Below are 144,179 nucleotides of genomic sequence, written 5' to 3'. Positions count from 1 at the left end.
TCCTTTTCTCCAAGCTAAAGAGACCTAGCTCACTCAGCCATTCATCATAAGGGAGATGTTCCACTCCCTTAATCATCTTTGTGGTGCTGTGTTGAACTCTTTCATGCAGTTCCCTGTCCTTCTTGAATGGAGGGGCCCAGAACTGGACACAATATTCCGGATGTGGACTCATCAGGACAGAGTAGAGGGGGAGATTTTGCAAATCTCTAGCTATACCTGGAAAATTTATTGCCCTAAGCTCAAGGTTTGATTGAAGCCTGTTCTTGGTTCTGGCAGCCTGGTTACTTGGTTCAATAAAGGTGATGATCTGTGTGAACTTCAGATCCAAACATGTAGGCAGAAAATCCAAAGCGCCTGTAGCTTCTTTTACAGGATTTACATATAAGCTATGTGAGTTTTCCTAGGATATACACAGAATCACAGACTGGTGGAGGTTGGAAGGGAACTCTGAATATCATGTAGTCCAGCCCCCCTGCTAAAGCAGGGTGTCTAGGATTGCATCATCCAGACATGCTTGGAGTCTTTCTAGAGAAGGAGACTCTACAACCTTTCTGGGCAGCCTGCTCCAGTGCTTCAACATCCTCACAGCAAAGAATGTTTTCCTCATGTTCATATGAAACATTCTGGGTTCAAGTTCAAGCTTGTTACTGTTTGTCCTGCCACTGGGCACCACTGAAAAAAGGCTGGCCCCATCCTTCACTCTGTCCTTTGGCTATTGATCAGCTTTGAAGAGATCCCCTCCAGGCTGAACAGCTCCAGGTCACACAGCCTGTCCTCCTCAGAGAGATGCTCCAGGACTCTCAGCATCTTGGTAGCCTCTTTTGGACTCTCTCTAGTAGTTCTTCATATCTCTTGAACAGGAGAACGCAGAGCTGGACACAAAACTCTAAATGTGGCCTCAGTAGGGACACTTTGGGGCAGATTTAGAAAATATGTTGAATCGGTTTTATCTGTTTATAAAGACAAATGCTTTAGTGAAGTTCTGGTTTTTAAAAAGTGACCATCAAATCCCAGAAGAACTTAACCTCGTGTCACTAAATGGAAGCCTCAGGACCTTCCAGAATTTCAAATAAGCCCTTTCTGCTCAATGAAAAAAATGAAAATTCCCCATATCCTTTTTCATAGATCTATTATCTAGATGTTAGTAGGATTGGAAAAGAGGAAACTAGGAGAAATTCCTGGATCTTGGGCAGTAGGATAGGCAGCTCATTTGCCAGGTTGATTTATAAACTGCTGCTCTTTGGGGTTACCCATAGAACTGGAATGTGTTATCCTGTCAATCACAGAGAGCTGGATGACCAGACAAAGAAGAGGGGTAACCAAGGCAGAGATTCACCTATTAAAAATCTCTGCTATTTACACAGCTAACCTGGTGGACATCACCTTCACATGGGAGCAAGTGTCATGTAATAAACAGCTAAAAGGTACCTGCACATCTGCAGCAGACTGCTTCTGGCCATTTTCTTCTCTGGTTTACTATCATTTGCCCAAGGAAAGGAAGTAAAGCTCTCTTAAGTAAAACCCTTTTGCCTGTGACAAAATATTTTAAGGGACTATCTTTGAGGAAAGTTTTGTTCTAAATCAGAAATGACTGGAGAGGGTCCAGCCAAGGTTACAAAGATGCTGAGGGGACTGGAGCCCTTCTCTGAGAAGGAAAGGCTGAGAGATCTGGGGCTGTTTAGCCTGGAGAAGAGCAGACTTAGAAGGGATCTTCTCAATGTTGATCAATAGCTGAAGGATGGGAAGCAAGAGAAAGAGGCCAGGCTGTTTTCAGTGGTACCCAGTGACAAGACAAGGGGCAATAGGTACAAACTGGAACCCAAGAGGTTCCATCTGAACAGGAAGAGAAAATTCCACCTGAACATAGGGAAAAACTTTCCTATGAGGGTGCTGGAGCACTGGAGCACGATGCCCAGAGAGGTTGTGAACACTCCTCTGGAGAAATTCCAGACTTGCCTGGGCATTGTGACCCTGGGCAACTTGTTCTGTGTGACCTTGCTTTAGCAGAGGGGTCCCTTCCAACCCCCACCATGCTGGGATTCTGTGATATTTTGTTGAATCTTTTTGAACAGTGTTTTGGACAATGACTGCCTGACAAACTGCAGAGATTGACAAGGGAGAAGGAGAGACCTGGAAATAATTTTCAACTCTCTTGCCAGAATATATCTGAAACTGAAGGAATATCCGTTCAGGTAGAAATGTGAAATCCAGAGAGGAGATTTGATTTTTCCCAAGACTCACTGCCATTAAAGATATGAAGCCTCTAATTACTGTGTGTTGCTTAGGTTGGACTCAGAAGGAAGGGCATGAAGGAAAAATGAGTCTGGAGATGTGTGCTTCGGTAAAGTTTTCATGTTTCCCTTTTTACATACTTGGTAAGAATAGGACTCTTAATGATAATGAACAAAGACAAAAAATGAGAAGGAAAGCATATATGAGACTATTTAAGAACAGGTTTGGGAAAAGATGAATTTGTTGATTTTCAAAAGAGTCGATCTTTTCACTGAATGAAGAGAACACATGCGATTTCTTTTTGCTTGTCTTGAATATTGGGTGGGGAAATTGAGGATCAATCTAGACTTATTTCTTTCTATTAATGTTGTGTTTCTGTAAGGATATCTAGAGATTTCTCTTTTTTTAACAGACATTTTGCATTACCTGGGAAATGATCAAGAAAGAATTCCCTGCAGAGAAAACATTTAACTTTCCAAACTCAAGGCTCACTTGGCAAGGAGAGAGAATCAACTGGTGCTGTAATGACTTCCTGACTGAAAAATACTTGGAAGTGCACGGTGAATAAAGAACGAACTGTTCATAACTCCAAGGTGTCCTTGAGGAAAACAGGGCTTCTAAGGCTTAGAAGATAAAGCAGCAGACTCTGAGACTCACAGGGGCAGAAATTAATGACAAACAGGAAAAAAATCAAAAGGCTTAAATCATTAGTAGCTTCAAAGGAACCATTTCCTTTGTTTTCCTTACCTTAAACAGAGTTGATGTGGATTTTGGAGAACTTGTCTTAACCTTGATGCAGAGTCTGAAAAGAAGTTTGAAAAAAACATTTGTGGCTGTTGACCCAAATGATAACCTAGCAATGAGCATGCTGTTGCCCAGAACTGGTGGCAGAAAAGTGCTGAGTATGCACTTATGGTCTGCATAACATCACCATCCCCTACCCTCATCTTGAAAGTGATCATAGAAAGAGCAGGACACCTGGGCTTTTAGGGGAGTGAAGCTCTCAAGCAGTTCATCAGTTTTTGTCTTTCAGATCTTTATAGTTTGTGCTGTAAGGGTGACACTGCTGAACTGTAGCCACCCTAATGTTCAGTCACATCTCAGAGCTTACTGTCTGATCTTCTGCTCTTTAAAAAGTGATTAATTCTTCTTCTCTCTGGTATACCTGAATACAGTGGGATGAACAACCTTTTGTAGCCATCTCTCTCCATCTACCACAGAGAAATCATAGTCAACTGATTTGATTTAGGCTATGTCAATCTCCTTGCTGGCCGTGGTGAGAGAAGTATCCAATTCGAGCTCACTGGGGCTAGGTGTGAGTATAGCAAAGATGAAAAGGAGTGAGGGGTATGGTGAAAGCGGGTCAGAAGAAGCTAAGTGGAAATGCAGGTGACAAATTCCTACTCCAAGTTCTATAAGGTAACATGATGTCTGGATGTGACTGGGCAGAGGGGAGATAGAAGTCTGTGCTGACAAGGAGAATGGACAAATTGAGAGATGGCAGTGAGGAAGTGTTCAGTGAAGTCAAGGAAGGAAAAGAGTCCAGCCTTCCTGAAGAGGCCTACTGGGGAAGTTTAGGTATGTCCAGTTGAAGGGAAGCATGTTTATGTCTTTTTCCAGATAAAAAATTCAACTTCATGGAAGAGACACATGATATCAAAGATGTTTTCAGAATGATGTGGGTCATTGGGCTGAGGTCCAAAGGGCTGAGCAGCTCCAGGAGAAACTAGGATGTCTCTGGCCTCAAGTTATTGTTCTCTTCTTCACAAGGGTTGCAACACAAAGGGAGGACAGTACTTAAAATAAGGGAATCATTTGGTTTGAAAAAGACCTCTGAAATCATTGAGTCCAACCATTATTTGACTCTACTAAGCATGCTGCTAAACCATGTCCCTCAGCACCACATCTCCACAACTTTTAAAGACCATTAGGGGTGGGGATTCAACCAGTTCCCCAAGGAGCCTGTCCCAGTGTTTGAGAACCCTTTCAGTGATGAAGTTTCTTCTGATATACAAACTAAACTTCTCCTAGCACAACTTTAGGCCATTTCCTCTTGCCCTATCACTTGTTACTTGGGAGAAGAGACCAACCCCCACCTCACTCTAACCTCCTTTCAGGGAGCTGTAGAGACCAAGAAGGTCTCCCCTCATCCTCCTTTTTTCCAGGCTAAACAACCACAATTCCCTCAGTCACCCCTCACAAGACCTGTTCTCCAGATTCTTCACTAGCTTCATTCTCCTTCTACTTGCTACTTCTCCCTGGAAAAAAAAAAATTGGCTAAGTACTTTGCTATTCTGTTAATTTTTGGATTTCTGACTTTTTTTTTCTTGTTGGGTTTTTTGTTTGTTTATTTGTTTTTGTTTGGTGGTGGGGTGGTGGTTGTTTTTCCTTGACCTCTTCAGACAGTTGCCACCTGGAATATGTAAAGAGATTTTGTTCACTTTCTTTCTGTGGGGGTGGAATAAAATATGTGCAAAGACTGTTGAAGAACACACCAGTTCCAAAGGCTGAGGTAACACTTTTGAGTTCCTTGATCATTTTTTGAATGTCTGAATATATCTACTTCTGAAACCATTCTACAAGCTGGGATAAGTGTCTCTTAATTCTCAAACAGGGAGGTGGGGTAGCCACAAGATTTTCACTGAGCTCACACCAGATTGAAATAGGCCAGTGGGAGGCTATGTTGGGGATGTCTAGCACTTTCCATGCTAATTTGGAAGCACCCTCTCAGTCTATCTGATTGCTCTGGTCCTAAGCTATTGCCTTGGATCAGAATTGAAATGGCTGATGATCCAACATCAACTCTATCTATGTGAGTGAAACAAGTAGATGAGGACGGTCTGAGCATAGCGATCTCTGAATGCTAATGAAAAGAGAAACATATTTGGCATTGTTACAAGTCAGGCACTCTGAGGATTTTGAAACCATGTCCTGTTTTTACAACAACAATAAATTTGTCAGTTCTGTGAGGAAACATAGTGAAAAATGTCTGTCTATTCTGCATTCAGAGCCATTGTTCCACACCCAGCAAGATAATGGCTGATTAAACTTGGAGCTGAGAAAGTTGAGTTCTTTGCTGCTAAAGTGGGTTTAGAAAATGTCCACATGTGCCAGAGCATCTCATTGTTCTTTTGATGGTTTATTTATTCTGTCAGTATGAATTGGGCTTGATGCCAGCTATGAAACACAATTTTTAGCTTATATTGATCCTGCTTGTCCACGTGTAAGTCCTTATCATCTTTGCAGGATGTTAAGTTTTATTTGTAACCAAAACATACTGTGCTGTGTTCCCTATCAAAACAAATTCCATTTCTGTCCAGATTTGATTTACCTTTTTTTTTTTTTTTTTTTTTTGTAATTGAGGTCTTAAAATTTTTTTGAATGCATAGAGGGAGTCAAGAGACAACCTATTTGGGCATCCCAAGGTAGGGAATGTGACATTGCAGCTCTAGGAACTGCATTGTTAAATGACAGTCTCTGCTGTGGACCCATAGCAGAGCATCCATAGTCTGGCTAGACTGCTCTTGTCTTTATAGAACAGACCGGAGTCTTCATTAGGTGTTAGACTGAGAGGAATGATGGTTTCAGAGAGAAGGAAGAAATTCTTCACAAGGAGGATGTTGACACAGTGGAAAAGGTTGTCCGGAGAAGCGGTAGACACCTCGTCCCTGGATGAGGACAGGGCTCTGAGCAACCTGATGCAGTTGAAGACATCCCTGCTTAGTTCAAGGGGGCTGGACAAGATTAGCCTTCAAGACCCCTTCCAACCCAAACTGTTATTCTATGATGAAGTTAGCTCTTACAGCTTCTATAATAATGCAGGTTTCTTTCACATTTTTGACAAATCCAATAACTTCTTGTTTGACAGAAGTTTATATTTGATCAGACTGGAATAAAATGGCTCTTCTACAACCAGGTTTAGTTTTTGACACTCAGTGGAAGTACTCAAACTCATGAAGGGGGTATTGGACAACAGCTGGTTGAAGATGAGCCAGCAGTGTGCCCAGGTAGCCAGGACTTAGGGTAGTGATCATCCCCCTGTACTCAGCACTGCTGAGACTGCGCTTCAAATACCAGGTTCAGTTTTTGGGCTGCCTCACTTCATTCTTTCTCCTCTATGGATGGGGAACTCCTTCCATAGTCTTCTGCTCCTTCTATTACTGATCAGTAGGCTATAAACCAAGTGCCTCCTTCCAGTTCACTCTGCATTTACCAAAGTCTGGTAAATCTACTCAGGCCAGGAGCTGCCAACTGTCATCATTCTCCTTGCCCCCTCATCTCTGTACTCGTTTCTGGGCACAGATGTAAGTGCTTAAGGTGCTTCACTTTCCTGTTACTATGGCTTGCCATGTTGTACAGCCCTGCTCAGGAAATGACATCTGTAAAGAGTGATACTGAATTCCTCTCATATTTTTGGCAAAGAAAAAAAAAAAAAGGGTAAAGCTTGATTTGACCATGGAAGGTTTCAGGTTTCTCTGTTGGTCTTCAAAGTCTCTATGGGGTGTTAAGGAGTCATATGTGGGACTGATAGGCTTGGGTCTACACCAATCATGGGACTGAGCAGTAGGAAGTTGGAGAGTCTCAACCCAGGGCACACATCTTCCATAGCTGGGAGTGAAATGTTCAGCCCCTCTCCTCTCTTTTTGTAATTGCTTTGCCCGCTGCAAATTTACTTTTTGGGCATGAAAAGAACCTTTGTGTTCAAACTAAAAACACAGAGCTTCACTCTAGAGGTGATGAAAAATAAACAGAAAAATATTATCATGTACTGAACAATAGTCAAATGGGTTTTTTTCCAGAAAAATGTGTCCACAGATCTGTACACCTTTGCAGAGATCAACCTAGAGGGATTTGCTCCATCAAACAGAGCAATATAATGATCTTTATTGAAGTGGTGAGAGAATGGGAAACAAGTGGGGATAAGAAATTGTGGAGAATACAGCAGAACTTTCTGTAACATTTTACACTTCCAAAATACACATGTGGATTGTGAGCTGCTTCATAATTGTTATAGGACCTGCCTCAAAAAGTCTGTCAGAAATGCCAGGAGGCCAAGGCACTTTAGACCTAATTCTGACAGCAGAGCAAACCTAACAAGATGGTCTCCAGGAGCAAGTTATAGAAGTAGTGACTGCAGAATGCAGAGCACTAGTGCCATAGGTATCATTCAGATGTCTCCAGGTATAGTTCCACGGTGCAAAGACAGATTGGAAATGGCAATCTCAAACTTTGAGACACAGCAGATATTACCTGTATCTCAAGTACTATGAATAACTTGATATAAAATGCAGTCTTCTGCCCAGATCCAGTCCAGACCAAGCTTGTCCTGCCAAGTGGTCTGCTGGTGGAGAATCCTAGAGCCTCTGAAACCCTGGTGAGAGGCTCTGTTTTACCCTTCTGCTCCCAGCATTGAATATCCCAGTTTTACAGTGACACTGTACAAAGACAGACAGAGCTAATGTTTTCCCATCTGTCACTTGAAAGATGTCTGTCTGGCCTAGGGGTAGTTTTTCAGAAATACATCTCCTGCTTTTTTTTGGCCACAAAGAGAAGAGAAGCAGGAGGGCAGGTGGGAGCCACTGGGATGGAGTTACTGTCTCTTGAAACCATGAAGTTATGTTCTGTCACGGAAGATTACCCTTGAATAGGACCTTAAGAGCTCTTTAAATCATCTTTCCTCCTGAAGCCAAGTGCAACTATCTCCACATCATCCTTGATAAATGTGTCTAAATCCTCCTTCAAAGTATCCAGAGATGGAGGCTTGAAGTTTGGACCTCAAAGATTAAATAAGCATTAACAAGCTGCTGCAATGAGCAGCTGTAATTACTAGAATTTAGCCTGAATTCCAAGGAACTGGCAAAAATTAATCATAATCTTAAAAATATCAGTGTGGAGTCTAATTAGCCAAACTGCAAAGTTAGTTCAAAATTAAGCTCTGGAGAAAGGTGAGGCAGTAAATATCCCTGTCTTGGGTTTAATTGTTTTTTTATTTTATTTTTTCCCTTTTCAAAATCAAGCTCTTTGTCTTTTGTGAAGCTATTTGGCTGAAGATACATAAACATCTTAATAACTTTCTGCAGGGGAGAAGGAGGGAGGAATTCAGTCAGAATTAAAGGCATTCAGTCTGGTTTTAAGTGTAAGTTCCTTTTGCCTTCACTTCACGTGAGGTGGAGGTAAGAAGGTAGTGTGTAACTGTTTAAAAGCTATCCAACTTCTTACCTGCCTTGACTTAGGAGCTCCTAAATTCCCCTCTATGGGACTGCAAAAACTGCTGCCAAAAATCTGTTTGTCTGAGTTTATTTACTACTAACCTGAGTTTTATCTAGTTTAAACATCTGGTCAACTGTTTTTGTCTCTTTTGTGCTTACTATGGTCTTTTAGCATCCTTTCTCTCCAAAAGTGCTATGGGGAAAATTCTCTGTGAACTGTAATCTTAACTTCATAACTGGGTCATGAGCTACTGTCTGAGAATTTGAACCTGAAAACTAAACTGTCAGCAGGAATCATTGGAAATACACTATTAAAAAACTCAGCTTGGTTTTTTACTTGCACAACTTCTTATGGGATTTGACTCCAAGTCCAGTACAGCCAAAGTGACCACTCTTCAACAAGGCTGGGATTTGGACATAAGCTAGGCTTGTTTTCTAGTACAGGCTTAATTCTGTCACATACTTTCATCTCTCCTTGCTGTTACACTCCAGAGCCAATGTCCACAGGGTTTTCAACGGAGGGCATCTTTTACAGATATAAATCCATTTTCTAAAATGGGAAAGAAAGCGAAGTTTATTGTGACTGGCAGCTCAGTCTGAGCTTTGCATTGAAGTGAAACCCTGGTCTGAGTGCAAGGCAGGAAACAAACCACAGAGCTTCAGAAAGAGAACTGAAAACCTCCTTCTGCTGCCAAATGCACCATTCATAGCTCCCACCGGGGCTATATCTCAGCCCCCCACAACAAAGGTGGTGATCTGACTGTGGGAGAGCATGTAAAAAGTAAAGTGATATACACTCACAATAATACCACCTTACAGAGGGTAGGACATCTTCTAATTGCCTGCAGAACGTGTTGGGAAGTCGTCTTGATGCTGAGAGTTTGCATGGAAATCATAAAATCATAGGATTGTTTTAGTTGGAAAAGACCTTTAAGATTGTAGAGTCCAGCTCTCTCAAGTCTGGTGCTAAACCATGTTCCTCAGCACCACATCTCTGCATCTTTGAAATACCCACAGGGATGGGGATTCAACTAGCTCCCTGAGGAGCCTATTCCAGTGCTTGATAAGCCTGGAAATGGAGCTGCATGCAAGAGAGTGGGACTTTGAAGGTTCTTTCTGGTCCTGTGAAGCTGTGGCTGTGTCAAGTTTGGTGCATGCCAATAGGGAGTGAGCCAAAATCCATCACCTTTGTCTGAGCATGTGAAGTGAGACCTGGCATTTATGGCTAATGAGAGGCATCAAAGTAGCTCTGGGAAGGCAGCACTCCACCCAGCATAGCCTGATATTTCTTTGGCTTTGTTTCTCTTATAACATGTATGGGTTTAAATTAGAGTGAAATCTCCACAGACTCTTTGAAACTATTTGAAAATGACACAGAAAAAAAGTTCAGCTAACCTTCCATGCTTTTTCCCAGCTCCCAGGGCTGCCACTTCCTTGCTTTGCAGAATTATGTCATTTAAAAGGCATCATATAAGCAAGAGTACCCATGACTTGCATGAATTCATGCCCACACGTTATCCTGGTAGTTTGTGGTAGCATCACCTTATGGGACAGGACATGGAAAAGGTCAAGATGAAAGCAATCCGACTGCTGAATCCTGGCCTCCCCACTTCAGTGCATGTTTAAGATTGTGAGCTGAATTGTGCCATCCCCTCATTAGGCTGTTGACTATAGGAAATAGTTGGAAGGGTCAGTAGCAGTGTCCAGGTTGGTTTCTTGCACCTCTGATGTTACGTGCTGCATCAACAGGCTGCTGAATCTACCCTCATCTAGCCAGAGAATGTTAAGACCAGGGAGGATTTAATTGTTTTTTTTGGAAGGAGTGAGTTTCCAGCACTTAATGAGAGTTTGCAAACGATATCATAAAATTCCTGAGGTTTCTAGAGAAGCAGAGAATAAAACAAAACACATGGGCACAGTCGTCCTGTGGTATTCTATTGTCACGCTTAATGCAGTTTATAGCAAATGTATATGTGTGTAAATAAATATATGCACGTTAGTAGTTTCTCTACTTATGATTTCTAGGAGCTTTTCACATTAAAATGAAGATACATGGTTTCATTTCACCCATATTTGCAATCTGATTATAAAAGAGAAGGTTTGTGGTAGCTTCTGTTAGTGCACCTCAAAAAGCAAGAAGGATCTGGTTTATTCAGATGCATCAAGCATGCTCAGTTGCCTGAATAGAAAATGAACAATCCCCCGGTTCATTCTCACCTCAAAAAAAAAAAAATTAATCTGGAAATTGTTCTAAATGCTGGAAAACACCCATTCTTCATAGAAAATGGAGAAACAGAATTGTCAGCTTTCCTGAATGATTAATCCTGAGTTTTATAATAGACAAACAAAATTTCAAACAATAATTTTCAGAAAATCATGACTAAATGAGAGGAGATCTTTCCACTGGGCTTGTTGAGCTTATTTCCATTTATATTTCATGTTTTTCTTTTATGTGATTAATCCTATGGGAGAGCTCCTTGTGAAGGAGGTTACAGGAAAGCAATCTAAGGAAAGTAGTTTTGCAGCTTTAAAAACTCATCCACCACCAGAATGCTTGAGTTTGTTCTTCAAAGCAAAAGGGAAGGAGTCAAGTGTGGGAGGCTTGAGATCTCCAGCATCAGCACCTCTCTGTGTGCTGTGCATTGCTGCCATAGATTTGAGACTGGGGGCAGTGCTACCACTTTTACTTTGGTAGAACCACAGAATTGTAGAATCATTTTGGTTGGAAAAGATCTTTAAGATCATCAAGTCCAACCATTAACCCATCACTGCCAGGTCACCACTAAACCATGTCCCTCAGCACCACATCTACATAGCTTTTAAAACCCTCCAGGGTTCTGGATTCCACCACTGCCCTGAGCAGCCTGTTCCAGGGCTTGACGACTCTTCTGGGGAAGAAATATTCTGAATGTTCAACCTAAACCCACGGTGCCACTTGAGGCTGTTTCCTCTTGATCTATTGCTGTGGAAGGATAGATCTACAGCCCAGGCTACAAATGGAAACAATTTGCCATCAGCCACTTCTTCCCCCTGTAGACGTTTTGTACTTATTTTCTTATTGTACATAACAGCTTTCTCTGACAAACATCTTCATTGATCAAGGTACAAATGTATGTAAAGAGCTGACATTTGCTGTCCTTCCCACAGACAGAGGAGTGCTGGCTCTGCAACCTCAGGAATGAAGGAGAGAAAAATGAAACGGCCTTGCTCTCCTTCTGCAGAGCAGCCATTAACCTTGCTAACAAGGCAGGAGGCAGCTTTTTTAAACCTTGTGCCTGGGGAATTACACATGGAGCTATTCTTAATGTCAGCATTGATGTTTCTGAGTAAGTGTGTACCCTCCTGAAGATACAACCCAGCCAGGTGCAGGTTTCTACTGGGAGCTTTATCCCAGAGGGATGGATGAGAACAGGGTTGACAAAACAAAGACCCCAACCAGGCTTGTTTATGATAAAAAAATGCATGTTTTCATTCATCAATCTGCATTTCAAGGAATAGTGATATATAATACTTAGAGTTAAAAATGAAAGGGTCTTCACCAATGTTTTAATATTGTGCTATAATAAAATGATACTTTCCAGAGCCACCCATGACTTTAAGCCAGATGACTGCTAAAAATATTAAGGGAGGATCACCACAGCAACAATCACATTGCTCCTTTTCTACAGGAGAAATGAAAAAACACTCCCAACTTTGACAACCAGAATAAATTACACAGTTTATCAGAACTGTAAGGAAAGCTCTGTGTGTGTGCACATGTGTTCACTGGATAGCAGCCTGGTAAATACATGTATCAAAGGAATAGCCTTGAAAACATGCTTAAGAGGAAAAAAATAATTACCATAGTTCTAGCTTCATTGGCCACTGATCAGAGTGGTGCTCACTGCAGTGCAGGAGAACTCCAGTCCAGTTGCTAGGCTAGGGTCTCCTGAGTGTGGTGTCCTGGAGATGGGATGGAGGACAATGATGTTCTCTTGGTCTTGCTACAGTGGGCAGCTGGGACACAGCTGGTTTGTCCACACCAATTAGGGAGCACAGACTGGCTCTTACTCCAGTCTACCACATGTTCTTATGTGCTGGGTGCCAAAGGGAGTTCTTTGCCAAATAAATTTATTAGCCAGGGAGGGAGGAATAAGAATGGAAGGATAGGAGGCAGAAGTGATATTGTTAATGCCTGGCTTTAAGCACCTTGTGCGGCAGTCTATACTGGAAATCTCCTCTTACCAGGCCACTTGTATGGTCAGTGGAGAGAGGCTGACATTTTTAGAGGCAGCCCAAGGAAAGAACACAACTCAGGATTGTGCTAATGTTGTCAAGATCTTTGGCAAAGTCAGGATGCATCAAAGACTGCAAAATCATGTTAGGGAAGCCCCAAAGCATGTGGCTTTTGATGAGAGGAAGACAACATTAGACTTGGAGTGTGAAGGCTGCATGTTCCCATTCCTGCTTCTCTTGCCATTAGTCTTACCATGTGTTAGTACAGTATCAAATCCTGGCCTGTTGGCTGGCCAGTGGGCTGCCATCACTTTCTGACTCGAATTTCTAGCTAGAAGTGTCCCTCAGCTTTACTGGGATCACACATTTGAAATAAATGGGGTGTGACTAGTCTGTATCTTCATTTTCTTATGCTTTCCTGCCTCATGGATGCTTTGCAAGGGAGGTTTGTACTCCTGATGAACAAATTTAAGCCTTCTGCTAACAGACTTGCTTTTCTTTACTGTGTTGTTTTGTTGGGTTTTTTTCTTTTATGCAGGCCTGTGCAGACTTGCAGTCAGCTGGACGAGCTAAGTAATGCCAGTGGTATCTCAGTCCCATATGGACTATTTGCCCCTGACTACAAGAAGGACATTGAGATGCTTGAGCAGATCCAGAGAAGGGCAATGAAGCTGATGAGGAGTCTAGAGGACAAGGCTCATGAGGAGTGGCTGAGGGAATTGGGGCTGTTTAATCTGGAAAAGAGAATGTTCTGGGGAGACCTTCTCAACTCTCTACAATTACCTGAAAGGAGGCTGGAGACTGGTAGGGGTCAACCTCTTCTCCCAAATAGCAAGCCATAGGACAAGAAGAAAAGGCCAAGTTGTACCAATGGAGGTTTAGGTTGGACATTAGGAATAATTTCTTCCCCAAAAGGGTTGCCAAACCCTGGAACAGGCTGCCCAGGAAAGTGGAGGAGTCTCCATCCCTGGAAGGATTAAAAAGCCATGTAGATGTGGTTCTGAGGGACATAGTTTAGGGGTGACCTGATAGTGTTGGCTTAACAGCTGGGCTTGATTATCTTAAAGGTCTTTTCCAATCAAAATTATTTTATGATCTACCAAATAATTGGTCCAGTATATACTGTAATGTTGGTGCAGATTGAATTACAGTAATCACCCATACCTGATGTTAACCTGGCTGGAAAATGGTCTGTCTGGCTGCTGCCAGAAGCATCAGGGGCTTGCTTTGTGCAGCACATGCTGTTCCAGGCTTTTGGGGCCCAGCAGCAAAGAGGTACATGACAAACAGGAGGTTTCAGTCTGATCACAGTGGCACAGCCTCTCTGGCTTTTCCTCTTGTTACCTCCTTGTTGTGAAGAACAGTTCATGGCAAAAGTGGCTGTCCTGTAATATGCTGCTTTTGACTTTTTAAAGTGTAAATTTCAAAATGTGTTTGCCAATTCATTTGAAGAAACCTGTGGAGCCATCCACTCTTCACTCTGTTTCCTGTCCTTTGATATTTGCCACCTTCCCGTGCCCACTGTGGCTCCAAGGCTTGAAGCTTGCTGAGCTGCAGAGCTTTACCACATGGCATGGTGCTTTTGAGCAGGGTTTTGTGCTGGCTGGCAGTGGCCAGGAGCCATGGCAGTAGTGAAAATTCAAACGCAGCAAGTGGAGTTAATAAATCACCATGGAACGGGGGGGGACTCCCAGAGCTCAGGGGGTTTCATGGAATCTGCCATATTGATGTGTGAGTGACTGGGGAAATAAAAGCACATATGGATGGGCTTAACAATACATATTCACTGGAAATTTTTTGCATTATATTTATTTCAGTTCTTGTGCATTAGGGTGAATTGTTGCTTTATTCATCTGCCAAGGGTTAGGGCTGAAGCGGACAACAGATGCATGACAGAGGCTCTCTATAAATCCCTTTCCCTTCCCAAACAGAAGAGAAAGGGGAAAAGGGAGAGACACTTATGGGCTGGGAAAGAAAACTAAACCACCTTGAATTGAAATAATAACAACAAAATGAAATAGATACAAAGAGATAGAAACCAATATCCAACCCAACCCATGACGGCAATGCTGTCACAGTCACCACCGATGCTGGGAGGAGTCCCAGACTAGACTCAGCTGCAGATGGAAACTGCACTCAGGAGCTGGATTCTGGAACCGGATCCAGGAACACATATATCAGGATTGAAGGCAGAATGGACAGAGTTGTCCTTGAATATTGTCCGTTGAAGAAGAGGCTTGACCATGGTGATTCCCTCAGCTTTATCCTGAAGGTGATGCCCATGGGATGAAATCCCTTGTTGGCCAGTTTACTGTCACCTGTCCTGTCTGCTCCTCCCCACAGGTGCCACCTCAGACTTCCTGAACTCCAGTGTGGGCCACAAGATTTAGCAGTGCCCTTGGTCTGCACAGGAGCAAGTCTAAGCAAGAGCCTTTCTGCAGTCTGGCCCTTGGCAGTGACTCTAACCATCAGCATTACCACTGCTAGAATCAGCCTCTGTCTGTGAAAACCTGCTGTAAACTTCAGAAAGTGCCATCGCTGAGCAGAGGCTGAGCTGAGAAGTCAACTGAACAGAATCAGTTCTGGTCTTGCTCAAAGCAGGACAACTTGTCTCTGTGTGAGTTTCATTTGTGGTTTTGGGTAAGGAAAGACACGAGTGGTGCCTATGGTTAGATGAATAGTATTGTGTGCTGGACCTTAAAAAATGAAGTGTTCCCCAGGCCTCAGTCTAGGAGGGATTGCTATGCATCAGTGCAAGATGGCTCTTACAGAGCTTGTTTTTCTCTCATGCAATTGTTATTTCTCTCCTTGCTTGTTTGATTTAATTTGAAACAAAAGCTATTCTGGTTGTAAGCAATTTTGATTTAGGGATTCTGGAAATTGGAACATGATTAGGTTTGTGGAACACATAATTGAGAAAATCGTACAAGGACAATATGTTTCTTCTTCCACCATCCTGTCAAAGTCAGGTCTGGTAAGGATGTCTTCTCTGTACCACACCAAGCTACCTGTTAGGAGGACAGGTTCTCTCCCAGAGGATAACCCATGCTGACTTACTTTCAGTTTCAAACTCCCTCCCTCCAAACTAAGTTCCATATATTATAACCAACACCCCAGACTTTAAAGCTGAATGGATTTCTAGCTGCAAAACCCATACCCAAGTCCCTGACAAAGATATAATATCTAAGCAGCAATGTATGTCATCCTTATCTACTTATGAAAGCCTCAACTATCTAGACCAGCTGTGGGTCAGATGCTTTTATGGTGTATATTTTTTTTGTCACAGAGTCAGCTTGCTAGCATTCTAGATAAGAATTAAGAGTCTCAGCAGCCTCCAAGCTCAACTCAGCCTCACAGAGCGCCTTCCAGGGGGCTACTGTGGTCTCTTTGTTGTACCTTCCTGTCAAATGTGGTAGGAAACCAGTGATGAATAGGAGGTTCCTAATTTGCATGGATACTTGTTCCTGCATGGTGGTGCACACTAATAAGACAAGAAACAACTGGTACAAGCTTGAACATAGAAGATTTCACCTCAACATGAGGAGAAACTTCTTTACAGTGAGGGTGAGGGAGCACTGGAACAGGCTGCCCAGGGGGGTTGTGGAGTCTCCTTCTCTGGAGACTTTTAAAACCTGCCTGGATGCATTCCTGTGCAGACTACCACCTGGATGAGCTCCTGTATGACCTGGTATAGGTGATCCTGTTCTGGCAGGGGGGTTGGACCTGATGACCTCTTGAGGTCCTTTCCAAACTCTAATGTACTGTGACACTGTGTGAAAATCTGAGTTGGCTGTTTATTTTCTCATGGTTACATACAAGTCCCTTACTTAGGAAGAGGAGAGGAAAGAAGGAGGTTATTTGGGATGGAAGTAAAAAAATGAGAGAAAGGAAATTTGGCAGCAGTTCTCAACCGGTGCTTCTGGGAGGCCTCCAGAAACCTGTCTGATACTTGCATCTCTTGAGCTTGTTGTTAGCTCTCACACTTTGTTCCCTCCTCGCAGCAGGATCTCGAGGGAATGCAGCTGCTTGTAGACCAAAAGGTGACCTTTTGACTAGCGGAGGAACGATGCATTATTTAGTGCATTCCTGGCTGATATGGAAATGATTTTATGAGCAGAATGATTTGTTGTCCTTTCACTTGGCTGCATCCTCTTGGCACCACACAATGGTGTGGCATGCATGTGGTGCCTCGTGGGTTCTTCTGGGTAAAGCTTTTGATAAGACAGGTATTGCACTTTGAAAAAAACCACTGAACCAAATGTAAGAAACCTCAGTTTAGATGTACTAAGCTTGCAAAAAAACAACTTCTATTTAAATAACATGTAGGAAGGGAAGCTTCCTGGTGAAGTGTGTGTCTCTAGACTACCAGCTAATGCTGGTGAGTATCCTAAGCAGCTGTCGTTCCAACACGAAGTATTTTACTTCTTTCAGTTACTCGAGTCCCTTGGAAGGTGCCATAGCAGAACATTCAGGAATGCTTGACAAACAGAATATTTGTATTCACTTAGATAGAGGCTCCAGCAACTGCCTCCTGGTGGTCCATGATAGCCAGGTACTTAGGCACTCTGCTTATCGATTAGATCAGACAGTGAAGAGGAAGCAGACGGGAACCATTGTTCACCATGTCTAATTTGAAATTTCTAGTGTAGTCTTCCAGACAGAGATTCAAAGAACCTGAGTCTGGAGCCTACCCCTCCTGCTGACTGTGAATGAAGATTGCACTATCCTTTGCTGCAAGGCCATCTGCTTTTGAACTTTATAAATACCTTTGAAAGTATCTATCTAGTAATGGTTTTACAACACAATTTATGAAGGCTTGAAAGTGGTATTATTCATGTATTCCAGATTAAAAGGGCTGAACTGTCGAGGTGACTACCGACTTGAGGATGGTCACTTTTCCCTGAGAGATGGGAACATGGAATCACCTGGAGAAAGGTCCAGTGATTACCAAGGATTTCACAGAGCTCAATAAGCCCTCAAACATAGGAAGGAGAAGTAGTCTGCTCAAAACTTGTTTAAAGAACACAGAGATGTGGTACTGAAAGACATGGTGTGGGAAAACAGCCTAGCTTACCATGGAAGATGAAGCCAGGTTGATTTAGTACACTTCAGGACCAAGGTCATTTAAAATCAGCAGGTGTTTGTGTTAAATGAAGATCTTTGAAGCTGGCATAGTAATGGACAGAGAAGGGAGTCTTGTGAAGATAAGATGGCCCTGTTTTGGCAAAAAACATTGATGAAGCAGGGCTCAAATAACATAAACATCCAACTTCAAAGCAGATTTTGAGGGCAAGGGTTCCAGAATGAAGACCTTTACCTAATTAACTGCAAGTTTAATATTAAACCTGCAAAGCTTCTTTATGGCAAGGGTGATGGAGCACTGGAACAGACTGCCCAGAGAGATTGTGGAGTCTCCTTCTCTGGAGACTTTCAAGAGCTGTCTGGGTATGTTCCTGTGCATTCCTGTGCAGCCTACCCTAGGTGATCCTGCTTTGGCAAGGACGTTGGACTAGATGATCTCTAGAGGTCCCATCCAACCACTAACATTCTGTGATTCTGTGAAAGCTGAAACCTCTCAGTGTGCTAATGAACAAAATTAAGTACATGCTAACCATAAATAACTATGTGACTTAACTTTTCTCCCAAATGATGCTAACATCACCTAGAAGGCAAGAACAGCCTGGACTAAGTATAAAACCCACTAGAGGGACATCTCTCAGTACATGTGCACAGCAGGGCCCTGCACCAGCAGGAGTGCAGGGGCACTGGTGCCAGCAGCAGCAAGGAAGGAAAGACAGATGTGAGGATGGTCAGTGGGCTGTGCTCTTTTTTCTCCATCCAAGACAGGGACACTTTTCTTGGGGAGAATTGTGACTTCAATATAAGGCTTAACTTTTGCTGCATTTCTATTTTATATTAGAGCTATTGCAAAGATTCACATCTCCAACTGTATCAGATGTTACCTGGGATTTATTAACCTGAGATCATCTTGCAGTTAATGCTTTTACCACCCTCAGTGCCAACCCTGGTGTGTCTGTTGCTTTGAACAATTAAAGTATTTGATTAGTTTAACTTTCTCAAGCTGTGTCAGTTTAAGTCCTTACTAGAACACTGGAAAAGAGAGGCATTAATTTTGCCAAATCGTTTCAGTAAGAGTCTTGGACTCTAAGCCAGGCAGACATTGAGATCTTACTCGTAACAGGGTATGTGGTTTAGCACTAGACTTGCTCAAATTAGATAATGGACTCAATGATCTTAAAGGTCTTTTCCAACTGAAAGGATTCTATTCAGGTGGTCTGCTACAAGGCCACCTCACCAGGAAGACTGAGTGGATGAGGGCCTCTATAAACAGATAGGAGCAGCTTCACATTGGCAAGCCCTGGTATTCATGAAAGATTTCAACCACCCTGATATCTGTTGGAAGGATAACACAGCAGGGCAATAGCAATCTAAGGGGTTTCTGGAGTGCATCAAAGATGTTCCTCCAAGTGGAGTGCATCAAAGATGTTCCTCCAAGTGGTAAAGGAATGCAAAAGAAAGGGTGCTATGATAGACTTCGTCCTCACCAACAAGGAAGGGCTGGTGAGGGACACAAAACTTAAGGACAGCCTTGGCTGCAGCAACCATGAAATGGTAGAGTTTAAGATCCTTCAACATCAATGAGGGTGCAAAGCAAGATCACTACTATGAACTTCAAGAGAGTAGACTTCATCCTCTTCAGGGATCTTCTTGGCCTGGAGGGGAGGGTGGCCTCAGAAAGCTGGTCAGTAGTAAAGGATGATCTCCTTCAAGCCCAGAAGCAGTGCATCCCAAGAAAGAAGTAGACAGGCAAGAATGCCAGGAGGCTGGCTTGGATGAAAAAGATGCTCCTGGACTTTCTTAGGGAAAAAAAAAAGAGGAGTCTGTAAGCAATGGAAGCAAGAATAGGCCACGTGGGAGGACTACAAAGAAGTTGTCTGAGCCCCCAGGGATCAGGTTAGGAAAGCAAAAGATAAAGAGAGACCTAAATTTGGCTAGGTACATAAAGCAGAACAAGAAGAATTTCATCATTCAGGATGACCTGCTCCATGACCTTCCCTGGTACCGAGGTCAGACTGACAGGTCTGTAGTTTCCTGGATCCTCCTTACTTCCTTTCTTGTAGATGGGTGTTACATTTGCTATCCTCCTGTCCATTAGGACCTCCCCAGTTCGCCAGGACTTCAGGTAAATAATGGAAAGTGGCTTGGTGAGCACATCTGACGACTCCCTCAGCACCCTTGAGTGCAGCCCATCCGGCCCCAAAGACTTGTGTGCATCTAAGTGGCGTAGCAGATCACCAACCACTTCCTCATTTATTGTGATGACCTCATTCTGATTCCCCTCCTGCCTCCTAGTTCATGAGGTTGGGATTCCAGGGAACTGCTGGTTCCAGTGCTAAAGGCGGAGGCAAAGTAGGCATTGAGCACCTCAGCCTTCTCCTCATCCTTAGTCACTGTTTCATGCTGCATCCAGGAAAGGAGACTCCACAACCTCTCTGGGAAGTCTGCTCCAGTGCTTCTACACTCTCACAGGAAAGAAAATTTTTCTTCTAAAGATAATCTGCCTTTAAAAAGCAAGGGATCAATCCAAGTTGTATGATTTCTAGAATCCAAATTAATTAAAATGGGCATGAATGGACTGACAACACCTGAGCAGCTTTCAATTTATTTCTCTGGGATGTTCTTCCTGCCTCTGAGCCCTTATTTATAAAGCATGGTGTCTGCTCATCCTCTTGTAGCAGCCTTCAAACTAGCTTCCCCTGAAGGAGGTCTGAGAAAAGAGCTGGTAAGCATTTGCTGCAGGGAGATCCAAGTACTGTGGGTTTTATTCAAACAGCAAAGTACAAGCTTCTACTGTGACTCATCTGGTGTAAAACTAGTGCTAAGTATTGTACATAATTAAGATATTATTACAGTGAGATAGCACTTCTTGTGTGTGTGTGGCTAAAGCCTTGAAGAGATGTAATGTTTTCTGCCTTCAGAGCTGTGAAGAAGACGAAGAGTTCTGATAGGAGTCCCTGCTATCATGGCTACAGTGAGTTTAGATCATGATTTGCTTTATTCCTGCAGCTCCCCATGTGTATTTCAGTCACCTTCATGAAAGGCTGTGGAGTCTTGTTGGGTTTTTTTGTTTGGTTGGTTTTTTGTGTTTTTTTTTTTTTTTTTGTGTGTGAGATTTAACACAGCTTTAAAATAGTGTTGATTAGATAAGACTTGCAGCAGTGGCTTCTCTAAACTTTCTAAGACTTTGCTGATTTTTATACCCACAAATGGCATATTTTATCCTGAGCCACAACTCTTAAAGAGATGCTATTGGTGTTTCTCATAACAGACACCAAAACAATTGTATTTACCACTGAACGCAATGGAAAACATTGGCAGCAGTGGTGGCTGAGAGCTGGAGAGTCAACGTTTGAACACTGTCAGCAGGAACAGAACAGAAGTATTAGCATTAGTCAGCCAATGGTATTACTTGTGGGAAAAGTTAATCAAGAAGGCCATTACAATTTGCCTAATTGCCCCAACTTTTTCCTTCAGAAAACCAGCTTTGCTTTTTATGGATGCATGTTCTTGATTAAAATTTATGGTGGAGTAATGCAAATCAATTCCACTTACTGGTTGTCCAAAAGCCATTTTATTTAGGCTTGTTTTCCATTATCCTTAACTAGCCACTGCCCTTAACTAGTCACTGTTCTTCATGGTGTCAGAATATTGCCTCTGTTCATTAATTAGCTGTTTCGTAAGCAAGAAGTGGAAGATAGGCTGCAAGATGGTGACATAAAACATTTTAAAGGCCAGGACTTTGCATGAACTCATTTCCATCCATGTATTCCAGTGGATGCCTTTGAATCACAAAATCACAGAAAGCATCTGGCTGGAAGAGACCTCCAAACTCATCCAGGGTAACCCTCGACCCAGCACTGAAGGGTCAACACTAAACCATGTCCCTAAGCGCCAGGTCCACATGCTGTTTAAACTCCTCCAGGGATGGTGACTCCACCACTGCCCTGAGCAAACCCCTTCCAAATGTTTGAGAACCCTTTCAGTGAAGAATTATTTCCTAACATCCAGGCTGAACCTCCCCTGGCACAGTTTGAAACCATTTCCTTTAGTCCTGTCACTTGTCATCAAGGAGAAGAGGCTAGCCCCCTTCTAGCTCCAACCTCCCTTCACATAGCTGTAGAGAGCCATGAGGTCTTCTCTGAGCCTCCTCTTCTCCAGACTGAACAACCCCAGCTCCCTCAGATGCTCCTTGTAGGCCATGTGCTCCAAGCCCCTCACAAGCCTTGTTGCCCTTCTCTGGACACACTCCAGCACCTCAGCATCCTTCCTATAGTGAGGGGCCCAGAACTGAACTCGAGGGGTGGCCTCACCCCTGCTGAATACAGAGGAAGAAGCATGTTTATGGTCTCCCTTGAAAATACACTGGCTACTTCTTCAACCTAACATTACCAACACTTTTCTTACATGCTGCTTGTACCCCACTTTCATATGCATCTCCAAGGAATTATCCAAGCTATAGGGACTAGGTTTTTAGGAGGAATCTCGTCAAACAAGGCATTTGGGGCAAGACATCTGAGCCACAGCCAGTGAACCCTTTGTTTTTGTATGAGTTGAATGAGCTATAATTTTTTGCAAGTCTGAAGATTAAGAATCCCAAGGACCTTCCTGAGAAAATGATCATTTAATATAAAAGATAAATCAATACCTGTTTCATTTGCATTGCTGTTTTCTGGATGCTTTTCTGATCTATCATTTAAATCATAAATGCTCCCCCAGCAGCTAACCATTGATGTCTTGAAAGGAAATCTAGGCATGCTAAGGCACTCTAAGGTTGTGAAAGAAAATGGTTTGAAAGGAAAAAGTGAAAGATCATATCGTTCCTATCATAACTGCAAATGTTTGTGAAGATTACAGCTGAGAAGAGAGAGATCTGATAGAGATCAAGAAGTCAAAGAGAAAATACATGCCTGCAGAGGTTTGTCCTTCTTGTAGGCTAAGAGCCCAAAATTTTGTAATGGTTGATCTGTTAGGGGCACATAGCCAGGAGAGGATGGATAATCCTCAAATGGAGAGGCTGCACATTGACCATGGTTATTACCTTGTACTTTATACAGCTTTCAGAGGATTTACACAGTTTCTGGACATATGAAAGAAATACTGTGCACATCCACTCTTCATAATGGAGGATTTAACATTAGCTGAGCTAATGGGAAAAGTATTTGTATTCCACTGTTGCTCATGAACAGTGATTTTGTGGATGCAGCACAGCACTCAAGAAAGAGACAGTTGTATTGAGCATTTAAAGACATTAATTTCTTCTTACACTCTCCTTTTTTTGAACCATACTGCAAAAGGTTATAGTGGGAATAGCAAGGAAAGAACTTGCAAACTCACAAAAAAGCAAAGCCTACAGTTTGTGCCAGACAAGCATATTTGGCACACATTTGTGATTATGAAATGGCTTTTAAATTGTGTTTGAACTTCATCTGGATAACGATTCATCCTTTCAATTTCCTTTCTCCCTCCAGAACATCCCCTGTTAACAAACCAGCCAGTCACGATGTTTTACAAGCCAGGTTTGAATCCACTTCTTAAAACATTACACACTTTCTTGAACAAGCATTTGCTCAGCTCATTTGCACCAAGATATGGTCAGTCTTGGGGCTGAAAGCTGTATCAACAACCCACTTTGGCAACCATCTTTGAAATGAATCAAGAAATGGTTGCACTAGAGACCTGTTAAACTGCAACATCATGTTGCAGAGATGCGGCATCAACACACAACTGAAGTGTTTCTGTACGATTGGATATTATAGAGCCTTGATTTGATTGAGCTGAGCCTATCACAGGATTTAGGCATATGTCTAAGGATGGAATTACATGACTGAAGATAAGATGTGCTTGTCTTTTGTTGTGTATGAGCCTACACACTACATCTGTGTTTGTATTAAGAGGAAAGGCTGTTCCATGAGACATTCAGGCATTTTAAAATGTATTTTTGTTCTGGACTGGAACAGGAAGTTTTACTCTGAAATGAAATTTAGGAAATCTTTAGTTCCAGAAACCTTGCAATTGAGTATGTGAAATGTGATATGTTGGTAATGTTGAAATGCTTTGTGACATTAAGATTGAAACATTGCATGTCCACATATGGTACTAAATTAATTAGAACCAACTGTCAACTAAGCATGCTGGGATTGCCTAACTTGTGTATTACCCACTCCCTGGATGAAGGAAGAGCTCTGCTCTGCTCTGGCTTCTTGGCTGAAGTGCAATGACCCATGAACACTGTTATTCAGTGTAGCACTGAAAAAGGGTGTTCATCCCTGCACAATGTAGAGCTGGACCTACTAAAACCCTGCTTATCCCAAAATGCTTTATGTAGAGACATCTCAAGTGTCTTGTACCAGGTCTCTGATGCAAGGGATGCAGGGCACACTGTGTTTGTAGGTGGTTTGGGTCTTCCTTGGTTTACTGCCTCTGGTTTTCTGGTACCCAACACTGTCTAGGAGCCATGGTGGTTTGGGAACAACACAAATTGTTGACCCTCTTTTGCATCTGATGCTATATGTGACAAGCAAAGCCCCCTGGAGCAGAGGGCAGCTACTTCTTAAACTGAAGCTGAGTTTGTGAAGAAACTGTAAAGTTCCCGAAGAAACTTTAAAGTTCCCTTCCCTGAGTTTCCCAAGCCTGTCCTGCTATAGAATCATAAAACTGTTTTGGTTGGAAAAGACCTTTTAAGACCACCAAGCCCAACCATTAACCCGGCACTGCCAAGTCATCACTAAATCATGTTCCTCAGCATCACTTCTACATGGCTTTTAAATCCCTCCAGGGATGTGGAATCCAACACTTCCCTGGGCAGCCTGTTCCAGACCTTGACAACCCTTTTTGGGGAAGAAACCTGCCCTGTTGCAACTTTCTGTCCTATCTCTTGTTACTTGAAAGAAGCAACTGACCCCTACCTTGCTCCAAACTCGTTTCAGGGAGTTGCAGAGAATGAGAAGGTCTTGCCTGAGCCTATATATATAGACATCCAAGTACCTGGGGACTGCAGTCTGGCTGCAAACTTAAAAGCTAAAATGACCAAATCAAAGCTAAGCATGTTTTGGTAACTACTTACTGGTTTACCATAACCAGTTGTCATTTTCTTGGGGATGTTTCAGTGCTGTGGAATCAGTGTTCACTATAAGGAGGCTGATGCACTGGAAGGAATTCAAACAGCTCTGTAAGTACATAACAAAAATGATAGATAAAGTCTTACCAGACTGAGTGTCTGGTTTGTTTTGCCTATGTCCAGCTACAATGGCTGTTCCAAAGAGAGAAGATATCAGCTAGTAATCTCTGAAAGAGGATCATACAAACCATCACTTTCCCCCACTTTCCAAGTTCCAGTCACTCTTTTCAGTCTCATTGACCATAGGACCAAGTAGGGTTGATCCTTAGGCCAAGAGATTCTCTTTAAGTATGTAGGGTTAGAAAGATAAAATTGTGCTGAAGTGGTTGCTTTAGAAAAATCTCTTTCTTTGGCCTAAACCTGTGGCATGTGTAGTGAAATTTATTCAGGCAAATGTTTTCTCTGAAATTTTTCTCTAAGTTTTCCTGCTTAAGTATCTGGGTACTTCAAGCTTTGCTTTGATGTCCTGTCCTTTTCTTTTGGGGTTCAGATAAAAATCTAAGATCCACAGCCTTTAGGTCTCTATCAGTTTCTGGGTCATCTGGCCACGACAGAGATATATTAAAACCCCATTTGTGAGAGATGTTCTTTCATCCTTTAAGGCCTCAATTCCACCAAAACATCAATCAGTAAACGTAGATGGAGCCTGAGAATATCCTTTCATATGAAAGACCTCCTTGGCCACCTTGACTTTTCTCTTACTCTTCCTGTAAGAAACCATGGCAGCCCCTGGTACTCAACCAACTGACTGCCTTGGATTCACATGCTGGGAAGAATAGGATTGGCAACATGGATCATATGTATGCAACAGACGAGATGATTTTTCTTTTTTAATTACTTTGCTGCAATTACTTCTTGCATGAGGAAGCAAGACACCTTCACAGAGTAACAAGAAGATGCATGTGTCCTCCCAAGCCTGAATACATGAGCCTGTATGTGCTGTAATGTGATAGTTATTACCAGAAATATATTTGACATAATTGGCAGTGGCAGCCACATATTCCAAGAGGAAAAAAAAGGTGTACTGAGCTGTGTATCACTGATCACGATTCCCACCAGTATCTTTCAGAACAGTAAAGGATAATTTAGCACTTGAAAGCCAATCCTCAACACCAAAATAATCCCCTTTGATTTTTCTGTGCCTGGGCTAGGATTCATCTCTCCTCACTGCAACTCTGGGCAGCATAGACATATATGATGGGACCCATCACCCCAAGCTCCTTTTGCAGTCAGTGCAAGGAACAGGCACTTTTAGGCCATGATTCATCTGACCTATTTACATGTCTGCTGTAGGAGGGGATGAATCACTGCCTAGACAAGATCTGTGTGGAGGATAACAGGAGCCTGAGATAGCCAGCTCAGATGTAGGTGCTTAAACAGATCTGCAGTTTGAATCCAAACTTGCAGTTTGCAACAATTTTCCAGAGAAGAGTTAAATTCCCTGAGCCACATTTTCCTAGCAGAATGTGTGTATGAATATATATCTCTACGGGTTTTTTTCCTTCCTGCAACAGGAACATTTGCAACAATATCATTTGAAAACTGGCTCCAAATGTTCCACCACTTGAAGAGTTGCCATTTTATCTCCCCTTGCCTCTGCCCCTCTTTCACACATCCAGACATGTGTACACACTCCATGTTTCAGAGCTGGGCCTTCCAAATTTTTAGCATGGAAGCAAAATGTACTCTTCTGTGTGGTATCCAGAACTGTTACACAGAGAGATGCATTCACTGGCCTTGGTTTTTAAAAAACCCAAAGCAAAACATGCAAACAAAACCACCAAGTGAACATTTCTGAAATATGTTTCTGTTTCAAAATAACATTTCTTTATTCCTATTTTCTGCTAATATCTGCTCTACTCTGCCTGCAGCCTGATAGAAGAGGAACTTCAGTTTCTGGGAACCAGTTAACTGTTACAAGGGAAGGGAAAAGACAGACTTGATCATTGAAGAAGGGATGAAGTTCTGAGAAGACAAGGGAGAGTTGATATATTTTTATAGAAGGTCAGATTTGAAAGTCTAGTCTATGGGGACTGAGGATGATGTCCTCACAGGTACACTTATCCCAGTGTGTGATGGTTTGAAACTGTCTTTTTTATGTCCCAGTGCAACTACACATCTATTTAGACTGCTAATTACAAAATCCCAGAGTGGTGGGGGGTGGAAGGGGCCTCTGGGGATCACCTAGTTCAGCCCCCTTCTAAAGCAGGGTCACCCAAGATCACAGTGTCTAGTCAGGTTTGGAATCTGTCCAGTGAAGGAGATGACAACTTCTCTGGGCAGCCTGTTTCAGTGCACTGGCATCTTCAGAGCATAAAAAGTTTTCCTCATGTTTAGATGGAACCTCCTGGGTTCCAGTTTGTGTCTTTTGCCCGTTGTCCTGTTGCTGGGCACCAGTAAGAAGAGTCTGACCCCATCCTCTTGACCCTCACCCTTTAGCTATTGATCAGCATTGAGCAGAGCCCTTCTCGGTCTGCTTTTCTCCAGGCTAAACAGCCCCAGTTCTCTTAGCCCTTCCTCCTCAGTGAGATGCTCCAGTCCCTCAGCATCATTGCAGACTCTTTCCAGTGGTTTCTTGTCCCTCTTCAACTGGGGAACCCAGAGCTGGACTCAGTAACCCAGATGTGGCCTCACTAGGGCAGAGTAGAAGGGCAGGAAAACGTCGACCTGCTGGCCACACTCTTCTTAATGCACCCCAGGAATGGCACAAGGGTAATATTACAAAATATTTAAATATATAAAATATATTTTTTAATATTTAAATGTACAAAATGAAACTTTTTTTTAAGGGAATAAAGGGAGTCACTCTGTTGCAGAACTTTATGATACTCAGCTGCTGCTGAAGAGTGCTTTATGTATCTACAGCAGTGGTAGGCAAAATATATCTCTCATCCAGACATTGGCATGCAGCACAGCAACCCATTTATGTGAGCACCTGGTTGATCAGTTTGTTTGAGACAGCTCTTGGCATGCCCTCTCCTCTGGCTGTAAAGCATGACTGACTCTTGTGTTTTGTGTGGGTTTTTTTTCTCCCATAAACTCTTGTCTGGCATGGGAAGACTTGGAACAGAACACTGGTAACAACAGGAAACTGCATTTTTGATAACCCTTTACAGTGAAGGCTTTGCAGCCATTTAAGGGTTTTTCTGTGGGGTTTGGGAGGAAGGGCTGTCCATTAGGAAGAAATATTTTATAGTGAAGCTGGTGAAATGCTGACAGAGGTTGCCTAGGAAGGTGGTAGATCCCCCATCCCTGGAAACATTCAAGATTAGGTTGTAAGGGCTTCTGAGCAACCTGCTGTAGTTGAAGATGTCCCTGCTGACTGCACAGGGGTTGGACTAGATGACCTCTAAAGGTCCCTTCCAAGTGAAACCATTCTATGATTCTATAATTCTATGATTTAATGATCATCCAAAGTCTATTGCAGTGGGAAGGTTGCCAGTAACTACAAAGACCTCTGGCAAAGGCCACAAGCATCTGAAGGCTACATCTGAGAAATGAGCATGAGCTCGTGGTTCCCCACAGGAAGAACCATGCAGAAGCAGCTTCTGGAAGAGAGAGTACTCTTCCCTGGTCCTCCCAGTGCATCATTCATTAAATATAAGGCCCTACAGGAAAATCAGGGCTTTGTGTTTTCCATGCCCACTCCTGCATCAGCCCTGACGTCAGTAGTTTTAAACCATGGAAGTTAAATTAAGGCCAGCACAGCCTAATAGGCAAGGGAGAGCAAATGCTATGAAGTCAAGGTAATGAGAAAACACCTGCCATCTGGAGCTGTCATAAGCATGAATTTGCATCTCTCTCCACAAAATAAATAAATTACATCCTGTGGAACATTGCTCTCCCTGGATGCAAGACCCCTTTCCTGTCACTACAGCCCAAAATTTTGGCCTCCTCACACAATGGTCAGCTTCTGCTCAAAGCCCCAGTAAGATGTTCATGGAGCATCTTAAGCTGTCATAAGCATGAATTTGCATCTCTCACCACAAAATAAATAAATTACATCCTGTGGAACATTGCTCTCCCTGGATGCAAGACCCCTTTCCTGTCACTACAGCCCAAAATTTTGGCCTCCTCACACAATGGTCAGCTTCTGCTCAAAGCCCCAGTAAGATGTTCATGGAGCATCTTAAGCTGTCATAAGCATGAATTTGCATCTCTCACCACAAAATAAATAAATTACATCCTGTGGAACATTGCTCTCCCTGGATGCAAGACCCCTCTCCTGTCACTACAGCCCAAAATTTTGGCCTCCTCACACAATGGTCAGCTTCTGCTCAAAGCCCCAGTAAGATGTTCATGGAGCATCTTAAGCTGTCATAAGCATGAATTTGCATCTCTCACCACAAAATAAATAAATTACATCCTGTGGAACATTGCTCTCCCTGGATGCAAGACCCCTCTCCTGTCACTACAGCCCAAAATTTTGGCCTCCTCACACGATGGTCAGCTTCTGCTCAAAGCCCCAGTAAGATGTTCATGGGTGTGGGTCGACATCTGGAACCTCTGGTTGTTTAATCACAATGACCATAGTGGGACCTGCTGGGCTGCATCTGCCCACTCCCTTCCTGGCTGTGATGGAAAGTTTTCCTCCCATCTCTGACAGCACAGCAGCCACTTGGGGAAGCACATGAGTTCCTCGAGAGACAGCAGCTCTTGTTTGTGTTGAAGGCCTCCAGTTGGCATGGCACCGAGGCAGGATTTATATCCCTTTTTGAAATTGCAGCTGCAAATTTGGGAACTGAAGTGCTGGCTAGAGGTGGGGAGAGAAAGGCACAAAACTCACCACACCAAGTTAAAGTCAGGGTGGAAAGACAAGAAAAAGAAACACACACCCACAAAAAAAAAAAAAAAAGGGAAATCGTGCACCATCCTACTCCTCCCCCAGCAAGCTCGTGCTGTGCCTGAGTGCCAGGGGTGGTGCTCGCCCTCCACATGCCATCAACGGGAGTAGAGCTGTCCCTGCAGCGTGTTTGTGCTTCTGGAGGAGCAGGGCAGGAGAAGAGGGAGCCTGACATTTAGGTGTCTGGTTTCCATGCTCCAGAGAAAGGTCCAAACCTGCTGCAGCCTGGTGCAGCAATCAGCTCTAGCATTCTCTTTAGCCCAGCTACAATGCCATACTGGTGCAGCTGCGCTGTTCCCAGTTCCCCAGCTGGCAACTCTGTCCCACATTTTGCAGGTGTCCTGGCCTCTGTAGAGCCACCTCACTGTAGCTGGGAAATCCCAAAGGAGCTAGGGTGGAGGTCTTGTCTTCCAGATGATTTACTTGCTGCTACCCATTACAGAAATGTGAATTGATTCTCTCCTCTTCTGCTTCCTGGCTTGGTTTCAATGGTATTAAAGGAGCAGAGGTTTGAGGCATCATGGACTCTATAGGCCTAGAAGTTGTAGCTGGCTGAAAGAGAGTGGAGACACAGAATCCCAGAACCAGAGAGTGATAGGGATTGGAAGGGACCACTGGAGATGATTGAGTCCAACTCCCCTTCCAGAGCAGATTTACCCAGAGTAGGTTGCACAGGATGGCACCCAGGCAGGTTTTCAATGACTCCAGAGAAAGGACCATTTCCAGTTTGGATTGACTTTTTTTTTTTCTTTTAATTTCTCTCTCTACTCTTCACTGTGCTTCCTTCTGAGGTGGTGGTCAGCCTCTTCTCCCAAGTAACAAGCAATGGGACAAAAGGAAATATCCTCAAGTTATACCAGGGGAGGGTCAGATTGAACATTAGGAAAAACTTCTTCCACAAAAGCAAGCCCTGGAGCAGACCACTCAGAGGAGTGGTGGAGTCCTCATCCTTGGAGGGATTTAAAAGGTGTGTAGATGTGGTGCTGAGGGACATGGTTTAGTGGTGACCTTGCAGTGCTGAATTAATGGTTGGACTTGATGATCTTAAAGGTCTCTTTCAAGTAAAATAATTCTATGATTCCTTCATCTTCCGTGCAACTGAGGCAACCCACAGCAGGTCCTCTGTGTGTCCACAGATGCCCTTTGTAGGTGACTTGTACCTCTGCTGCCAAACAGCAGCAGCTGGTAAGACAGTGTGCAAGACATTCTTCCTGTACACTACTTTTTTGCCATATAACTCAACTGGTCTGTGGATTTCTGTCCAACAGAGGAGGTGTCACACAGTCCCCAGTAATCTTAGAGCTTAGCAGAACTGAGCAAGGATGACATGGAACTAGAATGCTTCCACCAGGTACTTCTGCAGACCCTGGTTGTTAGGTGATACATGTTTTATCATGAGTAAATGCGTTTAGTACAAAATACCTTCACTTTCCTGAACTGCACAAGGACTCAAGAGAATGCTGGACCACCACCAGTTTCTCCATGTCCATGTGGCCCACAGTCCACTGAAAAGACTGCTGTGAGGAGCCAGGCAGGACAACCTTTGCTGTGTCTGCTTGGAACTACACTGAAAACCAGCACCTGAAGTTGCATTATAGGCATCCAAAGATTGGCAACAAGGTGAGCGGTTCTACTCCAGCTAACTAAGAACTGAAACTTCTTTGTCCAAGCAGTTTCCTTAGCCCAAGCACCTTGAAATGCTCCTGTTGAGCAGGGTTGGGGTAAGGCAGGGAAGGAGAAGGAGGCAGTAAGCAGACATGCCAGCAGTGGTGGCAGATCCTCTGAGGTGGTGTGGGAAGGGCTTGGCAATCCTTTCAGCACTGTCCTATTGCAACAGGAGGGAGGAGGATACACAGAGGTTACTTAAAAACCCCCAACTTTTTCTAAGCTTCTGTTGAACTTCTGAAATCCTTCAAGAGAGAAGAAAAAAAAAAAGACTGTCTGAAAAGAAGGTACCCTTGTAACTACAAATCTTCCTTTAAGAGTTTGCTGCTATTAGATAATTGCTGCATTCTGAATTGCTGTTTTCAGGAGCTTTGGGAAGAAGTTGTGTTTTCAACCATGGATATTTTCTGAGGAGGATGGCATGGCTTTTTCTGTTGCCCCATGCTAGTGCTGAAATAGATGTGAAAGCAGTTTTGGCTAGTTCAAAAAGAAGTCTCTGATCAGCTTACATCTGAGATTTCCCTTAAGGTTGTTAGTGGGAGAGAAATAAGTGGATAAATGCTTTTTTCTTCCCCCCCCCCCCTTTTTTTTTTCTTTTTCCTTCTCAGAAATAGGTTGTCTGGGTGCAGGAGTTTAGCCCTTTACCTGCTGGGTATCTGTGTGCATAGGGACAAAAATACAATTCTCCAGTATTCATTCACAGACTACTGTAGGGTAGACTATTTGGGATGACTGAAGTATAACTTAGAATGTGATTTTTATTAGGGGAAGGTAGTGTGTGATGCACTTTCTAGAAATATAATGTGCTATTTTGGGTTCAATAATGCTGTTTTGGAGGGTGGAAGACTGAATGATTTTCCAGTTCTTTTACCTGAAGCTCCCTAGTGTTTTTAATGCCCTGCTTTTAGGCAAATACTTCTGTGCTAGGCTTCCCTCTCCTTCTCCCTTTCTCTTATTCATGTGTTTTGACAAACACAAAATGCCTTCCAATCCTTAGAGAGCCTGCACTGCATCATTAGAGTGATGTTTTCTTGCCTCTCAGTTTTTATTTATGTGAGTCTAAAAATGCATAGCTCACTGGCACCCCACACTGGTTTTGGTTTCTCCCATCTTTCATGTGCCTTGCTGGCTCACATTTGCGTTATTGTTGCACTCTTCCTTTATTTCATGGTATTACAACATTTTTAATGTAGGATGTCTGAACGAACAAGCAGCAACCAGGAGAAGAAACCTCCTCTGAATGGAAGAAGAACATCAAGCAACTCCAACAATGAAGAAAATGAAGTGCCTGAGGTGGAGGCTTTTGGATTGATACCTAGAGGATTTAATCCAAAAGGTACAGTGTACAATTAAGCCATGGGTCTATTTTTATGTCTTTCATACCTACTTCTGCCCAGGTCTGCGAATTAAAACCAAACCACTTTTTTCCTTACATATTTTACCTCAGAGAGCTTTTATCAATGCTTACAAAAAAAAAAAAAAAAAACAAACCAAAACCACATTTGCTCAAAACAGCCAGGTTTTGGGTAGGGAAAGTAAGGAGTGAAGAAGCCAAGTGACCAGTTTTCAGTTTGATCTGTGATAGTGGTTTTAAAAGGCAAGTATGGGTTTTCCCAGTTTGATCACATTCACATTATCACTTTAGGACCTGCTGGATCAGGCATGGCTGTGGCAGCACAGAGGTGAAGCCTCCACTATTTATGGCCCTTCTGATTTGTTTGGCCTTAAACTGACTGCAAAACTGCTGCAAAGTGCTGATGGCAGGAAAAAAAACTTTTGCTTGACGTTCACCTCACTCATAAAAATGAATGCAAAACTAAAAAGAGTTGCCATATTTTTAATTATTCTTCCTTGGGAAGTGTTTTGAATCTTTTGACTGGCGAGACAGGAAAATATTGGGGTAGGAGATGGGCAGGTCAACACAAATCTTTAGTGCTAACCCATTGGAGTGAACCTGGAAAAAAAAAATAAAAGAAGATTTTGTTTAAAAGAAATCAGGATTGGCTCTGGAATGAGTCACCAACCAAATCATATTAATTTTTTGACTGATTTGAAATGAACAGCAGAACTTGTTGAATGTGGCAACTCAAGGTATCCAGGTGTAACAATACTTCATGCTCATAGAGGACTTTTCATCCAGGGTTGAAACAGTGATTAATTGCTGTGGACAATCATTAATTACTGTGTTTTATATGCTGGGAAACAGGCAAAGGGATTTTTAGGTTACAAGTTCACATTTTTCTTGCAGAGCTTGATTTCTGTAATCCTCATCAGGTGCTTTAACCCCATGTCCCTCTTATTTTAAACACATATTTCTTTTAAAAACATTTCTGTTTAAAAAGGCCTGAGCAAACCAACAGACATGTTAAGACTGTGGAGATTTTGCTTCAACCTTTTTGAAATAACCTTTTAGCTCTGGGGCAAGCATGTGTGTTTAAATTGTCAAGTGCTAACTCAGAACAGGTCCTGACTAAACACCGTTTCAAACACTCAGAGAAGCTGGGGATATGTGAGAGTGTGGGAAACTTTAGAAGGAATTCAGCCTGTAGCTAAAGCCCACCAGTACCAGGAGAAAGATTCCTGTTGCTTTTTGATGTGCTTCTCATCAGGCTCTGAATGAAGACTGTGCTGGTGGGAGGGAGGATCTTGATTTTTAGAAATGCAAGGGAAACTTAGGAATGCCAGGTCAAGTGAGGTAAGGCAGGAACCCAACATACCATTAAGGTGATGCTGTTGGTGAGAAAAACTGCTCTTTGCCAAAGCAAGAGTTTGTGTGGCCATTGGATAAACTTGGCTACATGAGTGGTATGGCTGAAAAATGAATTTGTGAGTCACAGAATCACAGACTGGTAGGGACTGGAAGGGACCCCCGGAGATCACCTAATCCACTGCTAAAAAGCAGGCTGATCCAGAGCAGGAAGCCCAGGATCACACACAAACGGGTTTGGAATCACTCCAGAGAAGGAGACTCCACAACCTCTCTGGGCAGCCCAGTCCAGTGCTCTGTCACCCTCAAATCAAAACAGCAAAGCTCTTTTTGTATGGCTCCATCAGCTCTGCTGTGCAGTTCAGCTCTGCAATGCTTGTAGTGATAACACACAAAGGATGAGCTGAAGGGAGGGAACTGCAGTAGCGTTCCTGTTTCAGAGCACATCAGCTATGCCTGTGATACCAGCTGATCTAAGAGTAATCCCTGGATCCATGTTTTGGGGTAGGATGCTTACTTCTTTCCTGTGAGGGGTGCCGGAGCACTGGACCAGGCTGTGCAGAACGGTTGCAGAGTCTCCTTCTCTGGAGAGATTTAAACCTGCCTGGACACTGGAATCCTGGGCACCTCTGGATGACCCTGCTTTATCAGCAGGGCTGAACTAGATGATCCAGAGAGGTTCCTTCCAACCTACCAGTCTGTGTTCTGTAAAATACTGAGATAAGGAGTCATCTGTCAGATGACGTTAAAGGTTTATAGCCCAGTGAAGCTCAGACCGAGATGTATGTTCAGGAATGTGCACTCACAGTTTTGTGCTTGGGGAATGAAATGAGTGTCTGCAGGCAGAGCAGGAGTGGAGAGCATGACAGGGCACATCCTTGCAGAGAACTGCTTCTGTCACTTCCTTCTCCTGTACACATCTCAGCTCTGAAGTTGTCAAAATTTTTGTAGTGGTTCCCACATTTCCTTGCCATAATGCACTGAAAATAGCATGTGAATGCTTTTATCCCTGCTGTTCCAGCTAGAGGTGTTTTCTAGCCTTTGGGGTAGGGTTGCTTACCTGTTATAAACATCTAAACTTTGGTGTCTACACCTGTGTCAGGTGAAAATCATAGTCAACACAGAGCCATTCAGTGAGTGGAGGTGAGGACACTGGCTGGCTCAAGAGACAATGGGTGACACTTTCAGGGTGACCTGTACCCTTCTTTCAGCTCCACCAGTGGCTGCAGGAACTGGCCAGCAAATGACTGTAACAAGAGGTTACGTATCAGGGTCCCATCATTTAGATGCCTAGATTTAACTGAATCTTGCTCTTGATCTTTGCAGTGTAGGTGTCTACAGCTGGGCTACTCACCCTCCTTTCTTCTGACAGCCAACAGAGAGAAACAGGCATTTTTAGGGTGTGATTCATTTGACCTATTTTAGCTACTACTCTAGGATGAGGTAAAACCCTGTGCCTGACTAGCTCTCTGCTGACACCCACTTCTACTCCGCTGAATCACAGCCGAAGCCAGCGAAGGGGACTGGCAGGGAAAATTGCTGTCTCCCCAGCCTGGTCAGTGAGCTACCTGCCGTTTGTGGGAGATGCTCGGTGTGGAGGAGATGTATGCCCCAAGTGCTTCTTCATCAAGAATCTTGCGTCTCCATGCCTGTGCTACGTCCTCCCCCCTCAGTTCTTCCCAGCCAGCTCATCTCACTGCAGCATGTTACGAGTGGGCTTGGCTGCTCAGTGGGAGGACACAGCCCTGCAGTCCCACTGTCTGCAAGCTCCCCACGCACTCTCCTTTGCAAAGCTGGGTGACTTGCCAAGGAATCGTGCTTCCCCTGTGAGCAGAGCGATGGGCAGCACCTCCTTTGGAATCTCACACTCTTTGGTTTGTGATCCAGAGCCCTTTCCCTCTGGTCCAAGAGAACATGACGTTTGAAACCTGTTTTTGCTAGTCAAAAAAACAGCTCAGTCTTGTGCTTATTTATTACCATGAAACCTTCAGAAAAAAGCATCAGACTGCTGCCCCTCCTGCAGCAAACCTGCTTGCACTAAACAACAGACCAGGTCATGGGCTGACCATAAAATAGACCTGGTTTCAAAGGAGGCCTTGATGGCCACCTGTCCCTCATAAAGAGATGAGAGGTAACTTGAGCATGGCCTGCAGCTTCCCTTTCAATTGCACACTGGTGATGGTGTTAGCACATCCCACTACCTTGCTCATGGTTTGTCTTCTGTAATTACCATTACTGTAATCAACAGAGGCTCGGTCACAGGTTATCTTCACCTGGCAAACTCAACATACGTTTTAATGCTAAGAGTGAAAACAAAATGTGTTTTCTGAAGATTTATATATGGCTGTGTTCTAACAGGAGCCATGTAAATGGGCAATATAGCAAGGACAAGGGGCAATGGGCACAAACTAGAACACAGAAAGTTCCTCCTGAACATAAGGAAAATCTTTCCTGTGATGATGCCAGAGCTCTGGACCAGGCTACCCAGAGAGGTTGTGGAGTCCTCTTTGGAGAGATTCCAAACCTGGACATTGTGATCCTGGACAACCTTTGGGTAATCCAGCTTTAGCAGGAGGGTTAGAGTAGATGATCTCTAGAAGTGCCTTCCAAAACCCACTATGCTGGGGTTCTGAAAAGTCCTCAAAAAAATTAAGCAAATGTTAAACTGATGGCCCAGAATGGCTTCACTCTGCAGCTCTTTGAAGAGGCTAACATGCAAAGAAAGGGCAGGGTCCCTGTTGACTTCTATTTCAGAACACGAGATGAAAACACAACAAATCTTTGGCTCCATTATTATGCATCCCTGGAAGGAGATTGAATGTGAGCCAAACTCAGTGACGGCTTCACCCCTCTCCGAACCCCAAAATAAGCATCTTGTGCATGCAGTGCTTTCAGCCTGGGAGGAGCTGAGAGAGGTAACAGGAGAGACTCTCCCTTGTCCCTGCTTTATGTCCCTCCAGGAAATTTCCACATCTTGTAATTTAATTTTGGATTTTGTCAGCATTAATGTGAGGGAACATTGTTAAGGTGTACAGGGAGAGAGGCAAAGACAGTAAGTGGAGAGAGGTTCTCCTCCCCCTCTACTCTCTCCTGGTTAGGCTGCACCTGGAATATTGTTTCCAGTTCTGGGCCCCTCAGTTCAAGAATGACAGAGAACTGCTTCAAAGAGTCCAGTGCAGAACCACAAAGATGATTAAGGGAGTGGAACATCTCCCTTTGAGGAAAGGCTGAAGGAGCTGAGTCTGCATAGCTTGGAGGAAACTGAAGGGTGACCTCATTAATGTTTATAAACATGTGAAGGGCGAGTGTCAGGAGGACAGAGCCAGGCTCTTCTCAGTGATGTCCAGTGACAGGGGCAGCAGATGCAAACTGGAGCATAGGAGGTTCCACATAAATACAAGGAAAAACTTTTTCACTGCTATTATTCTGAATGCATGACAGGAAGAGGTTGCCCAGGGCTTATACGACTTGAAGTGTATTCTGTGTCTTGTAAAGCTTCCTGTTTGGGTTTTTTTGTGGTATTCTCCCCACCTTCCAGACAGGGGTGCACCCCTTTTTCTTGTCCTTCATTTTCACAGGTGTGGGTGGTTTGCATTTTTCTGTTCCCCTGTTGCTGTACATCCTGGTATTTCTGTATTCTTTTGTGTAATCTGATATCCCTGCAATAGAGTAGTAAATTGTGCTTATCTCGACTCAGAGGTCCTTTTCCTCCTTGCCCACCTGGGGGGGAAGTGGGGCAGTGGAAAAAGGATAAGCCCCTCTGTCAAGAGCAGACTGACAGGGCTCAGCTGCCAGCTGAGCTGAAACCGGGACAGTCCATATTTGGGACGCAGTGTGGGGCCCAAGCCTGACTGCTGAGTTGAGAAAGAGAATTCAGTTCTGCTGAACGGAACAGAAGAGCACTTATCCATTTTTTGAGAGTTTTAATATCCTTGGGACACCAACACCTGACTGATTCTGTTGTGAAGTCTCTTAAATGTGTGCCTGATCTTGACCAAAGTGATATAAATCTTTCCCAAGAATGCCATTTGGAGATGTGCCCTGAGGTTGGTTGATGATGAGTGGCAGGGTAGGTGGGGTAGTACGGGCAAGTGCCTAGGCTGGTCGTCACCTCTTGTGTTTGGAGTTTCACCCCTGAACAAGTGCAAAATCCTGACAAGGTGGTAAAATGTTTGGGACAAGGGTGTTGGCACCCCAGAAATCCCTGAGAGACAAAAATCACCGTGATGTGTTGGGACCTGGCCATGTGTGTTGAGCCCTTCTCAGTGCTGTTCAGCACACAGGAGAGGAGGAGGTTTCTGGGCCTATAGACCAAAGGCATGGCAACTGCACCAGAGACCCAGCAGGTGCCAGTACCAGTCACCCCTGTACAGAAAAACTACACAAGGAAAACAGCTCACCCTGCAAAGGATGAGGATAAACCCGGGCCATGATGGGAACAAGAGGAAGAGCCAGAAGTAATCACTTGATCTTTATAACTGGGTGAGCTATAGGACATATGAAAGGACTTCAGCTGCTACCCAGGTGAGCCCATTATCACCTGGCTGTTCCAATGGTGGGATAGTGAAGCCAGTAGTTTGGAATCAGAAGGCAGGGAAGCAAAGCAGTTGGGATCCCTGTCTAGGGAAGGGGAATTCCTGCCTTCAAGGAACAGCAGCATTATCTTCTGTGAAATGGGCTTCATTCAGCTCTCTGTGACTTGAACATCCAACCCATTCACTGAGCGTGTCATTCCTGCTCACAATGTGCTCAGCAGCAGGCCAAATGAGCCACTGTCACCAGTACAGACAGCTCCACCAGCTACTGTACATGTGCACCTCTTTTTGGCAGGCATGAGTTTGGCTCTGTCATTATCAGTAAAAAAAAAAAAATGCAAAAATTAGTTAATTTCTAACTGTCAGCACCTGGAAAGACAGGCTGAGAGCTGCAAACCAAGTTTTACTCTTCTGTCTGCTGGTGGTGAGCACTAATGGTCCTCCTGGCAAAAGGTCTAATGCTCTGTCCAAGTGCGTAGACAAAAGAATGACATCCATTTTGTTTGCATGCAGTTGCTTGTTGTGCAAGAAGACCCCCATTATGGAGGGTTCCTAGTATGGTACAGCACACAGTGATTGCAAGTGCATTTGGCTATCCCAATGCCACCCCACACTGGCTATTAGCTGAGCAGACTACTTTCTAGCAGTGGTAAGCTCTAACCCTTTAGACAGCCCTGATTTGAAGGCAGTGAAGCTCTGCATGTGCATGTTCTAGATACCTACTGCTGTTTGCCTATAATTCTGTGCTGTGATTATGTACTGTAATGTTATATTTAGTTTTCATAAGAAGACACTAATAGCAGTGGAGGTGTATTGAGAAGCTGAGTCTAGACACAAAAGCACACCAAACCTTTATTTAATACAGGCAATCCAAGCTCTTCATTGAATGCAGGATCATTAACTGCTTCTCTGGCTCTCAATAGCAGCAGGACTTTGCAAATATTCACGATAGAATCATTTTGGTTGGAAAAGACCTTTAAGGTCATCATATCCAACCACTGACTTAACACCACCATGCCCACCAAACCATGTCCTGAAGTGGCACATTCACATGTTTTTTTAACTCCTCCAGGGATGGTGACTCCACCACCTCCCTGGGCAGCCTGTTCCAATGCCTGACCACTCTTTCAGTAAACAAATATTTCCTAATACCCAAACTAAACCTCCCCTTGCACAGCTGGAGGCCATTTCCTCTTATTTTGTCACTTGATACTAGGGAGAAGAGACCAATCCCAACCTCAATGCAACCTCCTTTCATGGAATTGTTAGAGAGTAATAAGGTCTCCCCTCAGCCTTCTCCAGACTAAACATCCCCAGTTCCCCCAGCCACTCTTCAAAGGACTTGTTCTCCAGGCCTTCCATCAGCTTAGTAGCCCTTCTCTGTACCTGATCCAGTGCCTCAATGTCCTTCTTGCAGTGAGGGGCAGGAAACTGAACCCAGTATTCAAGGTGTGGCCTCACTAGAGCTGGATACAAGGGCACAATCTCCTTCCTACTTCTGCTGGCCACACTATTCCTGATCCAGGCCAGAATGACATTGACCTTCTTGGCTACCTGAGCACACACTCACTCATGTTCAGCCAGCTGTCACGACCTGAGTCCTTTTCTGCCAGGCACACAGAGTCACAGAATGTTAGGGGTTGGAAGGGACATGGATTGTGCTGGTAAACCTGGGACAGCAAGGCCCAGACTTGCAAGAAGGATGGTGCCCAGGTGTACTTGGGAACATTCAGCTTTCCACTTGTAACAACCTAGACATTCTATGATAACTTTTGCCATTCACTAGAAGGCTTGCAACCTCTGTGAAAATGGTAGGTGGACAGAGAAGTGTAATCCATGACTCCCTGTTCAGGTAGGAGGATGCAAGCCCCACACCTTTGGCATTCTCCATCGGATGGTGTTCCTCAATGAGGCAACAATGGGGAAGTGCATGACAGGGTCTCTAATGATGTCAGTATCTATACTGACCTTCAGATACACTGATCCCATCCTTCTCTGTTCATCTACATGCCTCTGCAGATTACCTGCATGTTGTGGATATTCATATGTTCAAGGATCCCCACGAGATCAACAAGCAGCAGCACCACACCGACAAGTTCTACAACCCCAAGCTGATTGTGCGTCGGGGACAACCTTTCCAAATCCAGATTGACTTCAACCGACCCTACAAGCCAGAGACTGACCAGTTCTGGCTGGAGTATTTGATAGGTAAGTGCCCTGCAAAGACTGCTGTGTCAGCAAAGTAGGGTTGAAGAGTCTCATAAACAGGAACACAGTGGTATGTAATGGCTGGATCTTTTCCTGTCATGATTGATAAACCATAAAAATAGTTTTAATCATAGGCAAGGAAGCACTTTTCTAAACCAGGTCTGAATCCTCGTTCAAGGATGTTAGCAGAATTGTTTGTGAGAGAAGGAAAAGCAGGATTTGAGGCTCTCTGTTTAGCAAGAAGTTGTACTTTACTGAACTTTCCAAGATAACTCTGATTAAGTACCTCTGAAGACTACTGTGTTCAGGTCTGGACTCCCCACATAAGAAGGACATAGACGTGTTGGAGTGGGTCCAGAGAAGGTCACAAAAGTAACCCAAGGAAGCCCTCTGCTGTGGGGACAGGCTGAAAGATTTGGGGTCATCCTGAAGAAGAGACCTGGGGAGACACTGTTGTGGCCTTTCACTACTTAAAGGGGCCAGTCAGAAAGAAGGGGACAGACTTTTTAGCAGGGCCTGTTGTGATAGGACAAGGGGTGAAGGTTTTCAACTAAAAGAGGGGAGATTTAGACCAGAGGTAAGGAAGAAACTTTTTTCCTGTGAGGGTAGTGAGGCACAGGAACAGGCTGCCAAGAGAGCTTGTGGATGTCTCATCACTGGAAGTGTTCAAAGCCAGGTTGGATGGGGCTTTGAGCAGGTTGGTCTAGGAGAAGGTGTCCCTGCTTGTGGCAAGGATCTGGACTTGGTGACTTTTAAGGTCACTTCCAACCCAAACCATCCTATGATTCTGGCATTAATGCTGTATGGTAGACAGAACAGGAAACATCTTTTATTAGTGTTTAGGAGATGCAGGGAGAAGTCTATTGTTTGAAGTGGGAGAGATGAGTATGTATGGTAATCAAATGTTGGGTACACAAGGAGGGAAAATTGCACAGGGTGAAAGGAGATGTTACAACTTCACAACCTGGTAACAAAGGAGAAGGTTCAGAGATTATAGACTTGCTCGGGGCCACACCATAGCCTTTCTTGATTTACTGCAACAAGAGCAAGAAGCAATTTTCTACTTGGTGAGAGATCTTCAACAGAGACACAAATCATGATGTACCTGTTGGATTACTGAAGGTACAGGAAGGACATGACCATGCTAGAGAAGAGGAAAAGGAAGCAACAAAGTGGGGCTTCCTGCTGTGTTCCATTAACCCAGCACTGCCAGGGCACCACTAAACCATGGCCCTCACTACCACATCTAGATGGCTTTTCAATCCTTCCAGGGATAGGGACTCCAACACTGCCCTGGGCATCCTGTTTCAGTGCTTGACAACCCTTTTGTGAAAGAAATTTGTCCTAATATTCAACCTAAACCTTCCGTAGCATGACAGCTCTGGGAAAGTCCTACCTTTACCTAGAGTATTAGGGGATTTTCAGTGTTAAGATGTCAACGTTCCCCTTATAAACTCTTCTAAGTAGGTTTGAATTGATGATTTAATTTACTTTCCTGTGAGACACAGTGCTGAAATTTGTAACATTGATTTTTCCCCCCTCCTGTTGAATTATGATGGTGTGGCCATTTATTAGATTTGTTGCCTTTTAAAGCTAGATGGGCATTTATCTCTTAAACATATGTGCAGACAAAAGGTTACTCTCTGCGTATTTTTTTTTCCACGGGTCACTTCTTTCTAATTTAAATTAGGGTTGGGAGGCATGTTATGACAGCTCAGTGAATGATTGGCTGCACAGCCACAAATGCCTTTAAAAATTTAATATGCATAAATATCATTAGTTCTTTGGGGATTTAATTAAATTCAAGACTGTTCCCTCAATCTTTATATGTTTAAAACAAACAGCTGTAGTAAGAAGAAATGGAAAATGGAACATTTGGGATTTATTGCATCGTGTGCAGTTTGCATTTGTTTTAATCAGATATTCTGTATTAAAGATGAAAACTAACACTTCTTTTGATGTTGCACAATCCACATATTGACTTATTTTCCTGGTGCTCTTTCTCAATACATCCATCCATGTTTTGTACCTCGACTCTCTAAGCATAGATAAAAATCTGTGGTAGAAAGGGGGTTAAATGCTACCCAAGTCAGGGAAGAATTTGGAATGACCTCAGCACTGAAGGACGACTTTGAAGCCACCCCTGAGTCTGTAGTTGCCTTCCCCTTCCCATTACTGTCTGTTTTGTGAAATGGGAATGGCAATGCTGATGTCCCATGTGTGGTGGCTGGCAATCAGCCAGTGTTATTGCCCTCCCTTGCTTTTTAAGTATCATCCTCTGTGAGCACCAGCACCCTTTTCTTGCTACAAGGAATTTAGCTTGCAGAGATTCAACTGGGAGAGGAGCTGTTCAAGCTCCTCTTTTAGGAACTGGTTAATCCTCAGTGCCCCACAAATGTTTCTGTTTATGCGTATGTGGTGAAAACCAAGTATGTTTGTTCTCAGAGGCTAGCAACAGAAACCAAAACAAAAACAAGGGAGAAGGAAGTTACTCAGAAATTATCTGCTTGACTCTTGCTACTTCTCCTTTTAGTGGCAAGTCCAGTCTTTAACACTCTGAAGAAAAGAAACAGATTTCTTGTACATAGGAAAGGGAACTGAGAGCCCACGATTTCTGTCCTGTGCTCTCAAACCTTTTGTCACAGAGAGATGTGTCCATTTTCTAAGCCACCTGTTCTGGGCTCCCTAGATCAGGAGAAACAAGAAACTACTGAAGAGAGTCCAGCAGGGGCTACAAAGATGCTGAGGGGGCTGGAGCATCTCTCTGAGGAGGGAAGGCTGAGAGACCTGGGGCTGTTTAGCCTGGAGAAGAGCAGACTGAGAGGGGATCTTATCAGTGCTGATCAATGGCTAAAGAGTGTGGGGCAAGAGGATGAGTCCAGGCCCCTTTCAGTGGTGCCCAGCAAGAGGACAAGGGGCAACAGGCACAAACTGGAACCCAGGAGGTTCCTTCTGAACATGAGGAGAAACTTCTTTGCCAGGAGGGTGTGAGAGCAGTGGCACCCTCTGGTCCAGCGCTCTGACAGCCTCACAGGAAAGAAATAAGTATGTCCATGTGTCCAGGGGCCACTCTTACATCACCTGGTGTCACAGGCTTAGATCATAGCTGATGTGCTCCAAAACAGGAATGCTACTGCAGTTCTTCCTTTCAGGTCATCCTTTGAATATTGACACTACAAGCCAAACTGCAGAGCTGATGGAGCTGTACAAAAAGAACTTTGCTGTTTTGCTATGAAGGTGACAGAGCATTGGACTGTGCTTCCCAGACAGATTGCAGAGTCTCCTTCTCTGGGGATATTCCAAACCTACCTGGACATTGTGATCTCAGGCAACCTGCTCTGCTTTAGCAAGGTTATTGGACTAGATGGTACCTAGAATTTTATTCCAACCCCTACTATGCTGTGATTTTCATCCCGGTTATTTTTTTTCCTATCTATCTGTCTGAAGAGAGGTATTCACCTCTTTCTCATAATGCCAACTGCCTGAAAACCAGATCCCAGACCAGAATATGTTGCCTCAACTATCTCTGTGAGCAGTGGAGGGAGGCAGGCAGCTCCAGGTGCCATTTCAACCCTCTGTGTTAAAATGGGTTGAACTCTTTTTTACATTTCCTTTCTCTCTTGACTCTTCTCCATAGAGCTTTAAGATCACCAAAGACAGGGAGGTGACTCCTACTCTTGGGTACCATCAGACAGAAACTTAACCTAGGGACTGTATCTGATAATAGCTAGAATGCAGAGGCAGCTTGAGCTCAGAGAATATTTTTTGTACTGACACAAGGGATATACTTCCTACGAAACTGTTGAGGTGGAGGGATTTGAGTGATAGGCACACAAATATTGACATGTTGTTGTAAAATGCCTTTTCCAAGGAGCTCTCTGTGTGCCCAAGCAGTAGATTTCAAATGGTTCATCACAACTGGACAATAATCTGGTTTGCAGGGAATTCTGGAGGTCTCATATCCAGGCCCTTGCTTAAAGCAGGTCTGGCTTGTTCAGGGCCTTGCCCCTGGGACAGGCTTTGAGTATTTAAAAGGATGGGGAGTTTGCCTCAAGCAATGTGCATCAGGCTGTCCATAAGCTATAGAAACTTCTGGGTGTTTCAAGGTACTATTTGCATTTGCTCCCAGGGAATTCAGCTGGAGCTGGGAAAACTCACTATCTCTCTTGGCAGAGCTATGCCTACAGTGAGGGCTGTTTATACAACAGCATCTTACAAAGCTATCCAGAAATTATTAGTTCCCAGCACTGGAAATTTCTCATCACTGATATTAATCCATCTCAGAATTTTTATCTTTTAAAGAGTAGTTTTGCTCCTGGAAAATGTGGCAATGGTAATGACCTGATTGTCTGCAGAACTATTGTATTTCCTTTTTCCCCTAAAATGTTGTTTTACTTACCTTTTTAAATTTATTCCTATTTTTGCTTCTTGTGTATCATTAAAAAGATGATTAATGAAGCAAGTAAAGCAAGTAGAGACTGCTTAATCCTTCTAAGTGATAATGAATCAAGGATACCTGGGACAAATGTTTCTTCCAACATGTGAAACTAGGTCTGAAACAATTGTGGAGAAATCTTTAGTTACATTTTTTTTTTAATCCACAATCAATGTAAACAACATTCAGGCAGAGCATAGAATTCATGGGCCAAATAGTATAAGTAAATGCATATATGCAAATATATCAATAATCATAGAATCATTGTGGTTGGAAAAGACCTTTACAATCATTAAGTCCAATCATTATCTAACTCCATCAAGCCAGGGGCTGAACCATGTCTCTCAGCACCACATATCTGCATCTCTTAAACACTTCCAGAGATGGGGATCCAGCCACCTCCCTGGGCAGCCTGTTGCAGTGTTTGAGAACCTTTTAATTGAATAAGTTTCTTCTAATATCCAATCTAAACCTCCCTTAGTGCAACTTAAGGCTGTTTTCTCTCGTGATATCGCTTGTTACTAAGGAGAAGAAACCAACACCCACCTGACTCTAACCTCCTTCCAGGTAGTTTCAGAGAGCAAGAAGGTCTGCCTTCAGCCTTCTTTTCTTCAGGATAAGCAATCCCAGTTCCCTCAGTCACTCCTCACCAGATCTGTTCTCCAGACCCTTCACCAGCTTTGTTGCCCTTCTCTGGACATGCTCCAGCACCTCAGTGTCTTTCTTGTGGTGAGGGCTCTGGAAACTGAACATAATTCACCCCAATCTCTCCAAAGGCAATTTTGAGTATATCTTCCTGCAGTGGTTCCTTATGACTAAAGTCCTTTTTCCTTCAACAGACTGCTTTCCCTTTTGTCATCATCAGAGAAACTGGCTGAAGTGCTACCACGTGAATGTTTATAATGCGGTTTTGCACATAATGCTTCGTTAAACTAGGCCCATGTTTACAATGGATGTGCCAAAAAATCCACATGGAAAAATATCCACTTGTAAAGGGTAATGGAATGATATTCCAGTTCTTGTGCTGGACTGCAGCCCTGCCTCAGTACCTGTGGTTTGGGAGCTGCTCCATCACCACATATTTCCTTTCTTGCAGCCCACTTGGTGAGGGAAGGTGAGCATCACCCCTTGGGAAGTATTTTGTGTATCTAGGGTTGAGATGAAAGAGCCACAGGAGAAATGTGGGTGATATGCTTACAGCCAGCTCCCCACAGCAGGAACAATTTCAGTTTGCTTGGAGCTCCATCTTGATCTCTCCTGACTATCCCCTTCGTGGTCATGGGAATACTTTGTGCTGAACACGATACCCACTCCTGCAGCAACCAGTCTGGCAGGAGTCCAGCAAAGCTTCAATAGTCACTGCTGCACGGGTAATGATTTTTCTGGAAAGCAGATGTATGATTAGATGGGCTTCTACAGCTTTCAATCATGCTTTTAGTAGTAGTTTCATGTGCACGGTTGTAAATTCTAGAGTGGTTGATGAGTTTAAAATGTGCATCTTTAACTCTAATAATAAATTTGCCCACATCCTCATAAATTGTTTTCTATTTGTATTTTCTTTAAATGACTTCATAAATCCATAGATATTGGTCTAGCCCTAAATTTTATTATGAACATTTTATTCATTGGCATACTTCTGGAATGATCATAAATCCCAGTCCTCCAAGCTCCTATCACCTTTCCACATATGTGCATGCGTGGACACCTCCGCAGCCACCCGTATGAGTTCCTCAGGCTTCTAGAAATCTGTGGCTTTTGGCCTGAGGTGAGAACAGAGACTTACTGCTCCTTTTTCTACAGTCTTCCCAAGCCTGCTCTAGAGCAATAGTTACAACACATGAATAAGAGAATCATAGAATTGTTTTGGTTGCATGAGACCTTTAAGATCATCAAGTCCAATTATCAACCCAGCACTGCCAGGTCACCAGTATACCATGTCCCTCTGTACCACACCTGCACACCTTTTAAGTGCCTCCAGGAACAGAGACTTCCCCACTTCCATGGGCAGCCTGTTCCAGGGCTTGACAACCCTTTCTGGGAAGGTTCTTCCTCACGTCCAACCTTAACAGCTAAGAATCTAAGAACATAAATATGTCATAGCTTATCCCATATGGCTTATTTACATGTCACTAAATTCCCACTTTAGTCAGAGAGGCATCTGAGTAGAACCAGGAGTCAGTTTTAGGACACCCACACTAGAATCAGTGGAGCTCTTTATACTGTCCTGTGTTGTCCACAGCTTTTCCCTAATGTCACAGCAGTGTTGGGACATGGGTTGGTGCAGAAAGGCTGAGGGTTTGCTCCTTTTGTCAGGCTGTAAATCCGTCTTAGTGGGAAGTACTTCCCCTGCTGTCACCTGTCCTCCTCAGCAGCTCTGGGGAAGCTCTAATGGAGTGGCTGGGACATGAAGTGTCCCTTGGCATCTCAGATGGGATGTCAAGCTGAGTTCTGCCTCTGGGAGAAAGAAGTTACTACTTGGAAAATGTTGAATTTTGATTTATTTTATTTTTGATAGAGTCTTCCTGGCATGATACGAGTGCAACTAAGACTGGTGCTGGGGACAAACTCTGTTGGTATTGTTGTGTAACCCAACACTGAGAGTTTATTAAATCACTGTAGTTTAACATAAAGAAAGAACTACAAAAATTGCACAAAGATACAGAAATATCTGATGGTCCAAACATGGAGTCCCACTTTGGGGGGGAGAAAGAATAATTTATTAGCAGTGGAATGCATTTCCTAGAGTTTGCTTTCAAAGATGAGACCTGTTGCCACCTTTCAGCAAACAACAAACCTCTCCGTATCCTGAACAAACACGTTGGGGTATTTTTTTTCCTCCCCTCTGGAATTGCCATTCAGGTCCTGGGGGAATCCCTCAATGTGTTCGTGAATGAACTATTTCATGCAAATGAAAGGATGCTATCCTTGTGCTCTGCTGCCAAAGCAGCAAGCTGCATGTAAAATTTAGCTGTGGTTTTAATCGCGAAGGTGAGTGCCTCCAACACAACTGTAAAGTACTGAGAACATTCACTGCTGGTACAGAGTAGTCAGGTGTTAAGGATTCCTAAGTGGTGGTATGAGCACAAATTGTTTCAAGATATTTGGGGGTCTGTTGTTTCTGAGTTTGTATGCAGCACTTCTGACGGCAGTGGAATTTGAACGCGGGAGGAACCGAGATGGGATAGAATCCAATGGCTTAAAGGCATTACAAAAAAATGTTTCTCCTTCTTACTTTCTTTGATTGTTTGGGTTCTTATTAGAGCATCTCCTCTTCCCCCCCACCCCCGCCCCCTGTAACTCACTCTTTCTTTCTTTTTCTTTCTCTTTCTTTTTCTTTTTTTCTTCCTTTCTTCCTTTCTTCCTTTCTTTCTTCCTTCCTTCCTTTCTTTCTCTCTTTCTTTCTCTTTCTTTCTTTCTCTTTCTTTCTTTCTTTCTTTCTTTCTTTCTTTCTTTCTTTCTTTCTTTCTTTCTTTCTTTCTTTCTTTTCTTTCTTTCTTTCTTTCTTTCTTTCTCTTCCTTCTTTCTTCCTTCCTTCTTCTTTCCTTCCTTCCTTCCTTCCTTTCCTTCTTTCCTTCCTTCCTTCCTTTCTTCCTTTCTTTCTTTCTTTCCTTTCTTTCTTTCTTTCTTTCTTTCTTCTCTTTTCTTTCTTTCTTTCTTCTTTCTTTCTTTCTTTTCTTTCTTTCTTTCTTTCTTTCTTTCTTTCTTTCTTTTCTTTCTTTCTCTTTCTTTCTTTCTTTCTTCTTTCTTTCTTTCTTTTCTTTCTTTCTTTTCTTTCTTTCTTTCTTTTCTTTCTTTCTCTTTCTTTCTTTCTTTCTTTCTTTCTTTCTTTCTTTCTTTTCTCTTTCTTTCTTTCTTTCTTTCTTTCTTTCTTTCTTTCTTTCTTCTTCTTTCTTTCTTTTTCTTTCTTTCTTTCTTTCTTTCTTTCTTCCTTTCTTCCTTCCTTTCCTTCTTCCTTCTTTCTTTCTTCTTTCTTCCTTCGTTCTTCCTTTGTTCCTTCCTTCCTTCTTTCCTTTTTTCCTTCCTTCCTTCTTCTCTTCCTTCCTTTCTTCCTTCCTTCCTTCCTTCCTTCCTTCCTTCCTTCCTTCCTTCCTTTCTCCCTTTCTCCCTTTCTTCCTTTCTTTCCTTTTTCTTTCTTTTCCTCTTTTCTTTTCTTTTCTTTTCTTTTCTTTTCTTTTCTTTTCTTTTCTTTTCTTTTCTTTTCTTTTCTTTTCTTTTCTTTTCTTTTCTTTTTTTTTCTTTTCTTTTCTTTTCTTTTCTTTTCTTTTCTTTTCTTTTTTCTTTTCTTTTCTTTTCTTTTTTCTTTTCTTTTTCTTTTCTTTTTTCTTTTTTCTTTTCTTTTTTCTTTTCTTTTCTTCTCTTTTCTCTTTTCTTTTCTCTTTTCTTTTCTCCTTTCCCTTTCCTTCCTTTCCTTTCCTTTCCTTTCCTTTCCTTTCCTTTCCTTTCCTTTCCTTTCCTTTCCTTTCCTTTCCTTTCCTTTCCTTTCCTTTCCTTTCCTTTCCTTTCCTTTCCTTTCCTTTCCTTTCCTTTCCTTTCCTTTCCTTTCCTTTCCTTTCCTTTCCTTTCCTTTCCTTTCCTTTCCTTTCCTTTCCTTTCCTTTCCTTTCCTTTCCTTTCCTTTCCTTTCCCCTTTGTTTTTCTTCTTTCTCCTTCTATCTCCTTTTTCCTTCTCATTCTCCTTCTTCCCCTTTCTCTTTCTTCTGCTCCTCTCCCTTTTCCCACTCCTCTCCCTCCTTTTCCCTTTCTGACATTTTGTTGTAGCTATTCACAGTGATTAATAAGGCATGGTCCCAGTGTACCAACTGCCACCCCCAGGCTGCTCATTGCAATAAGGCTTACCTCTGCTACACAGCTACTGTACCTGTGGCTTCCCGCTCAAATTTATTTATCAAGCTGTCACAATTATTTATACTTCCAGGGCTGGCACTGCAATAGATCATTTACCCATTGTATGAAAGAGTGGATACAGGTAGAACAAATGAACCTAACAGGAAAATTGTTAACTTTACTGTCTATAATTATGTCTCAAAGGGAGACAGATTCCTCAACTCCTCAAAAAAAAACAACTTTCTAAGGAGGGTTCCTAAAAAGACTATTGAGAAATAGCTTTCACCTCCCTCTCTTTGGAGGTTTCCAGCTTCCCTCAGAGAGGAAATGTCCTCTGAATCTCATGATATCTCTGATCACTCTGCTACCAAACAATCTGATTGCATGCAACAAGTTTGTCTCTCACAGACAAATTGGCTGTGAAATATCCTCGTGTGAGGGACAGGCCTCCTACACCCAAAACACACATGAGCATCTGGGATTAAGGCAACCACAAAGAACTGGCTGTGGAGCATGGTTCAGGCTGCCAACTCCTGGAGCAAATCAGAGCAGGAGAGATCCTGAGCCAGCTGATGCTGCTGGCAGAAGAACCTTCCCGTCAGTATAGAGTTTATCTTGTCTACATGGCTCCGGATCCTGGAATGCACCCTAACAGCCTTCTGCCTCTGTGTGGGTTGGGTTAGCAGCAGAGCCCCTGCAGAGTGTGCAGGCCTTTGCTAATGATACTTTGGATAACAGTGAATTCTCTGCCTTAGAAACTAACCCAGAGAATGAAGTCACAGAGGCATGTTATCCCTTCTGAGAATGAAATCACAGAGGCATGTTATCCCTTCTGAGAAAGAGCTGATGTTAGAGATACCCCAATTAGGAGCCAAAGTTGGCTCTACTTCTCCACTGCAGTCAGAAATGTGTTGTTAGGCTGTGGATAAAAGTCAAACAGCCAAGAAACCCTGAGAAGACTTCCCTACAATGTGGAAGAACACAGGTACTGAGCCTACATAAGGATTATTTTTCCAACATGTAGTGCCAAAGTTACTCAACTCTGCAGCACTCTGGTTTCAGGAGAACAGATGTGTGGAGATGAGATTAGTGTGGCTTGTGCTGTCATGTGTCTAGATGTGGGACTACAATTCAGCTCCACGTGCTCCTGTCAGAAGGAACAATTCCCTTGCTTTTCCATTTACATTTCTGTTTTTGCTTTAGAAAATTAGAGAACTTGTCCTCTCTTAAAACAAAAAGCATTGACAATTGCTCACTGTGCTCACTCTACCCATCTTCCTGGGCTTCTTCGGGGGCTTAGGATTTGTGCAACCACTATTGAGCACCAAACCCTGCTCATCTGTCAGAAGTAAATGATTCTTTCTCATATTTGCTGTTTACGACATCTGCTAATTCTAGGATCTCCCCTCCCTTGCTTCTTTGCTATGCCTGCAAGGATGCAGGCAATACCCCAGAGCACCTTCTCCTCATGCATGAGCAAGACAGTGCAGTGGCCTTTCTTTTACTGCATTGGAGCAACTCTGTGGGGCACCCTGAGCTGAAAGGACCTTGCATACTTCTCAAGAGCACCTTCAGGTGCGCCCTTGTCAAGCAGCAGGTATATCAAGGTGTCCTGTGACTTTGTGTGCAAGAGGAATCTTTGTTTGGAAAGCAGAAGGGAGTTTTGCATGTTAGGGTTTCAGAAAAGTGGGAATAGCAGAGGCTTGGTACTTTGCTGAACCTGCTGCTAGGTGATGGGATTTCCATCAGGATTCTTTGTAAAGACCTCATCTTTATGATCTTATCTGTTTCCTATAGGCAGACAGTGAAGCACTGGCCCAGGTTGCCCAGAGAGGTGGTAGATGCCCCATCCCTGGAAACTTTTCAAGTCAGGTTGGACAGGATTTTTGGCTACCTGCTCTAGTTGAAGATGTTCCTGCTCACTGCAGGGAGGTTGGACTAGATGACCTTGAAAGTCCCCTTCCAACCCAAACCATTCTGTGATTCTGTGATTTACTGAGAGGGTGTGATTCTGCAGCCTCCTCACACGTGTGCGGTGCACACAGGCGCAGTGGTGCAAAGTCCCCGTGACACCACAGCTCCTCCTCTCGCTGACAGGCTCCTACACTGACAAGGAGCTTTCAGTGAAGATAACAACACTGGTTCCTAACCACATTAAAATAGTTCTCTCTGCCCTCTCCCACTTTTCTGAAGGAGGTAGGGGAGGTATTTTTTAAAGTAGCACTTGTCAGTTCCATTCCTTGGCTTGCTCTGCTGCTTTTTTGCATGGGTGGCTCCTTTTAAAACACAGTTAAGTCAGAACTAAAAGCACAATATTAATTGTAGAGGCAAGCTGGGTCATACCCAGTTGCACAACAAAGAGCAAGAATACATTTGTCTCTCAGATTTCACTTGTTAGCAGGGACAAGGTTCTCATCTCTGTTACCCCTATGGGCTTTTCTCCCTAGACTGACAGTCTTTGATGGCTTGTATTTGAAGTGTCCAGTTCTTAATCTGCTAGTGTTTTCTATTGATTTTGCTCTTTTACTCTAGTTCTTTTTCCTTCTTTCTAGGTCTTTCCCTTCTGTTGAATTCCTCACTGACCTGAATGGGGTCTCTTGGGCCTTCTGTTGCATTCCTCACTGATCCAAATGTGTTCCTTGGGTCTTCCGTTATGTGTCTCACTGGTCTGAATGGATTTCATGGATTACATCATCCCTAGCCAACAGAGCAAAGTGGACTATTGATGTGCACTGAACATCTATAAAATGGGCATTCACATGCACCAAATAATCCTTGGATGAAATACAATAGCCCCGGATTTCTTAGAAACTGAGGTTGTGGCAGCTCAAAGCTTCAGCTTCAAAGCTGGAGACATCCTTTCCCAGAATGTAGCAATGTTCAGATCTAGGATTATCTCAATATCAGCTGTATAAAAATAAGCAAGCAGGAAGATCAACACCCAGTGAGTCTGATTTTTAAATTCTTAAATAGCTGGAATTAAAAATATAGAAGTCTATCTTTCTGTCTGCCATTGCTGCTTTTAACTACCGTGTTTTCAAATAGGGGACTCTAAACATGGAACAAAGCCTAAAACATGGAACAAAGAATAGATCTGAGAATGAGAGGAGGAATTCAGTCTTCTTATGAGTGTCTTTTCTGTCTATGCTGCTGGTTGGTTTCCAGATATAGTTTGGCTCTGCCTCAGGCTCAAAGGGTAGATCCTCACACAAATTTGCATCCTGGCAGTGTACATGTTTACATGTAGTCTATCCATCTAGATGCTTTTTATAGTTGTCAGAGCGAAATAGACTCCTCTGGGTGTGATTTGTCTTTCTATGAGGTAGACTATCATGTGTGGTACTTTGGGTGTATGTCATACTTTGGGAGACCCATTGCTTGCAGAGAACATTCTACTATCCAGCCCATAAGTGCTCATCAGATTTGATAGAGCTAGGTAATCGTTGGACTTGATGACTTTCAAGTTCTTTTCCATCCAAAATGATTTTGTCTATAGTCTGGGTGTCCAGAGCTGGCTCACGCTCTATGCATGAGGAATCGATGCTGGGGAGCAACTGAGCAATGAGTATCTGCTGGTGGACTGACTTGTGTTCCTATCTGTGTGGAGTTTTGTGAGAGAATGCTTGGACTGTGCTTGTCAGCCCAGTAATACAGTGAGAAGAATGAGGTTCTGCTCTGTTAAAGAGCCCCAGAGCTGACATCTGTGCCCCAGAGGGCACTTGCACACTAGCAGCAAGAGTGGTGGGTACATCTGAATACGCACCAGGGCAAGGAGCAAGCTGGATTGCAGCTTGCTGCACTAAGAGAAACAGTAGTGAGAAAGGAATTCCTGGGACAGCCCATGTTTGTGCTGTCAGGGATGTACTCCTGGCAGTGCCCAAAGATTGCTGAGGCAAGATGGGTGGGAGCGTCTCCACCAGCTGCTTCCTGGGAGGTGTTGCATTTCTTTCTGTGGCTGTACTGCCAAGTAACCAAGCACTGCACGAAGCAATGAGAGAGGTATTGGGGGGGTTATTGTGGGGCTTGGTCTCTTCTCCCAAGGAACAAATGATAGGAGGAAACAGCCTCGAGTTGTGCCAGGGGAAGTTTAAGTTGGATATTAGGAAAAAATTCTTCCACAGAAGGGTTGTAAAGCCCTAGAACAGGCTGGCCAGGGAAGTGGTGGAGTCCCCATTCCTGGAGGGATTGAAAAGTCATGTAGATGTGGTGCTGAGCTTTAGTGGTGACCTGGCAGTGTAGAGTTTATTTTTGGACTTGTTGATCTTCAAAGATCTTTTCCAACCCAAATGATTCTATGATTCTAGGTATGTGGTCTCCACCTCCTAAAACTTGCCACCTCACTTGAAAATAAGACAAAGGGATGGAGATTGATATAAAATTAAGATACCATCAAAACAAAGTGAGCCTTTTCACTTCTCTCTCCAGGTCGCTACCCACAGCAGAACAAAGGCACCTACATCCCAGTCATAGTAGGTAATGTGCTGAAACCTGGTGAGTGGGGAGCCAAGATCACCCACAAGGAGAACAATTCCATCCGCCTGTCCATCATGTCCTCTTCCACCTGCATCATTGGGAAGTTTCGCCTATACGTTGCTGTGTGGACTCCCTTTGGCATTCTCCGGACACGCAGAAACTCAGCAACTGACACTTACATCCTCTTCAATCCCTGGTGCCAGCGTAAGTACCTTTTATAAGAGTACTTTCTGATGCCAGGTGCATTGGGTTTTGAGGTGCTGGTCTAGGAAGGGGAGCTTGGTACCAAAGAGATTGGAGGCATGAGAAGAGAAGGCTCTAGGGAGACTTTATTATGGCCTTTCAGTACTTAAAGGAGGCTATAAGTAAGATGAGGACAGACAGTTTAGCAAGACCTGTTGTGACAGGACAAGGAGTGGTGATTTTAAACTAAAAGAGGGAGATTCAGGCTGAAGAGAAGGAAGAAATTTGTTACGCTGAGGGTAGTGAGGCAGTGGCCCAAGCTGTGCCATCCTAAAAACTTTCCAGGAGAGGTTGTTTGGGGTTCTGAGCAGCCTGATCTTGTTGAAGATGTCCCTGCTCACTGCAAGTGGGCCAGATTAAATGACCTTGAAAGGTCCCTTCCAACACAAACCATTCTATAATTCTATGATTCCATGCCCATTTGAGTTTGGAAATTACACAGTAACTCTGCCAAGAGGCAAGTCTTTCAGGCAGGGGAAGAGCCCAGTGTAAGCAGGGCTCCAGGCTGCAGACCTGTGTCTGTGCTGTATCTGGACTCTGCAGTTTCATGAGGCCAAGCCTGGGGCAGCATGATGACACTCTGTTTCTCACAGCGAATATTCCTCAAGGCTTTAACTTTCAGGAACATCACAGTGACCTTCCTGCCTGCCCATGGGTGCCTTAAAACTGCTGAGCCAATACAGGATTGGGTTCGTCAGGGATTTGGAGAGGAGCTGAATGTGGCAGCATTCCATACTCCATTGAACTACATTGCTGCTTGCCATATTTGGGATTGATTATCTGCAGCCAAAAGCCTGCAAGAATTTGTTGGGAGCTGCTACTCCTGAATAGGCTGGGTGGAGTCAACCAGGTGGTGTATCACTGGTGGTGCCTTTCCACTTCTATAACACATTTGCACTTATAACTTCCCCTTTCATGGTACCTAATTACTTGCAACCCCATCCTTTGTGAGGAACAGAACATTTGCAAATGAGTCTTTTTTTTTTAGTGATCCAGTGAGTTCAAGAGTAATTAATTGTCTTTAAATTTCCCTGGATCCCAGGTGAAAACAGCCCTTATGCTGACAGAACTGTATTTCACCCAGTGAACATCACGTATGGCTTTAAGCAGAGGGCAAGGAGGGCCAGAGAGGTTTGACTCAGACTTCTGACAGGCTGTAGCACTGTGTCTCAGCTTCCAACACTCGTAAAGCTCAAAGTCATAGAATCACAAAATCCAACTCTACTAAGTCTGGTGCTGAACCATATTCCTCAGTACCACATCTCTGAATCCTTTACATATTTCTATATATTTCGATCACCAAATAACTTTAATGTTCTCCCATCACCATTCCTTCACCCCTCAATTGCTTTACCAGAGTATTTGCATCAAATAATCCCATGCCAAAGAAGGGCCATCCCAGAGTGATGAGTAGATTTAGTGTTTATTTAATAGAGTCCATTTTTCAGCCTTGCTGCTGTCAGAGCATCAAATGGTTTCTGCTGAATTCATTACTTGCCCCTGGTCCAAAGGAATACAAGCAAAGATTAGCTTGTGCATTATTTAGGAAGATATATGTTAATGCTGAGTACAGCAGTTAGTTAAGTGGGAACAGAATGGAAGGGCAGGGACCAAGGCCTCTCAACAGCGTGAGATACTTCTGAAAACAGCATGGACTAAGAACCTTGGAGTAGCATGCTGAGAGTTTGGGAGAGGAGGAATACTGTGTAACAGAAAGAGAGGAATTGGTGCCAAAGGTATGACCTGCTGGTAAGCAGACAAAACTGCTCCAGACTTGTCAAGGCATCACCAGCCTGTCACAGATCCAGCTAGGCAGGTGCTATTTCCCACCCCAAAGCAGAGTATCCCTTGGCTTTAGCTCTAGATATTGTAACAGCCCATTTGCTAGCCACCACAGTGACTCTGCAGTGGCTCAACACTGCTTTGGAAAAGGATAAACCCCAAAGAAAAGGCTTCCTAAGGCACCTTAGGTTGCCTCAGGACTTGCAGACAACCAGCTGGAGCTGCATGCAACCTTAATGTGAAGAAAATATTATATGGGGCAGGGATAGCTACACAGCAGTCGTATGACTGGGACCACACAGGCTGATTCAAGGTGCTAGACAGGTGAGAAGGGAAAAATCAATCCCTTCTTCATACCTCCTTCCCCATCATCCCTGTGTGCCAACTGATCCACGTGCCATTTGATCCACCTCTGTTAGTGTCATATGGACACATCATCTCCTGTGCCCTCCCTCCCTTACACCTGGGCTGACCATGGCCAAAAGCCAGTGAGATGGAAACCACAGGGAGCAAGACACGCAGCAGCTACCTCCAGCATCAGCCATCGACAAGCCCAACAGAGAAGTCCTGCTTCAGGAAAGGAAAAGTGATTCTGTGGGCCACAAGGATGTGCTGCATGCCCCAAAGCTCTGGAGTCACTCCTAGAACTCCACATTTTCCTCTCTAGTTCATGTGTTCAGGCATGTCTCAATGACTTCACGTTCTGTCCCTTGCTGACTATTGTAAGTGTTATTTACTGCATGTTTCATTTAGATTTGCATTTGGATTTATCAATTTCTTCCTTCTACTTTTATTCCCAGGTAGTTTGGGCTAATTGGCTCCTACGTCTGCCTCTTCTCTGCCTTTCCCTGTGTAAGGAAACAAAGAACTGTTTCTCCATGCTTTATCCCCCGCCTAGAAAAATTGTTCAGTGGAATGACAAAAGGGTATAAAAAATCAGGCACTTAAAGTGCAGAGTAAACAATAGTTTGAAAATCTCCTAGACTTGTTTTCTGGGTTACTAGTGAAGCAAAGAAGTTAGAGTGAAAAGCCTCATAAAAATAGAGAAGGCTGATGCCAGGACTGACTAGGGGATGTCATAGCAAGGAGCAGAGTATGGACTCTGCCAGTGCCTAGCACTGCTTTCTGCCTCATCATTTTGTAGGAACATCAATGTATGAGCTTTTCTTTAACACAGAGGCATTTGTGCCCTTTCTTATTACTCCTTTCCTCACTGTAGTTTAGTTTTGACATATCTTCCTAGCCAGAAATGGGAGAATTTTTTTCTGCTGTTTCAGAACAAGTTGGAATGCTTCACCAGGCAAGCATGAACAGCAATGTGCCCTGGTGGCCAAGGGGCTAACAGCATCCTGGGGTGCATTAAGAAAAGTATGTCCAGCCAGTCTAGGGAGGTTCTCAATCCTCCTCTAATATGCCCTGGTGAGACCACACGTGGAATACTGTGTCCAGTTTGGGGCTCCCCAATTCAAGAGAGACAGGGATTTGCTGTAGAGAGTCCAATGGAGAGTTACAAGGATAATTGCAGGACTTGAACATCTTTCCTCTGAAAAGAGACTGAGAGAACTTGGGCTGTTTAACCTGGAGAAGAGGAGGCTGAGAGGGGATCTTAACAATGTCTATAAGCATCTGAGGGGTGGGTGTCAAGATGAAGGTGAAAGTCTCTTTTCAGTGGTGCCCAGTGATAGAACAAGCAACAACTGATACAAGCTAGAGCACAGGAGGTGCCACCTCAACATGAGGAACCACTTCTTTAGAGTGAGGGTGACAGAGCACTGAAACCGGTTACCTGGAAAGGTTGTGGAGTCTCCTTCTCTGAAGGTTTTCAAAACCCGCTTGGACGTGTTCCTGTGCGCCCTGCCGTAGGTGATCCTGATTTGTCAGCAGGTTAGACTCCATGATGTCTGGAGGTCCCTAACATTCTGTGATTCTTTGAACTGCAATGCTCCAGGCTTGGGGCAGAGTGGCTGGGAAGGTGCCCAGCATAAAAGGACATGGGGGTGTGGTAAACAGCAGCTGAAAATGAGGCAGCAGTGTGTTCAAGTAGCCAAGAAGGCCAACAGCATCTTGCCTTGGATCAGGAATAGTGTGGCCAGAAGGACCAGGGCAGTGAAGAGCAACATAGCTGGTGAAGAGTCTGGAGAACAAGTCTTATGAGGAGCTTCTGAAGAGACTAGGGTTATTTAGCCTAGAGAAAGGGAGGCTCAGGGGAGACCTCACTGTCTAGAACTCCCTGAAAAGAGGTTGGAGCAAGGTGGGAGTTGGTCCCTTCTCCCAAGGAAAAAATGAACAGAACAAGAGAAAACAGCCTCAAATTGTTCCAGGGGAGGTTTAGTTTGGATAATACGAAAAATATCTTCCCTGAAAGCATTGTGAGGCTCTGGAACATGCTGCCCAGGGAAGTGGTGGAGTCATTATTCCTGGAGGGACTGAAAAACTGTGTAGATGTGGTGCTGAGGGACATGCTTTAGTGGTGATCTGGCAGTGGACTCCATAATCTGAAAGGTCTCTTCCAACCGAAAAGGTTGTCTTACTCTATGATTCTGTCTGTTCTACAAGGAGCCTGTGTTCAGTGGGATTCTTTGGTGGCAGCACTGTCTTCACGTGTAGTGTGTTTTAACCTTATCCATCTTCAAACACAGAAGCACAGAAGCTTCTTTGTAGCATTGCTGGAGTCTTAGTAATTTCCCAGGATAAAAGAAATGAGTAAAACAACAACAATAAAAAACAACACAAAACAAACAAACCAAAACAAAACCAAAAACTAAACTGAGAAAGAAAAAGAACAAACTGAGCACATTTCCATGGAATTCTTCTGTTTGTCAGATGTGAGATTCCACTTGCACAAAATAATTAGGAGCTGCACTATGTAGAGTGAGCTTAGCATCAAAGTAGTCACAAATTCCTTGTATTTTCTTCTAAATAGTCTCAAGGGTAGTGAGAGCTGTCAAAAATCAAAGCAGCCAGCCTCTCTGGGAAACACAGAAGTCATTTTTACTTTATCAAAACCCCACAAATATTTTAAAACAATTGACAGACAAGTTAATCAATTTTCATCTGATTTTGCCAAAATCATGTAAGCATCTTAATTGGTACCAACCAGATCAATATTGATATTTTTTAAACCCTTGAAAGGAAACAACAGCTGTCAAGACAGCATATGCATACTGATTATGTAACTGTATAGGAGGCGATGTGAGCTCTTCTTTAAGTGCCTTCTCTAGAGCATTTGTGTACAGACATACAAACCCCAAAGCTCAGTGAGAGAATGTGTATAATTCAATCAGCAATTCACACAGATCCAGCCTAATGTAACAGAGCCTCAGTGATCTGCGATTTTTTTTTTTGTGGGATGTTATGCAGAACCTTAGGGCTTATGCAGAAGTTTAGGGCTAGGAGCTAGACTATCGAATAGTCATGGAATAGGCAGTTTTGTAAGTATGAGAGTTTCTGATGGCATAAATTACTTCAGCTTTCTGATTCCCTGGCAAGCTTTAATACTCTCCTTCACCTGATATCCTCAGAACGTAATAAACTCATGATCTTTTGCATTGTGCCTGGGTGCAGGTTGACTAGGTCATGGGTAGTTACAGCCCAATAAAAAAGACATTTTGATGGCCCAGGCCTTGGAAGCCAGGTGACTACCATCAGCCTGCCAAATGCAAGAGGTTTCAGACCTGCCCACTTTGGCAAAAACCCAGCAAAAACTCCTGCTTTTCTGTTTTCTTGGTTTTGGATGTTGCAGAGCAACCTGTCAAAAGCATAATGGCAAACACTGATCTCCTCAAAGACAGTGAAGGCTTCATTACATCTAATACCTAAAGAATCAGAGAAGCATTTTGGTTAGAAGAGACCTTAAAGACTATCAAGTCCAACCGTTAACACTGCTAGGTCACCACTAAATCACTGAATAATGAATGGTAGTGGTTGGAAGGGGCCTTTGGAGATCGTCTAATCCAACCCCACCTACTAAAGCAGGGTCACACAGAGCAGGTTGCCCAGGATCATGTCCACGTATGGTATCTCTCCAGAGCAGGAGATTCCACACCTCTCAGGGCAGCCTGCTCCAGGGGTCCGGCACCCTCACAGAAAAGAAGTTTTTCCTCTTGTTCACATGGAAAATCCCAGGTTCCAGAGGGTACTCATTGCCCCCTGTCCTGAACATCACTGAAAAGAGTCTGGCCCCATCCTTTTCACACCTGTCTTAGCTGTTGATGAGCATTGATAACATCCCTTCTCAATCTGCTCTTCTCCAGGCTAAACAGCCCCAGGTATCTCAATCTATCCTTGTCCGAGAGATGCTCCGGTCCCTGCAGCATCTTTGAGCCCCTCCTGGACGCTCCCCAGTAGTTCCCTATGTCTCTTGGACTGGGGAGCCCAGAACTGGACACAGTACTCCAGATGTGGCCTCACTAGGGCAGAGCAGGGGGGAGGAGAATCTCCCTCAACCTGCTGGCCATAGTCTTCTTAATGCACCCCAGGAGATCACTGGCCTTCTTGCCCACAAGGGCACATTGCTGGCTCATGGTGAACTTCTTGTCCATCCAGACTCACAGGTCCACTGAGCAGCTTTCCAGCAGGTGAAACCCCTAACCTGTCCTGGTACAGTGATTTATTCCTTCCCTGGTGCAGGACTCTATTGTGCTTGCATTTCTTGCATAGAAACATGGAGGTCATTATGTTATATATCTGTGCTTAATCCCTTCTATATGTATAGACATAGAGATGTAAATATCTTCAGAGGAAAAGAAAACTAGCAAGGTCAGGTGTGGAGGCTGGGACAATTCCTCACTAGTTGAAACCAGGTTGATTTTCTTTTTCCAGAGGGTTCAAATTTTATCATATTTTCAGTCAAACTGCTGTTTTATGGACAAATATATAGCTTTGGGGGATAAGGTTTGCAAGGAGGTACAAATCTGATTTACATTTCAACAAAATACAACAAATCAATAGGCTTTGAAAAGTGAAGTGATCCTCTAGTAATTTGTAGTGGGATGCTGAAGACATCCACAATGGCAGTGATGAGTGATAGTCTTGTACTTGCCAGTATCAAACCATCAGAGATTATTGCCTCCCTTTAATTTGCTGTTACCACATTAATGATTTCCTCCAATTAATTAATTCCTAGACTATTAGTTGTTAAGCTTAGCCTCAAAACACACATTGGCACAGGAAAGAAATCCTCAACTAGCATCACTGTGTCATGACCTCCTTTTGCTTGCCTGGGGGTGGCTGGACATTTGTGTGTCCTTCAGGGACACACATGAACCACATTTGCTGGGTGAGGATCAACACATAGGCTCTTAAGATCTATGATATACACTTTGTATATGTTTGGGCAAAGATCTTTTCCAGTTACTTGTAGTAATTTGAATTTAAACATATTTTTAAAATCTTTTTTTATATGTGGATATATTCATGTATTTAAAACTAAACACTTGGACACTTGAATTTCTCAGCTGGTCAGCTAAGCTACACTGGACAATGAGATATCAGTCAATAATTTAGATACAGAAAAAGCAATCAAACCCTTCTGCTAATATACAATAAAAATTGGGGTTTTTTTAATGCACTTCAGATTTTTTTTTCTTTAGATCTCTTGACTTGAGCTGCTTCCTATTAACACTAGTAGGTTGGAAATTGTTCTTTGATCTGTTTGTATGATTGCAGAATTGCATCACTGTGCTCCAGCTGTCACATTAGCAGTGCACAGTAATCATAAAATATTTGATAAGATACAACATTTTAATCATAATTTACAGATCCTGAGGAAATGGGTAGGAGCTGTCAGCAGTTTTGCATTTTGTGTGCTGGTGTGTACCGTGTTCCTAACTGGGGTCACTGCCTCCTTATTCTTATGCTCTGCTGAGGCAACTAATACTTAGTTTTATGGAAGAGGAGTACTTTTCAGCCAAGATGACTGTATTCAGATTGAACTTTAAGAAAAACCACTTTTCTGTGAGGGTGCCAGAGCCCTGGAGCAGGAGTCCCAGAGAGGTTGTATAGCCTCCTTCTCTGGAGATTTCAAAACCACCTGGACATTGAGATCCTGGGCAACCTGCTCTGGGTTACCCTGTTTTAGCAGCAGGGGTTTGGGCAAGATGATCTCCAGAGGTCCCTTCCAATCCCTACCATTCTTTGATTCTGTGACAGAATACATTGAGTGGGAAAGGAGCTTCAAAGATTGTGTAGTCCAAACCCCTGCAATGGACAGGGATGTCTGCCACAGGCAGGGATGTCTGCCACAGGTAGGGATGTCTGCCACAGGTAGGGATATCTGCCCGTAATGTTCTCTTAAATATCCAAGGTCCCTCCTGACCACAGTAAAAGGCGTGGTTACAATGGAAACAGCAAGTTTACTGTCATGCCCCAAACTGCAATGATCAGGATTAGGGATGTTTCAGGGACTCCAAGCAACCTTGATAACATGATTTGTTCCCCCTTTCCCCCACTTTCTCCCTTTTCATCCTCCTTCATCTGTAGGTTGAAGGAGATGATTCTCCTGCTCTGCTCTCATGAGACCTCACCTGGAGTACTGCATTCAGCTTTGCAGTCCCCTGCAGTGGTTGATTACAGACTCCAACTTTGTGCAGCTCAGAGACCTTTAATGTTACATTCTTTGCGCTTATACACTCTTCTGGCAAGCCACATCCTATCAGCACATGTCTGATGGGGTAAAGCCTTCAGTTCACATGCTCTACTGCAAACAGTGATTGGTCTTCCACCGAGCACAGTTCTCTTTTGTTTTAGCTGCTGGAAGTTAACCAACATTATGCTTCCCGCTGGAAATCTCCTCATACAGCACCTGTGCTTATCTCAAGGATATAACTTTGTTTCACCAAGACTGAGTTCCTCTGTGCCCAGGAACCCATCAACTCCCACAGTCCCCAACATAAGAAGGTCATAGATCTGCTTTATTGAGTCCAGAGGATAGTCATAAAGATGATCAGAGGTCTGGAGCACCTCTCATATGAAGACAGGCTGAGAGAGCTGGGGCTGCTCAACCTGGAGAGGAGAAGGCTCCAGGGAGACCTTACTGTGGCCTTCTAGCACTTAAAGGGGGCCTACAAGAAATCTGGGGAGGAACTTTTCACAGAGCCACACAATGACAGGACAAGGAGTAATGGCTTTAACCTGGAAGAGAGTAGATTTAGATTAGACATTAGAAAGAAATTCTTCTCCGTGAGGGGGGTGAGGCACTGGAGCAGGCTGTCCAGCAGATTTGTAGATGATACCTCCCTGGAACTCTCAAGGTTGGATGAGGCTCTGGGCAACCTAGTCTAGTGGAAGGTGAACCTGCCCATGGCAGGGGGGTTGGAACTAGGTGATTATTAAGGTCCCTTCCAACCCGAATCATTCTGATTCTATGATCTTTCACTAGCTCAGATATCATATACAAAGGTTTTTTTATCTGTTCTAAATGAAAACTAAGCTGTGTTAACATTTCTTTTCTGTTAACCAATGCAGAGGATGCTGTGTACCTGGATGATGAGAAGGAAAGGGAAGAATATGTCCTAAATGATGTGGGTATTGTTTTCCATGGAGATATCAACAACATAAAAACAAGAAGCTGGAGTTATGGTCAGGTGAGATCTCTAGACCTTCTCTGGCTGCTCCCAGCAGGACAGTGAGTGAATTTAATTGACACCAGACTGTGGTTGAGACTGTGGGCTCTTCAAGTGCAGTATTGGTCTCTCCTTCAGAAAGCCAAGGGGCATCATTTTAAATTTGTATGAAGTGGGTATACGCCTTAATCCAAAAGAGCAATGTTATAATAGCTAATATTTAAAGACCTTGGTTTAGAGGCATATTTCAGATACTAAGAGACTGCGTGTTAAAAGTTCGAACCATTAGCTGAGCTTTCCACAGTGCAGAGTATTTCTGCTGCTGTGTTATTGCTGCCTCAGGATCAAAACCATTTATGTAAGAGTAGAGAGAGTCTTTTTCTTCATTTTTCAGCAATAGGTTGTCTTGGGTTTTGACTCTTCCTTTTAGTTCTAGCAACTTGATGGAAACTGCTCTCATCTGCTTGGGGCTGTGAGAGTCAGCTTGTCACAGGATTCCTATAGCAAACTGGGATTTAATCCCAGAGTTCTGCATTTCCTTGCCACAGTGACAGAGGGGAGAACCTCTCCCTTTGGTACCTGCACTCGACAACATCAGTTTCCAGTGGCCTCTTACTTGATGTACAGTATTGATGTGCCTTCAGTAATTTTTGCCTCAATCTGTTTTACCTCAATCTGTAAACACAAACCAGCTTGAAAATCCCAATACAATGAAAAAGCAAATTCATGTTTTGAAAACTTGCATTAGTGTGCAGAATCCAAGCAAGAAAAATTAACCCTAGCTGTCACCTGGAGTGGCTTCAAAGGGCAGTTATTAGATGTGATGAACTCCACTCATTTCACATCCTGGATTTTCACAACCATAGAATCATACAATGGTTTGGATTGGAAGGGGCCTTTCAAGGTCATCTAGTCCAACCCAGCTGCAATTAGATCAGGGTGGTCAAAGCTCCAAACAACCTGACCTGAAATGTTTCTAAGGATAAAGCGTTTACTACCTCTCTTGGCAACCCAGGCCAGTGTCTCACCACTCTTAGTATAAAAAATATCTTTCTGGTATCTAGTCTAAAATTCCCCTCTTTCAGTTAAAAAACATCACTCCTTTGTCTTTCACAACAGACAAAAATCTGTCCCCATCTTTCTGATCAGCTCTTTTAAGTACTGAAAGGCCACAATAAGACCTCCCTGGAGTTTTTTCTTCTCCAGGCTGAGCAATTCCAGCTCTCTCAGACTGTCGTCACTGCAGGAGGATTCCAGCACTTGGATCATTTTTGTAGCCTACTCTGACCTCACTTTAACACATCCATGTCTCTTCTGTACTGAGGACTCCAGAATGCTCATCAGAGCAGAGCAGCAGATTTCCCTCCCTTGACCTACTGGCCACTCTGCTTTGGGAGCAGCCCAAGATACAGCTGGCATCTGGGATGCCCGCATGCCTTGTTGGCACAATTAAGAAAGTACTGAAGTATTTCCTTAATGCTATGGGGATGGATCCGTTTAGCTTTCGTGGCACCTCCCCAGCACAGCCTTGCAGAAGGGATGGTTTTGCTTTACTTTCTTTCCCACAGCTAAAGAAAAAAGCTTGAGCCAGATGATCTGTCAGAGCTCTTTGAACTCACATCTCTCTTGTTTTCTTATTTAAAGGTACAATTTTTATTTTTTGTCTTGCAGCAGCACTGCCTTAAATTGTGCCAGCACTGTTGTTTGCAGGGTTTGACTCTGAACCTGGCTGAGATAAAAATAACCCTTAAATAAGGTGTGGCTAGCAATTCCATAGTGCCTCTGATATAAGAAATATGCAAGCAGATCCTCAGGCCAAAGCTGGGTGTGCATTTAAGTTGACCAAAAATGCCCCCTCCTGGCCCTTCCTTCCCCTTGCAAGTCCTTGTGCAGTGGATCAGACTGAATGAGCTGAATAAGCATCTCCTTGATTTTGTCACTTTTTCCCCCCTTGGCTTATTTTTGGACTTGGTCTGTTCCTAGATTTGGGATTCAATTCCTGACAAATGTAAAATGGATGGAGAGAGGGGAATGAGTGGCTGGAGGTGGACAATGCTGCTTAAACCAGCTTCTTGGATTTATGGCCAGAGGTGCTGAATTTATGCCTATGGTGTCTTGGCCTGAGGTGTTTATATTCTGCAGACCTCGTACCTTCCTGACATAAACACCAGCCTCTCTGGAGAAACTGCATTATTTATAGGGCTTTGCTAGGAAATAGTTCTGCTTGGGAGGTTAAAGGCTTTTCCATATCCCTTTGTCATGTGCTTTCATTCCTGCGTTGTCTGAAATTGGAGGACCTGATTTCCACCATGTGCTGCACCTTTTTTTTCACTTGCCTGTGTGAAAACTGTGGCACATGCATCTAAGGAGGCCCAAGCCAGGAATTTGAATGGAATCAATCGTTTTGTAGGCATGTAACAGGCACCTCAAACTACAAAGCAGTGCAGAAATATTCTGCTGGTTCCCTGTCTTTCCATGAGGTGGATGATGTGATGTTCCTGATCTTACCCTGAGAATTTCTAACCATTAAAAATATGTATATGCCTTATTTTCAACAATCCTGGTTGTTAAGAGCATTGGTAAATGTAAAAGTACTAGCAGCAATGCCTATATTATAAACATATCATACAAGTGTGTGTGCTGTATTTATGATTTATAGCCTTGTACAACACTGTAAGTAAAAAGCACAAGGCAGTCTACAGTCAGAGAGGTGAAAGGTATACGGCCACACACAAAAATGCAGACAGCCTTGTGCATGGAGATATTTTTAGGCTAAAAATTGCTTTGAACAATGACAGCTGGAAGCTTTAAAACTTTAACTCAGATTGTAAATTAAAAAGGAACATGCAGTTCAAAATTGGGTTACTAGTGGGAGAGGATTCTCACGGCTGCTGTCTTTAATGAGCAGCATCAACATAAGAAGAGGGAATGCAAGAAAAATGGACAGAGAAACAAAAAACAACAGACTGGTTGAAACATGGCTGTAACAAATGAGGATGGAGGTGTTCCTTGTAACATGACTGTGATTCTTTTCTTCTAAAACAGTGTAAATAGGCAGTCACTCAGAAAAGCCCACAGGGGATTCAGAGGAAATTTGGCTTTAGAAGAAATCTAGGAACCTAAGAATTCTTTAGCAGAGAAATGTCAGAAATTGGATCATTTAATGCTGGGAGTTATTTCAGGGAGAAAAATAAAATAAAGCAGGTGGGCACAGACTTCTTGTTCTCATCACGAGCTGCCCCGCGTCCATATGTTGAGCTGTACTAACTTTGCCCCCTGCACAAATGTCATTTTACAGCACCTGTGTTTGGTCAGGTCACACCACAGGCAACATGAGATTGCATTTGCCTGCAACCAACTCTGAGAAATACAGCCCTAACTCCACCAGTGCAGAAGATGCCTCTCTTACTTGGGATTTAAATGGAAGGCCAACTATTAGAAACAGATTAACATTATAGAGGATGTCCAGCATAGGACATCCTCTATATATATAGGATATATAGGAAGGCCAGCACAACAAAATGTGTTGCTCTGAAACACAGCACCTGTCTCTGTGCGTTTTCTTATGCCTGTTTTCCATCTGCAGTCTTTCCCAACGGCTATGACAAAGTTCCTTGGTGTTGAATTTGGTTTACTTCCATTTCAGCATGTGCTGAACAGGCAGTGCTTGGCCTGGGTTCATTCACCTACCTACTGCTGCTCTGTTTCCACTGATGTTTCAGGGATGTTCAGATTTACAAGTTCTTTGTTTCTATTCCACTTCTCTCCTTCATGCCAGGAGTGGGAGCAGAAAGCTGATTTAGTTTGATGTAATGCTTTTAAATCCCTGGATAATGAAGAAGGGCAAAATTGGCTTTAAAGTTAAGGCTACTCTGAATCCTACACTACTGTAACAGCGTGAGGAAGCTAGACTCTACAGCTTGTCCTACATCTTCGCCTGTTAATTCTGTTATTTCACAAGCATTCATGTCATTTTCTAAATGCTAAAGTGGAAGGCAACAACCCTGATTGCAGTTTCTTTCCTCTTTGTCCTTTCTGTATATGCTGGCAAGATGAACAGAGTCTTGCAAACTGCAGATGAGAAAGATTTAATTTACAGGGTAGACTTCATATTTAACTCAGGTCTCCAGCACTGCTGAGGACTTGACAAGCAGAAAGCTAGATTTTGATCCCAGTGGAAACGATAAATCATTGGACCAGACCAGATGAAAAGTGAACTTGAAGCAGGAAGGATGGCTGTGAGGGTCCAGAGTTTACATTACCTGTCATGAGGATTCTTCTTGTGAAGGAGGGTGTCCACAACATGGCCATTCACCAAAGATTATTTACATTGCATATCAGTGGAATGGGGGAGTCCATGCAATTATTCAGCTTCCTGTGGATGATACATTATCCTGATACATTTGCCTGAACCTCACAAATTCAGTTTTGCTCAGAATATAAAGAGTTACTAATGAACAGAGAAGGTAATCCAATGTAAATGTGGGTGATGATAAGACAGGTGTGCTACCTTGAATGATGTCACCTAAGAAGCATCCATATAGTGGTGGTACCCAGAGCAATGAGGCAGAGGCAAAGAAAAGAACTCTTCCTGGCCAGGAAATGGCTGAAGGTGGTGAAACATGATGGTGGCTTCACTTGCTTGGTTTATGCCAGAGCTTGGCTCTTTCCTGAGATGTCACCCTCAGCCTTCCCTTCTTCCCTGCAGTATCAACAACAGTCTTGACATTTTGAAGCTTCTGTTTCAGCACTCTGGACTCACTCTTCTCTGCCTCTCCCCATGCTGCCAAAGCAGCAGCTTGGTTTGGACTCTTGCTTGCTTTCTTCAGGAGACAAAACTCATATCGTTCTTACTGGTGTAAACTCAACCCATGAGACCAAATATCTTGTTAGTGTGAAAGGTACCTTAAGGATGAGAGCACAGAATATAAAATCTGAGATGGCCAGGAGATGAGCTCCATGGAGTTTCTGTCACAGCCTTGAATAATAAGACTGTGTGTCTAGAAGATATTTATTAATATGTGTTTCCCTGTCTCCTACCACTTTCCAGGGGACATAGGGGACATTTTCCTTTGTTACACAGTTTCTCCTAAGAAAATGAAATACACTGCAGGGCAAGTTCTGTAACAAATGGTTTCTGGTCTATTTAGGCACCTCTGCCCTCAATTCATTCTTGTTCTTGTTCATGCTGTATCTTTTCATTCTGTTTTTGAAGATGACTACTTTAGGTCACTCAGTATTTATGATGTCTAAGTTTTATATCCCAGGGTTAATCTATAGAATCAGATTTTGTTGATTATAAACTGTCTAAATCTCTTCAAATTCACATTGGTAAACTACTTCTTGTTCAGTTTCCAGGTATCCCATTGGCTGCATGTCAGAAAAGTCCTGAAATTAACAGGTCTGGGATCCTTGAAGGACATGAAGTCCTTCACAAGCAGACTAGCTTCTTGTAGTTATTATTGTAATATCTTCCTATTATATACCTGTTAGCACTTAAAATTTTATGTTGTGTCAGAAAGGCTGTGTTGTGATTTCAACCTTCTGGAAACCAGAGTGAGATTGAATTGGAAATTACACTCTTTTCCCTCACAGCTTCTGGGTTTGTTGTTGTTCTATTTTTAAACACAGAACTTTGACTTCATTTTGAAGCTGTTCAGCTATTGCAACAACAATGAAAAATAACAATACCTTCTCTTTACAGAATAAGGAATTACTTCATTTTCCCACTGTTTCCTTCTTTATTTTGTTTTCTCTAGTTTGAAGAAAACATTCTGGACGCTTGCCTGTTCCTGATGGACAAAGCAGAACTGGAGCTCTCTGGGCGTGGAAACCCAATCAAAATCTGCCGTGTTGCCTCTGCAGTGGTATGCAATAGATAGCTAATATGTGTCAGAAGTGGTTCATAAAATCAAAGCCAGGCTGATTTAGCTGGCCCTCATGCCCTGATATGTCCCTTCAACAGGCGCCAAATTAGTTGTCTCAGTGACAGGACAAGGGTCAACAGGCACAAACTAGAATCCAGGAGGTTTCATCTGCACACAAGATAAAACTTTGCTGTAAGGATGTCAGAGTACTGGACCAGCCTGCCTAGAGAGGTTGCAGAGTCTCTGCCTCTGAAGAGATTTCAAGCCCACCTGGACATTTTGATCCTGGGCACCCTGCTGTGGGTTACTCTGTTTTAGCAGGGTGGTTGGACTAGATGATCTCCAGAGGTCCTTTCCAACCTCTGCTATGCTGGGATTCTGTAATAATCCGTTTTGACCTCTGAGGTTTGGCATTTTACTTTGTTTCACTAAGGCTAAAACCCTTATTTCAGCTCATTGCCTTTTCCTGAGGATGGTATACTCACAGGTAGAAAAGAAACTTGCAGACATCATACTCCAGACACAATAGCATTTCTAGTGACACTCACTTCCAGGTAGCTGAGATAACTGAGAAAGCTATTTCCACCATGGACAGTAAGGTGGCATGATGAGTAAAATACAGGATACACAACAGAGAGACTATCTGGAATCCCACACTAACGTCAGTGTGACCTTAAGACACTGCAATAGTGGGTGTTACTGTGCCTGATTTCTAAGCCTCAAATGGCCTAGTCAGTCTAAGAACATTTCTGTGTGCTACCTTGGCCCCAGAAGAAACCACTGTGAGAGCTGCCCTCTTAAACATGGGGTCGACAAAACTTCCCAAGCTCTGAATGGAAGTACCTAAAATCACCACAAGCAAAAAGGTGAAGACTTTCCACATCTCCATTCTTTCCAGCTGCTATGCATCAGGTTCATGTTGTGGGTGCAAGATCAATCCCTAATATTCAAAAGGGAAAACTCTTCCAAGAGGTGGAAGGCCTCTGCCTCAGGAGGCTGAGTCCTCTCTTCTGCCTCAAGGAGTGTCCCGGTTTAAGGCCAGACAGATCTCTCTTGCCCCGAGAGGGACAAAAGAATGACACACAAATGGATTGGAGAGTGATGGAAAGTTTAAATGGAAAAGCAATTAGTGCTTTACAGAAACTAAAAGCATAGTGGCAAAGGTATCCCAAAGTGTACAGAGTCCCTTCTACAAGGGACCCAAAGACCCCCAACTCTTCCTTTCTCCCCACTTGAAGGTATACTCAAAACCCCCATGGCTCTTTCTTCCCACCCCCAACACCCCCCCCCCCTGCTAGGTTAGTCTCAGGCTGGCCAGGTCTGAGACTGCCCTCTCACCTTTCTCCTCCTGGCACTAGGCCTAGACAGGTCTAAGAGGCATTGAGATACTCCCCCACCGTTACCTAATAGGGAACAGAGAGGGAAGAAAGAGGAAGAGAACGACTTTGCAGATGACTTTATAGGGTGCAGGATTTATGGGTAGAAGTACACTGTTTCCTATGTCCACCTTACTGGGTTGGACACTCGGGACACCAGAAGTTATGTGGCAGTAACCACATAAGTTCCACCAGGAGGCATCCAGCCTAAACTGCCACTGGAGGTCCAAACAGATGCTTTCTGCTTCCTAGAATAACACTCTAGTCATTGAGCTAACATAATTAGATAGTCTCCCAAGTCAGCTACTAAAGCAGACTGTCCAAAAACCATGGCTGCTGGAGACAGATGATCCTTTAACTCACGTTACACCATTTATCCAGGCTTTAAGTGAATGAGCTCTGTGTCTTAGTTGACATTGAAAAGGGATTTCCAGGCTCTCAGGCCCACGTGCTGAATCTTGCATAGCATCATGTTATGTAGAATATCTTCAGCAAGCAGTAGTGAGAACACCTGTGTTTTTCTTCCTCTTTAAACATTTTGGTTAATTCTTTTACCCCAGACATTAGAAATGTGGCTTTAGACAGAAGTAAGAATTGAATGTGGTTCCCCCATAACTGGGCTAATGGATGTAAAGGAACTATGAAAGCCCTAAGAGCTGAAGAGCACAAAGTTTACAGACCAAAAAAGGGCTTGGACTTACATTTGGAGCCACTTGATGATTTTAAAGAGGTGAAGTTCACCTTTGGAAATCCAGGGGTCAATGGACTTTAGATCTGATCTTCAGGATCAGGCCATGGCTGGGTAGGAATTTGGGCCTTCTGAAGATCAACACCCTGCCCTGTCCTTGAGCTGCCTCTTTTCTTGGCATGTCTCCCACAATAGCAAGATGGGCACAACCCCTTAACCCTTTGGTTATGACTCTCAAGACTTATCTTTATTCAGTCATTGGTTCGCAGGAAGTCGATTTTCTAATTACAAACCAGTAGTTAATCCACCCAAGAGCTGTTAAATGAGAATTGTGATTTATTTGGCCGGTGTGTCACTGTTCTTCATTAGCATAATTAAAAGGTACAGAGCAAATGAGCTTTTTTGCACAGCCTCAACTGGTTTGTTTCAAATTGCAGCCAGGAGATGTATTGCTCATTAATGCCCATCAGTATAGCCATTAGTCGGCAAAACTCCTTGTTTTGTAGAATCTTACCAGGGGAAAACCTACAGAGCAAATTCCTCCTTGTCTTCATGTGTACTTGACTAAATAAATTAGTTTTTACTTTAAAAATAGCAGTGGGCTAGTTCCTCTCTCAACCCACTGTAAATTAGGAGTGGTTTTATTAGAACCCCTGGGCTGATACAGGCAGGAAAAGCAGATGTTGCTAGGAAAGAATCCAGCTTAATATTCTGCTTATTCATGTAGAACTGACCATGTTTGTTAAGAATACATAGCAATAAGGAAATATAATGCTGATAAAACTCACCAAATTTGCAACATGGATACTCACTGTGGTGATATAATTTCACCATTATTTTTGTCTGACCTTCCTTCAAAATTATTTAGTGATGGCCCTAACCAAGATTGTTCTGTATGTCTCCTGCCTTTATAATTCATTGAATCATTAAGGGTGGAAAAGGCCTCCAAGATCATCAGGTCCAACTCTTAAAGTAACACTGCCAATTACACCACTAAACCATGTCCCTAAACTTGGCTACATTCAGTCTCTCCCACCCTATTTCTGTCCGCTGGATTAAAGTGCCCTTCATTACGTGGTCTCTGACATCCTTAATGCTCATTTTCTTTGTCTTTAGATCAACTCCAGGGATGATAATGGTGTGATTGCTGGATCCTGGGACAATACATACACTTATGGTGTTGCACCTTCAGCCTGGACAGGAAGCGTGGACATTCTCTTGGAGTATTACAGCTCTAAACAACCCGTGAGATATGGCCAGTGTTGGGTCTTTGCTGGAGTCTTCAACACATGTAGGTATTTAGCAGGAAAAGCTCCACTTTGCTCTGCATTTCTTACATAAAAGAAAGAGCTTTTAGGATAAACCAACTAAAATACTTCTTGGTTCTGTGGTGTTCAGGAGTAAATAGTAGTGACACTTAAAAACACATCTTTAGATAAACCTTTGACATCTCCTGCAGTTTGGCTCCTTTTCCACACAAATGTGCTAACTATTTATGTACTCTGACTCACAAAGAGGGAACATTAAACTTTTGGCACAGTCCATATTTCTATTAGGAAATCTGAGCTGAACAGGGGGCTTGCTATCTAGATGTGAAATGTTAAATTATTACCCTATATGGGAGATGTAGCATCATAGAATCATAGAATTGTTTTGGTTAGAAGAGACCTGTAAGATCAAGTCCAACACTTAACACTGCCAGGTCACCACTAAACCATGTCCCTCAGAACCCCATCTACATGGCTTCTAAAGCCCTCCACAGATAGGAACTACACCACTGCCCTGGGCTTGACATTCCTTTTAGTCAAGAAATTTTTCCAAATGTCCAACCTAAACCTCTCCTGGCGCAACTTAAGGCTGTTTTCCCTTGTACTATTGCTTCTTACTTAAGCAGTTCAGACAGACTCCACCCCTGAAAACATTCCAGGTCAGGTTTGAGCAACATGATCTAGCTGAGTATGTCCCTGATCACTGCAAGGGGTTAGATGGATGACTATTAAAGGTCCCCTCCAACTCAGATCTTTGTATGAGTCTATGGTTCAGTGATCCAAAGAATCTGAAAGATACTTACTTTGCATGGTCTGTACTTGATGCCCCTCTACCTCTCCACAACACACTGTGTTTGAAAATGCTCTTGCAAGTGTTTTCTATGGATACAGTTCCTCACAGTGGCTTCCATGGGCCACTTTGTCTTCCCTGTCCATTGCCTCATCTAGATTTCTCTACATCACAGACACACACACCAGTTCTCCTACCTTCCCCTCACACTACCCCTGAATCACCATTATGCAGTATTTTGCCTGCAGGCCACTGCAAAACTGGAGCAACACATCAGAGGAGTGTCTATCTGGGGCAAAACTGGGCTTGGTTTGCTGACTAAGTCACATCAGAGACCTGGCACTTCTTATTGCTGCAAAGATTGCTGAGATATAAAGGCGTTGAGCATTTTGGAATTAAAATGTTGTCTAGTGGATCAAATGATAACAGAATCATTGAACGGTAGAGATTGAAAGACACCTCTGAAGATCATCAAGTCCAAACCTCTACTAAAGCAGGTCACTCAGGGCAGGTTGTCCAGGACCACAATGTACAGACAAGTTTGAAATCTCTCCAGACAAGGAAACTCCACAACCTCTCTGGGCTGCCTGCTTCAGGGCTCCAGTACCCTCACAAGAAAGAAGTTTTTCCTTATGTTTAGGTGGAACCTCCTACACTCCAATTTGTGCCCTTTGCCTTTTGTCCTGTCACTGGGCACTGATGAAAAGAGCCTGGCCCCTCCTCTTGCCCCCTGCTCTTCAGGTATTGATAAGCATTGATAAGATCCCCTCTCAGTCTGCCCTTCTGCAGGCTAAATAGCCCCAGCTATCTCAGCCTCTCCTCCTCAGAGAGATGCTCCAGTCCCTTCAGCACCTTGGTAGCCTCCATCAGACTCTCTTCAATAAATAGTTCAATAGTCTCTCTTAAACTGGGTAGCCCAGAACTGGACACAATAATCCAGATGTGGCCTCACTAAGGCAGAGTAGAGGGGGAGAAGAACCTCCCTTGACCTGCTGGCCACACTGTTCTGTGCACCCCAGGGATCATTGGGCTTCTTGGTCACAAGAGCATGCTGCTGGCTCCTATGGATACATGTCCATAGGACACATTCAGTCACTGACTGCTGCATGGAGAGGACAATAAAGGTCTGAATTGCCATGTGCACCTAAAAGGCTGATTTTGAATCTTCCTTAGGTGCCAGTGTTTTATCATTGTGATTAGTCCAGCTTTCCAAGGTTACTCTATTGTATGCTCAGGATAGTTATCCCTTAAAAATGCTAAAACACTCTGAAAAATGGTCATTAATCTTGAAATTGTCAGACAAATTATTTTCAATGAGCCCTGATGGCTCATGTGCTGGAAGCCTGGGAGGGCACTTGAATTAAGTTTAATCAATAGATACATATGGTATTGGACGCATCCAAGTAATTTGTCATCCAGGAACTTGAAATGAATGTGTAACGTTACACTCTATTGGAAGTCACAGCAGAGACACTAATGAATATACAAACCCCAACACTGGTAGCAAGTGCTGTTCAACATTGCAACATCAGAACTATTTTTACATAGGATTTTCAATAAATATGTTTTCCCTGTCAAAAAAAAACAAAAAACAAAAAACTAAACTGTTTTTTTTTCTGCAAAATCAACTTGGCTCATAAATTGAAAAAGCAGAATTTTTTTCCTTTTTTTTTTTTTTTTTTTTTTTTTGAGAGAAAGACAAAATATTTCATCTGGAAAAGCTGAGATGATGTCTCAGCAACCCCACTCCTCCCCTTGCAGAATGTGCTCCATGTCTATTTATCAGCCAAAACACACTACAAACACAGAAGCCTAATGATGCTCTACTACACTTCAGACAGAGCTGTGGCATTTCCCCACGCCCAAATTTACCACTTGACAAATGGGGATAAGAGTCATCAACACCTCATTGTGATGGTCTGAGATTTAGCTTTTTTGTTCTCCTTTTTAGACTCTTTGTGGGGAGGGAGTATTGACTCCCAAACTCATTACTTAGCAATCAATGCAAATGATGTAATGCATTCTGCTCAGAATTTCTAACTCTTGACAATTCACTTGCAAATTACAGTGTTTTTCCCCTTCGTTAGCACTAATTTTCTGCTTTATTCTCGGTGTTCTCCAGATGCCTTCTGACAACAGATGTCCAACAGGAAAACTCTAAATGGACCAAAAGGAGATATTTTCTATTAATTCCCCTTTTAGCAGAGTCTCGCAATGCTTCTGGGTTCCTGATAGTAGGAGTCCTAATATGTTTTGCATTTCTTGCCAGCTCAAACTTAAATTTCTTTCTACTACATTTGGTCATGCAGTTGAGCCCACTGCACTCAGGTTTGCTCTGAAAAGCTACAGCATGGTCACTCTTCAAGGCTATTCTAAAACTATTGATAATCTGCTGCTTAGGATACAATCTTTGTACAGTTAGGGATCTTGAATGCTCGTAATTTTGTGACCAAATAAAATATTTAACATAGTCTATATAAAGACAGAAGGAGGAATTATTTGGGTTGGTTTGACTGAGTTTTCTCATTTTCTTCTCGATACAAATAGTTTCTCTCCTGTCATCCATGAACACAGTTTTTCCATTTGCCCTTCTCACCCCACACCTCTCTTTGCCACAGTTCTGAGGTGCTTGGGGATTCCTGCAAGGCTTGTGACCACCTATTCTTCTGCTCATGATAACAATGCCAATTTACAACTGGACTTCTTTTTGGATGATGAAGGGAAAGTGGACACCAAACTTACAAAGGACTCAGTTTGGTGAGTTCTCTCGGCAAATGCTTTTAATGTGTTAACTACATAAGCAGTAAAGTAGTGACGGTAACATCTGAGGTTTATTTCTTTCTCTAGACACTAAAGAGCACTGCCAGCTTATGTAAAACAGCATGAATGGATTGTTAGCAGACTGACTAGTATGAAGTGTTGTATTGGGTCTGATTGAGATGGAGTTAGTTCTCCCCTCTTTTTAGTGCTGTGTTTTGCAGTGGTAGCTGGAAGAGTGTTGATAACACACCAGTGTTTTGGCTACTGCTCTGCTTTTCCAACACTCCCCCACAACGGTAGGCTGAGGGGTGGGCAAGATCTCAGTAGGGCACACAGCCAGGCCAGCTGTTCCAAAGGAGTGTTCCATACCATATGATGTCAGCTGAGATGTAAAAGCTAAGGGAAAGAAGGAAGTGTGGGCATTTGCTGATGCACCTGTCCTCCAGAGCAACCACTACGCATGCCGAAGTCCCGCTTCCTGAGAAGCAGCTGGGCACTGCCTGCTAATGGGAAGTAGAGAATGATATTTTTTGTTTGCCTTTGATTCCATGCATGGCCTTTGCTTTTGCTTTATTAAACTGCTCTTATCTTGACCCATGGGTCTCTTGTTATATTTTTCCTCTCCCCAGAGCCTTCTTTTCTCCAGGCTGAACAACCCCAACTCTGTCAGTCTGTCTTCATAGGAGAGGTGCTCCAGCCCTTTGATCATTTTTGTGGCCCTTCTCTGGACCCTCTCCATCAAGTCCACGTCCTTCTTGTGTGGAGGGCCTCAGTCAAACTCTCACTATCTGAAGTGTAGCATGTGTTGATTATATACTCTGTTCCATGGGAATTATGAGTGGGTTGTTGAGCCTCAAGCTTCTCCTCAGACTGAAGCAGGGAATGTGACCCCTGTAGTGCTTTTTTCTAGGTGATATTTGTCCTGTTCAGTATTTATATATGTGATCTGTCTCAGTGACGCCTCTAACTGATGAGCATGTTTCATTAATAACTTCATTTCTGGAAGTCTTCATATTAAAACTGTAATTCTGTGGTGGAGGAAATGACTAAACCTGTTGCTGCAACCTCTTTTATTGTTTCTATTATTTTTCACCAAGAGGGAACAATTAGGTTCATCTACATCCAAAGTTTGTATCACAGCATCATTGGGACTGAAATGTACCCCTGTAGATCATCCAACACCTCCCTGCTCAAGGCGGTGTCAGCTAGAGTGGGTTGCTCAGGGCTGAGTCCAGCTGGATTCTGAGTATGTTCAAGCACAGATACTCCACAACATGTCTGAGAAACTTGTGCCAGTGCTCAACTATTCTCACAAGTTAAAAAAGTGTTTCCTAGTGCTCAGACAGAATTTCCTGTGTTTTAGTTTGTATCCTTTGCTTCTTTTCCACTGGGGGTCACTGAGCAGAGTCTGGCTCTGGTTTTGTTCTCCTGACTCTCTATGTAGGCATAGATAAGATCATTTTAAGCCTTCCCATCTGCAGGCTGAACAGTCCCAGAGTTCTTAGCCTCTCCTCATTTACAGCCTCTGGTGTATCAGCCATTCCTTCCAGTTTTTCTATATCACCAAACTTCTCTTTTTCTCCTAACCTCATCTACGAAACATCTCTCACCCACTTCTGACATTTCCTTTTACTTCCCTACTTCTCCTCTTCCTACTTGTTTCCCAAGACTTTTTAATTCAGTCCTGTTTTTTCCCATTCTTTTGGGACATGGCCATATCAGCTTTGCCTCACCCTAACCTAGAGGTGACTTCACACTAGCATTTCATCCTCCCAACCTACATTCACTTTTCTTTGGTATGATTACTTTTTGAACTGCCTTGTTCAAACTTTTATCCTTCTTAGGCATTTATTAGTACATGGTGAACTTAACTCTTTGGGCATGACTTAATATATTACAAATATCTTTTCATTTCTCCTCTGTGTCCTTTGTTTTCATTACTCTGTGACACTTCATGGTAGCCCACAGGACAACTTTAAATGGCTTGTGTCTTAACTTTGATTTTTTTTTTTAATGTCCCTTTTATTTCTCTCTCTGTGTGTGCATGTTTTTAGAGGACAAGATCAAGGTATTTATGATTTTTTTAATGTATTTCTCACTTTTATTTATAATCTCCTGAAAATTGGAAGCAAGGCTATGTTTCTTTATTAATATATCATTTCTATTGCCTTGCACTGCTGGAACTGATCTGTTGTCAGGTTTTAAATACTCTCAGACTTCAGGGATACTTGGAGCCAGGATTTTTAGTCCAATCAATCTCTGAGTGTTGGGCTCTCTCTGAACGTTATCTGACATTTATTTATTTTTATTAAAGATCGTCTTCTCCCTCAGGATAGGAAACAACAACAGCAACAAAACACATACAAAATTACACAGACTTTGCAAAAAGTTATTTTTATCAAGCTGGCTGGATTCAGGCCCATCACTGATGCCTCTGTCCCCTTACTTTGTTCTCTTTGTCTTTCTTAATGATGATATAAAGACACTTAAAAGAATCTTCCTCTTGGATGGAAATCAAGACTCATTCCTACTGTGAGGTGCAAGCAGACGAACATCAGCACCTCAGCAGAAACTTGCCTGAGGTCACTCAACCCTGGGGGGGTTCATCCATGTCCAGGCTTGTGGAGAAAGCCCTTCTGAGACCTCTCTCAATCTCCATGCCTGAGCTTACCAGCTCACGAAAAGGCAGCAGCTGTTTCTAGCATGTCTGCCTCATATGCAATATGAAGTGGCCTTCTTAAATTGTCTTCCAGGCATGCAACCCAACTGGTCATCTTTTATTAATTTCCCCATCGCTTTGTTTAGACTATTTGTAATTATCTCTGTAAATAATTAATGGTCACTACATTGATCTGTGTAGCCATTCTTGCTTTCTTTAATGTCTTGGGATTGCTGTAGAATACAAGAACTACACAATGAATTTAACCAATCGCGGCTGTGGAGCCAGGTCCATTTCTATCAGAGAGAAGGCTTTGCTACACTTCAGAAAGAAAAATGCCTCCTTTATCATAATTTTCTTAGTGTCCATGAGCTTTACAAGAAATGTCTTTCTGTCCATACATATGTCATATCCTTGAGTGTATTTGTTTTGAATGGCAGCAGACCTAAAGAAATTGCCATCCTGTTGCACCCAGCTATACCAATAGAAACCAGTAAGAAAGGTCCTGTCTCCTTGGAAGAATATAGACAAAAATATAGCAAAAAATCTGTATTATATAATCACAAAATTGAAGCAGAGCTGCCATTTTCCACACTGTAATCCCCACATTTGTTTTATCATGCTTCCCTCCTGCCTGCTCTCAGGTTCTTCTGTCACAGAACACAAAGCCAGTGACACATCTGAGCTTAATTCAAAGTGAACCAGTGAAAGTTTCAGTGAAAGTTTCTCTCTCACACATGTTAGCATAACAGTTTCCAAAACTCCACCTACCACAAAGCTTTTTTCCATTCTCTGGTAGCCTTCAGCAGAGTTTTGCCAGCATGATTCAGCATCATCTACTTTTAGCAGCATCAAAAATTCCCTGAGTGTGCAGCATTTTCCTTGAAAATTCCTTTTTTTCTGTAGTGCTGCTTCATTAATTCTCCTAACTGACAAGTTTTACCCTGATCCAGGCTTTCATTTCCACTTTGAAATGTCTCATTAGACAAGCCTCAGATCCTTCTGACTCCGGTCTATGGCTGCATTTCACCTATTATTAATGAAACGGTCAGAGTTTAAGCATCCCCATTTTGGTTGTTAATATCATTACATGGACTATGGGCTGTATCAGCAGCTACACAGATGTCGTTTTAATCCAGTCTGCTGTTGGATGTGTATCATTTGCAAGCAAACCCACCACTTTCTCTACTTCTGCCTTCTTTTATTTTTTGCAGCAATGAAATTCAAAAGCGTTGCTGGCCTTACTGCAAGACCCTCTTCCTAGATTGTTTGTTCAGTTTTTTCTTGCTTGTTACAATAAGTTACAAAATCTATCTTTCTTTTCTACTCAACTTCAAAACATTTTGGGCAGAGCATGATGGTGCTGTGGTGTTTTGGTTTTTTGTTGTTGTTGTTTTTTATTTCCTGAGCATCCAGCCCAGTGAGGGCATTTCAGCCCTGCACTCCTAGATGAAACACTCTCAGAGATCAACCTTTCTGTGTACTGTCCTGGGCCCTGAAGGCAAGACTTGGCCCATGGTAGTTGTAGGTGGGTTTTACGGAATGCTGTATGTCCTAGGAGATCTGCCCTCCCTCCCGCTATGCTCTGCCCTAGTAAGGTCACATCTGCAGTATTTTGTGCAATTCTGGGCTCCTCAGTTCAAGAGATGCTGGGAACTAGTGGAGAGTGTCCAACAAAGGTCTACAAAGATGCTGAGGGCACTGGAGCATCTCTTCAAGGAGAAGCTGAGATACCTGGAGCTTTTTAGCCTGGAGAAGAATAAACTTAGAGGAGATCTTCTCAATGCTCATACATATCTAAAGAGTGGGGGGTAAGAAGATGGGTCCAGACTCTTTTCAGTGACAGGACAAAGAGCAATGGGCACAAACTCACCACAGGAGGTTGCATCTGACCTCCAGGAAGAACTTCTTTACTTTGGGAGTGCCAGAACATTGGACCAGGCTGTCCAGAGAGGTTGTGGAGTCTCCTTTGGAGAGATTCCAAACCCATCTGGACATTGCAATCCTGAGCAACCTGCTGCAGGTGACCCTGTTTTAATGGAGGGTTGGACAATCACTTCCAACCCTCACCATGCTGGGATTCTGAGATTCTGGGATTGCCATGACATTCTGGAAGGATCTTATAAGGAATTCACAGTGAAGACAGTCTTATAAAGTCTGTGCAAGGGCCTGGTGTTTTACCAACATGAAAAGCAGCTAAGCATGTTTATTCTGAGCCAGGAAAATAAAGCTACACAATGTACATCATGGAGCTGATTTTGAAGTCTCTTCAGAAGAGCTCCAATATTATTGGTTGTAAAACAGACCATGGCAACTAGTGACAGGACAAGAGGACATGTCATGAAGCTGTGCAGGGGAGGTTTAGGTTGGATATTAGGAAGCACTTCCTCACAGAAAGGCTGATTAGGCACTGGAATGGACTGCCCAGGGAGGTGGTGGAGTCTCCATCACTGGAAGTCTTTAAGAAAAGATTGGATGTGGCACTTGGTGGCATGGTTAGCTGATGTCATGGTGTTAGGCCATAGACTGGACTTGATGATCTCAGAGGTCTTTTCCAGCCTCAATAATTCTGTGATTCTATGGTGTAACGGCTTGAAGAAGATTCAAAGCTTGCTTCAGCAGGCAAACTGAAGTGGATATGTGTGACTGGAAAAAGATTGTTCTCTGTGTAACTCTTCATATACCACAACAGTCTCCAAGCACTGGAAAGTTGTCTGAGACATTTGCATTGAGACCACACTAGAAGAATCAGCAAGCTTCTTCAGCTTGCAGTCAAGAAACAATGATGAAGGATTGTGGCCTTCAAGTTTTAACATAGAGGTACCAAGCTTTCAGACCTAAAAATCTATTACCTGACAAGAGGCAACTTTTTCACCCCTCAGTGTTGTCATTGAAGCAATGGTCAGGACATAGATAACCAGATTTGGTTTGCTCTGTGTACTTCTTTCCAAGAATTAATATTCTGGTCCCATCTCTTGCCCAAGGAACTATCACTGCTGGAATGAAGCTTGGATGACCAGACCTGATCTTCCTGTTGGTTTTGGAGGATGGCAAGTTGTTGATGGAACACCCCAAGAAACCAGTGATGGTAATATTGATGGAAGTCCTCCTAAGCTTTCTTTCCAGTGTTTGAGTTTTGTGGTAAACAATGGGCTAATAAGAGTTGAGCCAGTAACACCACATGGCTGGTGACAATTTCTTGCATTAGGTAACCATGATCACCAGTGCTCAGGGCCACCTTCTGATCTATTCTGAGCTCTAAAACATATCTGTCCTTATTATAACCCTGCTTACAATGCATGTGCACAACATCCTGCATGAGAAGGGCCCTGCTCAGTACAGAAGAGATGTAGCCCTCTTGTCAGTAGATGGGTCTAAAATTTCAGCAAGCCTACACAAGAGCCTGATCAAATTAATTCTCCATAATTTTATAAATTACATTATAATTATTCTTATATATTATAAATTATATGTAATATATATTATATATATAATTATAATTTTATAACTTATATTATAATTATATAAATTATAAAATAATTTTATGTCTGCAGCCCTTACTAAAATTCCTGAGCAGAATGTAGGCAGGGTGAAAAAGCACTGCTATTCCTTCCAGTCCTTAATTTTTCAGTTCTTAAAAAACATTCTTAGCACATTTGCAGTGAGGTCTTTCTCAGTCTGTGATATGCCTGAGCCCTCCCAAGATTATCTACTTTAACCAAAACCAGGTCTCCCTGCATTTCAAGCACTTGAGACTTCAGAGGCAACTTTGCAGTGCCATGGAAGGAACCAGACCATTAGGTTGTTTCAGATGAGACTGTGCTGTTTAGAGGGCTGGTAATAAGAAATAAACCTTTTCCTCTGAGAAAAAAATAACATTCTGATGTATTTTGTAACTACTTGAATCCCTCACTTTATCTCTCTTCCCCACATAGGTATGTACAGATGTGGCCCAGCCTCAGTTCAAGCCATTAAACATGGCCATGTTTGCTTCCAGTTTGATGCTCCTTTTGTCTACGCTGAGGTACATACCTGAAAATCTTTAGTGCCTTGAGTGATATCAGTAGGACCATGGATGAGACAGGAGACAGAGCTCCACTGCAATTTATGGATTGGGAAGTCTCTTTATATGTACTCTATGTCAAACAAAGATCTCATAATGATTTTGACATGCAGGTCAGGAGGTGTGATATGACTCTAATGAATGACAGACACTTCTGCTCACCAAAGTAATAAGCAGAAAAAGCTACCCTGGCTCTGATGGAATTTCAGGCTGCCATCTTTTATTCTTCTCACCTTCCAGCTATGTTAGCAAATGAATCACTGACTCTAGCTGCCCATCTCCAACCCTTGTTAGCTGTTACCTCCTTCTCAGGATTGCCAGCAAAGCTGCTTATGTTAAGGCTTCCTTGCTTATTTCAGTCAAAATGCATGCAGAGATTTTGAAGAGCTCTTTGCTTGCCATATTCCTTTTGGCCTGCAACAGGTCAAGGAAAGGTCAAATAGGTGGTTTGACAAGCATAACTGAGAGGGAAATATCTCCATGAGGAGCAAGAGGGCTTGGTCTAGTGATATGGCTTTATACAACAGAGCTGACGTACTCAGAATTGCAGCAGCTGTAGAGCACATCTCTCACTGAATTGTATATAGCTTAGGACAGAAGAGAAAAAAGTCATGTGCCCAGGTGGCCAAGAAGACCAGCAGCATTCTGGATTGGATCAGGAGTAGTGTGGCCAGCAGGACTAGGGCAGCCTCTGTACCAAGCACTGGTGGGGCAGCACTTCAAATACTGGGTACAGTTTCAGACCCTTCTCTACAAGACATCAAATTGCTGGAAAGGGTCCAGAGAAGGGCAACAAAGCCAGTGAAGGGTCCAGAGCACAAGTCCTGTGAGGAGCAGTTGAGGGAATTGGAGAAAAGGAGGCTTAGGGGAGACCTTCTCACTCTCTACCAACTCCCTAAAAGGAGGCTGTAACAAGATGGAAGCTGGTGTCTTCTCCCAGGGAAAAGTGACTGGACAAGAGAAAATGGCCTCACATTCCACAAGGGAAGGCTTTGGCTCAAAATTAGAAAAAAATGTCTTCATGGAAAGGGTTAATCAAGCCCTGGGACAGGCTGCCTACAGAAGTGATGCTGTCCTCCTCCCTGGAGGAAGGTTGTAGCGAGGTGAGTGTTGGACATAAGGAAATGGCAACAAGTTCTGTCAAGGGAGGTTAAGTTAGACATTAGGAAAAGCTTCTATACAAAAATGATTATCAAAGACTGGAATAGGCTGCCCCAGGAAGTGGTTGAGTTACCATCACTGAACATATTTAAAATCTATCTAAGTACTCAAGGATATGATGTGGTAGAGTTAGATAATGGTTGGACTTGATGATGTTGAAGGTCTTTTCCAAACACAGTGATTCAGTGATTCTGTGGTTCAATCCTTTTTCATTTCATTCTTAGGTGAATGGTGATATTATTTACTTAAGAAGGGAGAAAAATGGAACCCAAGTGATAGAAAATATTGACACAACCCATGTTGGGCAGTTGATTGTGACCAAGGAAGTTGGAGGGGATGGAATGATGAAGATTACTGAGGACTACAAGTTTCAAGAAGGTAACCTGAAGTGGCATGGGCCCATACCAATGTATGTTTGCCTCAGTTAGATCTTGGATGGTGGATTTACAAACCCCTGGCACTGAGGGAGCTTCATGAAAAGCTGCCAAAGTACCCTCTGGAACATTTTATTTGTAACTCTACCACAGAAACACGACAGATGCCTTGATGAGAGCACAAATTTTGCTGCTCAGAAATGCTTTGGACTGAGTTAGCTGTAGTAAAAACAAAAGGTGGTTCTGGAGTAACTCAAACCATTCAAAACAATTTAAGGCTTTTTGTACAGCTGTTTAGATGTGTCTTACTGAGGCCAAATGTTTGCACAGAGTAAATCAGTGTTGCTTCATTAGTACCAATTAAGCTACATCGGCTTATCTGAGGCGGCTTGAATCTTTAGCACCAGGTCCCTTGAAATCTGTGAAGCTCTCTAGATATCTTTACCACAGGAAGGTTTGCTGTCCTCATCCATTCATTTCAGCTACCACAAACTATGGAAGATGCACCCTTGTGATTGATGAATGGGCTAATTCAGGACCCTTGTTTCTTCCCTAAACTTTATTAGCTTCTATTTCTAGGCTCAGAGGAGGAGAGACTGGCTCTTGAGACTGCTGTGATGTATGGTGTTAAAAAGCAAACCACCCAAGAAACCACGTATCAGCCACAAAAGGACGTGGACATGGACTTCCAAGTGCAAAATGCAGTCCTTGGCAGTGACTTTAAAGTCACCATAACTTTCAGGAACAGAAGTCACAACTATTACACTGCTACTACCTTCCTTTCAGGCAACATTGTGTTTTATACAGGAGTGACAAAAAATGAATTCAAGAAACACTCCTTCAGTGCAAAACTGGAACCCTCTTCATGTAAGTTGTTTTCAAACCTGTGAGCTTTTCTTCTCTGCCATTAACTGCCATCAATGTCTCTACCCCATGCAATGCTACAGGCTTGGGAAGTGTAGCTGGAAAACTACCCGGTGGAAAAGGACCTGGGAATGTTGGTCAACAATCAGTTGAGTATGAGCCCAGCATGTGTCCAAGTGGCCAAGAAAGCCAACAGCCTCTTGGCCTATATCAGCAACAGTGTGGCCAGCAGGACCAGGGAAGTGATTGTTCCCCTATACACAGCACTTGTGAGGCCACACCTTGAGTATTGGATTCAGTTTTGGGCCCCTCATTATAAGTAGGACATTGAGGTTCGGGAGAATATCCAGAAAAGGGTAAAGGGTCTAGAGCACCAATCTTGTGAGGAGTGGCTGAGCAAACTGGGGTTGTTTAGCCTGGAGAAATAGAGTCTGAGAGGAGGCCTCATTGGTCTCTACAATTCCCTTAAAGGAGGTTGGAGTGAGGTGGGGGTTGTCTTCTTCCAAGTAAAAAGAAATAGGACAGGAGGAAATAGCGTCGAGTTGTACCAAGGGAGGTTTAGGTTGGAGTTGAGATAAAGTCTTTCCTGAAAGACTTCTCAAGCACTGGAACAGACTGCCCAAGGATATGGTAGAGTCATCATCCCTGGAGGGATTGAAAAGACATGTAGTTGTGGTACTGAGGGACATGGGTTACTGGTGACTTGCCAGTGTTGGGTTAATGGTTAAACCTGATGATCTTGATGGTCTCTTCAAACCTACATGATTCTGTGATTCTCGGTTCATTTGCAACTGTGTGAGAGTACTCTGTCAGAGGTGTGAAGGGAAGATACCTTCTGAGGCACTCAACAGAATTTATGAGCTTCATTCATGGCAAGGAGCATGTATATATATAACAAAAAATTACAATACAGTAAAGATGTGTCAAAGGCATTCTTCCAGCACCTGCAGGAAGTGAATGCCTGATGACTTTCAGAATAATGATTAAAGGAATTGTGTGGGTTGAAAACAACTTTGAGGATTTGAATAGCTTAAACCTTCCAATGGCTTCAAAGGTGCTCGTTTCTACTCAGTTATATTTAGTTTAATCTATTTTTTGAAAGGCAGCTCAGTGTTGTGTCTCCCTTGGCTTTCCCAGGTACACTAAGTGGTACAGGGAACTTACCAGAACAGTCAGTGGTAAGGAAATTGAATTCTATAATTTTTTCCTTCCTATGTGAATAAATTTAAACAAAGAAGTTCCTCTTTCCTTCTACTAGAAAGTACATTTCTCACAAAATCCCAGCATGCTAGGAGTTGGAAGGGATCTTGAGAGACCATCAAGTCCAACCCCCCTGATAAAGAGATCAACAAGTCCGACCCCCCTTGTCCTGTCACTGGCAACCATTAAAAGATTCTGTCCCCATCGTCTTGCTCCCCACCTCTTAACTATTGATCAACACTGAGAAGCTCCCCTCTCAGCCTGCTGGATAGCAATAGTCATCAAAGTTGCAGACAGGAGATCTTGATATGTTTACTAGAATTGTAACTAATATTCATATAGGCAAGAGCCCCAGGTCTGTATATTCTCTCTGGTCATTTACAGTAGGTCTGCTTCTCTGCATCACATTCTCACACCATTGTTGGTCTGGGAATTGCAGTTCAGCATGGTTCAAATTAATGATTCTCTGCATCTCAGCTGTCTAGCCTAGGTGGATTGCTCCATTGCCTCTGGAGGGCATGCTGCTGACAGGAGGATCTCTTTGCTAAATTTTTCAGGCAAATCCAACATAGGACAAAGACAGGTATCTAGACACGTCCTAGAGAGCAAGTGGTCTCTCATGTAGCCTGAATGAGCTCACACCTATCACTGGCATCCCTGGCAGCATCCTTCTGCCAGGAAGAGAGACAGAGAAAGCATAGAAATCAAGTAAAAGTGCAAGCATTTTCAAGGGTGAATACCCAAAAGCTGGTTTGGACCTTTGTGCCCAGTAGCTATGTATTGCCAGTCTTGGTTTTCAACTATTTTGTGCTTGAAAACCTTCAGCAGATACCTGGACCCATGCTGATGGGAAATGGGCAGACATTGTGCACAAACCCAGCCTGTGCCCCAGAGAGCTCGCAGTCTAGATGGAAAAAAGACAAGATAAGAGGGGAAACATGAGGAAAAAATATTTTACTGTGAGGGTGACAGAACATGGGAACAGGTTGCCCAGGGGGATTGTGGAGTCTCCCTCTCTGGAGATATTCAAGATCTGCCTGGATGCTCTTCTCTGTGACCTGGTATAGGTGATCCCGATCTGGAATGGGGGATGGACTAGATGATCTTTTGAGGTCTGTTCCAACCCCTAACATTCTGTGATTCTTTGATTTTGTGATTCTGTGAATGGTGAGGTAAAGAAATGAAGATAGTTCAGGCAGTCAAAGTCAAAGTCATTCTTTGGCAGTGGGCCTACTTCTTTTCCAAGTCACTCATGTAACTGGCACTGGCCACACTGGGAGGTGCACTTAGCTATTAGATTGCTTCAGATTATTTTTTTTCTTTCCTATTTCTTCTCTCAGCCAGTGCCTTCGATGTTGCCATCAAAGCAAATGAGTACTTGAGTGATCTGCTGGACCAAGCCTCCTTTCATTTCTTTGTGACTGCACGGATCAATGAAACAGGGAAGATACTGGCCATGCAGAAGGCAACAGCCCTGGTAATCCCAGGCCTGAGGATCAAGGTAGCTCAAGGCTGAGGTGGAGAGGTGTTAACCACCATGATGCACATGGGCTGTTCTCTACAACACTGTTACACTGACTTCTGAAATTGGGAGGGGTGTGTGTGTGCTCATTAGACTTTTAGTTTAACATGGACCTTATAAAGTAGAAACTGGGTGGAGTGCACAAGTGTGTGTAGGTATGTTATATATTGTACTGAGTATCTCCACATTAAAGGCTGAGAATGAGCATCACCAGTAGTAAAGAATTGAAGTGATCTTGGAGAAAGGAGAGGAACAGGTCTGTCGAAGCTGGAGAAACTCAAAGGGTAAGAGTAGTTACTCAAGTGACTGAAGTCTTTAACTTCTTCAGTATTCTGTTCTGTTTGAAGCAACACAGCACAGAAGCCTCTTGCTGGAGAATGAAGGACACTGCCACTGAGGTGACTTTGTTTGGAAAATTCCTGCAGGTGTTATGGAAAACTCCTCCAAACTTGGACAGGCAGCATCCATTTGGGACCATGCTTTCAGGGTTGTTGGACAGGGCTCTGAGCAACCTGCTGTAGTTGAAGATGTTCCTGCTAGCTCTAGGGAGGTCATATTAAATGACTTTTAGAGATTCCTTCCAAGCCAACCCAGTCTGTGATTCTGTGATTTCAGGGCTTTACTGTCACTCTGTGACACTGCTGTTAGTGGAGTTCTCTGGAAGTCAACCATTTCTGCAGATGGTGGCATGATACCTATGAAAATTGAGAAGTATAACATTCATGATGGGATAAGGATCTTATGTCGTGTCAGTCAGGGCTGAGATTCAGAGTTCTCAACTCATAATGAGGCATCCAAATAAATTGTCTCATTTTCAAAAGTACTGAGCTTTCATCTGTTTTGAATGATGTCATTTGGGTTTGATTTTGTCCTAATATTGAAAAAAAAAATAAAAATCAGAGCATCTGTTCAGGAAGCTTGAATGCAGTTCCTTAAAATTCAGGACCTTGAAAGAAATCTGTTAATAGACCTTCTTTGCTCCTGTATATGTATTTGAACCAATGCTCTAGTTTCTATGTGATAATTTCTGTAGCAACCACAGCCTTTAGCTTATTTAAAAAGTAGATCATAACTGCCGTGAAGCTTGGCAAAATACTCCACTCTGATCCATGGTCTATAGAAATGTCATAATGATCTGATCGGATTACTGGTACTTTCAAACAAGAGTTTTTTGGTTTACTGAGCGTTCTAGAGAGGAGGTAAAAAAGACAAATAAACTCTACTTCAATAGTGAAATTTTAGAAGCTGAAAGTTCTTCCAATTCAGTACTTAAAAAGAACATTTTATACAGCATCCCCAATTTCAGCTTCAAAACAGTTTATTCTCCCTGCTGTTATGATGAAAGGATGTTTAGTATCTAGCAGAGGTTGTCCTCCCATAACCATTTTTTCTACTAAAACTGAGTTTGTGTCTTCTTTTCTTCTTTGTGATGTGTAAAAATATGCAGAAATTTTAATACCTGGGTTTTTTAAAGAGCATGAGTGTGCATGTGTCTATTCCTATGTATAGGAAACCTTGATTTATTGCTTTGTAAGAATTCTGAGGAAGCTTATCTCATGGAATCATACAATCATAGAATGGTTTGTCTTGGAACAGACCTTTAAAGGCCATCTTGCTCAACCCCTCTGCAGTGAGCAGGGATATATGCAACTAGTAGATCAGGTTGTTCAGAGTCCCATCCAAACTGACCTGTGATGTTTCTAGGCATCTACCACTTCTCTGGGCAACATGGGTCAGGGTCTCACCACTCTCAGTGTAAAAATTCTCCTTCTCATATCTAGTCTGACTCTCCTATCTTTTAGTCATGCTTTGTCCTGTCACAATAGGCTCTGTTATAAAGTCTGTTCCCATCTTTCTTATTTGTCCCTTTCAGTACTGAAAGGCTACAATAAGGTCTCCCTGGAGCCTTCCCTTCTCCAGGCTGAAACCCAAGCTTTCTCAACCTCTCCACAAGAAGAGGGGTTCCACCCTTGGATCATTTTTGTGGCATCCTCTAGATCCACTCCAACAGGCCCAAAGGTTGTACACCATGGGGAATTTTATTGTTGTCATCTTGTGGAGTTTTGCCCCTTTCCTTGTCTTGCAGACCCAAGGCGAGATGGTAGCTGGTAAGCAAATGTCTGTGACTGTGGAATTCACCAATCCTCTGACACAAACCCTGGAGAACGTCACACTTCGCCTTGAGGGACCTGGTGTGCTGAGAACAATGAAGAAGGAGTTCAGGTAGGGAAGAAAGCACAACTAGTTGGGAGTTCATCCCCTGCTTGTTCATAAGGAAGAAGCTCAGGGAAGACACTTAACTAATGCTGTGCTGTGTAATTCAATTCAAACACTCTCACCTCACGTTAATGTTCAATACACAGGGGAGCTATAGGTCTCAATAGTCAGAAGTCAAGCTGTCCAGAGAGCCTGTGAGAGTATTTCATCTGCTCAGTACAAGTACTGGAGGAAGAGGTAGTGGTTGTGGGTAGTTGCTAATGTAGCCTGAGTTTGCTTTTTCACTGTATTACATTATTTTTAGTGCTTGACAATAGCACCTACAAGTTGCTATCACAGAAAGATTTATCCTGCACATGAAGCGTTTACTGCCACTCACTGGGTATGTGGAGCTCACATCCCCCACTGCTTTTCAAGCAGGGATTTTCTTCATTTGTGTTAATTGTGATTACACAAGATATTCAGGTACTTCAGATGATCTCTGCAAGCTTATGTCAAAGCATAAAGTGTGTATTAGGTGCAGCATAGCTGTCAAGGGTTAGTGCTGGACTGGCCACTAGGTGAGAGACAGAGGCTCTCTATGAACCCCACTCCCTTCCCAAATGGAAGAGAAAGGGAATAAAGGAGAGAGACTGATGGGAAAGAAGATAAATGGAAATGAAAGAAAATGAAAACAGCTTGAAGGGTCAGAGTAACAATAAAACTAAATAGATACAAACCAATATCCAACCTAACCCCTAATGGCAATGACATCACTGTCACCTCCGATACTGGGGGGGCAGGCCCTAGGAAAGTCCCAAAGAGGATTCAGCTGTGGATAAGAACTGGATTCAGGAGCTGGACTTTGGAAGCTGGATCCAGAAATGTGCTGGTTGGGAGAGAAGGCAGAATAGACACAGCTCTTCTCTGACCCTGGCCATTGAAGAAAGAGGCTTGAACCTGGTGATCCCTCAGCTTTATCCTGAAAAGGATGATGTCCATGTACTGGAACCCCTTGTTGGTCAGTTTAGGGTCACCTGTTCTGTCTGCTCCTCCCTGCAGGTGCCACCTCTGACTTCTTTCAGCCCAGGGTGGCACACAAGACTTAGCAGTGCTGTTGGTCTGCACAGGAGCAAGTCTAAGCAAGAGCCTTTCTGCATGCCAGCCCATGGCAGTAGCTCTAACCATCAGCATTATTAGCGCTGGAAGCAGCCACTGTCGGTGAGAACATTCAGAAAGCATCATCACTGAGCAGAGACTGAGCTGAGAAGTCAAATCACTGAACAGAATTGATTATGCTCTATCTCAGATCAAGGCACACCCTCACGTTCCTCAGCTCTGCTCCTCATCCTGACACTGTGGTAGCCATATGCAAAGGAAGTTTTTCACCTAAGCTCTCTTTCCTTTTGAGTTCAGTTTTATAAGCTCAATATTAGCCAGTTCCAAGATAGGTAACTGAAATCCTTGGAAAAATTCTGCAGCTGTCTTAGGCAGCCAAAGCAATGCCATCTATCAGTACCTCTGCTGATGGTCCCCAGGAGTGTGCAGAAGGAGTCTGAAAAATTGCCTGTGCTTCAGCAGCTGCATAAACTCTCAGCATTATCTGCAGCTTGGAGAGCAGGTCTGAGCCCAGCTGCACCTGGGCCAGGGATAAAAAGATCAAACCCAGTCTCCAGAGTGGAGCTGGATAGAAAAATGACTGTGAAAGGACATCATAGTATGCTTGATTTTGCACATGTTATGTCAGAGGTTCTGCTGAACGTGACTCAGCATGCTTCACATGAGTTACACAAGCTGCAGCACCAAGCCTGCATTGCTGCCCAGCCCTGCCAGCATCACCCATTATTCTGCATCCTTCTTGAGCCAAAAGCTGCTCTCACCTTCAAGGATGCAGGAGCTGTCAGGTGCATCAAAGGCATAGGATTGAGGGAGAAAAATGACTCATGGAACATTCTCCTTCATGGTCGTTTTCCTTCAAGTCACTATGCTTTCAGAAGTGCCCTTGGAATTGTTTAAAATGGAAATGGATCAGCTTACTCAGGTTAAGCATTAACTCCTCTGAGATGAAGGAAGGTTTCAGGTTACAGAGGACAGAGCAGGGGGCAGTTGTAGTTTATTTAAATAATAATTGCATTTGCCCCCATGCATTCAGAGTGATAAATAGCTCTGGCATGATGATGGCTCAGCATATCACATAGAACCATTCATCACTGAATTCTCTCCAAGGAAAATCAGATCAAGGTGGCTTTACTCCATTTACAATCAAACCTATTCTAGGTTTTCTTCACCCTTCCACTCCTTCCCTGTCCATCAGGAACTGTTACATATAGGCTGTGGCTTTTATAGTTCATGGTGGGGATGAGACTCTGTATTTTGAAGGGAGTTTTTTTCTTCATCATTCCCAAAACAGGTATGGGTGAGCCAACTTCTGAGAATGAAGTGGGGGTTCAGTGTTCACCATTCATAAAGACTATGTATCTGAAAGGAGATTTGAGTGAGGTGGGGGTCAGCCTTTTCTTCCAGGTAACAAGCAACAGGATGAGAAGAAAGAGTCTCAGGTTGTGTCAGGGGAGGCTTAGGCTGGACATTAGGAAAGACAGTGAAAGAGTGGCTAAGCCCTGTAAGGGGCTGCCCAGTAAATCTTCAAAAGCATGTAGATGTGGTGCTGAGGGACATGGGATAGCGGTGGAACTGGCACTGTTAGATTAACAGCTAGACTTGATGATTATTGTGGTCTTTTCCTGTCTTAAATATTCTATGATTATATGATCACAGATGTATAGATGTTTATATAGAGAGATATTAGCCTTAGACACATGAGGAGCATGACTCATGAAAAGAAATCTTGGGCAGCAGCAATTCCTACATGGGACATAATCTTTGCATGATAAATGAGAATTCACCAGGAATGTGGTAATAGGATTTTAGCCAAGCATGCATTCATACTAGCAGGTAAGTCACTTCAGATGTTTCTACATGACAAAGCTCAGCTGGTGTTAGTATTTGTAGAGAGAAGGAAGTTGATTTAGCAGTAGGACAGTAGAGAAACAGGAAAAGGTGAGTTTGGTTTCCCAGTACAGATGTTGCCTTCCTGTGCACACATTTATATACCCTAAATCAGAGATGGTAGCACTGTGAAGATGTGCTCTGGTAATCTTCATCCTTAAGAGAATTTGGCTCCCAGGTGCTCAAGAAATTAAACCAAACCTTGCTGCATAGCAAACTTCTGTAATATCTTCTTCACTTTTCACACAGATAATCCCATAAACTCTCAATTTCAAAAGGTATTTAAACATGTGAAGCAATCAAAGTCATTGCTTATGGAGTCTCCCCTGGAGAGATTCCAAACCTGTCTGGACATTATGATCCTGGACAGGCTGGAGAGCTGGGCAGGGAGAAATTTGATGAAGTTCAAAAAGGGCAAGTGTAGAGTCTTGCACCTCAGAAGGAACAACTCCATGCACCATGGGGACAGACCTGCTGGAGAGCAGTGAAGGGCAAAGGGACCTGGGGATCCTGGTGGATGGAAGGTTGACCATGAGCCAGCAATGTGGTCTTGTGGCCAAGAAGGCCAATGCCATTCTGGGGTGGATTAGAAGGGGTGTGACCAGTAGGTTGAGAGAGGTTCTCCTCCCCCTCTACTCTGCATTGGTGAGGCCACATCTGGAGTATTGTGTCCAGCTGGGGCTCCCTACCTTGGAGGAGACTGAGAGGTGACCTCATCAATGTTTATAAATATGTAAAGGGTGAGTGCCAAGAGGATGGAGCCAGGCTCTTCTCGGTGATGCCCAATGACAGGACAAGGGGCAATGGGTGGAAGTTGAGGCATAGGAAGTTTCATGTAAATATGAGAAAAAACTTTTTCACCATGAGAGTGACAGAACAGTGCAACAGGCTGCCCAGGGGGGTTGTGAAGTCTCCCTCTCTGGAGATATTCAAAACTCACCTGGATGTGTTCCTGTGTGATCTGGTGTAGGTGACCCTGCTCTGGCAGGGGGGGTTGGACTAGATGAGCTCCAGAGGTCCCTTCCAATCATTCTGTGAAACTCTGAAAAATTTATAGGACACTTATGAAAATGAGTGAAACACAAAAAATTGGAGATGTCCACCTGCAGTTTCTCTAAGTTGTGGGCCAATTTGAAAGCACTGACTGTAATAAAAATGTATATTTTTATATATTTTATAATTAATATCTTGGGCAGTGGTATCTTCAAACGCCACCATAACTTATTTACAAAATAAGTATTCACAGGTTCAATTATTTGGTTGTGGGTTTTACACTGCACATATAAAGACAGTTAAATTATTTAAGCACAAATCTAACCTTTCCAATATGGCAATTCAAATTGGACTTACAGGTGCTGTGATCTGTGGTTTTCCCACAACTTGCTCCTCTGTCTGGTATCCTCCCAGATGCTGTGGCTGTAATTCAAGTAGTCCTTGGCTCAGAGAGGGCTAGGCGCCTCTCTCTTGTCATGTCCAGTCGCTGAGCTGTAGCCTTTTCTGGGATTCAATTCCCTTGGAGCTTTTCCCCTCTCTGCCTTGGTCCAGGTGCAAGGCCTGGGTGAAGTTGTTGGTTTGCTAGAGCAGATTCTTCAGCTGCTACTCAGGCAGGATTTGGCTCTAGTTGCTTGCTGGGAGAGAACAAGGCAAGCTACCTGACTTCTTGGCTGGTTTAAATACTGTCCCAAGACAATTAATGCCCTTTGGTAACACAGAACCCTGATAACTGGACCTCTAGGATGGGGCATACCCAGACATGGCCAGGGCCACACACAGTTCACAGCTGTGTTACAAAGTTAATTGCATGTGCTATGTGTTTATCTGGAGCCCAGGAAGTGTCCAGGTTTGCACATTCCCAGGTGCTCACAATGTTAATCACATGTGCTATACATTTACCTTGACCATCTGGACCCCAGGAACTGTCCAGGTAAGCACATTCCCAGGTGCTTAGCCCATTGTCTGGGTTAGGGCATGTTTGGGGGTTTGACCCTTCAGCACACCGACTGACCAACCTTTCCTTGTTCCTTACAGGCAAATCCCAGCCAACTCTACCTTGATCTGGGAAGTAAAATGCACCCCCAGACAACCAGGGCTACGGAAGCTGATTGCAAGCTTGAATTGTGATGCTTTGAGGCATGTGTATGGTGAGCTGAATGTCCAGATTCAAAAACCATGAAGCAAGGTGATGCCTTCACCTCTCATTTTGGTCAATCTTGTGCTGAACACAATTTGATTAACTAATTGGTAAGACTGGGGAGAGAATGAAGAGGCACCTGCATATTGAAGGATTTAAAACGTGATACATGCAATTAAAGGCAATTCTAGGCCATGTTAGTCCTATATTTCACTTGTAGTTGTGATATATCGCTTTAGTGCTGCAAGTGAACCTGAAAAGCTCCATTCACCAAAGTAGTCTGAACTTTAATTTTAATTAAGGCCTGATATTTCACTGAAAAAAAAAAATCCACCACCAAAAACTTCTGATAGTCCAACTTACAGGAAAAAAAAAAAAAAAACATCTGGTCTCCAACAGGTCTGGTTTCCTATCAGTAGAAATTCTTGGTGCCCTCCACAGAGCGGCAGTGATCTAGTTTGATCACTGGAACTTATCTTTACGCTAATCTAGCTCTATCTGTGCTTGTGGTTGTACCAAGATGCATGTTTTGGGAATTTGTCTCCTTGTACACCAGATCCAAATCCCCTTTGCAGCTGTAAAAGTTTACTCTGCTGATTGCTTAGAAGTTTGTTGGGTTTGTTGTCCTTTAAAAAGCAAACAACTTGAGCTAATTTAGGGAAGTGTTATAAAGATGATGCTCCAAAGCTTCTGCTGCCTAAACAGTTTAGTTTATAGGAAGACATTTTCCTCTACTAAGATAAGCTATTATAAACCCCACTGCAACATACTAGTGAATTATTTTCTGCATTTCAACATAAGGTAGCCACAGTTTTTTGCATTATAAAACAATACTTTGTGCTCCTATCAGCTAGCTATAGAAGTGTTTTTAACTAATAAAACTGACTCACAAAGCTCTGTTGGCCTCATCAGCATTCCTGGTGCTCAAGAAAAAAATGTCTTTGCATTCAGAGACACTTAGCATTGGGGAAGTGTCATCATCTAACTTCAGATAAACTCTCATCCTAATGTGGTTACAGCTGAAGGTATGAACTTAGGCAAGTGAGAAAAATCATTTTGAGGAAAAGGGAGTGAAAGAAGACTTCAGGATGTGGGTGATCAGGAACATAAGAAATTAAAATAAATATTAAGTATCTTATTGGTATCTTGCTAGTGAAACTGTGTAACATCTTTTTCTGGGAAACAGCATTTTGTTATCTGGACTCCCAAAACCCCACAGAACTAACAGTCCGGGTGAAGGCACTGCATTCATCTTTGCAGTACTTTGACTCCTTCCTAGTGCAAACAAAGATATGAGCTCCTTCTCTCTCCATTCATCATGTTTTCCACAGTGCCTTCCAGCCCTACTTAGCCTCTTCAGCATGATCATGAGGCCACCCCAGTCTATGCCATGAGCTTTGCTGACCATTCCTCCTCTTTCTCTGCAGTGTTGCAGAGGTCCCTGTCCAATCTCTCCACGCAGCCCCAGGGGTGCACTGAAATACTTCTTGCATGAGAATTATCATCTGGGATGGAGCACTTTGGGTCTGGTGCTCATTTTGCTGGATTCCCTGGGGCTGGTGAATGTAATATGCAGAACACTTGCCTGGGTTTTAAAGACCTGCTTACTTCTTAAAAATAACTTTTTAGAAAACAATTCTGCTTTACCTTCTCCCCTAAGCCAGACAATTCACTCATGTCCTGAGCTATATATATCACTTCTCCTCATGCTTTCCTAATAACAACAATGGCATTTTTCTGGGGAAGGTGCCTTGCTTCTTCTCCTTCTTCTCCTGCAACTTATTTCCTCATGGGATCATAATTCTCTGTAATATCTTCATTGATTTCTTCTGGAAATGTTAATAAAACTTAGTTCTTTATAAACAGTGATCTGTAAATGTAAACTGTCAGGACTAGAAGGAAGGGACTAGTGATTTTTGCAAGTTCATGGAATCCTAGAACGGTTTGTGTTGGAAGGGACTTTCAAAGGCTGTCTACATCTACTCCAACCCCCCTCCAGTGAGCAGAGACACCTTTAACTAGATCAGGTTGCTCAGAGCCTTGCCCAACATGACTCGGAATGTTTCTAGGGATGGAAACTTCAGTTTCCAAGTTGAAACTGAGATGCTGCAAGACTGACTGATTCTCCAAACCTTCTGAATATAAGTTTTGCCCCCTAAAGTAGTTCATAATGCCCACAATGAACTGACCAAGAAGAGCAATGCCTGCTACCAAGTAACCATCACTGACTGGCCTACAGCCCTGAGTATGGAGCCTTGTGTCCACCTATGGCTCTGAGTATGGAGCCTTCTGTCCAACCCAGCACACTGGAAATATGTGTTGTGGTCCCAACTAAGGCTATGCCTTCACTACTGGCATGACTACTGCAGAACACTGCAAGGCTACCACCTGAATCTGCCCCCAGGCTCACATACACCTTCTCATCCTCCCATCCAAAGACTTTAACATCTCACTTTCAGATGGTGAACCTGCCAGCAAGGTTGCTAAACAAAAGGCAAGTGTCCTGTATGAGGAAAATGTCTGTTTATAACCTCATTCTGCAGAACACAAGAGCTCTGGAAAAGGTTTGTTCATGGCCACACAGCAAAGTCACAGCACTGAAATGAGCACCTGCATGCTCAAACCACTTGAGTACCTGCATCCAGCCTCAAGGCCAGGGTAGGACCTGCCTTCTTGCCAAGAGCCCTGCTGCTTTTGCAACCACAGGACTGCAGGGCTTTATGTAACCCAGTGGTCATACCTTAAAAGATTGAGTGGCCAGAGGCCATACCAGATGAATTTTCAAAGTGGTCCTGGCCTTCAGCCCTGGGTTTCATGTCCTTCCATTAGACTACAAACACGCTGGATAAAGCTGTTGCCTTCAAAAGAAAAGGTGGATGTCCTTGACCTCTTTGTACAGCTTGAACAGGGTGAAAGAAAGGGAAATGCCACAGCAGAGCTGTGAGAGACCTAGATATGTGAGATCCTATAGATCAGCTGAGACAGCTTCCATTATTTCTTCAGGCACAGAGCACAGCAACATAGCTTTGGAAAGGAGAGTGGATTTAGAGTTGCAGGTGCAAGAAGCTGCTGGGAGAACCTGGATGTGAGCTGTTAGAGATCTCCTGGGTACAGAAGACATATGCTTTGTTGCTTGCTTTTGACCACCATGGGTGAATGGGTCCACTGCCTGGACAGCCCAAGCGTGGGAACTGTTCTCCCATGTGCCAAGCGACATACCTGTACCACAGTGATTTGGAAGCAGGTGTCTCGTGGGAGTAGATCCTTTACAGACATGTTTTTGCTGGGCTGTTGTAATAAATCAAGAAAGCAAGCATATTCCGACCAGCGATTCCTTGTTATTATTTCAGCTAACTCTGAACCCCGTTACTATTTTGGCTCAGCCACCTGCTCACAAATCTTAGTTTGTTGCTAAGTGTCAAAATACCCTAAATCAAAACTGGTGTCTCAGCTAGCAACCAAGCAGCAGTAACACTAATGAGTCTGCAACATGATTCACATGCAGCATCTTAGTGTCTGCTACCATGAGAAGAGCAACCATAGAGATTAAGTAGGTCTGCATGATCATAGATATAAAAATCTATCACAATTCTTGTCACTTAAAGAAAAAAAATACATATCCAGGGGATTTAGAACATTATAGCATCGTATCTCCCCTCGTGAATGACTGAATTTTATTTATGTGATGTAGGAAGTCCTAACTCAAATCAATGTTTTTTCAGACATAACACAGAAACACTTTTGTAGGACTTATGTTTCTTTGTTTTTGACTGTAAGTGAATATTTTGACACAGGACAAAGGAAAGGTGCAAGTAATTTTGAAGTATTCAGCTCTAGAAGTGAAATGATTAGCAAATCAGAATTTGGCTAAAGGGATGTTTGGATCATGGCAATGTGCTACTTTGCTTCCATGTAGTTTGGCTCTGGATTTGCTCCACTCCATATGAACATTTCTGGAGAATGTTCAGGGGAGGCCACACATCAGTACTGCACAGATCAAAGAGGTGCAGTTTGTATTCAAATTTGTGCAAGAAAACAAACAAATAACAATTACATAAGAGAGAAAAAAAAAGGAAAACTGTGGAAAAGCAAAGGATAGAAGGAGCAGAGAAATCTCTAGTCCCTCTCCTAGTAAGCTGCTTCCTTGCACAGTGCTGGTTAACTTAAGGAGATTTTCAAGGAGAAATCCTGTTTCCACTGAAGTCAACTTTGTTGCTACTTTGGACTTGATGCCACAATTTCACATGTTCTGTTGCAAACAAAATGCACGAAAATTCATTGTACAAATCCTGCCGCCACAGAAGAATGGGCCAAGAGTGTGAAGGGATTATTTCTCATCCCTTATTGGACAGTCTTCACTGTAGAAACCCAGGTAAGCACATTTTTGGCATGGTGCTCACAAAGGTAACTTCAGATACAGCCATCAGTGAAATAAGGAATGTTAATAATGCCATTCTCTCATCCATAAAAAGCCTTACTGTAAGAACAGGAAGCCAAATAAGATGCTTCCACTGCTGCTTTTCTCCAGCACCATGATGTACAGTACAAAGGTATTTAAATCAGCTATAATTAGATATAATGTAACTGGTACAGAGATCCTGAAAGGCCAAAATTACAATAATTAATGCACTAATGGGGGATGAGACCTTGTATTATAGCTAGACCCACACCTTAAGTCAAGAGCTGTGAAAGCCAGGTTGTTCTGCTTTCATAGAATCATTTTGGTTGGAAAAGACCTTTAAGATCAGCATGTCCAGTCATTACCAAACTCTTCCAAGTATGCCACTAGAACATGTCCCTCAGCAACACACCTCTGCATCTTTTAAACACCTCCAGGGAAGCAATTCCACCCTGAGTAGCCTGTTCCAGTGATTGAGAATCCTTTCAGCGAAGAAGTTTCCTTTAATATCCAATCTAAACCTCCCCTGGTAGAGCCTGAGGTAATTTCCTTTCATCCTATTGCTAATCAGGCTCCAACCTCCTTTCAGGTAGTTGTAGAGAATGAGAAGGTCTCCCTTGAACCTCCTCTTATCCAGACTAAACAACCCCAGTTCCCTTAGTTGGTCCTTACAGCACTTGCTCTCCAGAACCTTCACCAGCTTCATTGCTCCAGCACCAAAATGTCCTTCTTGCAGTGAAGGGCCCAAAAGTGGACACAGTATTTGAGGTGTGGCCTCACTAGTGCTGAGTCAAGGGAGACAATCACTTCCTTGGTCCTGCTGGTCACCCTCTTCCTGATACAGGCCAGGATAAAAGCTATGTCTGGTAATCATGTGAAGCAGCCGTTCCTCTATCACTGATCTATTTCAGATGTTGAAGACTTACCCCCTGCCAGCTTCATGTATTCTGGTAAAGAGCTGGAGAAAGTGCATGGAATTCCTCAGCTCAGCACTGCTCATGTACATCAGTGTCATCTTTACTACCCACATCCATTAGACAGGGTTTGTAGCACCAGGCAGATAAGCTACTGCCCACGATTTTCACGAATTGAGATATTGGTCCTTGAGACACAAACAGAAAGGAAATCAGAAATGCACTTGTGATAATGAGTCATGGCTTAAAACGGCTACTGCTACGTGAATATTTCTTTCCAGGACCTATTCCTCCTGCTTCAGATGATGAAGAACCTCAAAGAGAAATTCTTTTGTCATAGAGAACTTCAGTGAGGGAGGCTGGTAAATTCAGTGAGGTTGGAGAGGCAGGGACAGGAGAGTTTGCCACGTGAAAAGCAAAGAGGCAGAGAAGGGAAAACTACTAGAAGAGATGCAGTTGGCAGTGGTGGGAAGAGAGAGGCATCAAGTCATGTTATTAGTCATGGTGCAGGGTGATACAGAAAGTTACAGAGACAGAGGGCTGTCATGACCTGGTCCTCCCCTTACCAACCTTGGTCAGCAGGGTGTGGAGGGGGTAGCCGTGCTAAGGTTCAAATAATGCTCTTGGAGTAAATAAAGGCAAAACGAGGCCAAACAGCTAACAAACTGGGTTTATTAGATTGGACTGGAGCAGAGGGAAAACGGGAGGGAAAAGCAGTGGGAAAAACACATACCAAAGAGAAGGGATATCACCATTTTCCTGGCTTGAGAATGGTGGTACCCTGGCAGGAGCAGTTCCATGTTTCTTGGCGGCGGCGGGGAGCAAGGCCGTGCCACATGGTCCTCTCTAGGCAGCAGGCAGCGCGAAGCAGGACCGTGACGCAGATTGTCTCCCGGGTGCGGCTTGCCTCCGGGACGCAGGCAGCGGTGAGAACTGAACAGTGCGGCGCCGGCAGTACAGGCTACCTGCCGCGGAGCCCTCTGAGCATGCAGGCAGCGAGTGGGGCAGAGCGGAGCGCAGCAGCGGCAGTGTAAGCAGGGATGTGCCCTGTGTCTGCCCGCGGCGGAGCACCCTAGGCATGCAGGCAACGGCAGAAACGGAGATATGCGGGGGCACTGCAGCGGGGGAGCAGAGCGCAGCCAAGCAGCTCCCTCCGGCCCCCTGCTCCCTCTTGCTTCCCTGGAAGTCCCCAGTTTTCCCTCCCCACCCCCGGACCCGCGCTGTAGGCGCCGTGCAGGGCAGCACCCCCAGGGCTGTGCAGAGTGCCGTGTTCCCACCCGCCCGTCACTAGCACTCTTTGAGACAATGAGAACATTTGGGGGTCTCAGAGGTCTTGCTGCTGTCTCTTGTGGGAATCCCGTTTACCAAGAGCAAGGGCCTTCTGGCTTCTGCTGCTTGGGTTGTCAGGCTCCCTGATACCTTGGCTCTCTGCTGCCTTGGGGTGAAGGGGACAGATGTCCTCAGGAGTATCTCTAGTAACCTCCAACCTAGCATCAAGCCCACCATCAAGGTAAGCAGCATTGCAGTATACCAAAGGTATACTATATAGGTATACTATAGTATAGCAAAGGTATACTATAGTCTTGGACAATTATTTCACAGAATCACAGATTCAGACTGATGGGAGTTGTAAGGGACCTCTGGAGGTCATCTAGTCCAACCCCTTGTTAAAGCAGGGTCACCCAGGAGAGGCTGTATATTTCATTCACTGTTTTCTGCCTGCCAACAAACTCGGATTATCTTTCATCCACCGCTGAGACAGCAGATTCCAGAGGTTGGGAACCCCTTTGTGAATTTGCTCAATGGTTCACTGCCATGTAGTGGTCCTTGACTTCTTCCTGGGAGACAAATGGGGCTGCAATGCTCCACAACTGAATGGTAACTCAGCATACATCAAGGGGCATAAGGGAGGGGAAAGCACTTGAAGACGTTGCCATCACAGACCTCCCCTCTTCCTTGGGTTCTGCCTTCACTCCAGCTTCCTAATAAAATTATTAATCTGAAAACAATATCATAAAGGAGCCTTCCACATTGACATGCAAAACAATCTTGGCTCTAAAGCTCCAGGACCTCACCAGCTTGTGGAGGCTGTCAGCAGGTCAGCACTGAGTGAAGTTTATTAGCAAGGCTGACAAGGTTGTGACAGTCTGTCTGTGCCAGCAGCAGATCACGAGGTTTCTCATTCAGAGCCTCTTAATAACAACAACCTCATGTTCCATGTTTTTATTTGTAGCACTGATTGAGAACACTGCAAAACTGCAAGTGAGCAGTACAGGGATTTGAGCTAAAAGTCAAAGGGTCAGTCTTGGAGGAGAAGAGCTTTATAAATGTGTGCACTGCTCATGATTCCCCTGGTTTGCTGTGATAGAAGTTCTGATGAAAAGAGCATGAGAGCTAATACACAAGAGAAGCAAATTGTCCACAAGTTCCTGGTATTCTTACGCTCTCTTGTCTCTAGAAGGTAGTGCTCTTAGAAATACACAGCTGTCTTGAAGACCTTATCAGATAAAAGGCAGTTTGCCTGACAAAAAAAATAGAAAATAAAAGGGAAAGGGAGAGAGGGAGATGGAAAGGAAAATGAAAGGGGAAAAGGAAAAAAAAAATGAAGGGAAGGGAAAGGAAAACGGAGAAGAAAAAGGAGGAGAAAAAAAGAAAAAAAAAGAAAAAAATGTCTGGCCACATCCTCTTGACCCTCAACTTTTAGATATTGATAAGCATTTATATTTTCCTTGGGTATGATATTAAAAAAACCTGCATAAATTATAGCTTTGCCCATTGTTTCTGTGAGTCTGATCTAACTCTCTAGGAAGCTGACAAGAGAATCCTTTGATTTTAATGAGATTTTGATAGACTCAGGCTGCGATGGCCCCGCTCTTCATTTAGCATGAGGTCAACAGAGCACAACTAGCTTCTGTAAAGGTGTGCCAACATACAACACGTGAGGAACTGACAACATATTGTTCTTTAGTGGCCCGAGTATAAACTAATTTTATAATCACAAGTTGATGTCAGGATTTTGGTGCCAAAATCGTTGGATTTGAGCCATTTGGGGCAACAGGTGGGGTGAATAATGAAAATGAAGTAAATATTTGTTCTGAATAATCAGCTTTACCTCTGCTGTTCTTTCACGTTAGGTGTCAACACCTCAAATATTTGCATATAAGACATTTTAGTGTGTGCTAACCTGAAAGGAATATAATTCTCCTAGTAGAGACCTTCTAGTAGAGCATATCCCCCAACTTTTATACCAGAAGCAGTGCATTTAGGAGAGTACAAAAGCTGGGCAAATAGACCAAGCCCTTAATAACCTGTGCTGGAGGATTTCTAGGTCCTGTTAAGGTTTTTTATTTTATTTTTGCTAAATGAGAAAAAGGGTCATGTGTGGGAGGCTGAATTTGTATAGAAATAAGAATGAAGATTAAGACAAGAGCTCTACGTTATTATGTATAGCTGTTATCTTTATGGGAAAAAAGGTAATTAGTGAAATTAATCACTTTAATTATACAGACCCCTTCTAATAGCTTTTAACCACATTAAATAACGACACAACGTTTATGAGGTGGTAAAGTTTGGCTAAGAAGAGTCAATGCAAGCAGCCATTTGGCCTCAAAGAGGTGTCTGCAGTTAGTGTGCAGCAGGATTTTCTGTGGTTGGAATTGGGATAAAATTGATTTTTAACCAGCCATGAGGACCACAGAAATAAATTACCACATTCCTTGAGGGAACAGAAGTGCAGTCTACTCAGAGGACAAAGGCTCTAGAGATGAAGCTGAGCGCTCAATGGAAGCCGCAGGCCAAAGCCCACCACTTCCACTTGTGCTGAACTCAGCCTGTTCCTCAAACACTGTGGTTGATTGCAGTAGGCAGTACTTGACACAAGCTATTTTCATCAACCAAAGTGGAATTTTGAGTTTGAAATGGCAGCTCCTTCAAGGTTGTGCTTTTCCAGGAAGCTTGTCTGCGTGAAGTCACACCAGTGTGTGTTGAAGGGAAAACATTTACCTTGGGCTCTGAGTCAGTTTGATCTCAGTTACTAGGGCTTGGACAAGATGTCAAAGGGAATGCATGACTATCACACATCAACTCCATGTCACCACAGAAGAGCTATGAGAAGTGAGGAACTGGAGAAATTTGAGATTGCTTGGGATTCCCTCAGACGTTTCAGCTCTCTCCAGGCAATCAAAAGGCAATCTGTGATCCTTTTCTCCAGAGATAGGACAAGAGGAAACAGCCTCAAGTTGTGTCAGGGAGGCTTAGGTTGGACATTAGGAACAATTTCTTTCCCAAAAAGATTGTCAAGCCCTGGAACAGGCTGCCCAAGGCAGTGGTAGAGTATTCATCCCTGGAGGGATTTAAAAGCCATGTAGATTTGATGCTGAGGCACATGGTTTAGTAGTGACCTGGCAGTGTTAATGGTTGGACCTGATGATCTGAAAGGTCCCTTCCAACCAAACCAATCCTCTGATTCTAGGTTTTAGGAATTTAAAATAAAGCAGGTCATTTGAACTGGGTTCTGCTCCACCACCATCAAACCTCTTGCCTGTTTTTTTCTGGGATGTAAAGAGGTTAGTCCCAAAGGGGACACTGGATACAACACCAAATACATTCTGGAGCTGGCTGGTACCCTGAACTCCTGGTGCAGAGCACTGGCTCAAGCCCTGCTTGCACCACATAATAGGGCTGATCATCCCACCACTAACCACAAAGCAGATGCAATGTACCTTAAGGAGAAGAGGAAGAAGAGATCAAACAGCAAAGGCTGGGAAAAGGAGTGGGTCTGAGGAGACACAGAGGAAGGAAAAATAAGAAAAGGTGTGAGAGTTACACAAATGTAAAATATTTTTTAGAACATCACAGATGAGACAACATCCTCCTGAGCTTGCTAATATCAAGGCTTGGCATGAGTCAGAAATTACCTCAAAGTATAGATAGATTGCACTAATGGGATGAAGCTGCAACACTGCTTGGAGGAGCATTATTTGTCTCAAAGCCACTGAAAGATACAGCATGGCCTTCAAGACATGAAGCAGTCATCAAGACATGACTACATCAGGTTGGCAGCAGCAGCTAGAGTATGGCTCAGTGATTCCTACACCCATTCATTCCCTTTCATTCACTGCCTTATTTCTTGTCCTTTAAATACAGCATTTTGTGCTGCTTAGCTAATAATGAGCTAAGACAAGGTCATTTTTCATCATGTGTGATCCAAAACAACATCCTAAATGTAATACCTGGAGCAGCAAAACTTAGCAGCTTGCCTGATCCTGGATAAGCTGTTATGGATCTGTGTTTCTCCAGACAAGTTGTTAGAAAAAGGATCAGGGCTGAAGGCAGCATTTACTTTGGGTTTTTCTCACTTTGTATGTGGTTTAAACATTATGTCTTTAAAAGAGTCATCAGAATGATGAGCCACTTCCATTGGTCAGGAAGAATCCCCAACTATTCCTTTCTTCCAAAGCAAGACAGTGAAACACCACCCCTAAAACCATCAATAATATAGTAAAATGTAACTTTTTTTCTTGAAATTAGTAGGGGGGGCAGGAAAAAAAGACCTTGATACAATAAAATTTATCACTTTATTTCTCAGGTGCTTTAAGGACTTGCCCCTCTCTTTTTTTGTGTCTTCTATAACAAGGTGAAAAGTTCTTCAGTGATGGCTATTCATAAAACCCTAAGGCAACAATTACCTGCTATAAAACCTTGAATCAAAGCTGTTTGTTTAGTCTTGTAATAGTAAACCCAACCTGATTTCTTCTTTGGCCCAAGACACTCCTTTACCATCAACACATGTGCATCAAAAAGCAAAATGTAGCCTGGAAAAGTCTGGTGGGGTTTTTTGGGGGTGGGGGAGCTGTTGGTTTTTTTTTTTTTTTGTTTGTTTGGTTTGGGTTTTTTATGATCTTCCCTGCAAATATTACTTTTCTATCCCCCAAAGCCATCCAGATATCCTGAAAAAAAATAGAAACAAAGTGAGAGCAATTCTCAGCTCAAGGGATTAATTCAGCTTGTTGGAAACTCAGGATCAAGGAAGAGCTTTTTCTTCCTGAATCTCTGAACTTGTAGTGGGCTCAGGTCTGGGGCAGGAGTGAGCCACCACCAAAGTCCTTACAACTCCTGAGAGGTGACAGATGTATTGCCTACTGTCTGGTACAATTAGCCCCCAGTTACAAAACTCTGGATCCATTTTCTCCTAAGTTTATCAGACAATTTAGACGTCACTTTAAGAACAACAACAACAACACACCTCTGTGTGCCATAACTTTACAGTTCCCATCCCTGGAGGCATTTAAAAGCCAAGTAGATGTGATACTGAGGGATGTGGTTTAGTGATGATCTGGCAGTGACAGCTTAATTGTTGGACTTAATGATCTTAAAGGTATCCTCCAGTCTGAATGATTCTATGAGCATTTCTTACTTGCCATTTCTTACTGCTCCAGGGAAAACAAGATGTATTCCCACAGTGGATATCCATTGGATCACATGAGAAAAACAAACAGCCTTATCAACCATTCTTCTATGAAGCTGAAATCTGGAATGAAGCAGGTAATAGAAAAACCCAGAGAGATCTGTTTATTAAAGTCCAGGAGCTGCAAGGAAAAGAAATAGAAGGTTAAATGCAGGCCATCTGCAGAGCTGTCCTGGGTTAATGCAGCCTCCTCTCAAAAACCCCCCTCTCCACACGTAGACAGGAGGGAAAGTAACACCAAAAAAACCTCTGGGTTAAGACAGAGAGTTTAATAAGGTGATAAGATGCACAATTACCTTGGCCTGTTGCAGAAAAGTGCAGGAAAATGCAGAAGCAGCAGCAGAAGCCAGCGACCTACCCACCTGACCTGCAGACAGCCTAGCAGAAAGACCAACACCCCCAAACCCAGAAACCAAAAGTAGCAACCAGAAGAGGAAGCCTCTCACTTTACAATCTGAGCTTCAAGCCCAATAATGCTTCCCTTCAGCCAGCACTTTCATTTTAAAGCTTGCATGACACCAGCATGATATTGATCAGCAGCAGATTAAACTCAGCCCATGGCACTGGAGCAGATCCCAGAGAGAAGAGCATGGGTGAGGGTTTGAGAATTCTAGAGCATGCTGTGTTTTAGCCTCACCAATGTGAAGTAAAGTTCTTTCCTACCTACTAGAGTTAAGTAGTGAGAAAGTAATTTATCACTGTGGTGATACAAATGTGGTTTGCTGGATATCAACAGGCTGGTGTTGAAATGCCTACAGTTGACCTCAGCCCATCAATTCAGTCTGTCCAAGTCCCTCTGTAGAGCCTCCTTACCCTCAAGAAGATCAACACACTCACCCATCTTGGTGAGTTCTGAGATTTACTGAGGGTGCTCTCAATCTCCTTGTCAGGATTGTTGGTAAAGATGTTAAACAGAAGTGGTCCCAATACCGAGCCCTCAGGAAAGTCACTTGTGACCATCCACCGGCTGGATTTAACTCCCTTCACCACCACTCTTTGGGCCCAGCCTGTCCAACCAGTGTTTTACCCAGCAGAGCATATGCCAATCCAAGCCATGAGCAGACAGCTTTCTCATGAGACCACTAAAAGAAACAGTGTTGAAGGCTTTATGGAAGTACAGATAGACAACATCCACAGCCTTTTCCTCATCCACCAGGAGGGTCATCTTGTCATAGAAGGAGATCAAGTTCATCAAGCAACAAAAGCTGTCAAGAAGAATGTGTCAAAACCACTGCACTGCAGAATTTTTCAAATTAAACAATTTTCAAATTAAACAATAGTCCCTGCTAAAAGATGTGTATGAGAATAATTCTGCAGGGAAGAAAGCTAAATAATCACATTAAAGGCTTCCATGACTTGAATTTAGAAATAGGAGGCTTAAAATCATTTCAAAAACCCACCAAAACAAACAAACAGCAACAACAACAACAACAACAACAAAAAAGAACTGAAAATCCTGTACCAACAGGAAATCCTTGTCTCAATTTTCCAGCTCATAAAACTCCTTGTCAGATTAACCTCAGACTTTGCACACACAGAAATCCTCTTTTGGCTAGAGAAGATAATTGAAAAATGGCAGGGAGAAAGCATGTTTTTTGGAGAAAGTTAGAAAAATTAGCCTTGACATGTAAAGCTAGGCATAATCTTCACAGTGGAATCACTGAGGGCTTCTTCATATGTTGAGCACTTTTGGGTTTAAGCTCTATATCTCATCATCTCACTGTATTGTTTTTATAGACTTCCTATATTTTTCCTTGTGCCTGATTTCTTTACTCTTTTTTTTTTTCAGGGGGGTGTGGAGGTGTGTTGTTTCTAGACCTTCTTTTGGAGAACAGCAGAATACAAACCCAGTGCAGCTGTCATAGGTGAACAGCTCTCTCATTTTTGGGGATGCATGGTGCAGCTCTACTCACTAATGTGTTCATTCCCCAGATGTTCACATCCAACCTCCAATTTCTCAGCAGCTTTACAAGAATTCCAGCATGGTAGCATTTGAAAGGGACCTCTGGCAATCATCCAGTCCAACTCTCTCAATAAAGGAGGGTCACCTAGGGCAGGTTGCCCAGGACCACAATATCCAGACAGGATTGGAATCTCTCCAGAAAGAGACTCCACAACCTTTCTAGGTAGCCTGGTTTAGGGCTCCTTCACCCTCAAAGAAGCAGGAAGGGGTAGCATTTTACCTTACATTTTTCCTTTTCATCGCTGGGGAGCAAAGGCATTAGCTGTGGGACTGAGCTGGACAATCTGCAATAGCTTTCACCTGTTGGCCTTGAAGGTCTTACTGGCAAAAGGTACTTGCAGTCAAAACCACTGCTCTGACCTGTGGCAAATGGCTCTGATTTTGTTTTCACAGAGAGAAGCCCAGTCTCACCTAATTCTTTCCAATAGTTTGTTAGTATTGCACTGATGCTTCTGGTTGAGGCTGACTTCTTCAACCTACTCAGTTGGTTGGAGGCTTTATCAGAAGGGCAGAAATATGTCCTAACCCCTTCCAATGTCAAAAGTAGCTTCTTGTTACTTCCTTCCACGAAAGTTTGGTGGAACCCATGACCGTCCCTGCCAAGCTCAGAGTTGAGCTGGCAAAACATGGATGATTTGCAGGAAAGGTGTGTTGAAGGCTTGCCCAGGCAGGTTACACCAGGCGTGGCTACCCCTAAATACTGCCAGATCCTTGGGTTTTGTTTCTCAGGCTGTCCAGCTCAGCCCCCACTTTCAGTAGCAGCAGTTCTTGAATGCAGTAACTTTGTTACCCGTATCCTGTTGCAGCGCAGAGTGCAGCGTTAGGTTCCTGTACAACATTCAGTGCCTTTGTGAATTAGGTTCTACAAGAGTCTAATTCTGCCCTTATTGAAGTCAAAGACAAGACTTTCATGAAACCAGACACACATTCACTATCCATTTAATTGATTCTCAGAAAGCAATGAGAATTATCAAGTGGCAGGATGCAGGTGAGAGAAATGCTTGCCTTCCTCACCTGACAAGAAAGAACACATTTGCCTGTGTCACACTGGTGACTCATAGTCACCCTGTGATCTACCCATACATCCAGGGACATTTAGCTACACATAGAATGCTAGGGGTTGGAAGGGACCTCTGGAAATCACCTAGTTGAACCCCTTTAGTAAAGCAGGGTCACCCAGAGCTGGTTTTCAGGAACACATCTGGCTCTGAAAGCTCCAGAGAAGACGACTCCACAACTTCTCTGGGCAGCCTGCTCCAGTGCTCTGTCACCCTCAAAGTAAAGAAGTTTCTTCCAGTTTGTGTCCATCACCCCTTGTCCTATCACTGGACATCACTGAAAAGAGCACAGTGCATCCTCATGACCTTCACCCTTTAGGTATTTATTTGCATTGAGAAGATCCCCCCTCATATTGCACAAGCACGAGAGCTTTGCTTTTCACCCTGTTTAAAAATAAATATGTGCTAATGATAGGACTAAAGAAAATCTCCATTCTATTGCTCTGTGCAGTTCTGCTGCTTGGAATGGGCAGAGGGTTCAGTGCACTGCTACCATGAGCAGTGGGGAGGGCTGAGAAGAGAAAATCAATGCCATTTCTTGTTCAATTAAGTTCATTGTGATTCAGAACCACCTTCTCACACTGCAGAGCCTGCAAGAGATCAGTACTGCAATCACTACCTTTTAGCAGCTTGCATGCTCTGTCTGGACCTGAACAAGCTGCTCTCTGGCAGGATATCACACTTTGCTCTCAGAAAAAGAAAGAATGGGGAGCAAAAATAAAACCTACCCCATTCATACTGGGCCCTCTGAAATATGTTGTCATAAACCATGGGCCTTTAGGTGGGCATGTCACAGAGTGGGACAGAGGGAGTCATTTTATTTAGATGTCAGGACTGCAGCTGTCATTTTACCCTTCAGTAAGAAGCTCTCTCTCCTCACTGCCTCACTGAGAAGTATCTGCAGTATCTGCTGGGTCTCAGTCTAAGCCTGCCACAAAGTCTTTTGGAAGGAAATAGAAAGATGCTGGTGAACTCTGTTGGATTATAGATCAGACACTCATATACCCAGGGGTTAATAGTCATGGCTATCAAGAAGTTATGATAAAAAGATTTTTAGGGTCTCCACACCCACTTAAGTTATTCTATGGCAATTCTAAGACAAAACAACCTCCCCCCCTCCTCCCCCAAAAAAGAGGTTTTGCAATAGAATGCCCTAATCTGAAGAGCCCTGAGGCTCAGCCAGCTGAGGATGCCAAGGTCTGCCCCAGTGCACGGTGCCTGCTCCATGCCAGCACCACCACCCAGCACCTCACAGGCCTGCTCAGCACCTCCCAAGAGAAACACAGGATGCTTGTGAGCATGTCTCACTCTAGTGACAGGATAGACAAATTACAACAGCCTGCCACCTCCCAGTCCATCTTTAATGGCCACTGCCTGCTCCCTGGGTAGAGGGGGCTTCTCCAAAAGGTTCAGTCACAAATTATGAGTGTCTAAGCAGAGCAAACAGTTCATTACAAAACCCAAAGGCAAGAATGATTAGAGGTGGCACAGGCAAAAAACATCTTGAGAAAGAGACTCCTTAGGATGACTAGGAAAAGGCCTTCTATGCTTCACAAATTTGGGGTTAGATCCTGGATATCTGTTAGCTTATAGGAATGGATAAGTGATGCATGGAACATCTTCAGCCATGGCCCTCCCCATAATTTTCCAACTTCTTTATGGCATTGCTAGATTATTTTTAGGAGCAAGACAATTCCTCAAAGAGGCTGATGGCTCTTTACTTGCTCAATGCACCTATAAACAGCGGCCATGAAGCTGCTCTTAACTTCTCCAGCTACAATCACCTGCATAGCAGCAGACACATGACAATGCTTAATTAGCCACTGGTGGTGGAACACACAAGACAAATGTCCAAATGTGGCTTTTGAAGAAGAAGGATAAGTTTTAATGAATGTATACTTCTGCTCAAGTCACATCATTGTGAAATTAGTTCCCACTTCACATGGAGAAGCAGCTTTCTACTCAGATTCACAGGACTTATCTCTGACATCTCCCAGTTTCAGTGTCATACATTTGTTCACAAAGCTAATAGTGAAGACAAAAGGGGATACACAAGTTGCAAGTCCTCATCATCTCTGCAAATCAGATTATGAATGTATGTACGGACCCGTCCGGCTTTTCCTTTTCACAGAGCCCATTTCATCTTTCTGTATGTTCTTCCTCCCAGATTTCATCCTTCCTATGAAAGTGAGATCTCACTTGAAGTTCTTGGAATGCACGTGTGACTGGAAGAACATCTGTCCTGACAATGTTTTCATCATCCTACAATTAATTAACACATCATTTTCCTGCTCTTGAAATCCCCAAGTTCCCCTGAAACTTTGTTTTCCAGGACTAAGGATTGAAGAAGGAAAAACTTGAAACACAGAGACAGTATCTTCTCATGATAGCTGGAAATCTGATGTGACTAGGTTTTTAAATATAGGTTTATGGTTTTTTTTATAGAACTAATCGTGTCGACTCTTAGAGAATTCAGAATGGTATTTCAGTTATTGAAGTCCTACTGCAATTGAAGGTTAATAACTGCTGAGGCAGTAGATACTCTATAAATCAATGAAAGAAATGTGATTCTGGATATCACCCCACTGAGGAACATCCCACCTCACTGTGGTCAATAGCAGTTTTAACATCCATGGAAGCAGCAAGCTTTCAACTTTTAGGAGTAGTTAATGATACAAACTGATGATAAAGGTTCTGAGTCACCAGATTGTGTTCTGACAATGGCCTTGTTATTCCAGACCCAGAGCTTGCATCTGAACCAAGAGCCAGAACTTACTTAGTGGCATTTGCAACCAGAGAAACTGAAGTTAATACCATGAGAACAAGTTCAAGGTTATTCTCACTTACTCAAGATGACTGGTATCTGGACCAAGGTGTCTCTTAAGGATGTCAGAGGGATCAACAGCTCCAGTATGATACATACAGCTCACCACAAATCTTTCAGTACTTTAGGCAGTGTCGATTTCACCATAATGAAATTATGATGAATTATTGTGTATTTTACCTCCTGAAAGGAGGTTGTAGTGAGGTGGGGTCAGTCTCTTCTCTCAAGGAACAAGTGATGGGACATGAGGAAATGGCCTCAACTCGTGCTAGGGGAGACTTAGGTTGGACATTAGGAATGGTTTCTTTCCCAGAAGGGTTGTCAATCCCTGGAACAGGCTGCCCATGAAAGTGATGGAGTTCACATCCCTGTAAGGATTGAAAAGCCATGTAGATATGATCCTGAGACACATGGTTTAGTGGTGACCTGGCAGTGTTAATGGTTGGACTCAATCATCCTAAAGATCTCTTCCAACCTAAAAGATTCTATGATTCTGTGATGAAGTAATCACTGAAATAACCTCCCCAGGGAAATGATGGAGTACCAGCACAGAGTGTTTTCAAGCCATGACTAGACGGGGTGTGGGATAATCTCCTCTAGGTTCCCTTTTCCACCAGAGTTTGGACCATACAATCTCTGGAGTTCATTTCCAACCTGGACTGTTTTATAGTTCTGTGTTCAATGACAACAGTAAGCCTGGATGCCAGGAAATCCATTGATACCAGCTCTTTTTAACACCCATTTTCCATGTCTATCTAATCAGTCAGTCTACTGCCCCGGGGGGTGATGGAGTCACCATCCCTAGAGGTGTTCAGAAAATGTGCAGACATGGCACTGCAGGACATGGTTTAATGGGCATGATGGTGTTGGGTTGACAGCTGAACTTGAAGATCTTAGAGGTCTTTTCTAGTCTTAGTGATTCTATGAGGAGAATTGAACAGTCTGGCCTTAGCTTTATGTTCCTTGAAGGAAAAATTTGGTGGTAAAGATGCTTTCTCCTGAGACTGCTTTACTGAAACCATCCTACTCTTTGAAACATCTTCAGGCACCTTAAGCAAAAATCATGTGTTGCAAACATAATTGTAGTGGGCGTGAACTCCATCTGGCTGGAGCAGCGCAGGCTCAGCTCCCTCCCCTCCGCTCGCCTGGCTCAGCAGCAAAGCCACTACCACCATCCCATATAGAAGGGTCATGCAAATATGATGCACCATTTGGAGTGCACACACAGGCACCCTCCTAAAAATATCTGTCTCTGAGAGACAGTTAAAAGCAAACACTCCTGTGTCTGTAACAGAAAGTGCTCTCCTGCTTGGCACACGCCATATATCAGGTTTTTAAGATTGTATTTTAAAAGACAAAATTACTAAAGAACAAACCAAGAGGCTGAGCTTTTCAAACAAACCTCATGAAGTTTGCTGTTCTGCTTCCCCCCTTTGAAAAGCCCAGAAGCTGTGCCTGATAATTGCATTAGTCTAATCACTTTCTAAGTTTATATCAGAGCATTGTTTTCTGTCAGATAGATTGCAAATCTCTTACCCAACATTTCCCATTTCTTACAAGTTTAGTATTGAGCAATCACATTCCTTTTACTCAGCCAAATACCTTTTTTTCTTTCCCAATTTTACATGTGGAACCACAGCAACAGGAATGAGACAGGACAAGAGGAAATGGTCTCAAGTTGTGCAAGGGAAGGTTTAGAAAAAAATTCTTTGCTGGAAAAGTGGTCAGGCATTAAAACAGGCTGCCCAGTAAGGTGGTGGAGTCACCATCTCTGAAGGTGTTCAAAAAATATGTAGAGATGGCACTTTGGGACATGGTTAAGTGGGCACGGTTGACTGTTGGACTTCACGATCTTAGAGGTCTTTGCCAAACTTGATGATTCTATGACTCTATCAGTTTATGCTTTTCACAGACATCAAATGACAATAATTTTCATCATGAGCAACAAGCACTTATTTTAGTACTAATTTCTAGCCAGATGTGGGGTAAATTCTGGTCTTGAGGGCCTAACTTCCATTTTTTTTTCCTGACACATCCAGCCAGCAATGAAGCCAGCTATCTAATAAACAAGGCCACACCAAAAAAAAGCTTTACAAGTCTGGATGTTGTCTAAAAGTACTTCTTTAATCCTGCCTGTCACATTTTCAATGTGTTCTCATTATTTTTCTAGCTAAACAAAATCTTGGAGGATCACTTCGTGAAGAGCTATTCCTTTATGATCTATTTGCATGGATTTTGCTGGCTGGCCACTTTGCTTTAGGGAAAGCAGCAGCTGAGGGCTGGGAGCCGCACCACAAGCAAGGACTGCAGGACTGTGAAGCTGTCAGTCTGTCTCTCCTTCTCAGGGGACCTGTGAGATGGGAGAGTACAGAGATGCAATTGCAGGCTCCTGTTTCATCTCAGCTTCTTTAAGGCTGGATCTCCTGATGATGAGAGAAAGTGAAAGCAGTCACCTCCTGGTAGAAGGAATGTTACTGCAGGATGAGATAAGAGCGAATGCATTTCTCACACACCCATAGGAGGGACTTTTAAATAGCATCGTGATCACTGGACCCTCCCCTCCAAACAAAGCTGATGCTCAGAATAAATCAGCCTCTGACTGACAGCACCAAAGAGTCAGTTTTTATCCTTATTACCATGACCTGAGGTGTGAGCTATTTGAAGACATCTTTTGCATTAAAAAAGGGAAAAAAAAAAAAAAAAAAAAGAGAAAGAGAAGCAGCAAGGCAGAGATGCAGCCAGTTTTGCCAGGGAAAGCAGCTCTCACTGCTGTCGAAAGCTGGCTGCTTCTTCTGAGGTTCAGCCATGACAGTCATCCGAAAGCTAAATGAGAAATATGTCCACTAAAGGCAGTGGGTCCTCCTGTGGTAGATAATTTAGATGGAGCTGAGCTGGCTTTAAACCAGCTACCCAGCAGTGATAGTGCAGGGCTGTCCACCCAAACACTCACCCAGACGCTCCAGCATAGGATGCAGCATACAGTACTTCTGGCAGATCTACATCTGGACAGCAATCATGGTCTCTATTTGTCTGCCCCCACCATGGCAGTGATCACCCTGATGCCAACCCTCACAAGCAGAGCATGAGGCTTCTGGGAGGATGGAGCACTATTTTCTTAAAAACAAGGGCAAAATCATGATGATGAGCAAATTGTCCTAACAGGGACTGAGCAAAGTGCCTGCAGAAGCACCTCTTCTAAAACATCCAGGGGTGTCTCTTAGAAAGAGGCTGATATTCACAGAATACCAGCATGGTGGGTGTTGGAAAGGACATCTGGGCATCACCAACTCCCCCCTGGCAAAGCTGGGTCACTCACAGCAGGATGCCCAGGATCACAATGTCCAGGTGGTTTTGAAGTCCCTCCAGAGAAGTAGACTCCATGGCCTCTCTGGGCAGACTGCTCCAGGGCTCTGGCACCCTCACAGCAAAGAATTTTTTCCTTATGTTTAGGTGGAACCTCCTGGCTTCCAGTTTGTGCCTGTTGCCTTTTGTCCTATGACTGGGTACCACTGAAAAGAGTCTGGCCCCATTCTCTTGCACCCTTTCCTTCAGCTATTGATCAGCATTGAGAAGATCCGCTCTCAGTCTGCTTTTCTCCACACTAAACAGCCCTACATCTCCAGGCCTCTCCTCCTTAGAGGAATCTTAGATCTAGTCCCTTCAGCATCTTTGTAGACCTTTGTTGGACTCTCTTAAGTAATTCCCTGTCTCTCTCAAACTGGGGAGTTCAGAGCTGGACACAATACTCCCTGTGCAGCCTCACTACAACAGAGTACAGGAGGAGGAAAACCTCTCTCAACCCACTAGCCATACTCATCTTAATGAACCCCAGGAGACCATTGGTCTTTTTGGCCATGAAGGCACATTGCTGGCTTATGGGCAGCTTGTTGTCCACCAAGACTCCCAGATTCCTCTCCACAGAGCTGCTTACCATTAAGTCAACCCCTAACCTGTACTGGTGCAGGGGCTTATTCCTCCCTAAATGCAGGACTTTACTCTTGCCCTTCTGGAGCTTCATGAGGTTCTCCTCCACTCTACTCTCCTGCCTGTCCAGCTGTTGTTGAATGGAAACACAGCCTGACAGTTTTGTACTTATCCCAGTTTTGCATCATTCAAGCACTTTCTAATATCACATCAGAAAAAAAAAAAAAGGCAAAAAACAAAAAACATAGTTTGATAAACAATTCTGTCCACTTCATCCACCTCCCCAGCTCCCAGCAGAGCTGAGAGTGCTACTATTTGAGATGGGCTGAAACCACTGGCTTATGTTCAGAATCTATAGCCTGATGGGCCCCTTCCTGGAGCAGGGAAGGTGGTAAGGATGGAGCCAGGCTTGAATTTCAGACAGTCAAGGACATTTAGAGGAATTTGACCAGGCCCTTTTTGCCTCTGTAATTGATGCCTCTAGTTGTTGGGTAACTTTTTTTGTTGTTGTTTGGCCAGAAACACCTGTTCTTATAAGAGATTTGTGGCCAGAATGCCAGAGGCTCCAGTCATTTCAGCTGTGATGGCCATACCAAAAGCCAGATATTAAACTCTTCCTTATTGTGCCTTGGAAATTGCCCTGAAATTCATTCCAAAGTGGATTTCCATAGGGTAATGTCCAAATGATGTTTAACAGGGGTTTTGGAGCCAGACCATCTTTTAACCTGAAGGTTTGTCTGCCTTCAGAGCAAAAGGAGCAGATAGGAAAGTATAAATAAACCAATATAGTTATCAAACTCTAGGACAGAGAAGTTAAGTGAGAATTTCCTCTTGCTGCAGCCTCCACAACCTGGTACTCCTGGACTGTTGCCTTGTCCTTCTTCACAGCAAATGCAGCCACAAGTGGCCAAGCTGCCAAGAGCTGGTAGGTTCAGTGTTTATATCCATGTACCTCAACCCACACTCCTTTCATTTTCTTCTGTTTTTATGCTGATAATGCACCAAATGTGAGGCATATAAGATCTTTTAGACTATCCAACCTACCCCTCTGGGAAAAGGACCACATTTAAGACATGTAGATGTGGTGCTGAGGGACATGGTTTAGTGGTGACCTGGTAGTGGTTGGTTAAGGTTGGTCTTGATGATATTAAAGGTCTCTTCCCACAAAAATGATTCCTCAGGTTAGTTTTCAGACATCTCTCTTCTCTAATTCAGCTCACCATCCATAAGTAGAGATCTATAAATAGAAAAGAAAAGGTGGAACAAAAAGGAGTAAGTGGGAAAGTGAAGAGGAGAGAGAGAGGTATTTTACTGGCAGACCCCAACTGACTGCTAGCACAGTTACCCAACTTTATACCTGCTTTCCAGTTGAAGAAACAGAGGCTGGGGATTCATGAGGGCTTTAAGAGGATGAAGGCTGCCACTACACACATCAGGTAGACCTAAAGAGGCAACAGCAAGGAAGATTTTTATCTTGCCCTCCAGTTTCCTTACTTCCAGTTGCACTGAATCACTTAACCCCACACAATCCCTGTCCTTGTCTGGTGTGCTTCAGGCATTTGCAGCCCAAGGGAATCATGGGTATCCAGCCTGGCAGCTGCAGTCCCTCTGTCATTGAGGTCTGAGGATTGTCTTGGGTAGGTTTAAAAGAGAGGAACTAACTGGTAGCCCAGCTTGTTCAGGCCTCCACAGCACCACCAGCACAGTGGCACTGTGGAGGGGGGAACATGGGAGCAAGGGGAGCAACCATCAGCAGTACTTCTCCCTCCAACCAGACCACGTTTGGCTTCTGGAAATGCTACAGCTGACTGGTGAAGGGCAGGAATAACTTTGCAGTGGAAGAACCCAGGGGAAAGGCTGTAGAATGGGATTTGGGCTGGCACTTTGCCCCAGGAGAAGACCACACTGACACCTTTAGGTTCTTCTCACACTGCTGGAGGAGATGGCCTTGAAGAGGGTCACGCTGCAGGAGCACCCTGTAGCCTCTGCCAGCACCATCTCTTCCACCTGCAGTTTGTCCCCAGAGGATGTGGTACAGTGACTTCCCCCAACCAGTGGCTAGCCCCACTGGAGCTCTCCAAGGGCTGCCTCCTCATCCATGACCCATTTCTCCACGACATCCTTCTGCAGTCCCACAGTCGGAATGCTGCTACCAGCATAAATCAGCTCCAGGGCTGGGAGAGACCAACTTTCCCCCCCCAGCACATCATCTTTGGGGTGACGTCATGGTGGGGGAGGGGCAGGCAGGGGGAAGGGACCCCCTCATCGTACCTCCCTTTCCTCCTCCCCACTCCGCAGCGCGGGGGCCGAACTAACCAGCCCCGATGGGGCGGCCCCGGGGGCGGGCGGGATGTGTGTATCGAGTGAGGATGGATGTTCTGCTGTGCTATCCCCACCCCCGGGGGTGGGGGGGAGTTGGCTCTTCCATCTGCGTGTGTGTGCCTGTGTGTGTTCCCCCCCACGCCCCCGCATCCCTCCCGCCCCAGAGGGATGGTCCCGGCTGCCGAGACCAGGCGGGGCAGGGAGGGGGGGGGATTTTCTTAGTGATTAATGAGGCGAGGGGAGACACGGGGAGAGAGGATAAATCCAGGCTGTGGTTCCTATAAATGGCGTTTCTCTTCCAAGGTGCATATTTAAATAAAACTAAAAAAAAAAAAAAAAAGGGGGGGGGGGGGAGTGGGGGGAGAAAAGCCCAGTCGGTGTCATCCCCTCGCGTCAGGGCTGATAGTGGGCGTGAGGCTGCTCTTCCCCCGCCCCCTCCTAATGGAGCGAACCATTCCCAGTTAGTCGTCCTCGCCCTCTCCCTCTGCCTCTCTCTTCTGCTCTCCTTCTCCTCTCGTCTTCCCCCCCTCTCGTCTGCAAAGTCCTCCGCTGCTCGGAACTTGTTGGCAATGCCTATTTTTCAGCTTTCCCCCACGTTCTCCCAAGTAACTATTTAAAGATCTGCAGCCGCAAATGGTTTTACTAAATGTAGGATGGGACTTAAGTTGAACGGCAGATATATTTCGCTGGTCCTGGCTGTACAGATAGGTAAGTGGACTGCCAAATTCCCTATCAAGTTGGGCAGCGTCAAAGCCCAAAGGCTGGTGCATGCAGGAGCGGAACGGTGAAATGACCTGCGCTGGGGACCGGTGGAGGGACCCTCCAGTTCCCCTCTCCTTGGTCCTTCTGCCTTCTTCCCGGTTGGCGTCTTAGCGATACTTCAAGGCAAGGGAAGTCCGCAGGAAAGGGAGTGGAATTTTTTATTCGTTTTCAATCACTTTTGTTGTTCGTTGTCCTAAATCAGTGTGTGCTCGTTCATACTTCTTTTTTTTCCCCTCTCTCACCTTATTCTCCCTCCTTCCCCCCCCCCCCCCGCCCCCCTCTCTTATTCTTCCTCTTTTTTCCCCCCTCCTGTTCTCTCCATCCCCAAGATAATTTGTATCTGCTTTTCTGATACCCTCTTCATTCCTTTCCACCGATAATTTGGGGACTCCAGTACTCAGAAATACCCCCCACCCCCTCCCCTTCCCGAGGGACAGAGAACTAGAAACCGGCACAAAATGGCTTGTGAAAGATGGAACTGGAAAGTTTTTTTATGCAGAAAATCATGGGCAAGAGCCAAGGTCTCCCTTTGAGAACTTGGAAGCTTTCCTTTTGGTGTAGCAGCCTAAAACAAAAGCCATCACGAACCTTAAAAAAAGAAAAAAGAAAAAAAATCCACAGAACAAAATTAATTATTAAACAAATAAAAAATTGTCAGAAAATCGCAGAGTCCCGCTGTCTGGACATTAATTTTGTACTGGGAGAATCGCTGTTAAAAACTGAGCAGACTTTGAAAAAAAAAAAAAAACCACAACAAACCCAAACCCCACATATTTATATTATATATATTTCTTTTTAAAATACTTTAAATAGATAATTTCCCTCCACACCAGTGTATGGTTATGTGTGCTCTTTGCTGGTTTTGTTTAATATTTTAGCGGTTTTTTTCTCTCCCTGGTTCTTTTTTACTGGTTTGACACGGGTTCATTTTATTCAATAGTTCTTTGTTGAGAATTGTTTTGAGTTACAGACACATCCGCCAAGTTAATGATCGCTTTGGTCCTGTCCAGGCAAATTTTTTAAAGTTATATATTGGATATTTGTGTTCCCGGTCATGATCCAAACCTGGGCTTCAAGGAGAGGGCAGTTAAAGCGCGACTTTTATTAGCCAGATTGTCAGGTGTGAAGAGACCTTTGAAAAATATTTGCCTACAAAGGAATTCGGCTACAGTAGGGGAGGGAGGAGGGAAATGCCCGGTGTTGTTATTTAGAGCTCCTTTTGCTCGGTCACTCTCCTCTCCAGACAATCTCTGCAGCGTTTTGTGGGTACAAAAAAAAAAAAAAAAAAAAAAAAAAAAAACCCCACGAGGGGAAAGGGGGGAGACAAAAAAAAGGAGGGCGGGGGGGAGATGGGGGAGAATAAGGAACAGAAGAAAGAAGGCAAAAAGAGCGGGGAGAACAAGACAAGGAGGAAATAAAGAGGCAAAATGCCTTCGACATTTCCTCATCGAGCAAAGAAATGAATAAGGGATAACCGCGGTGAAATGTTGACCTCTGGAAAATGTGGGTATAGGATGCAAACCCACTTTATCCGTGTTACGATTCCGTTTTAAATGAGGCTGAACTCTTCGGAAGGCCATTTTCTGTCAGAGAGAGAACAAGAAAAGCATTATTTGGATGTTATCATTCATTTCAGTCCTTTCAATTTATGTTTTATTAGTTCACTTGGAAGAGAAGGATTTTTGCTCTCATTTATGTTTCTTTGATTCAGCCGAGGGAAGGTTTTATTCACGGTGCAATGTCAAAAGGTAGTTCGGATGTCTGGGAATCGCTGTCCCCGGGCTGCTGTGAGCATGAGCAGTAATCTGGGAAGTTCCCCCCCAAATATCTCTGCACACCGCGGAGATCGTTACAGTGCGGTGGCTTTGCGGTGCCCTGGAAGAGGACGGATTTGATGCTCGTGGCGGGTTTTGTTCCTCTCTCCTCCTTCGGGTAACCTTTCTTCCCATTTCCCTCCGTCCTGAAATCCGCTTTTGGTTGTCCGTGTGAGGTTTGCAAAGAACCGTTTGCTTTTGCCCCGTTCCCGGTAACGGCTCGTGTGAAATGGATGCTCGTCTCGTTCCCAAAATGTCTACGTTTAAAAAAAAGGGGGGGGGAGAAAGAAAGAAAGAAAAGGAAAAAATCTGTTTAATTGTTTGCATTTGTAATTTATCTATTTATGTATAAATTTGGGCAAAGGGCTTTAGAGATGTCTGAAATCCCTGACATTTTGGGAGGTGATGGGGTTGAAGAGGGGGATCCTCAGGGACTGAGTCTCCGCGGTAAGTGCCCAGAGACAGGAGGGATGGACCAGGCACAGCTAAAGGGAAGGAGGAAAGAAAGGACGAGGAGCGCATTTCCGAAGGAGGCACGATCCGGTATAGATGGCTCCTGCGGTCCTGCTGCATTGCAAATTGCTGCACGCTCCTGTATTGAAAAGGAGGGGTCAGGGAGCGGGGGAAGGTAGGGGCCACGGCGAAGTACAAACGACCTCATTCAAGATAAATCCCGCTGTAGTTTAAACGTGCAGAGCCTTCGTCTGTCCGCTCTGGGGGATTTTATTATTATTGATGAGGTTTTAGTGTCTTTGGGATGCCTTGTGCGGAGGAAGATGTCCTTCGGAAGGGAGGACATACTCTGAGCCCCGCCGGTCCCCAAACTGATCCTCCATCACACTCCATATCCTGCCCGGTGCAGGGCCCTGATTTTTTAGCGCATTCCATCCTGTTTTTGGAGAAATTAGTGGCATCTTCCCCCTCCCCTTTCCCGCTGTAGCTGCTGGAGTGGGCTGGCGCAGGTTTTATAGGACATGGTTTTCCCCTCGGGATGATCTTCGGTTCTTCTCTATTTGTTTGCCTGGCTTTTTTATTTCTTTTTTTTTCCTTCTTTTTTTTTTTTTTTTCTCCCTACCGTAACCAATGTCTGGAGCCTGCTGGGGGGTTGATGTGACGGCTGCTGATGGTGTGTGTGTAGAGGGGAGTGGCCACCAAGTCATGGTAGCGATGAATCAAACGGCGAGGGGGGGATCTGCGTCGAAACAGTCTCTTTGAAGTCAGCCATTTAGCTTGGAACCGGTGCCTGGCAAGAAAACATACACAAATCCTTGCCACATCCATGCCTTAATGGCACAATGTCAGGACCCCCACCCCAACAACCCTCCCCTTGGCGATGTGGATAGCCGGGGGCTTCTCCAAAAGGGAAGAGCAACAACTCCTTCCCTCCTCCGCTAGCCGCAGCGACAACCTGGCTGGGGTCGAGCCTAGAAATAGGGACATTCCAGTGTCCCCAACCCCCATTACTGGCAGAAGGAGCAGTTTGGGGCCAGCATCCTCAATAAGCACCTTCCCACCTCCCCGGGTACCCCAAGCTGTGGGATACGGTTGCGGGATACGGGCAGTGGTCCGACTTCTTCCAGCCGCATCGTGCAACAGCATCCGCATCCCTCCGCGGAGAACGGCTCGGCAGCCGCGGCCATCGGGGAGGAACCATCTCAGACACGCCGTAATTCATTTTCTTTGCCCGTTTGCAGGCGATGTTTCGGGAGTTGTTACTATCGCTTTTAACCGGGTGTCTTTTCCTAGAGCAATCGCGAAGGATGAGAGGGACAGAATCATCCTTGTCCCTACCCGCTGCTGCGTGCGCGGCTTTGAGGAGCACTTTTTACGTGTCTTTATCGCTGCTTTTTCTAGTGATTTAAAAAAAAATAATAATAGTTATTGTTCTTATTACTAATTTCTTTGTCCCTCTGCGTTTTGCGCGGTGTTAATTAAGCGACCTGGGTGACGAGGAGAGGGGTCTGTGGTTGATTGCATAGAGGAATGCAACCGCCGCTTTCAAGAAAAAATTTCTAACAAAGGAACAAATCCTGGGAGAAGCAGACAGCACATCTTCACCTGCCCTCCCTCATTCTCATCCCTCGGAAACAAACAAACAAAACCCAAACCAAAACAAACCCCCAAAAAACCCACAAAACCCCACAAACCAAATCAAACAACAAAAAAACCCCAGACAAACAAAAAAACAGCAACAAAAAACCCCACATCCAAACAAAACAAAACAAAGATTTAAAAAATAAAATAAATTTTAAAATCAGCTCCGTTTAATCACCAGGGACTCCGGTGCTAAAACAGCCAAGGGCGAAAAGCCCCCGCTGGTGACCCTGGCTCTGTTCCCTCCCTCTCCTCTTGCCCCTAGATCGCTGCTTCCTGGACAGCAATGGTGGGGAGGGAATGGGTGAGATGAGGGAGGGGATCCGGGGTGGGGGTCCAGTGGTGCTGACCTGTGCCCCTACCCCCCCATCCCTCAGCGTACCTGGTGCAGGCGGTGAGAGCGGCCGGGCGGTGCGATGCCGTCTTTAGGGACTTCTCGGAGTGTTTGCTGCGGCTGGGTGATAACATGGCCAGCTACCCCCAGGACCTGGACGACAAGAGAAACCTCCAAACGATCTGCTCGTAGGTCTTTCCACTCTCCTTCGGGGGCTGCGAAGGGATGGGGGGATAGAACGGGGCAAGGGGGTGGCAATGGAAGGTGGTGGGGATGAGGTTGGATGGTGGAGGTGGGAAGGGATGCAACACAAGTAGCTAGGGGTTTGGAACTTTGGGGTCGTATTTCGTCCAAGCACATGGCGGGTTTGGGAAACAGTGAAGCCTGGAGGGACGTTTTTCAATGTCTTTTTAAATTTTTCCCTCCTTCAAATGGAGTGTTTGGAATTTTTTTCTCTTCCTTTTTTTTTTTTTTTCACTCCGTTAGCTCGTCCTTTGTATTTTTTCCTTTCTCCTGCTTTGCACTACGATGGTGACACTGGCTGTATGGGGATTCTCATCCCTTTCCTCATACCTGCTTTCAAACCCGGTCCCCAGGCTCCGAGGCAGAGACAAGTCCGGGACAGGCTCCCTCAGCCCAGGGACAGGCGGCTCCCTGCGGCTGGAGGCAGCAGGCGCTGGGAAGGCTATTCCTGGCAAAATTAAATGTAATAAAAAAGAAGAGAGCCCAGTTGAAATGTTAATCGCCCAGTGGCATCTTTCCTTCTCTGAGTTGCTCGGGTCCTCCAGCAAAGCCCATTTCCTCCCAGTTTCCCCCAGGTCCTGGCACAGAGTGGAGGAGGGGAAAGATACAAAAATAAAGGGAAATAATAAGGAAAGCAGCAATGGAGAAAATAATAATAAAGGGAGAAAAAGAGCTCGCCTTGCAAAATTGGCTTCTGCTCCTGCCCTTCCCAGTTGCTTTCTGAAACTGGTGGAGCCCTAAAAAAGAAAAAGCTGATGTGACTGCCCCGGCCTTGCCTGCTCCACTTCGGGGTCTCACATCCCTAGTAGGGACTCAAAAAGAGGCAGAAATGTGCATTTGCGATACGTTTGGGGGAAATAAACAAACCAACCAACCCCCAACCAAAGAAAAACCACCACCAAAACCACCAGCAGCAAAATAGCCCCCCAAAAAACCAACCCCAAAAACACAACCGCCAAACAAAACACCAACACCAAAAAACAACACCAAAAACACCACCATAACAAAAATCCGGCTGCACAGGATATTCTCTCATCTTCCCGTTGCTGTTTTGCTGCTTTCTGATACAAATTCTCTCTGCCAAAAAAAAAACCCAAACCCAAACAAACAAACAAAAAACCCCACAGAAAACAAACAACAAAACCCCACAAACAACCAACCAAACAAAAAACACAAACAAAAAATACCCAAAACAAATTAGATAAAATTGTATTTAGAAATGAGATAAAGTCCTTAGACATAAATATGGATGACAAAGTTGTTTTCTGATTGGGTTCCACGAAAATCAGAAAATAAAAGGGAAAGGGAAAGGGAAAAAGGGAAAGGGAAAGGGAAAGGGAAAGGGAAAGAGAAAAAGGGAAAGGGAAAAAGGGAAAGGGAAAGGGAAAGGGAAAGGGAAAGGGAAAGGGAAAGGGAAAGGGAAAGGGAAAGGGAAAGGAAAGGAAAGGAAAGGAAAGGAAAGGAAAGGAAAGGAAAGGAAAGGAAAGGAAAGGAAAGGAAAGGAAAGGAAAGGAAAGGAAAGGAAAGGAAAGGAAAGGAAAGGAAAGGAAAGGAAAGGAAAGGAAAGGAAAGGAAAGGAAAGGAAAGGAAAGGAAAGGAGAAAGAGAACAACAAAAGAAGAAAAAGAAATAAGAGACCCTGTAGCCCTCCTTTTTTCTCTTTCTACCTATAAATTTCTGAGCCAAGCACCTCGAAAGGTTGGCGCCTTGCTGTAAATGCTGAGTTGTGATTTTCCTTGTGTCATACATGAATATACCAAAGGGCAGCAGCATCCCAATATGATGACCTTTGGTCCTGGAGTGCTAGACCAGAGGTGGTCCTGACTTGCGGAAAGAACCTCTTTTCCCAGCAAGACTTTTCTCCCCACCACCCGGTTGCCTTTGCCTCTGCCAGGATGTGCATGGAAAGGAGCTGGGGAAAGATTTAATTTTCCTTTGGGAGATGCAATTACAACAGAAATACTGCAGGAGAGGCACACTCTCAGGCTTTGGCTCCTCACTATCTCATTATTTATTACAAATGTAGCAAACATTGGGAGTCTACAACCAGCTTAGAGTGCTCATAAATTAGAGGCTATAGGACTATTTTAAAAAAGGAAAAGCGAGATCCTGCTTTACAGGCGCCTGCCATGAGGCAACAGGGAAATAGAGAGTAGAAGGCCGATTTGGGGTGATTTTCGATGACCCAGAAACGGTCCTCTCATCCCTCGCGGTTGGGGCAGCAGGACGGGCCCTGCCTCGGTGGCAAATCTCGGTCCAGTCCCATGGAAGAAAGGAATAAATGTTAAAAGCAAAAACGTTTTGGAAATTATCCCGGGGAAGAAGAAACCATTCGCTGCCTTTAGACCCCTGGGCATGGATCCTCAAGGATCTGCCGGCCGGTGCAGAGCTGCCAAGTGGGGAAGATGCTCCTTTCTCCTTCTACTCCTCCTCTTCCTCCTCCTCCTTCTTCTTCTCTTCCTCCTCCTACTCCTCCACCCCGGGGAGGGATCCTAACACCGGGATCCTCGAGGATACGGGATACGCCTGGGAAAAGCAATGACTTCCCCACCCTCATTTGCCCGCTCCCACCAGTGACAGCCCTCGGGACAAGCCCGTGGTCTCCTAGGATGGCGTTTGCCAGCCGAAGGGTGCAAGACCTCCTCCTGCATCAGACAAAGACCATCTTCAGCAGAAACCCAGCAAAGCGATTTCTGCACCATCCCACCCCACGCCAGCCTGGCTCCAAAGGCGGAACTGGGGAAGGGAGACCCTAAAATAACAGCCAACAACATCCCCCCTCCACAGGAGCTACCGGGAAGGCCGGTACCCAGCACAGATGGTGCCCGGGGCGGCCTGTGGGGCAGCCAGGGAAACGGCGTCTAGTGGGTAGGCATCCCTTCCCAAACTCGTGTCTCGGGGGTGGGCATCCCTCCCAGAAACAGTGTCTTCGGGTGAAGGAGAGGGCAGGGTTTTAGGGCGGGGAAGGCAGCGGCTACTCCCCACCAGGTGCCAGCTCCCCTTTGAGGCTCAGCTCTGTCGTCGGGGGTTCGGGAGAGGCGGGATACCACCCCCTTCCCCCCACAAAAAGATGGGTGTGTGCCTGTTTTGATGCCACTTGCTCTCCCCTCCTACAGGTACTGGGATGATTTCCACTCCTGCACTCTCTCAGCGCTCACCGATTGCCAGGAAGGAGCGAAAGACCTCTGGGAGAAACTGAGACGGGAATCAAAAAACCTCGATTTCCAAGGCAGCTTATTTGAACTGTGCGGAGGGGGCAGCGGCGCTGCACCGTCCCTTCTCCCGCCAGCGTTGCCCCTGCTGCTGGCCGCTCTTTGGGCTGCCCTAGTGACCTGGCTGCCTTTTTAGGCTGGGGGAGGGGGGGAAGCGAGCACACCCACACCCCTCTCCATGTGCTGGATCTATAGAGGAAGTTGTCCATCCGTTGCTTTGGGGACGTTGTGCTTTTTCTGTGGTTGATGATGATGATGGTGATGATGGTGGTGGCTGATGATGGTGAAACACCCATGTAGGACTGTGGAAGCGTTCTCCCTTTTTTCTTATTTTGTGTTTTATTTGCCAAATGTTACCAAACTAGGCAGCAGCACGCAGCCCAAATCGGACCTCAGCTTTACTATTGCTTTGAACAAAAAAAAAAAGAAAAAAAAAAAAGAAAAAAAAAAGAAAAAAAAAAGAAGGAAAAAAGAGAACAATAATAATAAACCAACAAACTCGAGCCCTCATCGTGCAAAAGCAATCTCAGGAATGGCTCTGGGCCACCTAAAGCTGGAATCTGCCGGAGTACATCCCGGCGAGCCACGGGCTCTCCTAAAATTGTGGCAGAGTGCAAGGTGAGAATAAAAATGCATCCTAAAATAACCCCCCAAAAAAGGCACTGGATGAATCCAAGGGAGATGTCCACATATGAAGCATCTGGTGAATAATTCACAATATCTCATCTTTCCTCCACAGTCACTTGTTTTTTGGTCATTCCACTGCAACAAAAATATATATATGTAAAAAAATAAAAAAAATTAAAGAGCGTTTTTCCTCAAGGGGAAAAAAAAGAGAGAGAGAAAGGGGAAGAAGGAAGGAAGGAAGGGAGGAAGGATAGGAAGGGAGGGAGGATGGGAGGAAGGAAAGAAGGAAAGAAGGAAAGAAAGAAGGAAGGAAGGAAGGAAGGAAGGAAGGAAGGAAGGAAGGAAGGAAGGAAGGAAGGAAGGAAGGAAGGAAGGAAGGAAGGAAGGAAGGAAGGAAGGAAGGAAGGAAGGAAGGAAGGAAGGAAGGAAGGAAGGAAGGAAGGAAGGATGGAAGGAAGGAAGGAAGGAAGGAAGGAAGGAAGGAAGGAAGGAAGGAAGGAAGGAAGGAAGGAAGGAAGGAAGGAAGGAAGGAAGGAAGGATTGGAAGGAAGGAATGGATGAAAGGTATAGTCTAAGTGGCTGGAGGAATGAAGAAATGCTGCTAACAGATGTCTGAGAATTTACCTGTACTTGCTGTTTGAAGGCATCTTTCCGAGTTCACTGCCTTTAATTTTTTCCTCCTCTTTGTTTTAGATGTTACACATGCCAGTTAAATACCTGAATATCCAATCGTAGAGATCACAAAAAGGGGGCTTAAAATGTAAACCTAAAAGAGAAACAACCGGCGAACAACAGCAAAACCGAATTTGAAAATTAAAAAAAAAAAATTAAAAAGCCTTGATTGTAGAAGGGAATAAAAATGTGAAAAATGTAATTTTAAGAAAAGTTTATTATAAAGTCAATTTAGAAACAAGCAAACAAACAAAAAACCAAAACCACAAACCACAACAAATAAACTAACAAAACCCACCCACAAACAACTAAACAAAAAATATTTGCTACAAAGTATAGACAGAAGTATAAAATAAAAATTATTGTTTGAAATGAGGGTGTTGTCCTTTTTACGTAATATCTCTTGCAAACAAAAGGGCTTCTAAGACAAGGAAAATGAAATCCGAGCCCATCCCTTGATGAACGGCATTTGCAGTTCACACAAGGACAAGGCGCCTCAATTGCTTAGTCGCAGCCTTCCTTTCTTTTTCATTGCTGCCTTAAAAACAAGGACTAAACCCTCCGACCCGCCTTTTCCTCCTCCCGAACCCTTCAATCGCATCACCCCCGTTTCCCAGTTGCCGGGAGCAGAGCGGGGTGCGGAGTTGGGAAGAAAGGCAGCAACCACCATTAAGGAGGATGCTGCAGAGCTGGGTCTTAGAGAAGCTCTTTCATAATTAATAAGGCAGCTCAGTCGAAGGAGCAAGGGGAAGGGGCGGGGGGGGGGGGTTTGGGGGGTGTGTGTGTGGTATTGATTCGGCGGCAGGAGCTGCTCTTCCCTCGCCTATTTATAGGCGCCTGGTGCCTTTATAAAGAAATACACACCAAAAGAATAAACACATCCTTTTTTACTTATAAGGAGAGACCCCAGATGGCGACTGGGGGGTGAGTGGGGAAGCGGGTGATAGGTAGGAAGCAGGGGCCAAGAATTGCTTCGAGGTGATTTGTTCCAGTGAGGAGCCGCTTTCTGTACAGGGCTCTCTTTTGGCGATACGTAGGGTGGCAGGGTCCTTCTCCTTCCCTCTGTCTTGTCACTTCTCCCCCTCTCCCTGCTCCGCTTCCTTCCCAAGGTCCAAAATGCAATGGGTAAGCAATGGTAAACCGAACAGTTCATAAATCAAACAGCAGGTCGCAAGGCAATCTGCATTTCCCAGACGGATTGAATCCCAGAAAAGAACGCGCTCAGAAATTTGAGCCAGCGCCTTTACCACTGGAAGCAATGTTGATTTTATAATTATAAAATACATTATGCCTGTGTTGAGGGCATTTTTTGGTTTGTGTTTTTGTTTTTTTTTTTTTTTTTTTTTTTCCCAGAGCTCAGCCTTGCTCGGGCACGCACAGGTCCGCTCGCATTGCGTTTCCCTTTGCCTTCCCTCTAGACTCAATCCCCACAACCACCGAAGAAAAAAGGAAAACCCTGGAGAGCAGAGCTTTGTTTAAGTGGTTTGGGTTATTTTTCCCTCCCCACAGAGGATCCAGACCTAAATTGATTTTTTTGGTGCACATCTCTGTATTCATTAGGTCAGGAGCTGCTGTGATGGTTTCCTCTAGCACGAAATGCCAGCTGCCGAGATAAAAGGGGAGAAAAAGCTCTCGCTGAGATTCGAGGGGCTCCGTAGCTTGATGTTTCCATCGCCTGGGCCCCGGGAACCGACCATAGCATCAGGCATCCCGCTTCACCCCGGGATGCCCGGGCACCGATCGCACCCGCTGCCGGCATCCCTCCAGCTTCCCGGCTGCTGAACGGTGCCTGTCCCTCGGAGGAGCGTCCCATCTTTTCCTCACCGCTTGGAAGAAAGCCGAAGGTCTCTAATAAGGGGGCGATTTCCAGCTCATTAGTGGGCTCGAGTTATCTTGGCTTGAGGTTGAATTACTAATGGATAATCGCTCCGTAATTAGCACAGTCCCCAATTAGCCCTCCGCTGAGGCGAATGATAAAACGGTGGCAAACAGAGGAAAAACAACCGTGCAGGTCGAGACGGGGCTCGGTGATGCTGGCGGCCGTGTTTGAGCCCCTTTCTTCCCACGGACACCTCCCCGGGGTGTCTCGCCTTTCAGGCTCCTAACTGTCGGGTGCCCATTCCCGGGGTGCAAAGATGCTGCTCAAAAACTTGCATTGCACCCCCGGAATTTCCCACACAGGAGACAAGTATGGCAGCAAATCCCAGCTCAGCTTCACTCGGTCAACAGGCAGCTTGGTAATTTTGGAGGGAACACAAGGAACCAGCCCTGCTTTCCTCCCCTTCCCCCTCTTCATTTTATAAGAGCCCTTCAATGCACAAGGCGTTGGTTGTGTTTCCCTTTCTGCCCCTTTTCAAGGAGTATTTCTGAAGTCTGAGTGCAATGGTCAATTTTTGTTTTAACTCGGGGATGGTTGCTCTCTCTTGCTTTGGTTTGTGGCCAAGGGAACATGAGCTCTCCCCGAAGTCCCAAAGCGAGACTGAGCATGCTCAGTTGGATTTGTAAGGGCTGTCAGGAGAGCTGTGCAGTGGGAAGCTGAGGTGGTCCCACTGCTGGACTGGTCCCACTACCCCAAAGCAGCAGCTGCTGGGGAGGTTCAAACCTCTGAACACCCCTTTACTCCCATTGCTCACAGCAAATGTGAGCTGATGAGCGGGAGAGATTAAAAAATGCAACAGAAAAGCATTTAAATGTTGACAGTAGCCACAGTAAAATTATCATCTGCTTAGACAAAAAAATACACAGACAGAAGGCAAGAAAAAAAAAAGCATAAGTGCAGATCAACAGGGAAAAACCCCACAGCTACAACAAAAGACAAGCCAGTGCCTTTCTAGCCGGCTGCATAACCAGGGAGGTTTGCAGCCACTGCAATTCTGTCTGCCCTAATTCCTGTCCCTGGCTCTGACTGAGCAATCACAGCCCCGCAGTTCCTGAGGGCTGCAGAAAGCTGTCCCCTTCTATCCTTCAGTCCTTCCCCCATGAGCTCTGGATGATCCTGAGCTTGGCAATGGGCTGCTCTCTTCCAGCCTCCACCTTCTCACAGCCTTGCTTTCTCCTTGGGCTGCCCTCTGATGCAGTGAGACTGTGTCAGCACTTCGGTAGAGGAGGTATTATTTTGCTTTTAATGGGTAAAAAACCAAAACCCAAAAAATGTCTGTTTCCCATCTTCTCCCATTCAAAGCCTGTAACAGGGAGAGGGAGCAAACCTGTGCTAGGAGCAAAATCTTGAGCCAAGACACACAGAACTGAGGAGAATCAGTCTGTGGGGACTCACTGGTTGGTCCTTATGGAGAAAGCAGGGAGGAATGGTGTTAAAATAAAATGCAGGGCCCATTTCTTGCAGGATTTTCCAATGGCCACATCTACATCTGAAAAGAAGCAGTGAGATGCTGTTGGTCCCTGGCACGATCCAGGGACAAATGTGCTGGTGACTGTCCCAGCCCTCTTCCTTCCCTGAGCCCAGTTTAAATCTGTGCAGTTGCTTCCCTGCCCAGTGAAATCCAGTGGTCCTTGTGAATGGCTGACAAGCCAAGGAGATAGAGCCCATCTCAGCTTTCCTATTCATCAGGGATGATTCATTAATAATTAGTGCTATTAGGTGCACCACAGCAGTGCCTGAGGGCCTCACTGAAATTGAAGTGAGCTTGTTAAATCCAGAGAGCCTGATTCTCCCTCTATTACTCACTCCTGATGCAGAGGTGATGCCTGCAGGGTGGGCAGCAGGAATAGTCCCGGCTTTCTAGGCATGAAGCCTCTCTGCCTTCCTCCTCCTTCCTCCTCCTCCAGCTTCTCCTTCACTGCAGATCCTGCTTATGGGCTGCTGCAGAGTGAGACTGGTGCAGAAGGTGGCTAGCAGGACTCACAGGAGGAGGTGACAAATCAAGTTATTTTTCAGAGCCTTTTCATTTTTCATCACAAGAGCAAAGGAGTGGTGTGGGTTTTTTTGGTTTGGTTTGTTTTTTTTTGTGGGTGGGCAAAGTGATTTGGCCTGTAAAGCCTTTTACAAAATCAGATGTAATTTTAGCTGCCTTAAAGAGCTGCTGTAGGCTATGGGAAGCTGATGATCAACGGTGCTGTTGGGCAAATCAACTTCCAGCTGGCTGCTGCCTCTCCTGAGGGACAGTTTCAACCCAAGGCCCTTTCCAGTGGTGCTACAGCAAGGGACTTCGTCATTTGCTTTGGGCTAAGGACCTTCTGCTTCCCAGTTCCACCAGGTCAAAGAAAAGCTAGAGGTGATGAAGGATGGAGACATAACACTGTCATTGTTGAATGTTTGGCTGCTTCTTTGTCCTCAAGTCTCCATGGTGGATCTGCATTGGAACACCTTACTCAAAGTCTTCCTGAGCTAAAGGTTTGCTAATAGATGGGCACGCTGTGTCTTTCAGGACTCAAAAATCAGTTTAAATTATTCAAATTATCAGAAATCCAGCCTCTGTCCCCAGGGTTTTTGTTGTTATTGCTTGTTTTAGTGTGTGTGTTTGTTTATCTCCTAAAGCTGATATGAAGGCAAGATAGAAGCAGTCTGCTTGGGTTCAAAGGTAAGGCTGACAATCACTTCACCTGTGAGCTGGTATTGAGCAGCAGAAATCCATGCCCACATGTACTGGAAGTCTCAGCAAGAGAAGCAACGTTGCTGCTGGGGACAACTAACTCATCCTAACCTCCTTCACACATTCCTTCTCTGGGAAAAAGCATCCCCTGAAGTCAACAAGCATTCTGCCTAGGTAAGGATTTTGAATGCTCAGCTTTGCCTTTGACAGGGTTGCTCTCAAAATACAGGCTTCAAGCTCACTCCACCAAAACATGAAGTGCTTGTGTGCACGTCGTACTTTGCACCTCCAGGTTTCTTGTCTGTGGATATCAATTTATTAAGGACTGCAAAAAAAAAACTTACAAAATCTCTCAAGCATCAAAGATCAAATCTGCAGGGCACCTTTTTCTGCTTTGAGGCAGCAGAGTGAAGAGTGAATGGGCAGTGCAGCCTTTATTATTACTTAAATACTACCAATTTTTATAATGCTTTGGAAACCACTGGATAGTCAAACTGATGCTCCTGAAGGCATGGAAGAAAAAAACCAAACTCCAGCTGACCAAACTGAAAAAAAAAAAGAAAAGAGAAAAATAGAAGAAGGAAGAAAACATAAGACAAAAACTGATGATGACTGTTGGGATCTTTTTTACGTTCTCTTTTTTCCTGACATTGAAAAGAACTACAGAATTGTTTTAATTAGATTTATCCCTCCTTAAATCATCTTTTGCTCCAAACTCTATCGGTAAGTTGACTTCAGGATCACCTAGGTACAGTCTAACCTTCCAAATGCACCTCTTTGAGAGTCAAATAAAGTTTCTAATGCAATGTCTTTCTTTGTCAGAGCTTCTAACAGTGTCTTAAGAGAAGTTTTGCAGCAAATTGCTAATTTGATATTTATACTCCTTTTAATGTGTTTTAGTTTGACTGGGTAGGGCACTTCCTGCACTCCTTTGGGGCATATCCAATTTTACAACTCTCTGGTCTGAGTTCCTTTTGCAAAGAGAAAATACCTTCAAAGCCACTGCATCATTTCTCTCTCATCTTCCACAAAATCCCTAAATTATGTTGTCAGGTGAAAAACCCAGGACATGTTTTATTAGCTTGGAGCATTGGCTGCACTAGCTTCACAACACCTCACTGAGGGATCCAATATGTCAGAAAATTGTCCTAAGCTTTTTTTTTTTGTTGTTGTTGAGGCTCAATAGGCTCCCTCATTCCTTTTATTAGGACTGTGATGCAAGACTTGGTTTTGTTCTGTTGGCAAGACATTTCATTTGATCTCACTCACCCTTCCTTCTGCTGTCTATTTAATAGGAATAACACTTGGAGACCATTGGTAGGTAAGAAATGCTGCACAAGGAGGTAGGCATTATTAATTAGAACAGTCTTATTTTATCTTCTAGCCTCCATCAGAAGAAAAAAGTCTGGATTGAAATGACAATGAGAAGTAATAGGTGGAGGATGCTTCATAGATCAGCAGATCTATTGGTGACAGAAAACATCCAACCTGGAAGATACCTTTGAGATCATCAAGTCCAACTGCTCACTGAGAGCTCACACTTCCACTATTACTGCTAAGCCATTACCCTAAACCATGTCCCTAAGCATCACATCCATGCATTTTTTAAATACCTCTGGGGATGGTGACTCTACCAGGCCCTGAGAAGCCTGTTCCAATGCTTGATAACCCTTTCTGTGAAGAATTTTTTACTGATATACAAACTGAACCTCCCCTGGCACAACTTAAGACTTTTCTCTTGTCTTGTCACTTGCTGCATGTGAGAAGAGACTGACTCCCACCTCCAACCTCCTTTCACATAGTTGTAGAGAGCAATGAGGTCTCCCCTCAGCTTCCTCTTTTGAAGACCAGGCAACCCCAGTTCCATCAGCCATTCCTCAGAACACTTGTGTCCAAGGCCTTTTGTTAGCATAGTTGCTCTTCTTTGTAAACTCTCCAGAACTTCAACGTCCTTCTTGTAGTGAGGGGCCCAAAACTGAACACAATACTTGAGGTGTGGCCTCACCAGTGGACAGAGAACTGATGAAGAGAGTCGAGTGGAAGCTATGAAGGTGCTGAAGGGACTGGAGTTTCGCTCTGATCAGGAAAGACTGAGAGACCCAGGGCTGCTTAACCTGGAGAAGAATGTACTGAGAGGGGATCTTCTCAATGCTCAGCAGTATCTAAAGGGTGGGAGTACAAGAGGATGGGGCCAGGCTCTTCTCAGTGGTGTTCAGCAACAAGACAAAGGGCAATGGGCACAAACTGGAACCCAGGAGGTCCATCTGAACATGAGGAAAAACTTTATTTTGGGAGTGTCAGAGATTGGAGCAGGCTGCCCAGAGGGGTTGTGGAGTCTCCTTCTCTGGAGAGACTCCAAAACCACCTAGACATTGTAATCCTGGGTAGTCTGCTGTGGGTGAACCTGCTTTAGCAGGGGGGCTGGACTAGATGGTGCCCAGAGGTCCCTTCCAACTCCCATTATGGTGGGATTCTGTGATTCTACCAGTGATTTGTCCCCTCTCCACCCAAATCAGAGATCTGGAACATCAATACTTAGAACCCTCAGAAGAAGAAAACATCAATATTTCCCTGAACACACAAAGCTGCACAACTGCCCACTCTCCATTTTAACATCAGCTGGAGTTTGTTTGGTTGGCTTTTTTCGCTCTAAGCTGAGTGATTTTAGCTGCTCTTTGAATTCCACCTCTGTGAATAGCTTGGTTTTCTCTATGCTGGTGTTAACAAGGAACATGAGGAGTTCCTTCAGGCTCACTAGGCAGGCAGTCCAGAGGTGGCTGACTTCAAGGAAATGTCCCAGCAAGAGTAAATGAGAGCCATTCTACACACTAGGCACAAGTTTTGATGGCCTTTATTTTATGCTCCAACTCATGCTCACCCAATTGCCTTTGGCAACCATAATGCAGACAAATACACAGAAAAATGAGCTGGGCATTGTGCTTAGAAACGACATCCCATGCTAAGACAACTTCACCAACCACAGCAGAGCTCTGCCTGCTCATGGCAATTTAGGATTTGCTTCTCTCCACATTAGTTCACAGTCTGAAGTTTCCAGCTTTTGTGTGAACTAGATCATGCAAATAGGGGATACTGGAGTCACAGGGAAGTTGAGCAGACTTGAGTAGTAGCTGGGCCAGCCACTAGACAAATGACAGAGGCTCTCTATGAACCCCCCTCCCTTCCCAAAGGGAAGAGAAAGGGAATAAGGGAGAAACACTGATGGGTTGGGAAGGAAAACTAAACCACCTTGAATGGAAATAATAATGATAAGGTGAATTCAATACAAAGAGATACAAACCAATATCCAACCCAACCCCTGGGTTGGCAATGACATCCCTATCATCAATGATGCTGGGGGCAGGCACTGGGGAAGTCCCAGAGATAGGCACTGGATTCAGAAACTGGATTTTGGAACTGGATTCAAGAAGGTTTGGGATCAAAGGCACAATAGACACAGAGCCTTCCTCAGACACCAGCCATTGAAGAAGAGGACTGAAGCTACTGATCTCTCATCTTAATCCTGATTATAATGTCCATGGGGTGGAATCCTTTGTTGGTCAGTTTAGAGTCAACCATTCTGTGTGTTCCTCCCTGTAGGTGCCACCGCGGACTTCCTGCACCCCAGCATGGGACACAAGACATAGCAGTGCCCTTGGTCTGCACAGGAGCAAGTCTAAGCAAGAGCCTTTCTGTAGCCCAGCCCTTGGCAGTTACTCTAACCATCAGCCTTAGTGTGGCTAGAGGCAGCCACTGTCTATGAAAACATGCCCTGGACTTAGAAAGTGCCATCACTGAGAAGTTAATCACTGAACAGAATCAGTTCTGTTCTAGCTCAGACCAGGACAGTTCCCTGTGTGAGAAGGATCAGCAGTTAGCTCTACGTTCACTCCCCCAGCCTGTTGTTCCTCAGCTCTCCCCTTGCTGCTCTGTAACCACAAGCTCTAGAATAAGGCAAGAAAAATATTTTGCTCATGCTGATATGAGTCAAGTTGTCTTGTGAGGTGCTGAATCTGTGAAATTATATCTCTTTTGGTGTTCAGTGGTAATAACTGTCTCCTATGTGGACTTTGGGATGGCTAGCAATGCAGTTGGGTTTCTGCAATGGGTACACTTCCAGGATTTTTCTTCCACAGCTCAAATCTTCAAGACTTCCATCCCCTGTCAAGTTCACTCAGACTCAGCTCACAAGCCCAAAAATTATTTAGGACTAGCACTTGCACAGACAGTGTGATTTCATAAGCTTCCTTTCTTTGGGAAACTAGGCTACCAACCTAGCAATAAGGGGGGGAAAATGTCATCCTGCTAGCAAAAACGACCTAAATACTAAGAGGAGAGAGGGAAAATGGGAGAGAAAAGGAAAGCTGGTTTGATAGCAAAAAGATCACTGCCTTGTGGCTGAAAAGCTCTTGAACACCAAAAAGGCCAACCTTGGAGAGACACACTGGAGAAAACATACTCCAGGAGATAGCATGTTCTCTTGTGAAAGTTAGTGGAGGAGAGAAATTAGGTGGATCCATTTCACCAGGCATCCTAAATGAATATTTATCTTGTAAGGAATGTCTCCAGTGGTACCTTTTTCTCACTACTGGCTAGAAGGCTCCTGTGTCTGCAGTATCTGAAGTGTGGTAGGTCCTATCACAAAGGAAATGGTCCTCTTGACACTTGCTCCTTCAAACCCAAGTTTCTCATGGTCCAGCTACAGGGTTTGTTACTTCATGTACCACATTTATATTTCATAACACAGCAGTGTGCCCTAGCAGCTGCAGATATGTGGATGCTTTTACTGGTCATTTATAAGCACTTATCCTTTGTGCACTGAAACCTTTCCTGCCCTTGTATCTTACTGAATAAAATCCTTTAAGTGAACTTCAATGATCCTAGTACTGCTTCTTCACAAATCAGAGAGCTGTCATCCTGTTTTTATTTGTCAACACACAACATTTGAGGCTGTCACAAGTATGGTAGCTCAAACTCATATACTATGGTATTTAATTTCAGTAATAATAAATCCACAAATTGTATTTTTGCACCTGATGCCACTACTGACATCCAGCTTTTAAGCTCTGCTTTGTTCTTTCTGGATTTAACTAGAAAACAAAAAAATCTACATAAACATAAGGAAAAACTTTCCTGTGAAGGTGCCAGAGCACTGGAAGAGACTGCCTCTGAAGAGATTTCAAGCCCACCTGGACATTTTGATCCTTGAACCTGCCGTGCGTGATACTGCTTTAACAGGAGGGTTGGATTATGATGATCTCCAGAGGTCCCTTCCAACCCCCACCACATTGGGACTCTGTGATTTTGTGATTTAGGTGTTTTTAGCTCTTTAATGTTCCCCACCCATGGTAGATCATACACACAATGAAACTCAGAAACAGAAGCTCAGAGCTTCCTATCCATTGCTGTGTGCCAAGCACATGGGATAGTTTGAAACTCAGGGTGTACCCAGAATGCAGGATGTGCTCAAGCACCCAGTCTCTATTACTATGTAATTTTTATGAGGCTTAGAGGGGTTTGTGCTAGCCAAAATTTTCACTGTGCTTAAGTCTTTGTACTTGCCTGTTGCTGAAGGCCTTCCGTTTGCAATAGTCGAAAGACTTTTTTTTGCTTTGTAGCATTTCACTTCACAGAATCCCAGCATGGTAGTGGTTGAAAAGGATGTCTGGAGATCATCTAGTCCAGCCACCCCCTGCTAAAGCAGGGTCACCCACAGCAGGTTGCCCTGGATCACAATATCCAGGCAGGTTTGGAATCTCTCCAGAGAAGGACACTCCACATCTCTGGACAGCCTGCTCCAGTGCTCTGGTGCCCTTACAGAAAATAAATTTTTGCTGATGAAAGATTTCCACTTGCCACCCATATCTTGCAGGTGCTGTGTGCTAGGAGCTGGCACCCAGGCAGGCACAGACACACGTCCAGCTGACACAGCTCTGGGTGGGACAAGCTAGCAGAAGCAACAGCTAGTATCTGCTAGAGCAAGGAAGTGAAGAGAAAGAGTGTGCACAGCTAACTTTATGTTAGATACCAGACCAATGAGATTATTTAGAACTTATAATTATTTTTCTTTTTACATCCAATGATAATTTATTTACATTCTATCACTTTCTGTTCGAGACCTGTGGAAAATTTTCCAAGGCACAGCCTAAAACTGCCACATCCATGTCCCTCACATGTACATAGCCCAGCCTGGCATTGCCTTCTGGATGCATCTGCTTTCATCTAAGCATTAACCAGAAAGTCTCTATAATCCTCTCTGTGGATACCTGTAATGGTCTTAAAGGAGAAAAGAGGCCAAAGATGGCCTGAAGCCAGAGGTATTTCCCACAGGCACTTGAGTCACATCAAGGATAGGGTGTTTTTCCATTCCTGCATATAAATTAGAGGCCAGGGACCTAACTCCCTTGCACCTTTCCTTAACAGGCTAGTCATTATGCCTTTTAGAAGTCTTATGGGTTAGGGTAAGAGCATGAAAATTATAGAGGAAAGCCAAAGTCCTTGTTTTGTTTTGTTTTTTCTCCAAGGGTATGTTGTTGAAGGACACTTGAGGAATGAATGCCTGGTGCCCTTGGCTGCATAATTGGAGTAGATGCAAGTCAAGAGAGGTGAACTGCTTTGCCAGTTGAGTGTGAGGTTATGCAATGAGAGATTCTCTCAGCTGGCTTCTCAAGTACCTCTACTAAGCAGGAACAATTACAGGCAAAGGGCAGTATCACTCAATAAAACTTGCACAAGTGAAAGATAAAAAGAGAGCAATCGAAACCTAAATGTTCCTTCATAGCTCTTTTGCCTGACAACAACCTGGGTGGACAGCGATGCCATCAGGAATCACAGGCACTTGTGGACAAGTCTCATCTAGCTCTGGGCTTTCATTTGCAGCTGGAACATTTTGACAAACACCTTTTAATTTGCTTGGCTGCTCAGCAGCTGAACACACCAGCCTTTATTCTTAGTAAAGAAGAGAGCTCAATTAATCCAAAAATCCAAACAGTTTCAGGTAACTGCTGCCCGTCTACTGCAAACCATGGTGCAGACTTTAAGCTGAAATGAGATAGGAATGAGGTGGGCATCAGTCTCTTCTCCCAGGTAACAAGGGATAGGACAAGAGGAAACAGCCTCAAGATGCACTAGAGGAGGTTCAAGTTATTAGAAACATTTCTTGCCCAAAAGGGTTGTCAAGCCCTGGCACAAGTTGCCCAGGGCAGTGGTGGAGTCCTAATCCCTGGAGGGATTGAAAAGCTCTGTAGAGGTGGTGCTGAGGAATATGGCTTGGGGGTGGCCCGGCAGTGCTGGGTTAATGTGTCGACATGATGATCCTAAAGGTCTCTTCCAACCAGAACGTTTTCATAATTCTACCTATAGCATTAATTGAAATCTTCCATAGGAACATCAACAGCACTTGCCTGAAATGCTCTCCTGCTGTTGGCAAGGGCAGCTAGAGTCCTCTGGGAGAGGTTTAAGTGCATGTGGCTGATCTACCTACGTCACGCCTCCTCGTTGAGTTGTTTCCAATCATCTATTAATGCCCTGTGTGGATGCTGTTATTGCAATATCAGAGTGAGTTTTTCCTGCTTAACTGAACCCTTGAGCTGCTCTTAAGAAACATCAATGGCACTTTATATTTGTGCCTTGCCTTCATCAGTGATAACTTTCAAGTGCAGGCAAGTCCTGGGATATGTGATTCATTATCTTAGAAGACTGAGAGCAATGTAACAAATATGCTGAGCATCCTAAGGGAAGAGCTTCTCTTCAGCTAGCTCATGAAAGGGTACTGAAATGAATTTTACTTTGGAGATTTTGGAAAAAAGAAATCGGGTTCACAAAACGGTAGGGGTTGGAAGGGACCTCTGGAGATCACAGAATCACAAAAAACATCCAGTTGGAAGAGACCTCAAAGATCATCCAGTCCAACCTTCACCCCAGCATTGAAGGGTCAATACTAAACCATGTCCCTAAGCTCCAGATCCACACACTGCTTAAATATCTTTGGGGATGGTGACTCCACCACTGCCCTGGCCAGACCATTCCAATGTTTGATAACCCTCTTTATGAAGAAATATTTCCTAGCATCCTGTCTGAACCTCCCCTGGCACAGCTTTTAACCATTTCCTCTAGTCCTGTCACTTCACACCAAGAAGAGACTGGCTCTCTCCTTACTTCAACCTCCCTTCAGGTAGTTGTAGAGAACAATGAGGTCTCCCCTCAGCCTCCTCTTCTCCAGACTGAATAACCCCAGCTCCCTCAGACGCTCCTTGTAGATAATGTGCTCCAGGCCCTTCACCAGCCTCACTGCTCTTTTCTGAGCAGGCCCAGAACCTCATTGTCCCTCTTGTAGTAAAGGACCCAGAACTGAACACAGTCATCTAGTCCAACCCCCCTGCTAAAGCCGGGTCATCCAGAGAAAGTTGCCCAGCATCATGCCCAGCAGGGTTTGGAATCTCTCCAGAGAAGGAGATTCCACAATCTCTCCGGACAGCCAGCTAATGTCCTTTTGTCCTTCTGCTACTTGGGCTGTAGGCTTCTCCTCACTACTCCAAAGAGAACTTTTGCTGCAACAGAATTCTGAGTATCTCTGTACTACTAGTGTTGGCAGAAAAGTTGAATGGGAAGCTCTAATCCTTGTGCTCAGAGTGAGACTCTGTGCCCTAAATTGTTCAGCAATCCACTAATAATCATCCATCCAGTCTAGAAGGTGAGTCTGGAAGGCCCTGTGATGATAAAACTCTTGATCTGTGTTCAGTCTGCAAATCCCAGATGCTGGTATGTGAAAGGACTCTGGTCCCAAGAGCTTGGGAGCAAATCTTACGATGGGTCAAGGCACAAAAAAAAAAAAAAAAAAAAAGCTGATCGTTGACTTTATCTTTTTTTCATCTTTTTGATTTACCCAGGAACACACTTGCTGTCTGCAAAGGATAGGTCAACCAGTTACATATAAAATTTGTGCTTCTTAACTTTGCTAGTTTTAATACCTAGAAAGGAGAGGCAGGGTATTGGGAATAATAAAGCAACAAGACCACAAACACCATATGAAGCTGTAGTAAGGAATCATGGCAGAAGACACAGAAAGGTCAAACTCCACTGCTTTTTTAATCTAAAATTGGATTTCTTCGGGGTGTGTTTTAAAATGACCTTTGTTTTTGCAATGATTCTTCTTAGAAATAAACTGAGTGCCATGTTAGCCTAAAAGCTCTGTCACTGTTCACTCTAATGTGCTAGAATGTCAATGAAAGTGGCTATTGCAAAACAGTTCATGGGACCTATGAAAATCATCTAGTCCAACCCTACTGCTAAAGCAGGGTCACTGTGATGATTTAATGCAAAAATCAACAGGTTAAACTGATCCAGTGGGTTAACCTGTCCATTTTCCCAATGCAGAAGTGAGGGAAAAACAACACACAAAAACCCCTCTGCTTTGAGACAAAAAGAGTGAGGTAAGAGTTTATTGAGCAAACTCTGGTAATCATAATACAAAATGCACAATTACCTTAGCCTTTTTTGCAGAAAAAGCACAGTGCAAAGAAGCAGCAAGCAGAACCAAGGGAGCCAAAAGCCCAAACCAGAAAACTACTCCCCCATCTCTCCTTGTCCTGTCACCATCCCAGCGGAAGAAACAACACCCCAAAATCCCAGAACCCAAAAGCATCAACCAGAATTGGAAGCCTCCTATGCCACCATCTGAATTTCAAGCCCTATAATACTTTGCTCAAGCCAGTACTTAAGTTTTTGAAGCTGCCATGACTGCAGCATGGTATGAATAACAGCAGGAGATTCTCAACTCAACCCATGACAGTCACCCACAAAAGGCTACCCAAGTTGGCAACATCCAGGCAGGTTTGGAATCTCTCCAGAAAAGGAGACTCCACAACCTCTCTGAACAGCCTGCTCCAGTGTTCCAACACTCTCCCAGCAAAGAAGACTTTCCTTAAGTTCAAGTGAAACCTCTTGTGTT

General features: G+C 43.9%; 2 protein-coding genes across 2 annotated transcripts; both read left to right on the top strand.

Annotated features, from left to right (window-relative positions):
• The first annotated feature begins 31,635 nt into the window (after positions 1–31,635).
• F13A1 (coagulation factor XIII A chain) lies at positions 31,636–96,098 on the top strand. Its single transcript, XM_054381799.1, has 15 exons — positions 31,636–31,650; positions 32,557–32,699; positions 40,625–40,813; positions 54,497–54,748; positions 64,034–64,152; positions 69,891–69,998; positions 73,179–73,353; positions 76,739–76,877; positions 82,524–82,627; positions 83,475–83,563; positions 84,988–85,141; positions 85,717–86,004; positions 88,542–88,702; positions 90,810–90,946; positions 95,954–96,098. The coding sequence occupies exons 2-15, from the start codon at positions 32,558–32,560 to the stop codon at positions 96,096–96,098; spliced, it is 2,202 nt and encodes a 733-aa protein (XP_054237774.1). The 5' UTR covers positions 31,636–31,650; position 32,557.
• Positions 96,099–120,579: 24,481 nt separating this feature from the next.
• Positions 120,580–128,520, top strand: NRN1 (neuritin 1). The gene is made up of 3 exons (XM_054381899.1): positions 120,580–120,634; positions 124,974–125,118; positions 128,289–128,520. The coding sequence occupies exons 1-3, from the start codon at positions 120,580–120,582 to the stop codon at positions 128,518–128,520; spliced, it is 432 nt and encodes a 143-aa protein (XP_054237874.1).
• Positions 128,521–144,179: the final 15,659 nt, after the last annotated feature.

Source organism: Indicator indicator, chromosome 6 (genome assembly GCF_027791375.1).
Source record: "Indicator indicator isolate 239-I01 chromosome 6, UM_Iind_1.1, whole genome shotgun sequence".
Taxonomy (NCBI): Eukaryota; Metazoa; Chordata; class Aves; order Piciformes; family Indicatoridae; genus Indicator; species Indicator indicator.
The sequence above is the reverse complement of the archived record's forward strand: the minus strand, read 5'-3'. Positions and strand labels throughout refer to the sequence as shown.

Coding starts and splice junctions, on each gene's coding strand:
- F13A1 (XM_054381799.1), top strand. CDS start 32,558: ATGTCTGAACGAACAAGCAGCAACCAGGAGAAGAAACCTCCTCTGAAT. Junction 54,749..64,033: donor CTTCAATCCCTGGTGCCAGC/GTAAGTACCTTT, acceptor TAACCAATGCAG/AGGATGCTGTGTACCTGGAT. Junction 88,703..90,809: donor TCCCAGGCCTGAGGATCAAG/GTAGCTCAAGGC, acceptor CTTGTCTTGCAG/ACCCAAGGCGAGATGGTAGC.
- NRN1 (XM_054381899.1), top strand. CDS start 120,580: ATGGGACTTAAGTTGAACGGCAGATATATTTCGCTGGTCCTGGCTGTA. Junction 120,635..124,973: donor GGTCCTGGCTGTACAGATAG/GTAAGTGGACTG, acceptor CCCATCCCTCAG/CGTACCTGGTGCAGGCGGTG. Junction 125,119..128,288: donor AACCTCCAAACGATCTGCTC/GTAGGTCTTTCC, acceptor CCCCTCCTACAG/GTACTGGGATGATTTCCACT.